Raw genomic sequence first — 121485 nt, forward strand, 5'->3', positions numbered from 1 at the left:
ATATGCTGTACAGGGGAGAGCCTCAGGGAAATTGTAAAAGCAGTGAATACAGAATTAGGAAACCTGAAACAATGGTTTGACAAAAATAAACTGTCACTCAGGGTTAACAAAACTAAATTCATAATTTTTGGAAATCGCCACATTCCTGCAGATTTGGAAATAAAAGCTGCTATTGATAATCATGTTCTGGAAAGAGTGAGTGAAACGAATTCCTCTGAGTAATTCTGGACGACAAAATAAGCTGGAAACCACCAATAAAGCAGGTCAGAGCTAAACATGATAAAAGCAGAGCAGTGTTGGGAAAAACGCGCCATACTCTCACTCACAAAGCACGTTTACTAATATAGTCATCCATAATACTAGCATATTTACAGTACAGTGCAGAAGTTTGGGGCAATACTTATAAAACAAACCTACAGTGTTTAAATATTGTCATGGCCTGTCAGCTACTCCCTCCTCCCCCCTCCTTCCTGTTTTGGACGCGACCAGCTGGATCCACTTACCTCATCTTCTCCTGCCTTCATAAGCTCCTCCTGGATCATCAGCCGGTGCCAGTTCGTTGTTCCTCCTATGGTGCATAGTCTGGTCAGCTCATGTTTTTGACTCCTGGCTTGTTACTCTTTGCTCATTGTACCTCTCGCTCTGCTTCAGGAAAGAAACCTGTTGGATACTCACCTGGTCGCAGTCCTCAGACGTCGCAGTCCTCCCTCTGGAAAATCCGCCTCAAGATCCCTCCAGCCAGCCGCCGCTCCTCGCCTAGGAAGAAACCTGTCAACCTCTGTTCCTCGATTAAACCTCTTAAACTTATCGTTGAGTCCAAGCCTCTTTCAGGGTTCCAGCGTTTGGGTCACTCTGAACTCTCGCCCCGATCATGACAAATCTTACAAAAAAGCTGTTTGAATTGTTCATGGAGTGGTCTATGGGTCACATACAAATGCTTTATTTTTAAAGTCGGGTTTATTGAAACTATGGGATCTAGTGAAACTGAAGATGTCACTCATGTATGAAGCCAGAAATAACTTACTGTACTTCCAATAAATATTACAGCAAATGCTAAGAGACAGGGATTGGAGTTATGATCTAAGAAAACTGAATTTCAAAAAGCAGAGCATTCAAACGACAAAAAAGAAAATGTGTTTATCAAATTGTGGTGTGGATTTCTGGAATGGAAGGTTTAAAAAAAAAAAAAAGCAAAAGTTTACAAATATGGAAAATGACCTTCAAGAAGTAACAGATCTTTATAAGGGCAGAAACGATAAAGTCACTTTACACTGTTGCCATGCAAAAATTGTACTGTGTTTTGTACATATCTGTAAATTGAATTATGCGCATCGTTAAGTGTTGTAAAAAGGGATGGTGTGGTGGTTGAACCTCCAACCACCACATAGGTGTTGGTATTTCTTTATTTTCTTCAAATTAAAACATTAATTTTTACTTTTTTTACTCACAGCAAATTAACAATGTGTGCACACATTGTTAATTTGTTTTAAGTGAGAAAATGTTAATTCAGTTTTCTGAGTTTCCATCCCAGGTGAGAGCCTCCATAGTGATCAGCAGAGGAGATTAGGAAAATCCACTGCGGAACTGCAGGGATGACCAACTCTCCTCATGGACTTTATTTTTGTTTATATAAAGGAAATTCTTTAGTCCACTTTTTGTCGAGACTATTTTTGTATTATATGTATTTTTGTTTCTGTTCCCTCTTACTTCGTCTACAGCTCTTTAGTTTGTCTTTGTTGCTTCTGAGTCTTCCAACGTTTTGCTTGTGTTACATGTTGTTCTACTGTTTGGTTGGACACAGCAGATATGGGCTGTATGCCTGGTTCTGGTTCTGGTTCTGCTCTCCTCACCCAGACAGCTGACAGAGGATGTCTTTCTTTGCACAGCTCTTCCCTGTCAGGGCTTCTCTGCTGCTACACAGTTGCTGATCTCTGAAGAGGGGCTGCCTGCTGTAGTAATTTACTCAAGCAGCAGTGATCTTACAGTCAACACTTCTTCTTCTGTACCTGCTGCCACTAACTGACGGGAATCCAGGTGTGTGAGGGATCCGTAAATGATTAAAAGACAGCTCCACACACTTTCACACCTGTTGCTCAAGGGCTGATTTGTCCTGCTTCATTTGCCTCCGTGAGGCGGATCTCCTTCACCGTCTCCCCTCAGCCCCTCCATCTGCTCCTCTCTGAGAGGAGGCCCTGCTTCCAGCCGTCCATCCTCTTTCATCAAAGTCTTAGTGGCCTCAGAGAGCTAAACGTCTCTCATGTTTTAGTCTTCAGTTAACGGATTCCAGATTGAAATCAAGAACATCTGACCTCTGGCTCAGTCCTAAGCTCATTTGTGGAGATCCTCTTGCATGTTCTGGGATTGATCCATTCACTCTGTCCCTCATCCAGATCTCTGGGAACCATTAGTAAGAAAGCTTAAGTCTGCAGCCCCCAAACACACATGGGACAGCTGGCTTAGGAAACCCAAAAGCTCTGTATTCAAGCTGACGTAGAGACATCCATGCATGTTAAACTAGCAGACGCTGTGCAGCCAGGAGCCCTTCCTAGTTTGTGGCAGCACAAGCCTGTAGATGCAGACTGAGTACTGTACATCATTGACCTGCAATGCATTATGGGATAAGTGGACATACAGTTCAGAATGCAACTACTGTTCACCTCCCAGTGAATACTTGCTGCACGCTACACATATGTGGTAAAAGCATTGTCAGTATTTGGTGCAGCAGCGCCGCTGCTTCCTGAAAGTCACGTAAATCAACGGGAGCGACTTTCTATTGATGTTTTTGCGGTTCAGTCACGGAAAGCTGTACAATGGCTAGCGTAGCAGCTGCCATTTAGCCAACTGTTGGTGGCTACAGTTTAGGATTGCAGTGCAGATCTTCAAAGTTCCAGGATGTACACGTGTCCCACGGGACACGCTCATTTGGGAATAATGCAAAGGCTGAAACTAAAACCTCCAACCCCCCAACACCCGCATGGCAGCAGATGGAGACAGTTTTTCATCTAATGCATGGACGGGTGATTAAGGTAATTTTAATAAAAAATGTCAAAGAGGTTTTATTTTAATCATCCAGAAGCAGAATGAGACGACAATAGTTTAAAAACGCTAGTGAGAGCATAAATTTAAACATGATACTTTTGTCATCATGTGTTTGCTTTTGTGTAAATGAATCACTTAGTCTGATTGTACATCAATGTTTTTATAAAATGATGAGAGAAAATACTAAACCATGGATTTCTAACAAGAATCTGAGATCCAACATTTCATCAGACGAGGTTAAGGTGGTTTTCCCAAAGTCAGTTTGTATTCTGCATCACTAAATTCTTGATCTATTTGTTTTTTTGAATCCTTTCTTCTCTCAGTGTCTTCATTTGGAATCAGCTGGACTTTTTTGAAAGTACTTACTGACAGATTCAGGCATGAAAGCTACAAATGCTTCCATAATTGTCCATCATACCATCATTAAACTCATGTATTATTATTAAAGTATTTCTACTAAAACACTCAAGATTCCTCTAAAGCTAGCAGGCAGAACCGTCCCGGACCGCTGCTCCAACAATCCTTCCTGCTTGTGTCTTTCATTAGTTTCAGTTCTTCTGATGGTGGTCATCTTGGCACAAACACCTCTGGAAATGCATAAAAATGTTGATTCTAGAGCAGATTTAGTGAAAACAACGTTAATGATCATCTATTGCTTCCATGTAAGCACAGACGCAGAGCTTTATCTTATCCATTGTCTGACGGATCTTTTTTATGTAAATCAGATCAACTTCCTTAAGTGTCCATTAGCTTCTGTGGATCTGCTTCATGACACCGCTGAGCATCAGGAAGTGCTGAATGGGGCGGAGTCTGGGGAGTTGAGTGGTGTCTGAAGCCCCGCCCCTTTGCTGACCACATTTTCAGCTGGAGCTCTGTCTGTTCAGAAACATCTTTGAGCTGGATTAGATTTCTGTTGTCATGCACATAAATCTCCTGGGCCCCCAGCGCTCACATCAGCACCAGGCTGGACCCCCCCTTGTTATTGCTGAGCAGCATGAGCTGCTTCCAAGGAAAGGGTCACATGTACGTCTGTGAGCGGCTCTCAGAACTCAGCATGGACCGGCGTGAACAAGCTCACTGTGTTCCTGTTTTCTAGCTGCAAACACAGAGAAGGAACCTCGTTTCAGAGCCAGTTCATTGATTTTTACACGGAAACATCATCTTTTCATTTTTGCCCCTTTGTGAGATAAAAATACAAATACAAAGCTGTCATTTGTACCTTTTGCCTCGACTTGCTGCCACAAACATATTTGACTTTTCTGTGAAATTTCTTACTTGCTTTTACAAATTCTACTTACTAGTTGTTGGTTTGTGAACCAAGAAACCCAGTCATCAGTCTGCCTGGTTGCATACTGCACTATAACGGATTTCTGTCAACTGGGCAGTGTTTTACTGCAATGTCAGCAGAGCTGGACAAAGGCTGTATGGTATTTTACTCTGAACACCGATGGATTTTGGGAACCCGTCCAGCGTCAGGCGCAGTGGAGGTCGGCCGATTTCCTTTATGCTCGGTAAAGTTTCCAAAATGACGAGGTGACAAAAACTGCAGTGTTTTCACGGGTTGTTACATCAGACATTCAGCAAAATTGGACGGGAAGATTTTCTATTTAAAATGTCGTAAATTGTAACAAATCTTTAGTTCCGACATGAATGGATTTGTTTATTGTGCACATGTGTTTCTTTGAAAAGAACTAAACTTTCTCTGGAGAAGTTTCTGTTAAAAACAGAGTTACCATGGTAACAAACAAAATCTAGGTTACCTGCTTTGGGGTCAAAGTTGATATTATCCACTAGTACTAACGCAAACCAAGCATGACTAATGCTGACTAGTCACGAATGTGAAAAAAGAAACGGCTGGTTCAATGTATCAATACTTTTGTTAGAGTGTATTAGTTATAAAATTCAATAGCTGATGGCTAAACTAAACAGACTAAACTAAACTGGGCATTCCTGGCCTTAGACCCTCCTTCGCGGTACAGACCGTTAAGGGGGTCCAGAAAAAAAAAAGCAGAAACCTCAGGGGTGTCCACATGAAGGAGGGATCCAGAGGCATGGAGAGCTAAATGATAGATAAATAGAGGAGAGAATGAGAGAAGTAGATGAGAATAGAGGACAAAACCCCAGTGCTCCATACTTTACCCAGCTTCTAACTTCAAGAAGCCGACTACAGTCAGGACCATAAATATTTGGACAGAGACACATTCTTTCTTATTTAGTTTATAGACATTACCACAATGAATTTTAAATAAAACAACTCAGATGCCACTGTACGACGGAGTATTAGGGCCACCAAAAAAAAAAAGTAAAAAAAGTAAAATTACGAGATTTTGTCTCGTAAATTTAGGAGATGAAAATTTGTGAATTTACGAGAAAAAAACTCATAAATTTAAGAGATTAAAGTGGAAGTGAGCATAGAGAGCAGCAGGTGAACGCCACGCAGCAGCAGAGCAGACCGACTAAACTCAGTTGAACAGGTGAGCTGAATGTTTATTGATAACGTTCCAAATGTTTGGAAGCTCATTAGTTTGATTTACAATTTGTTAAAGTTTTATTTATTGATGGTTGGTTTGCAGGATCTCTGCAGCCTGAAGCCAAAGCCATCGGTATCCCTGCAGCTTTCCACTTGAATCCTTTCTTCCTCCACCAAAGACAAGATCTCTACGTTTGTGTGATGCTTCCGTCTGAGGAGGAGGAACACTTTCTGGCATTTTCAACGTTCTAATGCTAATATAACAGACTATTTTAATTCATCTTTGTTGTTTAATGATGAAACGGGACGTTTCATCCTTAATATATGACCTTTTTCTCTCAAATTTACGAGATTTTAAGTCGTTGATTTATGAGATAAAAACTCTCAAATTTACGAGTTTTTATCTCCTAAATTTACAAGATAAAATCTCGTAATTTTACTTTTTTTTTTTTTGGTGGCCCTAAAACTCCGTCGTACCACTGAAGTGCAGACTTTCAGCTTTTATTCCATGGGTTGAACAAAAAGATTGCATAAAAATGTGAAAAACTAAAGCATTTTTTAAACACAATCCCTTCATTTCATTGGCTCGGAAGTAATTGGACAAATGAAATAACTGAAAACAAAATGGTCATTACTAATATCTGGTTGAAAAGCCTTTGTTGGCAATGACAGCCTGAAGTCTTGAACTCATGGACATCAGCAGATGCTGGGTTTTCTCCTTCTGAATGCTCTGGAGACTGTTGTTCACTTGGTTGGCTGTTGTGAACGGGTTCCTCTTCACCATGGAAATGATTCTGCCATCATCCACCACTGTTGTCTTCCGTGGACGTCCAGGTCTTTTTGCGTTGCTGAGTTCACCAGAGCTTTCTTTCTTTCTCAGGATGGACCACACTGTTGATTTAGCCACTCCTACTACCGTAGCAGTTTCTGGTTTTTTTCTGTTTTCTCAGCTTAATGATGGCTCCTTTCACCTGCATGGAGAGCTCCTTTGACCGCATGTTGTCTGTTCACAGCAAAATCTTCAAAATGCAAGCACGAGTCCTATAATCAACGCCAGGCCTTTTATTTGCTTCACTCATAATGACATAACAAGGGAATTGCCCAACCTGCCCATGCAAAAGCACAGAAGTCAATTGTCCAATTAATTAAGAGCCCATGAAATGAAGGGATTGTGTTTAAAAAATGCTTTAGTTTTCCACATTTTTATGCAATCTTTTTGTTCAACCCATGGAATAAAAGCTGAAAGTCTGCACTTCAATGGCATCTGAGTTGTTTTATTTAAAATTCACTGTGGTAATGTACAGAAACTAAATGACAAAGAATGTGTCTCTGTCCAAATATTTATGGTCCTGACTGTAACTACTAATTGTTATTCAATTTAATTCAAACATGTTAATAGGAAGTTGCATGTACTATGGTACAGAAAGCAGATGGTAATAAAAATAACAATAGTAGAAAATCTACATTTTTAGCATATTAAAATTAATACAACCTAGTATTTATCTATGCAGGGGGGTGGGTCGCCCTGACCCGGTATATGAAACCTTTTTCTCTCTGCTTTGATAAATGAAATCACAGTTTTTCCTTGAAGTATCAAGACATTTTGATATAGCCTCAAACAGAGGCGTTTCTGGCATTCTGGGGGTGGGTCAGACCGTAAAAACTACAACAATACGAAAGAAACAGAACCTTTGGGATTGTATTTTAGAAGCAACAAAGTAAACTGTCTAAAGCCAAACTTTAGGTAAAAATAGTTTCCTGAAAGTCAAACTTGAACATTAACTTTGATTTGTTTGACTCTTTATTATTTTTAAACTAAGAAAAAGGAAAAGGGTTACACAGCTGGCATCTAAAACGGTAACGACTCATGTTTCAGCCTGAAGGTTTTAGTAGTTCCTGCAGGGTTGAAGCTGTTCAAACGGACTCCATCCTCATGCAGGTGCAGCAGGCGGCTTTTCATCAGGCATCAGTGATTTCTCACTGAGCTGAGATGGAAATGTACCGGCGCAGCGCTCAGTGCATGCACATGCACATGCTCATGCATGCATGACGCCGTGCGCATGTTGCACTGGTTGTTTGTGTAGATCACTGTTGGAAGGGCTGTTTTTGGCCGGCTTTGCCCTTAAATCCGTCTCCCTCTCAGCGTCAGACAAACATGCGTTTGCTGTGGCGGCTGCGGGTTTTGGCGCTGAGACTGACGATTTAGATAAGACTCTCCTCAGGCAGGGAGGTGGGACGCGTTTTGGTCCATTTAACTAACCAGTTAGTTAAAGCCTTTTCACTCATATCAACTCTAACCCAACAAAAGCACATTAAGGCAGAGGCAGACGATAGCCTCACAGAAACATCAGAGAGGAATTTTCACCATCCAACAGAAGCTAAACAGATTTTGACCTTCACTCCCAAACAACATAAGAAAACCACAGTATTGGCATGTATAAAGAAGGGAAATGCCTTCCTTTATTTGATCTAATTCTTTTTAGAGAAAAATAAATATGTGCTGTGATTTACATGGACCAAAAACCCCAAACAGGCCGGAGTCCTCAGCTCCAGGGCTTACTGGCTTCTGTCCACGGTCACGGCTGGAACGCAGAGAGCGTCCCTGGGGTTCCAAGTGCACCGGGACCGTGGGACGACGGGTGTTTTTGATTAGAGGGGAGGGGCGGGGGGTCACGACGGCTTTCTTGCCCTGTGAGGTGATAAGGGGGTGGAGTCTCTCTGTGAGCGCTTGTTGTTCCCACTGTAAAGGGAGGATATAGAGTTGTTGTTGGGGCTCTGGTGTTGGCGAGGGCCAGAGTACAGCGACCACCTCCGGAGGAGCACCACATCCCGCACCACGTTACGGAAGGGTTTGCTGACGAAACAATAGAGGAAGAAGTTGACGGCGGTGTTGAGCATGGCCAGCATGTTGGACAGGTCGTAGGCCAGATGGACACGCCAGTCGCTGTGAACTGAGGACACATACAGGTGGTAGATGACCACGGCCGTTCTGGGCGCCCAGAGAACGGAGAACACAGAGGTGATAGCCAGCAGCATGGCCGTGGTTTTCCCGAGGCGCTGCGCGGGCCTGTGGCCCTTCTGACAGGGCTGCCGCCTCTTCCTCACCCTCAGCGTGTGAATGATCAAGGAGTTCAGCACGAAGAAAATGCTGCAGGGCAGGAAGTAGATGATGGTGACGTGAGTCCATATGAGAACAGAGTCCAGCGCCGTGGGCGGATGGCTGTTCCTCCACATGTCTGACCACCAGAAGAAAGGCACGCCGGACGCCAGCGCCAGCGCCAGCACCGACGCGATGATCCTCCGGGCCCGTGCCGGGTAGCTGATCTGTCGATGCAGGAGAGGGTGGCACAGCGCCACATAGCGGTCCACGGTGAGCGGTACGGTGGACCAGATGGAGGCGTGGTTGGCGGCAAACTCTGCCGCACTGACTGATTGGAGCAGCGCTGCTGGAACGTCGCGGTGGAAAACGGCCGTCTCCAGCAGGAATCCCACAAAGATGATGAAAAGCTGTGACAGGATGTCTGAGCCGGTCACCGCCAAGAGGTAGTAGTAGAGAGCTTTCTTGGTGCGGGAGGCGAGTCTGCACAAGGCCACCGCGGTGAGGATGTTGACTAAAACAAGACACACACGGATAGCTTTGTTGGTGTTCATAATACTAAAACCATACAGGCACATTTCGAAGAAATATTTCAAACATTTATTAGTTGGCCTGTTTTTCTTTTCTTGATATTTTCCATTAATTTCAATGTTGTTCTCTGTTTGGCACGTCCCTTCAGGGCTCGCCACAGCCAAGCAGCTTTCAGTGAGTCACTCAGGCAGTTTGGCAGAGATTTTAATGCCGGATATTCTTCCTGACACAACCCTGTGTTTGTTCCGGGCTGGGGACCGGCACAGGGACACCCAGACCCATGCCCCTATTAAATACATGAAAACTGATGTAAAGGTGGAGGAGGATTTTAATTTTTCTACATCTTTCAGGCTTTATAGACTTTATACATATATGTTGAGGATAAGTCCGCTTTTCCTTTCTGGGTTAGCTTTATAAGATGATCATAATTAAATTCATGGTTTTTGTCCTTTACCTCAATTCCACTTCCTTACCAACCTTTAAACCTTTGTGTGGAAGTGATTATTCCTCTTAGCCGTCTTACCTGGCAGTCCCACACAGAGCAAAACACTGTAGTAGATCACAGGAATGAATCCCAGGACACACTTGGACTTTTGCAGCTCCGCAGGTTGCAGGCCAGGTCCCTGGCGGCTGCTCGCCGTTGCATTTGTCCAGTCGATCATGTCCTCAGCTCCTCCTTCTACAGATGATAAGGATACAGGAAAAGAACAGAATTGTAGAAGGGCAGAGTTTTTAGTAAAATACATTTACAAACAGTAACAGGCTGTTTTTTTGGTTTGATTTTGGCCGTTTTTTCATGAAATAATTGAATCAGACTCTTCCATTCAGAGTTTGCCTCCTGCAGCTGCAGACACATACATCTAGATCAGAATGTCTTCCATAGAAAGAGATTTTACTTTATTTCTTTGTGTTCTGTTAACGATTATAAATCTAAAGTTGATTTGTTAACACATTTACATGAATTGAAAAGTGGTTTAAGATAAAGACGAAGTTCAATAGCATTTTGTTAATAGTAAAACTGTAAGACACACTGAGACCAAAACCTCAGTGTCCGTTTTTTCTCCAAACCTTCTTTCTAGTTTACACTGAGCCCTTCTCATGCTTTTATTGCGGCTGATGGTAAAGTCTAAAACAAGCATCATTTTCTTAATGTGTAAACAGAGAGTTAAACTATTCAACAAAGCATTTGGACGACAAAACTCAGAACCTTAAGTAGTTTTACTTTAAGTAAAACAGAAGCTCCGTCTGTCCAGAAAGATTACAAATAATGGACGAATTCAGAAACCTCACAATGTCTCAGTCGTTTTCCCTTATTCTATTTTGAGTTTGTGTTTGATACAAAAGAATAGATGAAAACAAGAAATAAAATTATCTTTTCCAGGTTAATTTAACATACAAAATCGGACTTTTCCTAAAAGTCTGCAGAAACTATTTTTGAATTAGGATCTGAATCTTTCTGCACCAAGCTGAGCGAAGATTTGATCAGAAGGTATTTTTTCATGAGCATGGCACCAAACAGCCATGGCACCAGGGGTAAACAAACAGTCAAGTGCCACCACAGCATGTGCTGCTGCACAGCCCTGAAGACGATGTTTGCTCAGCCAGACAGTCTCATAGATAAACAAAGGAAACCATAAATCAGTTAATGCGTTTTGGGCTCAGTCAATACACTGCAGGTTGACAACAACAGATGGGCTGGTGACCCCGTCACCCTTCCATTTCCCTCCCATCTTCCCAGTTTCACCTTTGGTCATGTGTGCCGTGTTTCTGTTTTCCTCCCTCTGTTACCTGCTTGCCTTACTAACATCACTCATCAATGAGGCTATATTTGAACAGGGTATCGCCTCAGCTTACAACCACCAACCATTTGTGGAAGTGCACCAGCATGAACATCATCACAGGCCAACAATAACCACATTCACAAAAAAACATCCTGATCTGAGCCGGGCAATCACCACGAGCAGTGAGTCATGTCTAATTACAGCTATTGTAAAGGACCAAAACACAGTTTCTGCTCAATCTACCTGGAATATTTTACAGCCCATAGCTGGAATGTGATCGTAAAGGTGAGGAGCGTCACGAAAGACGCTGCTTGGCTGCTCTAATTTCCCTTAAAGCCATAAACCTGTAGAAAGAACTGGATTGAAAAGGCTTTTCAAAGGTTAATGACCAAATGGTGCATCAGGTCCACTGTGTAAATCTAGACTACAGCAAGCGCCCCCTGCCTCAACCAGCAGAGATGTTTCCTATTTTAGATACATAACAGTTTTCATCGGAGATAAGTACATTTTTTAGGCAAAAAAACAACGCTTTTCCATTTTTCCTTGTAAGATCTTCTTTCCTGAAGACTTAAATGCTCTGTCACGTTGCTGCTGAGTCCATTTCAATCACTGAAGCCTACGGACACCAGACTAGGCTGTCCATCAGCTGGTTTTTGTTCATTTTCTTAACATAGGAGTCCATGGTAATGGCTTCCTACTAAAACATGCCTTCAAATTCCGGCATTTGGTGCTTCCTGGCTTTCTTTAAATGTCACTAAAGAAAGGAGGCAGCATGTATCAGAATACTTAGAACAGTGTTATTTGTGGTTTAGTCCTGCATTCACTGTTTGTGTTCCTCTTTAGATGTCACTGTAATGTTGTCTGGTGTATCCTCATGTCCTACTTTTATCCTTGTTCTTTATTTTAATACTTTGTACATTTTGATATTGAAATACTACTATACTAACTGGTAAGGGACCTGGTTTAACCCTTCTTGGGGTCGCAGTTGCCAGAGTCTGTCCCAGCTACTGTTGTGTGGAGGTATGATACACCCTGCACCGGTTGCCAGTCACTCCCTCCCTCGCTCCCTCACTCACTCACTCACTCACTCAGTCACTCACTCAGTCACTCACTCACTCACTCACTCACTCACTCACTCACTCACTCACTCACTCACTCACTCACTCACTCACTCACTCACTCACTCACTCACTCACTCACTCACTCACTCACTCACTCACTCACTCACTCACTCACTCACTCACTCCACTGTAACTCCCAGTAAAAGTGCAGAAGTTTTCTCTCCAAGAGCACATTCATTAAAACACATAGATAGATAGATAGATAGATAGATAGATAGATAGATAGATAGATAGATAGATAGATAGATAGATAGATAGATAGATAGATAGATAGATAGATAGATAGATAGATAGATAGATAGATAGATAGATAGACGGATTGACTGATCGAAAGATAGAGTTGTATTGTCCAATAGCTTGAGGACAAAAGACTGTAGTAGTATCCAGCTTCTGAACCAGTGACTGTATAAAAGAACTGGACTAAGTGACTCCTCCCTCTAGCGTTTCAAACAGGAAGTGGCTCTAAGAAGCCAAAATCCCCTAGACTTCTCTGGATAAACAGACAGATGTTACTCAGTCATTCTATTGGTCAGAAGAACCAGTCTGAATCAGATTTTTTTTAACATCTCCTTGATAATCCTCTTTTTTTAATGATAATTTTTCTCTAGTTCAAGTTATTCGGGTTCTAAACTGACCAATCAGATGCCTCAATTAAATCATGTGTTGCCCGCTGACCCCCCTGTCATACGTTCAAAACATTTACTTGATGGATATCCTCTTACTGGACCAGCAGGCGCTCGCCACCACAGCCGGATAGAACACGTGCAACAGTTTGAAGCAGATGCTACTGAAAAAGTTCTGATGTTGGCCGCTATGAGAATCTCACTGAGCAAGAACAATTTGTCACAATAATAGACACTAAAACTGCAGGGCAACATGTGAATTTACAGGAATCTACATAACTCCCTCATTATATCAATGAATTGATGCCCACAACTGATAAAATTTGAGCCTTAAGAAACGTGGAGTTTACATAGATGCTGGGGTACAGTGTTGTTTGATTCAATGCGTTTGGAAAAATGAGCGTCCATTCAGGTCTTTCACTCCATTTTACAATAGAGTGAAAGAAATGCCGATTTGGTTGAAAAGTAAAAGAGCGACTTCTCAAGTCAGATTTTCTCCCAACCGTTTGATCCATCCGAGAGTAAAATACCTTTACTCAAGATGATTGTCAACTATGTTTGAAAAGGATTTCGAGGACTAAAAACTTTGATTTATCTGAGTGTTTGGAAGAAAAGCTTAACACTGAGCCTGCAGGGAAGCTTAAATCCAGGCTTTAAATGTTAGAATTGTGGCTTGAAGTCATCCCGCCGTGTGTTTTAGGAGCTGTGTTGATCAATGAAAGCTTTCTCGGCTTTCACTCTTTGTTATGTAAGGACGTGGCTTGTGTGATATAAGATGCCCTATCCAGTATTAATAGGTTTGCTGCTCCCATAGGAGGTGTAGGACACTGGGATGCGTTCATGCCTGCAGTCTTTGACCTTGGACAGAGTCCATCAGTGTGTAGCTGCTGAGGCACAAATGAAATCCAATATCCACATTTTCCTCATTCTTTTGTTCCCGTTTACCTGTGTGATCTGAAAACCTTTTTGATAAAAGTCAAACAAACAGCTGCACGTGGAGTAACATGTATCCCAGAGCAACTTGAATGTTTTGACATGCATGCTGACCACAGTACAGTAAAGCTCCTAATCTGTTTCCCCAATGAGGAGAAACCAAGAGGAACTATGGGGATTATTGGGTTTTCCCTATTTTCCGAAGCTCACATGTCGGGATATCACTCTGGTAAAATGCGCATGAAGACTCTTCAGGATAAAGCTTGAGAACCCCCAGTGTCTTCTTTAGGAAGGATCGCGCTCTCAGGACGAACAGGGACAGATAATCATCACGAATAAGAGCTGTGAGGCTTTTAGCTGAAGGTGACAGAAGGGACCGGCACTCCAGCGAGTTCCAGCACGCGTTTCACTCTGACCTTTGTGGTTCTGCAGCGCCGACCTGCAGCCTCAGCACACTTCCAGTCCTGTGAAAGCTGCTCTTTGGATCTGAAAATGTTCCCACTCAGGAAATGTCACAGTGTCACACAGCCACTACGCACAACCTGTGCATTTTCCACGTATGACATGTCGGTCTTTGGTCATCCATGCGTGATCTTCGTCATTCATTCGTGTTTCTTGCGTTCGGTGATGTGCACTGATGTCCGGCGAGGGTTTCAGCCGACGGGTCTTTACGTGAATTCAGTTTTGAGCTGCTCCAAGTTTTTAGTCGGTTGAGAATTACGCAGTTTACATGTATTTTACATAGTTTATGCATAATTATTACTTAAATCTTGTGCAATTGTGTGTGATTTTTCTGTGAGATACATACACAAATTTGTGTCTTTCCACAACCGTTCCACACATGTCTAACCGACTTTTCACGCATGAACCACCGATGTATAACTTTTATAACACGTAAAAACCACAGGTTTTCTCACTTTTTCCTCATGTATGACCAGTTTTCATCTGAGCAAAGTGTCCGTAGCAGCTTTGGGACACGGCCTAAAGGCGTCTGAGGGAATCACAAAAAGAAACACAAACTGCCTCCTCCATTCAAAATAGAAGACATTCTGTCGTGCTTTGTGTTGTTTTTCTCCTGCCTCTCGGTGAGAAGAAGGAAGTTGAGTTTGTGCTCCTCTCAATTATTTACAAAGAGACGCAGCGCCCGAGACAACGGCGCCGGGACTCAACCGCACAGCTGACATGTCAACGTTTCAGCCGACGGCATGAAAGATGTTTTCAGCCTTTTTGAGATAAGTTTGAGTTTTCCCGAGGAAAACAGGATTCTGGTTTGAATTGTTGGTGCCGCTCAGAGTCTGCCAGAGGCCGAAGCTCTAATCTCTGATCAGGACTGTTGGAAGGACTGAATCCAACAAATCCACGAGGGTGTGGGGACGTTTGTCTACTTTCAGAAGAATCACGATGCAAGTAAATCAAACTAATTTAGAGCATCCCAAAGTAGAAATGGTGGGTGAAACAATCCAGACCTGCTTCTCCAAACGCCTGCAGCTTCACGTGTAGCAGCATGTGGAGCCAGTGAGGCTCGACTGCAGGAACAGCACCAACAAACTTCTCCTCTTTTGTCTTGTTTCTCCTGAATTCGGATGCCTTACCTTCACCTCCAGTTTCACAGGATCACAGTCCGGCCTTTCGAAGGTGGTTCCCCCAGAGACTCCTGCAGAGTCCCTGCCGGATGCCCGCTGAGGAGACGAGGAGCACAGAGAGGAGGAGCAGAGGAGTCCAGGCAGCCAGCACATCCCTGCAACGACTGAGCCGGGGAGAGGAGAGAGGGGAGGCAGAGGAGAGCAAAAAGAAGGGAGGGAAAAGGAGGAGACTGTTGTGAAGGAGGGAAGAAACAAAATGAAACGGAGAGAGTGAAAGGAAAAATGATTAACAAAAACATTTCAGCTGACAGGAGGATCAAAAGCTGTCCAGTCTCCTTAAGAAAGAGCTAATCCAGGTTTCGGTTTCACTGGAAAAGTGACAAAAATACAGTCAAAGCTGCCCATGGAAGCCTTTCTTTACCCATAATTCAAAGTAACATGCAGTTCTTAAGAGACAACACTACAAAATGTTATTTCATCAGAATCATGGCACCCAAAACCTGTGACAGTTGACTTTGCTTTTATTTAAAACAGTATTTTTACATTTTTATAATTGAAATGTAATTTTTCATATTGAATTCTAAATTGCAAAATGCATTTTCAAATTGAAAATGTAATTGTCAATTGAGAATTACATATTACATAATTATGGATAATAAAAAAACAGAAAATGTCCATAGCTATTGATGACGAGAAATGCTTTTAATAACCAAACTACACTCAAAACAAAAAGAGAATCTTTTTAAATGTTTTCTGTCTTTTTGAACTGAGAGAGGGGTTTTATGATTGACAGGTGAGTGGACCCTTTGGTGGACTGTCCCTCCCCATGGTGTCAGGTTGAGCTTGGTCCAGTTTCTTCCTGTGCATATTTGTTTATGTAAATATGGTGAAGCTGGGGCTGCAGGTATCAAGGAGGTTAGCACTCTTTTGTTCCATAGCGAGAAGACAGCTGGGATGTGTGCAACACACCAGCGACTTGTCCAGGGTGCACCTCCCCACCAGTAGCTGGATAGGCTCCAGCAGCCCGTGACCCAGAAAAGGATTCAGCTGGTTCTGAAATGGACGGATGTTCAAGCTGCTCGGTTTGCAGTTATAGTTTGCTTCAACCAGTTAATAATCAGAAACCAGATATCTTTTTATTGTCTTTGTCACTCAACAAAACCTATTTTCAAATGGAAAAACAAAGTTGTTTCAGGAATTCACGTCTGACCTCTTTGCTTCTGCTGAGACTTAAAATGTTATTCTTATGCTGTGTGTCTTTAAACTTTAATTTGATTAATTGATTGATTTTTTCCAAAGTATTAATTGAAGTCAAAACAATTAAAAAATCACACAAATTTATTAAACTCATTACAGAAACGATGAAATACATAAAGATGAAAAAAACAAAACAGAAAACAAAACAAAAAAACACTTAATCACATTTTCTTAATTAAATATAGTGATCATTAACTTAAGTCAAGATTTATTGCTTAAAAAAGAGCGGGAAGAAGTGAGTTTATATAATCCCACCAATACTGAGGTAGATTCCTTTGATAGTAATCGGTTCTGATCCGATAGATTCTTCTCAAGTTACCAAACCCAGTCCTTATTAATGATTGATTATCTTCAGAATACATTCATTCTTGATTTCAGCAAACAGTGACGGTAACCGTTGTGTAATAATCATTGATAATTAAACACATGATCACATTCAACCCGTAATGACAATCTTTAGATTATTGATTGTAATTTAAACATTTCAGTAATCATTATTGTACATTGCAATGTAAAACTCATTGATTGTAATTGAAAGAGCTTTGATTATTTCACCACAATCAAATTCACACACATTTTCGGAATTATTGAAACACCTGTTGATCTTTAACTCCTTTTATCTTAATATGAATTCAGGGTTTCTTTCTACATTTTCTGGAATATTTGGATATTTGAACATTGTTTGAGCTCATTACTGAACCCGTTCCAAAGTTTAGTGCCACACACCGACACACAGAAACTTTTCTTTGTGGTTCATATCAGTTTGATCTTGAAGTTCCTACATCCCCTCAGTTTGTTCCTCCTTCATTTGAGCTGAAATGCTTAAAAAATTTAGACAGTCTGACTGAATAATTTCCATGTGAAGAGAGACAAAAGCACGTTTGTGAATAAAACATCACACACAGTTAAAAACACATTATCTGGACAGCTTAGTGGTATATTTGCACAAAATCCCTATTTCATCACACAACTTAAAAACTGAGGGGGATAAGAAAAAAACATTTCAAATATTCAAGATTCTACATCTTGTTCCCTTTCTTCTCAGAATCAAAGCCTTCACCTTCTAATGTCATGTATGTATTCTTAACAGCATTTGAAACTAACACAATTACATACAAGGAAATGCCCTCTGTCCTCTATCAATGTCTCCTTAATTGAACTAACCCCTCTGAGAAAGCACGTCTCACCCGTTCAAACTGTTGACGGTAGCAGAGCTCCAAAGCAAACAGAGCACTAAGCGAGCAGATCCAACCACCTAATTTGTCTGCAGTGTGTGGACAGACCCTCCGAAAACCTGATCCCTACGTGAGTTCGCTTTGACCCAACATGGCTGCCCCATCCTGCAGATGCATATCATGCTGTGTTTATCTCACATACTCAGAAAATGCCCTGCAGTGGGGTCAGTGCAGACCATAATGAACACAGCAGCTGATGATGGAGAGGCGACCCTATCATTCTGAAGCAAAGCAATGGTTTAAGATTTGTCATGCTGATTTGGTGAAATTGACCATTTATGGACAAAAAACACCCACAAAGATCCACCAACTCTGTCTTCAAGGCAGTTACAGATGTTGATCCAGCATTTAACTTTCAAATTCAGAACTAATGACAGCTGTGGGCCTTTCTTCTACTTTTAAAACACCAAAAATTCCACATTATTTTGCTCTGTTAGCAATGTGTGTCTTTTAAAATGTCATTTCAGACCAAACCAAAGAACGTAAACCATAAAAATCCTGCAAAAAGAAATCAGACCTGAGTAACAACCAGTTTGTTGATCATTATTACATCTGTACAGCTCAGGAGTCATGAATGCATGCACCCAAAAATCCCAGCCATGGCACAGGAAGCACCAACATGAACACCAACTGGACACTGCAGATACACTAGAAACAGTGGTCAAGAAAGATTGCATGTTGGATGTCATGTGTTTGATAAGCACCACTGCTGTCAGCTAAGAACAGGAAACCGAGGCTACAATTGACACAGACTCACTAAACTTGGACCGTAGAAGATAGAAAAATGTTGTCTCCATTTCTGAGTCTCCATTTCTGCTGCCACATTCAGATGGAGGGGTCAGAATTTGACCTCAACAACATGAAAGCAGCATCCTGTCTTGTATCAACGGTTCAGGCTGGTGGTAGTGGTGTCATGGTGTGGGGCATGGTTCCAACTCCACAGCCTACCAGAGTATTGTTGCTGACCATGTCCATCCCTTTCTGACCACAGTGTACCATCTCCGTGTGGAGGCCGTTTGAGTCCAGAGAACTCATTGTCATGTTCTATAAACCAGTCTGAGATGATTCCCGCTTTAGGACATGGCGCCTTATCATGCTGGAAGTAGCATCAAGTTGCTGCTAATTGATTGGCTGATTAGAAATTTGCATTAAAAGGGACCAATATATTGCAAAATTGCCTTTTTGGAGCTTTTAAGTGTATTAAAATGGTAAATCATTAGAAATGAAAAACCTAGAGTGGTATTTTTATCTGTTCATGCATTTCTGAGTATTCCTATCAAAACCTGCTCTCTTAGCAACAGCCCCTTCCAATAAACAAAACCGAGTGTGTTCTCATATTGTGAGATCACAAAGTGAAGAACAGCCCCTTCCGGAGAGAGTCTGCAATACCAGCCCCGCCCAAGGCTAACAGAAACACCCACTTTCTCTGTGGAGCTAGCGGTGATCGGCTAAACAAAGAGTCGGCAACCTGCAGCTCTTTTCTCCCTGTACTAAGGCTCTCTGTGGTTTGATAGAATAACTACGAAGTTCTAAGATTGTCGTGGCGCCTTTAACAACATCGAGATGGGCGAGCGGGCAGATGGAAGAGAGTGAGCGCGGGGAGGTGGCGTGTCTGCAGCGGTGAACACGCGGAGGGGGCGTGTCTGCGGCTGTGAACATTATGGCCACGACTGCCACCAGCGTATAATCCCAACAATGTTCCGACTAGAGCCCTGCGCGGGACTATTTTCTTCATCCCGCTCCCGCCTTCGCCCGCTGAATTTCTGACCAATCCCGCCCGCTCCCGCATGGTATGCGTTACACTCCCGCCCGCTCCCGCAATATGTATGTCCACTCCCGCCCACACCCGCAAAACTCATAGAATTTAGTCCTGCACAGTAATAGAGATGCATTGATTTTGTATTGTCTCCCGTCCCGCAGGAAAAAAACACGTATTTGTATTGATATTATTAAAGAGATTCGTGTCCCTCCTCCAGTCTCATCTTTTCATGCATTCCTCTTTTGTGTAATTTGCAACTTATTTATTAAATATATTTTCACAAATCCTGTTCGGTTAAAAGTGCTGGTGTGTGCGCGCGCACACAGACGGCCTGAAGCGCGTCTGTCTGCGCGGGGCGGGGCGTTGCACACCCCCAACAACAGGTTAGATGACAGTGGCCATTGGGCGTCTCTACCTGGTGCCTTCATGGAGCTTCAGTACATAAGAATCCAACAGCTGCACAGCCTAACGTAGTCCACTAATATATATTCATGAGATATTCATGGCAGCACTGGTCCCGCAGGTTTTTTTTTAGCCGCCCGCTCCCGCCCGCAGCACAATTCAAACCGCCCAATCCCGCGAGATTTGGGTTGGGTCCCGCGGGACCCGGCGGGACCCAATCCCAATGCAGCCCTCTAGTTCCGTCCCCAGCAGGACAACAATGGAGAATTTGGCGAAAATTGAAGTTCCTGAAGAAATCAGTACATTTTATGGCACCTGGGCAAATTTGTTTGCTTTCAACAACTTTACCAGTATGAATAAAATGCAATGAGGAATTAGCAAACAACAAGGTCTCAAATGTGACGAGACATCCCAGAATAAACACGCAGCTTTAGCACCAAAACATCCTGATCCAGATGAGAAAAACAGGTGTTTGTTGACAAAGTAAAAGTTGCTGACTGCTAAACACTTTCATTTTATATCCACAATCTTTGCAAAAGTTCAGATGTTTGTTTTTCAGGGAGAAATGCTGAAACGCTGCTAAGGCCAACTCTTGGATGATGTCATGAAATGGGCGGAGAGAAAGGTGGAGAGAAAGGCGGAGCCTCAGAGTTTGAGTTGTCTAACTTCCGGGTCGGAAAATGATCTGAAAAATAAGTTATATTTTAGCGCTATGGCCTCACAGCAAGAAGGCCCCCGGTTCAAGTCCTGGCTGGGGGACCAGAACCAGAACACAAATGGGGGACCTGAACCAGAACACAGATGGGGGACCAGAACCAGAACACCGATGGGGGACCTGAACCATAAGAATAATCGGTGACCAGAACCAGAACACCAATAGGGGACCTTTCTGTGTGGAGTTTGCATGTTCTCCCTGTGCACGCGTGGGTTTTTCCTCCCACCGTCCAAAAGATGCTTCATTGGTTCATTGGTGACTCTAAATTTCCCCAGGTGTAAGTGTGCATGGGTGTGTGATTGTGGCTCTAGCTGCCCTGTGGCCCCGGATGAATGAATGAATTTATGGATATAACATATCATGCTTAAGAAAAGCGTGATATAGGCTTTTTAATGAGCAGTTGGACAGGTGTATGAAGCAGCAATTGCTTCTACAAAACAATGCTAGAGATATTTTTCATGCTCTGTTAACTCCTTTAAGATTTTCATATTAACATCAGTATCTTAATTAACTGTCATGGTACCTCTGTCAGCCCCGCCCCCTCTCCTCTGCTCTGCTCCTGACTCCACCAGCTGTGAGCAATTCAAACCCTCATCAACCCTGCTGCTCTTAAGGAGACCCAGCTCCACCATTCAACGCCAGTTCGTTACCCCTTATGGTGACTACGCCTGGTTGAGTCTGTTCATGTCTCGTTTGCTCTTGCCTTGCCTTGCCTTGCCTTGCCTTGCCTTGCCTTGCCTTGCCTTGCCTTGCCTTGCCTTGCCTTGCCTTGCCTTGCCTTGCCTTGCCTTGCCTTGCCTTGCCTCAAACCAACCTTGTACCTCCTTGCCTCAGGATTCACCAAAACGAAGGTCACCCGTGTGGAAGTCATCTGCTACTCACCTGCTGCTTCAGCGAACCTTGGAACCGGTCCGCCGCGGTATTACCTCCAGCCACGTCGCGAGCCTTGCTCCTGTCCGGATCGCCAGCCTGCCAAAAACAATCTTGTTATCTCGATTGAGATTAAATATTACTTACCAAGCCACTCACCTGTGTGATCATTCTGGGTTTCAGCGTCTGGGTCTGTCTCGCCTGAAAACTATGACATTAACGTGATTTTTTTGTTTGGTTTCTAACAACAAACATTTTGTCTTTGTCCATCCAGAGTTAATGTATTTTGTTAATCAGCTGTGTTGACTTTCGGAGTAAACTGTGAAAATTGGATTTTATTTTTGGCTTACTCCTCCAGACTTGCTCCGTCTTCGCCTTCGTTGCCATGGTTCGCTCAGATGCAGACAGGATAGTGTCTTTGTTAATCTTGTCAGCATAATCTAGATTTCAATCAGGTAAATGCAGGTGGCAGGTGCAGCAGCTCCAAACGTTTTTCTGTCTCATAAAGTTTTCTATCATTGGGCTGTAGCCTACTGTAAGACATTGATGGGATTTACTCTTATGTAGTACATTTAATGTATAGAAACTACTTTAAATGGATGCAATGTCTCCACTACACCGTATTAGAATATATTGTATATAGAAGCTATTTTGTGGTCTTGGGTAGAAAAAGAGTCTGTTGTTTGAGAAAGAACTGTTTGCGTTAAGTTTTTAACACTACTTTTAAAATGCACAACAGTGTATATATAGAAACAAATACTTTATTGAAAAAGTCAGTATTATAAAAAACACATTACTTAAGTCCAATGAACTCATGTTCTATTTAATCAACTCCTCTTAAAATTAATAAAAATTAACTGGGAAAGCATTTTTTTGTCATATGGACAAAAGAAAAAGGTTTTAATGTGTTGGATTACAATTTCTGGAGATTTCAGACTGGGCTGTCTGCCTCTGTGTCCGGCTTTCCTGCGAGTTTCTTTTCAGGCCATTTAGTTGGAAACATTTTTACATATCACTCATCCTGAGCTTTAGCCTCTCTGCAGACGAGGCGGCTCAGCCTGCAGCTTCAGACTTCGGCAGCACAGTGTGTGTGGAAACTGATCCTCCTCTTCCAGCTCAAACTCATCAGGGTTGGTGCCTCAATTACTTATTGCAGAAATTCCATTTGGCAATAAATCCCCTTTTCCATTCAAACACGTCATCCTTTTTCACATGTTAAGAGTTTGAATACGTAAAAGCAAAACGAGTGTCTTCTTTTTCAACTATTCTGGCCATAAAAACAAACTTGTAGGTAGGTAGGTAGATGGGTAGGTTGGTAGGTTCGTCGTCATGGGAGGACAAACCCCTGCATGGGATGTACCAACGGACCATAACTGAAGTGGCTGATATCAAGAAGTCCTACCAATGGCTAGAAAGGGCTGGCCCACAGGACAGCACGGAAGCGCTCATCCTGGCAGCTCAGGACCAAGCCCTGAGCCCCAGAGAAATAGAGGATCAGATCCACCACACCAGACAAGACCCTAGGTGTAGATCTACCACACCAGACAAGACCCAAGGTGTAGGCTGTGCAAAGAGGCGGCTGAAACAATCCAGCACATCACTGCAGGTTGTAAGATGCTGGCAGGGAAAGCATACATGGATCGCCACAATCAAGTGGCTGGAATAATATACAGGAACATGTGTGCAGAATATGAACTGGAAACCCCAGGGTCAAAATGGGAAACACCTCCGAAGGTGGTAGAGAATGAGAGGGCAAAGATCCTGTGGGACTTCCAGATCCAGACTGGTAGGATGGTAATGGCGAACCAACCAGACATTGTAGTGGTGGATAAAGAACAGAGGAAAGCCGTTGTGGTGGATGTGGAGGTGCCAAGGGATGGGAACATCAGGAAGAAGGAACATGAGAAACTGGAGAAATACCAGGGACTCAGAGAAGAACTGGAGAAAGCCTGGAAAGTGAAGGTGACAGTGGTGCCTGTGGTAATTGGAGCACTTGGGGCAGTAACCCCCAAGGGAGAGGAATTACCCACAAAGGGTGTTTCTGATAATGCACACTCATCTTGCTGGTATCGGGTTGGACTCCCTTTTGTCTTCAGAGCTCCCTTCATCCTTGGTGGCATAGATTCATCAAAGTTCTGGAAAGATTCCTCAGAGAGTTTGGTCCATGTTGACATGACAGCATCACACAGTTGCTGCAGATTTGTCGGCTGTACATCCATGATGTCCATCTCCCGTTCCAACACATCCCAAAGGTTCTCTGTTGGGTTGAAATCCAGGTGAGTCTGTGTGAATTGTAGACTCAGTTTCCTGTTCCTAGCTGACAGCAGTGGTACCCGGTGTGGTCTTCTGCTGCTGTCTTCCATCTGCCTCCAGGTTGGACGTGTTGTTCTTCTGCAGACCTCGGTTGGAACCAGTGGTTCTTTGAGTTCCTGTTGTCTTTCTATCAGCTGGAACCAGTCTGACCTCTGACCTCTGGCATCAACAAGACATTTCTGCCCACAGAACTGCTGCTCTCTGGATATTTTCTCTTTTTAGGACCATTCTCTGTAAACCCTAGACATGATTGTGGGTAAACAATCCCAGTAGATCAGCAGTTTCTGAAATCCTCAGATCAGCCCGTGTGGCACCAACAACCATGGTTCAAAGTCCCTTCAATCCTCTTTCTTCTCTGTTCTGATGCTGGTTTGAACTGCTGTTTCTATGAAAGAATGCAGAGAGAAGTTCATGCCTGCAAAGGTTCTGCAGTGAGATAGACTGAATCTGAGGCCGAGGTGAGGATCAGGTCTCCCTGGACTCCTGCCATGACCGCAGCTTTCCAAACTGTCACTTTTCTGCAGCCATTAGGCAACACGACCCTGAAAGTGTCTGAAAGCCGATCTGATCTGCAGACAAACTCAAGCGCACTACATGTGACTAAATCGCAAAAGATTTTGAGTCTCTTATTTTAGTAGTTCCCCCTCGTCTTAGGCTTTAGTATTGCTGTGATTCAAGACTGCGTTGTAAGAACATGTTTAATAGTGATAAATTTGACATTTTTACGCTATTTGTTCAAGTCATACCAGAGCAGTGACTTGGTCTGCCCCAGACTCTCAATTATTTATCTAATTAAGACAGACATTTGACTCTTGCCATTAAGAAAACACAAACTCAGAGAAAATGTCATTATTTAGGTTTATGTGCTTACACAGTTAGATTTAAACACTGTTGAGGACAACACAATTAGGCACAAGAAAGTCATTAATAATGTCAGAGGCCGTGATAGTGAAAGCCAAAACTGGATCCATGAGCCAAGTCCATCTCACGTTTCATTCAATTGTACATATTTTCCACTTTTTCATGTCAATGTAATCATGGTGTAAATAAACTGACCAAACAAAACATTTCAATAGCTAACACTACTTCTTCTCATGTCAGACTAAAACGAGAAGGACACTTTCATGTTGGGAAACACTTACAACCATGTTCATAATGGAATGAGTGAAAAAGAAAAAGGCAAATGATGTCATTCATGAGTTTGGACAAAGATGAATACTCCTTTTTTCATTTTAAACACACAGAAAGGTTCATGAAAAGTTGTAAAAAATTGGACAAAGTTTGTGGTGTGAAGACGTCTGGCCTCTCATCCGAGCGACTTCTTCTGTTCTGTCCGACTGGTGTTGAGCTGGAGAATCTTTACTGATCTGTTGCCACCCGCTATGGGAATCAAACCCTTGGATTGGTAAGCCAGTTTGAGAAAACGGTCAGGAAACTGGTTACAGACCGCCAGTCCAGTTAATGTTTTTTAGAACTTTTCAGTATATCATGACCTGGATGACTGAGAATCTACATCAACAGAAAGGTTCATATGTTAAACTCCCTTATATTAATAATACAGCTCTCACCCTGTTGGATTGCTCGGTTCGTTGGGTGAAGGACTGAAAGGACTAAAAGGGCAGTAAAAATACTGATGTTGTTTCAGTGTTGTTCTAGGTTGAGTGGTACAAGTTTAGGCCAAATATCTTAATTCCAAATGTTCTTTGTATCCTCTAACTTAAGGACACTTTTTGGTGGCTTGTACTACCATAAAACAATCTATTTCTTTCTGAGAATATTAGGCTTAATCGCTTTAGAACCTGCCTCACAACTTTATCCAGAAGGATTTACTGCAGTTCGCAGCTTTTCAAGGACATGGCTGAACTCAATTCAACATCGGGCCATTGACCCTGAATGTTTGGGGAGACGGCCAGCTTTTCTGATTATTATTGATTAGATTCACCCAGTTTCTGCCTACTCTCCTTTGTTTCCATCTTTTTGCTCTGTTCAGTCAAAATGATGACTCTGAGTTCTGGTCCCAACTGCTCTTAGGGGTGGATACACACTGTCTGCAGGTTAGGCCTGCACACCAAATCCTAAATTTGTTGTTATCGCGATATCAATCTGTGCAACATGCATATCACAAGAGTCCGCGAAAATTGCAATAAATGGTTACTTTAAATTTGCAAAAAAATCTTAGGGCACTTTAAAGTATTTAACAAATTAAATAAATCCATTTATTCATGTGTTAGCTGCTCGCCTCCCATGCAGACGAGGGTCATTTGAAGAATAATTGATGTTTTGTTGACTAGTGAAATGGAAACTAGGTTTTTGGTTGTGTTGCTGTTTGTTCATGTATCGCAAGATATATTGTCTTTGCAATATTGATCTCTAATATTGCTAACAGCATGTCTTCCTCCTATGGTACTGCAGGTGAACATTGGGTAAATCTGCACGCCACATGCAGATCGCCCGCAGCAACCTTAAGGTCGTAGGTAACCCGGTGAACCCGTGAGGCATAAATGCTCGTGCCACAGTCTTCCTACGGCATGCTGCAGGTGTCAGGCTGTGGTGACACGTAAGGGAAAGTTAGGGTGAAGTAGGTGAGACGCAGGGGTGTCCCACAGATTTTTCCTTTCTTTTAACGACCTCTTGAACCCGGAGCACTGCACCGTCAGGGCGGTTGAGGTGAAATGCATGCGCTCCTCGCATGTCCTTAGTGGGCGGCCTGACTGTGAGAAATGAGGAAATTAGACAATCAGAGTGTAGTTTATGTGGCGTCCTACGGGGACACACCCTGCGGCCAGTAAGGAGCCATTGGGATACCTCTCCAATGACTGAAGTGCTCTGTTAAGGGTGCCGTTCGACAGCATCACCCGCCTGTCGTAAATGTGATTAACTTGCATTATCCGTACAAATTCTATACAGTACACCTACCGCACACACGACAATGGTACGTTCCACTTTGATGAGGTGGTTGCAGGAGCCTCAAGGGAACTGCAGGTTACACCTGTGCTCCTCTAAAGACAAACCTCTACAACCCTCTACAGGCCAGGACAACCCAAAAACCTGCAGCCCCTGCTTGGGGGTCGACTCGTACGTGTGCTGTGGGTCTCATGTTGGTGTACTTTCATGTTTAACTAATTTGAAGACTTTTAAGCATCAAACCAACAGATGAGCCATGACAAACGAACAAAGATGAAATTACAATAATTTAAAAGTAAACTCAGAGATTATCTTAGAGCAGGGGTGTCAAACTCATTTTGCCTCGGGGGCCACATTCAACCCGTTTGATCTCAAGTGGGCCGGACCAGTAACATTATAGCAAAATAAAGCAGCTTTGTTTTTGTTAATTTACTCAATTGGTAAAAATGCCTCAACCAACGTGGTAGCCTAATCATTTATTATTACACATTCATTCATGGGGAGCCAATATATCTTAAAAAAAATTTCATTTCACTTAAAAAAAGGTCTACTGAATATTTCACAGACTGAATATTTTACATCGGACTCTGAAGAAATCGCAATAATAAACTCAAGAGGGGCTGCGGAAAAAAATGAAACACCCTACCTAGAATGTAAATGTGCAAATCAATGAAAAATTGAAGTAAGTTAAACTCGCAAACATTGAACATAAGAATTTGGAGCTAACGTTCTTTCTCCCCTGAAACTTCACCCTGCCATCAAAATCAGGATTCAGAACCTGTGAGAAAACATATTTACTGTCATTCAAGTGAGTCAAACACAATGAAATGTCCAAGAGTCTTTTCCTGGTTTGCTGCCTGAATTTTGTTATAACACCTGCCTTCTTCCTGACCGGTCTGTTCAACACCTCTAATAAATATGTACAACTGTAAATTTTCTGTGATGTTGGTGCTTTCATCAGTAGTGACTAAAACACAATAAATGACTGGATTCCTTCATTTGGCACCCAAGTCTCCTCAGAGATGTTGGATCTGTAATTGTAAGCCTTGATAGACTCATATTGGCAAAGGTCGACTGCTTTTTGGGAACAAGACTTCTGCAGCCTTCAGCCTTTTTTCATAAGTTCACCATCAGAAAATGGTTTAGATGTTTGCTCCAACTTGTCTGCAATCAGGCATCTGTCACTGCTCCATCACTGACGTCACGGCTGCAGTAAATGCAGACGGTTATTTTGTCAGTCCAGCTAATAGTTGATAAATCTTCTCTTTTCTAAACTGCAAACAGTGAAACTTTTCTTTATGGTGAGTCTCAGTGGTGCTGAATTTTATATTCTTTGAGCACTGCGACCTGTTGATGACATACCAATCACAAAGGTTTTGCATTCATCTCCATGAACAAATAAAACTCTTTCCATTTTTTCCTGGAAAGCTCAGCCCTCCACTTCAACCTTATTTTATCATTCTGACAACATTTTGTTCATTATTGTATCACTACTGATCATTCTTATAGCAATGTAACAGTGCTGAGGCTCACGAGGAACCAAACTACATCTTACCCAGAGACAGAGCTGTTAGGTTTCCCTTTTGGCACATGCAGATATTTGCTGTTTCATTTGTTTTGCTTTTCCTTTGCTCCCCCTAGTGGCGGAATTGCGCATTTTGGTTATTTCTTTAAAAAAATCATAACTCGCCACAGGAATGGACTAGAAACGTGCTTTTTTTTTCAAACATCCTTTTGATTTTTACTCTTCGTGTGTGGGCCACACTAAACCACCTGGCGGGCCTGATACGACCCGCGGGCCGTATGTTTGACAGCCCTGTCTTAGAGGAAGCATTTTCTACACAGAAACTAAAACACACTTCTGTTTATAATTGAGGTGGACTTGAGGTACAGAAAAATTTAAAAAACTGTAGAAATCACCTATTTAAATGCAATTGGAGCTTCTTTTTTTTAAATTACACATTAAGAAAAGTCTTCTATGTTTTCTACTTTTATTTTTACAGACATTATGTCTCCCAATCACAAAAACTGACAAAGTTGTTCATGATGATGAAGGGATTCTGTGACTGTCATGGTCTCAGTCTGATTATTTCTCAAACTTTAAAATTTGAGATTGCACTAAAGAGTTTATAATTTCCTTTACGTGTTCTTGGAGTTTCTACACTCCTGCCTCAAATCCCACTGGAATCTGGAATCTGTGAATGCAACCAGTCCGCCCTCTAGTGGAGAGAAACACTATTACAGTTTTTGGGAAGCTTCTGTTACAGTAAAACTATACTTTTGCTGAGGGTGTAAAGATTCATTTGAACAACAATTCCATTCATATCATAACTTGTGGTTGATGATCTGATTCAAATTTGACACCGGTTCATGTTGAACGATCAGAACCACCGACCTAAAGTGGATCCAGACCATCTTTCTCCAAACTTCCAGCAGTGAGACTCAGACAGCAATTCCTACTACTGAACAGGGAAGTTTTCCAGATTTTTGAATTTCTTCCAGATCATCAAGTGTAAATGAAATATGTGTCCAAATAAACCAGAAGTGGGGGAGGCGGGTGGGTGGGTCGGCCCCGTCCTGGGGGTGGCTGCTTGGGGGAGCGAGTTGGTCCTCTATCCATATGGCGCCCTGGAGGTTTGACGGGTGGGGGTCTCCACTGAGGCAATCAGTGGCTGCCCCGGCTGGTCGGCTTCCTCATTCCCATCGAGGCCTGAGCAGAGTTCTCCCTGGGGCGGTGCTTGGGGGCGGGGACCTGGGCTTGCTGAACTCGGGGGCGGGGATCTGGGCTTGCTCCTGGAGGGATTCCCTTTGTTGCCGTATGGAACATGCCCCCCCCCCCTCGGTTTTAATTGCAATTTGGACATCTAGGACCCTTGGTAGGGGGTGTTTGGACATCACTGCCAGCAACCAGTGGATGTCCTCTCAGTGCGCCCGCCATTTTTAACTGCACCCCTTTAGTACACACACCCCCTTTACATCACAAAATACTCACTCCAACACACACACCCATACACACACACACCCACGCTCACTAACACACATACATCACACAAGGAAGAGGGACTTCTGATCTTCTGTCCCCCGCCCCATCCCTGGCAGAGGGAACCTAGGCCCTCTGCTGCGGCGGCCCTGTTCCTGGGGCGCTGGCTTCCTGGGCCCGGCGGCCCTCTCTCCACGCAGGGAGAGGGATCCCTGAGCTCTCTGGCAAGACCGGGAGCCAGGGATCATATCACATCTGAGCCTGGGGGTGGTGTGGAGGCTGCTCTACGGGTCAGGCTGGGGGATTCCACTCTCTGCCCCTGCACCCCCCTACTCTCTGGCGTTGGGGGCCGCTGTGGCGGTTCTGCCGGCCCTGCCAGGGGTGGCGGATGTGTTTGCCCGGCAGGCGGTCTTTCTCTATCTACTGTACTGTGGGAGTTTTGGGGGGTCCCGGCTGCCGCTGCTGCAGTGGTGGGGGCCTAGGTGGGGGGGCGGCTGGGTTCCCTCCCTCTTTTTAAATTCCATCATCCACCCCTGAAGAACATTCATGTCCAACATTCACGTCCAATACTTGTTTTGCTCTACTTTTAATTTTGATAGGGAATTTTGGACTGTTCTCAGCTGGAGGAAGGCCCCTCTAGCAAGGCCAAGTGGGCCCCAAAAGTGTCAAAAAGTGGCAGACAATGTGGGCCCCAGATAGGTTTGTGTGAAGTTTCCATGGTGGCCCCTCCTGTGTTTCCCCACGTCGGCTTAAGTAGACACTCAGTGGGCTGGCTCACTACGCCTGGCTGTGTTGTGACCCTGTGGGCGTGCTCTCCACTGATGTGTCCATGGGTTCTTATGGGTTGAGCAAAAGTCCAGCTTGGTAAAGAACTAAGGCGGGGGACCATGAGTCGGAGGGAGGATAGGTTGTGTACAGTCTGACATGTAATAAGAAGAAGGATTGTAACGAAGATCGACCGGTAAATTGAGAGCTTTGCTTTCTGGCTCAGCTCTCTTCACCACAATGGAACCGGTACAGCGACGCATAACTACGGACGCTGCTCCGATCTGAGTAGGAAACACATTTTCCAGTTTCAGTGGAAAGTCACAGACAGTTGTTGTATTTGTAGAAAAAGACCAGAGCATCAGTGATTGGGCAGAGATCTGCATGCTGAAGACTGCTGTGTGAACGACCAGGACACGGGACAGACTCAAACACAAAGGATGGAGCTCTGTTTCATGGTTGAGGATTTAAAATGAGGTGTTAAATCAATGTTAATGAGGAGACTGACTCTCTGACCTAATAAAGCGTTTTTCTGCCTGCAGCGGTGAATAAACTCTAGATGACAATGTGTCACGCAAATGAGCTGAACTGGGTGAACACGCTGACATACATGTCTGCATGTTCAGACTCTGACCATGGGTTGTATTGATCAGGAGGGCTAATAACATGGTCTCTCAAATGAGCTGTTTATGACAAAGAGCAGAGAATAACTGACCTGTCTGAACAATCCTGATGAATGAACAGGGTTCTCAGTCAGAGCTGCCGTTTGTCTGTCAAGATCCTTTTGAAAGACACAAAGGTGTTTGAATTTTTGGTTAATAAAAGAAAATCCTACAATTGTTGCTGACAAGAACAATAAAAAAGACAAAGCCGAATGAGCAGACGAATTAAAAAAGAACCTCATGAAACAGACAGACAACAATCTGACCTCAAGAGCTCATCAAATCTCAGGTGTGTTCACATTATCAGCATGACAGGTGTCTTTAAACAGGTAACCAGTCTGTCTGCCTGTTGAAAGGCTGAAAACACTGTTGGTCTGTTTGGTGAAAAGGTGAGCGACACAAAGATCAGACCACAGAAAGAGAAAGAGAGGTATGGAAAAACAAGGTAAGGACAATAATCCAGATGGTTCTGAAGTGGGAGGTTAAAGTAGAAAACTGAAGAGAATGAATGACCTCTAAAAACATTCAACATAAAGGTCAAGACTGCCCTGTTTCAGGAGACGATCTAAAAGAAAAGAGCAACCAAATCATCCAGACGCCACGCGCACAATCTGAAATCTCTGGACTTTGAAAGCCTTCTGAAGCCAAACGTGCCCAAGTTTGATCACAGTTTCCGGTTCCAACAGGATGATGAGCAAAAACATTAGCATCAGTCACCATTGTCAGCAGAAGAAACCCTTTAAAGCTCAGACAGATGGAGCAGCTCGCTCTGTAGTGCAACCAAACTGCCCGCCGAGCGCTGCAGAAGGCTCACTCACAGCCTGCCACTGGCGTGAATGCAGAAAAGCTTGAACAGCCTTATCCTTAGTGCTTTAAAAGATTCTGTACCACAACAAATCAAAGAGGTGTCTGTTTTTATTGTTGTCAACTGTTTATTTTCTCCTAGTCTTCTTAGTTGCACATTTTCTGTGATCATTTTAAGGTTTTTCTTTGTTTAAGGAGCCATACCAACAGGTTTAAATCATTTATGGAGTAGAAATTCCACATGTTGACTCCAGTCACACGTCTGTTTGCTGTAAAAGCATAATGTCACTGTTTTACTGCTGAAGAGGGTCACAGACAGACGGAACATGGAAAAGAGCTGAAATATACACAGCAAAACGTCCAATAAAGTTTAGAAAATTGTGTCAAAGACTTAATCGCTTAATACTTTGGGTTTCTACTTTTTTGTATTTTAGTTTGTAGAGAGAACAAAGAGCCAATTGAAATGTTTCCGCCCCCTAATCAATAACAGCGGTAAGGATGTACTGGATGTGGCCGGATCATCAGATCCTCCTCCTCCTCCACGGCGGGGCAGCAGGAAGCTCAGGCTCCGAGAACAGCCACGACAGAAGATGGAGAAGCGGGACGCTCGCCTGCTGGCTGGGCTGCTGTTTCTGGCTGCATGGTTTCACCTGGAGGCTGCAGCAGGTAAGATGCTGGAGAATGACAGGTACTGCGCTTGATCCTCCACAACAGACCTTACTGGGAAGATTTGTTAACTGTGGGTTTCTAGTAAAGACTGATGGAATGATTATCTCCATAAGGATGGACAGAAAAGAGGATGAGGGTCATTAGTTTATAACTAAAGAAAAAAGGTTGAATTAGACTTTTTCATGGAAGCAATATATACAACGTATTGCAGCTTATGTTTAATAGTTTTTGCCCCAAAATGCTGCTTTCATCAGACGTGTAATCTAACTTCTTACTAGCAGAGTCCCTGATTCGACGGCGCTGTGGGCGGGGCTGACCCGAGCTCCTGTCACTCTGCAGCGTGTGTCTGTCAGCTGTGACGGTTTTCCTTCGATGCGGTGCTGTGTCTGCATCAGGCATCAGGAAGGAAGTGTCACACATTCGAGAGTCAGAAAGAGGAACTGGACCCAGAGACCATGAAGCAGCGCTCACATCCCTGCAGTTCCTTCACAGAGGCAGGGGGTGGGGTGGGGGGGGGTCAATGTGTATCAAGCTTTAATTAAGCATGACCCACAATGCATCATCAGGCAGACGGGCAGCAGCTCAGCTGATCGATGGCATGGATTTTGATGACACTGACCCACTGTTTGCCCTAATTAATGACCATGTCCAGCTGCATGAGCATCACATGACCAACTTCTCTCACCAGACGTGCTGAAGGTCGATGTCGCCCAGGATGGAGGAAGCAGTGGCGACACCATCAGCCACTCCCTGACTGTGGTGCAGCGTCTGGAAGCTCTGCTGGTTCAGGGCAATGGAAGCGACGTGTCTCTGCGGGTGGAGACCCCCAAAGCAGACGAGGTGAAGGTGTTCCAGGCTCACTCCCTGGTGCTCTCCCTGCAGAGCGCCGTGTTCGAGGAGATGCTGCTGGGCCGCAACAGCAGCACGCTGGTGCTGAGAGAGGGCTCTGACTGTGCTGCTGTGTTTGACAAGTTCATCAGGTGAGTCTGGAGTGCTCAACATCCACCCCACCCCGAACCTGTCCGAGTCCGGACGGATCATCCCACAAGCCCAAACGAGACGCTCCATCAAGAGGTGGACATAAAACCAAATGATTAATGAGGAAACTGCTGTGTAGCTCAATTTGAGCTCCTGTGGTGCAGTGGTAAGACACTGACGGGCCAGCGCTGCAGCAACAATCAATGCAAAAATCTATTTCTATCACAAACCCCTAATGAGTTTCTTTAAAAACGGATTCATCGAATCTGTGACCCAAAAAGATGTCTTCCAGCTGTACATAAAAGCACAAATTGAAAATTCCTGAATATTTTTTAAACCTTTAGGCACCGAATGTGGGTATATTTCAAAAGATGCCATAATAATAAAGGGCAGTAGGTTATGAAGGTTGTGATTTAATAAATGTCAACAAACACAGCCTGAGCTAGGTGTCAAAATGCACACTAATGCTGAAAAAAGGGACAATTACTGTAGAAACTGTAGAAAATGTACCTGAGCTATTTTGCATGAACAGTTATGCAACAAATCTGTGTGTGTTCTGGCAGATAAGCGCTGCACCGCTCTGGTGTGATACAAGGATTATTATCAGATTTCTTACACATCCAAGTCTGATATGTGGTCTAAAACTTCTAGTTAAATGAACATTTGCAGTTATAAACTGTCATCTAGCTACTTTTAAACCACTAATGGGAACACAATAACAGACAGTTGTCGTTTCTGCCTTCCCAACGCAAAAACTTGTAAAGTAAGCTTTATATAGAAAAAAGAATAAATAAAGATTGTTGTACAAGTCCCAAACCTGAAATTCAAGTGGGACTCAGGTCCTCATGTCTCATCTCTGGCTGATAGAAACACGACCAGTCTCACAGTTCACCATGAATCCATAGTTTACCCTCAGGAATGTAATGAAAACAAACACTCTTGTAGAAACCAGAGCGATAACACACCAAGGGTTTCTGTGTTAGTTATAACTTCAGGGAGGGATGGGCTTGTGTCAGGGTACCACACTGTTGCACAGTGTTTTTTTTTTTATTGAAACAAAGAATGTGGAAGTCCTCTGAGGAAACTGCTGTGAAACCAGAACTACAGAGGAGGGAGGGGAGCCGTCTGATCACCATGAAGCTAAAACCAGCATTGTTCCCTTCTCTGTGCAGATATCTGTACTGTGGAGAGATCTCCTTGCATCCAGACCAGGCCACCGCTCTGCACAAACTGGCCACTAAATACCAGGTGTTGAGTCTCCAACAGGGAGTGACCCACTACATGACCCAGAATCTGGCCAGAGAGTCCCGGTCGGGTCACGTGGCGAGCTGGTACGAGTATGCCTTGAAAGCAGAAGACGTGACGCTGAGGGACAGCTGCCTGCAGTACTTGGCCTGGAACCTGTCGTCGGTGCTGCAGAGCGGTGAGTGGCTGACCATCAGCAGCCAGCTGCTCATGACCCTCCTGCAGCGCTCCGACCTCATCCTGCAGAGCGAGATGGAGCTTTTCGCCGGGCTGGAAGCCTGGATTCTTCAGAACGAGCCGGATGGGCTGATGGCAGAAAACGCTTTGAGGGCTGTGCGTTACGCCATGATGCCACCAAGAGAGCTCTTCCGCCTGCAGACCCAATCCACAGTTCTGGCTCGCTATCAGGAGTCGGTGCGAGACCTTCTCTACATGTCCTACCAGTTTCATTCAGCTTCACCACTGCAAATGGCCAAATACTTCGATGTGAACTGCAGCCTCTTCGTGCCCAGGAACTACCTCTCTCCTGTGTGGGGGGCGCCCTGGGCCATCAACAACCCGACACGGGATGACCGCAGCACCAGCTTCCAGACCCAGCTGGGACCCAGCAGCCACGATGCCAACAAGCGGGTGACGTGGAACGCCTTGTTCTCGCCCCGCTGGTTACCCCTCAGCATGAGGTCCATGTACTCGGAAACGGGGGCCATGCAGCCAGCGCGGGTGGAAGGTGGTCGTCCTCGCATCATCATCACTCCAGCCACGTCCAGTGCCGACTTTGCTGGCGTGAACTTCCAAAAGACGGTGCTGGTGATGGCCCAGCAGCAGGGAAGGCTGGTGGTGAAGCACGTGTACAATTTCCACCAGAGCACAGAAGAAAACGGAGATTTCCTGGCTGAAGCCGACCTGTACCGCCGGACATCCGAATATCTCGTTGACAGCTCTCTCCTACTCCACATTGTGGTGAAACCTCTGTACCAAACCCTCATAACCACAAAGAACTAGACTCCCCACTCAGAGGCAGACCGCTCAGGTCCCGTTCTGGGATCTGAACGCGATTGGTTGCATAAAGCGCTTGTTTATCATGTCCTTGAGGGACACTGTGATGACATTTGTCTCAAAAATACTTTCTTGATTTTCTCACTGACACAAAACCAAACAACTACTTCCCAATGCATGACACTGAGATTTCAAACGTGGAACAGAAAGGAACTCTCCTCCAGTCCCTGTTTTCCTCTCAAGGATTTACCACTTATTTACATGTCTTTAATCCCGATGTTTAATTAACAATCCTGATGTTTTAATTCAATCAAAATTAACAATGTAAGACTTTTAAATTCATGCCAGGAAATTTTTGTCAGTGAGAAAAGCCAAGAATATTTTCAGAGGAAGGCTTGTTGCTGAAGGCCGAGTCACAGAGCTGCTTCGAACATTTAGCACATATGTCACGGATGGAAATGGGTCGAACATACGTGGAGAAAAGTTGTGGTCTTTGCATGAAATTTTCACAGATGTATCAGGAATGAACCACATTAAAACCACAGAAGTATGAATAAAACATGCAAAGAACACGTAAACCAATGTAGAACATGAACCGTGTGATTATTGTGATGTTTATATACAATAAATTAGTGATTCCTGCGTCAATTACGTAATCTGAACGTGATTTGTGCGCCGTATACGTGATCTAAAAGTTATACATCGATGGTTCATGCAGGAAAAGTCTGTTAAACGTCAAACGTAGAACTGTCGTGGAAAGACACACATTTGTGTTTGTATCTCACAAAAAAATCACACACAATTACATGAGATTTACGTAAAAATTGCGTCTAAACGATGTAAAATACGGCATCATTCTCAACTGACCAAAATCTTTTAAAAGCTTGAAACTGAATTCACGTAAAGACCAAAACCCTCAACAGACATCTGCGCACATCAACGAATGAGGAACACAGGAAACACGTATGACTGATGTAGATCACATGGATCACGAAAGACTGAAATTTAATATGTGGAAAATGTGCAAAATGTTCAAAGTAGCTGCGTGACACGGCCTTAACGTGTCGTCTGTCTTTTCTAGAATATGGTGCTACTGAAAAACCTTTTTAACATGAAGGTTCACATCTGTTGGTCCAGTGTTGGATGGTTGTCGTTCAAACAAGCCAACAGAATCTTTTAGATTTCAATCTAAAAGGAAAAACCCATTTTGATCAGGAAGGGATTTCATCATTAAATTCTCATCACCAGCAGTACTTTTATTACCTTCTTCACATAAATCTCAATGTCATAAAACATAATCTCACACATGTTTGTAGTTTGTGAAACACACTGGTTCATTTTTTCATTTGTGGTTTTCTTCGGTAGATGTTTTTAGATTTTGCCTGAAAATAAATGTTTTGGCTGTTTTGTGTGGTTTGATGTAATTAGTTTTCTTTCCTTTCATTGTGATTAATTGTTAAAACTTACACAATAACAAAATGAATAAATAAAATTGAATTTTTTAAAGCAGAAAGTGTTCATCAATTTCTGATCAAACTTGTAGTTAGAAAGGCAACAAATCCTGATGATAAAATGGTTTTCTTTGCCTCTTGGCCTGATAGATGATTTTCTCTGCAAAGAAATAGAGTCATAAGTAATCCAGCACAAATAGTCAAATATAATCATTTGAATTTCATTTCAAAGCTTAAGAAAATAAAAGCAAAAGTGTGCTAGTTTGCATTTGCAGAAGAAGCCAAAGATTGTCTTTTCTAATGTTGCATTAATGCGTCTTTGCAACCACTTTCATGCCTGATGCTGCTCATTCAAAGTCAACATTTAAAGAAAGTCATTTAAAAGGGTTAAAACGGGATTTCTGAAGTAACTGTAATCTCTTTCCACATCAGCCCTGAACCTGCTCTGCAGGAATGCATGAGAGTTTAAGCTTCTACCTGCTGCGTTTCAAGCAGGTTTTGCATTATTGTTATACTCTTGATGTTGTAGCTAATGCAAACATAGAGATAAAAACCAAAAGTAGTGTCATCACTATTATTGTCATCTTAAGTTTGCATCATATTCATCATGTTTGAAACCGATAATGAAACAACAGTTTGTCTTTAGAGTCACGAATGTGTTGTTTGTCAGCTTTATCTTTTACACAGATAAGGGCAAAGAAAAGAAATGAAACTGGAAAAAAAAACATGCAACGAAAGCTTGGGTTATTTTTCTACAGTCTTTCTGACGAATGGAACTCCATTTCCCACAATCCTCTGCACCACAAGCAGGAAGAACGTTCTCTCGCAGGGGTTCACTCTGATCCAAGTTAGGAGCTTTCAGCTGCCAGCCTTGGCCCATCATGTAAGTGCTGCTGCGGATTCTCTGCAGAGCAGTTGCAGAATTACCTCTTTTTGCGACGCCGGAGGGGGCCGTGCATTCAAGCCAAGCGGCCCGTGCACGGACACGCACGCTTCGGACGCCAAAAGGCTCAAAGTGCATGAAGATCGAGGCTCGTATTTTTGCATCTTTGTTTGCAAAGCGAGCCGCCAGAAGCTCCAGCGCGAGGAGGGACGATGGAGGGAGGGAGCGAGAGAGAAGGCAAAGTCTTTTGTGCCTCCCCTCCCCCTCTTCAAAGCAGAGGGGAAATGTCTCAGCCAAGGGGAGGTAAGACGCCCGATCCGTGCACGACCAGCGACATGCAATCACGGCTGCACGCTCCGCCACATGCACCGCTGCAGGGCGAGCGCGGCCGGTGCATTTTAAAGTTCGAAGGCGTCGGAGGGTCAGTTGCATTTCCTGTTTGAGATCTTCCCCTTTGCACAGTTCCTGGTAACACGATGCTGGTGCGCGTGCTCGCTCGCACTGAATGACGCTGTCGGTTAGCGCACGGGCAGGGATGTTTTAGCACAGGGCGCACAGTCACGAGATACGCGCAAGGACGGCGGCAACTCTTTTACAATAACGTCTGCACGAGTTGCCTGCACGCTGCCCCGTGCCAGGGCCACACGAGCACACGCATGCATGCAACAAAGCATGCATGCGTGTGCCCCCAGGGCCACGAGCACACACATGCATGCTTTGTTGCACGCTGGGGTCAAGACAGGAGAAGCTGCAGCTGTCAGTGTGTTCAAGTCGGTTAGGAAGGAGACAAAACGAAAATCTAAGAATAGACGGAGCTGGGCATTAGAGGAGGTGGTGTGTTTAGAACAGGACACCCTTCTGCAGAAAGTGGCCTCCTTTTGGGAGAATGTTTGCGTCCAGCACACAGTTTGCAGGAGCACCGACCGGATCTGTTCAGCCTGGGGGGGCTATTTAAGATCAGAAGTGAATCCAACTTCCAGGACAGCTGCAGTGGCGGCTTTCCTCCATGTTTTCCCAGAAGTCAAAAGGGAGGCTGGTTCATTGCATAACATTTACAGGGCCTGCATAACACACAGGTAGGAGAGAGAGATCCCCGGGTAGTCAAAGCCTGTTTATCTGGTACAGTCAAGTGTCCACCCGCCCACCTACGGAGAGGAACTGTCTTTTTGCAGCCAGCTCATCCTGTGATGAATAATGCACACATTTTATTTATGTTTGCTGCATGAATGAGTCCGTCCGGGGCTTTCCTGAGAACAGAGGTGGGTTTCTGTTGTCGCTGGGTGACGTTGGCGTGATGCACAAAGCTGCTGCTGCTGCTGCTGCTGCTGCTGCTGCTGAGCAGTCCGTTAATCACACAGAAGATTGTCCTCACAGCTCCGATTTTTGCAGTGACTTTTCTCAGGGGACAAAATGGTGCTTGCAGCGAAATCCCTTCCACTGGTCACCGTCGGGGCCAAACTGTCAGCTGCTGCTGCTGCGAGGAAGCAGGAGTCCTCAGTGTTGTTGATCTCAAACTTTATTTTAGGAAAAGGACACCAACATATTTCTCAGTTGGAGCTTTTTGCATTAAATGTTTTTGTTTTTGAGCATTTGTTTAACATGTTATGCTAAGTCATGCAGATGGGAAAGCATCACTGCAATGTGATTGCTGATGTGATTGGCAGTTGTACCTGGAATGGGAACACTAATTAGTGCATGATATCATCATAGTAGTAGTTTTAAAGGTTGTCATCTGGACTTGGTTTTTTTTAAAAGTTGGAGACGTTTCACCTCCTATCAAAAAGGCTTTGACAATTCTGAAATAGCTGGTAAAAGAGCTGGTTTACATATGTAACTAGTGCATGCATAGTTTCTGACTTTGGGATTTGGTTTCTGTTCACACAAAAACAAAAGGTAAATTTCACATTAGCAGTTGGTCCAGTGCCTCAGGTTAGAGGTTTCTGCAGAAAGTCTGGCTTCTCCTGTTCTGCTTTGACCACACAGTGACATTGACTGATATACATCGCCTGCTAGAGGCTTCACTGGATTGGGTCATTTTGGTTGTAACAACCTGTCAGTTTCTCTGCCTGTTTGGATCATAAAGACACACTCGCCTGCTAAATCAATACTTTTTTACTCCACTGGAAGCTTAGCGGTGCTTACATGTGCAGAAGACCTTCAGCGGGAGCGTACACAGCTCGAGCAACATCACAGAAAGTCAGAGGGGCCGGCTGCGGCGCAGAGGCGCTGCAGGTTCTATCCCGTCTATAGGAAGAAAACCACAGACTAAGAAACGAGGAGATGGATATTCAAGCCACTGAGCTACAGTGAGCCCATGATTGACAATGAGCCCATTTACAAACCTGCTATTCAACAGACCTACTATTCATACCTTTTCTCTTTACTTGAGCTAAAAAGTGACATGCAGGAAAATCTTATGCTCTACGACTGAAAGCCGCTGTTTCCTGAAAACAACATAAATGGACGTGTTTTTCTCCCAGAAATGTCGACACTTCTGGAACATGCACGCAGCCTTTCTCCTATGTTTTTGTAGGTTTCCATCTGTGCATGTATGTAAAAGAAATGCAAGTGATGGAAGGTATAATAATAATAAATTTTATTTGTTAGGCCCCTTTCTAGGAACCCAAAGTCGCCGTACATAAAAGTGAAAATAAAAATAAAAGCAAATTAATATACAATAAAATATACATTTAAAATAGGCCAGGAATAACAAGATATGGGGGGAATAGGCAGCAGAACAGGTGTGATGTGTTGGATGGAAGGTGTCATTCTGGCAGCTGGGTTTGGAACATATTGTAGTTTTCGTAGAGTCTTTTTGTAATAAACCAAAAAGAAGGGAGTTGCAGAAATCCAGGCGGGAAGTGATAAGACTGTGCACCAGGATGGCTGTGGAATGAGGACTGAGGGAAGGGCGAAGACGACGGATGCTGCGAAGGTGGAAATAGGCAGACCGGGTGATGCTATTGATGTGTGAAGTGAAGGAGAGGGTGCTGTCAAAGATGACACCCAGACTCTTAACCTGAGGGGAGGGGGAAATGGAGGACTTTTCAAAGGGAATGGAGAAGTTCTGGTTCTGTTTGAAACAGATTTAGTGCCGATCTGGAGGAGTTCGGTTTTATCATTGTTTAGTTTTAGGAAATTAGCAGTAAACCAGGATTTTATTGCAAGAAGGCAGCTGGTGAGGGAAGAGGGAGGAAGAGAGGAATTTGGCTTGGTGGAGATGTAGAGCTGAGTGTCGTCTGTAGAGCAAGGGAAGTGAATCTTATATTTACAGAGTACTTGACCAAGAGGGAGAAGGTAAATGATGAATAGCTGGGGTCCCAGGACGGAGCCCTGGGGCACACCTGTATTGACAGGAACCGTGTGGGAAGTGAATGTTTTTAATTGAATGAATTGGGTGCGACCAGAGAGGTGAAGTCAGTTGAGAGGTATGTTTGTGACACCTATGGCGGACAGTCTGTCTAGGTGGATGGTGTGAGAGATGGTATCGAAGGCAGAGCTTAAATCAAGTAGGAGGATGGAAAGTAGGGCGGAGTCAGCAGCAAGGAGGAGGTCATTGGAGATTTTGAGGAGAGCCGTATCTGTGCTGTGAAGGGGACGGAAGGCAGACTGGAACTGTTCATAAAGGTTATTCTGAGAGAGATGTATTCAAAGTTGTTCTGCAACAGTTTTTTTTAAGAATTTTGGAGATGAACAGAGGATTAGAAATGGGGCTGAAATTGTTGAGGTTGGAGGGGTCTAATCCTGGTTAGTATCCAGGTATGAGACCCAGAGTAGCGCTGTGTATTCAAGGCAACCCCAGATATCCCTTTGTGGAATTCAAACTGACAACAGGGACATGGTGTTGTTTATTTATTTATTTATTTATTTATTTATTTATTTATTTATTTATTTATTTATTTATTTATTTCTCCTTGCACCAATGTGGGACAGTTTGCAATTTCGTTGTACTGTTGTACCAATTGTGACTGTACAATAAAGCAACAATAAAGCTTTATCTTATCTTATCTTATTTTTGCAGATGTGTTAGCTCCTCCCAGCACGTTAGCAAAGCTAATGCTACAACATTACTTATTCTTGTAGATCTGGTTTAGTAAATTATAGCCTGAACATTAGTCAGGTTTAGGATCTTTGTAAGTGAAAATTTGTATAGTTTAGTTGCTGAAAAGGTCGATACCATCAGAGGACACAGGTGGTGAATAGATCTGAGCAGAATGATGGCAAAATCTGGTTAAAGGCTAAAAAAACCTTTAAATATTTAGACCGTGTTTTTATATTGTCCTGTGTTATCACTAGCTTCATGGTTTCACAAAATTGGTCTGTAGTCATGGTATTTATTTCTTCATGAGAATCTTAAAATCTGCCTTTTTCATTTGCTTTTCAGCATTTAAAGTTTGGCACAAGTAAACAATTAGCACGAAAATGTGGCTTTTAGTTTGTGCTGGGTTCTATTTCTGAGGCAGCTGGATGGATGATGAAGTTGGTCTTGAACCTGTGACCTGCTGGGTATGAGTCCCACTGTACCATTTCTCTGTGAAATCTTACATTTGCTGATACAAAGGTGGAAAAAATAGGGTTTATGCAGCTTTTCGGGTATTTTTTTTACTGGTTTCTGGAGAGTGGGCGAAGATTTTAGTGAACCATCCTGCTAATGTTGGGGCTGGGTCAACAAGGTTGTAGGTATAACATCCCAGTCAGCTTCATGGTGGTCTATTTTTGACTTGTGTTGTTGGGGGTGCGATTCCTGGCCTTGAAAGTCTATATGGAAAGTGACTTAACCCGTAATTGCTCCCCAAACCTCTATCATATGGTTAATAAGTGAAAACTAAGCACTTTGTAGACTAATAAAACAGTGCTGCATAGACCAAGCGCAGGTTGAGATAGTGGGTGATTAATGTAAGTTGTAATGTCAGAGCCTGTGTCAGCTGGACTAGAAATGACTGTAAGTCAGCTGTTGATGCTGCAGAGCATCCTCCTTGAGGGGGAAAAGCTAAACGTTTTGGTTTGTAAAATCCCACAGAAAATTACATCTGAAAACTGATGGAAATAGAAGTCGTTCAAAAATGTACATTTTGTCATGTGACCACTGGTTCAACACAATCCTGACATTTAAGGGTTCCAGGTGGGCTTTGTGTTTTCTGTATATAAGTTTGGGACGATGTGGATGACAATGTTTTGTGTTCAGTTATTCTTGAGATGAGACCAAGTTTCCACCTTCTGTTCTCAAGTTGGATGCAAACACATGCCGCAGTTCCTTAAATGACCACTGGGGCCAGGTTTCAAGAGCAATTTCTGACTGACTTCCAAGTTAAAAATGTGAATCTCCCCCTGCCTAATGGGAAACACGTATTTTAATCTAATGGGTTTGTGCTGTTTGTCCCACTATGGAGATGTTTTAGAGCTTGTTGGAATACATTACAGTCCAAACTCTTTGACCATCAATCTACCACCTCCATGTTGGTCTGTTGCTGTTTTTTAATATGCAGCAGGACACACATCTACATTACACTTGAAAACAATCTTCTACTAAAGCTGGATTTTATTTCATTTTGCACATAAAAAAAGAAACATTCTTGTACAACGATGTTAATCAAAACATAGAAAATGAAATGATGTGATGTGTTTACACAAGTTATTTCCATTTAAATGGATTTGAATTGAAGAGGCCAACAGATTCTCATAGTAAAACCAATGCTGATGTCAGCTTGTGACCAACAGAACATAACTTCCTTTATAGTGTAAACAGCAACAAAAAAAAAAACAACTTTTACTGCAGTAAAATCCAGAAGATTTAGTTTAAATTATGAGATGTGAGTAGAAGACAAATGTCAAGATTCTAGAATTTGTTTTCTTTAAAAACATCTTTTATAACATTTTGCCTAAATATGGTACCAAACCATCTGTGTTCATCAGCTCCTAGTGGGTTTTAGAGGAATGAGCAGTAATTTCTACAGATCCGTGTCCAGCTGAACTGGAAAATAGGCAATGTTGCATATGTACTAGATTTGACCATTTTTGTCTATTCTGCTTTGATCGTACAGATTCTTTTTTAATTGTTTTCCAAATATTACTACATTGAACCATAAGTCTTTAGTAAGGTAATTTGTTTTGTCCTGAGCCATTCTTTAGTTTTTCTTAGAGCTGATTTGATTTTTTTTTACTTGATAGTCTGTCTTTAATGAAGTTAAAAAAGTTTTAAAAGTCTAATGTCTGTTTTTCCTAATATATGACTGTAAATATCACCATATCTAAAGTCTTGTCTGTAGACTTTACTCTAAATTATTTCCATGACTTTATGACTTTGCAAAAACAAATGAAAATCCAGAAAAACATCAAAGATCCAGAAGCTAAAGTGGATCCAGACTGGACAGAAATGTAGTTTCTCTTTATTGTTTGTGATGCTAGTTATTTCCTCCTTGTGTTTGAAGTTGTCGTGTTTTTGCATGTTTTTGTGTATTTACCTGCAGCGTGGGCCCTGAACAGGAACACATTCTCAGAATTTTTAGTCTTAAAAACATTTGACAGCAGCACCACTTCTCATTTTGCAGTAAAAGCTTGAGCGATGGAGGACCCTGGTGCTTTTAGCAGCTTGAAGTCTTCTTTATTCCATGATTGGGTTATTAGCACCTACAATTCATATATAATGTTCATTTTCATCGTTAGCACAAAGCCTTGCACATCTGAAAAAAATGGACTTCTTTTAAAATGAGTTTTGCTTTAATAGCAGAAGTGTTGACTGTCCAGGAGAGACGTACCTCTAGTTTAGATTTAAGTCCTGAAAAGAGAAGAAAATTAGAGACAAATAAACTTTTAGAGTCATTATTGGGGTGAAAAATGACCATAAAATCACCCACCTTTCCACAGGAAAATAACGATGATCTGAGCTGGCTTAGATTTGCATCCATGATGGACAAAATACTCTGTAACACGGAAGTTTGTGTCCCATCATGATGGCCCGCCCCTGCACAGCATCTGGGAGATGGTAAAAGAGACGTGGATTTAGGGGCGGGGCATCACAGTTAGTGGTTGAAGGAGAATGAGGGGGAGAATGAGTGGAGGCAGGAGGCGTTGCACTTCAGTGCCTAAATGCATACAAACCTCCAGACTACTTTTGCCTGCAGACCACACAGTTCTACAGGTAAATTGCTGTGCTGTCATCAGATTTACTTGAAACTTGCTGCTGATTTCGGAGCATTTGAAGAAGGGGCTAAGATAATCACCCCTCAGCGGGATCAAAAGGCGCAGTACTCAACCACTCAATTTGTTAGTAAGACGGTAAAAGGCCATCTAGAAGCTTAGATGACTGTTTTTGCAAAGTGCATCTAGTTTTTAAGAAATTCAGCTCCTGAAATCAGTAAGGTTGTTCTTATTTTTGCATTGCCCTCTTCATGCATACATCGGGAAAACCAAGTACAAGTTGTAACTGCAGGTTTTCAAGATGATATGAATTAACTAAGAACATGGAATGTTTTTATTAAAATGTACTCAGAACACTGGGAAAAACCATCAACCCTAAATGATATTTATCTATTGCAAAGTAGCAGTAGCATTTACTGAATAAAGGAAATAAGTGGCACCATGGAGCAGATGCAATGGAAAGCTGGTCAGAAGTTAGAATTTTTCTCATTGTATAATGATGTTCTACATGCACTGACTCATCCGCTCTTGTTTTCCTCAGTCCTGAAGAGTAATTTCAGCTGCATCAATGACTCAGTTTTTAAGACGATTTGTAAGGAAAGTCTGTGAAGTGCTGGGAGAGTAAAGACGCATACGACTCTGTTAGTGGTGTAATAGATGTGCATAAAGAAACGATAGCTCACCAGAACCAGAGCAGTGGGGAAAGATGCTATTGCTTAGAGGCTTTGCTAAAGCCTGAACACTTAAACCGTTGTTAAAGGGAAACAAGCAAAGATCTGACAGAGATTTAGTAAAAAAAAACACCCAAAAACTCAGTGTATAAAAAAGTAAAACACCATTGATTTCTTTGGGTCCGATTGCACCCATTTAAAACCAGCTTGTTCTGATTCTGATGGAGATCAGGAGAAAAACTGTCTTGCCATCCAAATGTGCTGCTATGTTGTTTAGCTGGGGATTAACAGAATAAAATGCAAACTCATGCAAGGTTTGCTCCACTTCTATTGAGCAGTTTTTAGACTTTGATGGATTGAGTTGTGAGTTGTGAAAGAGCTGCACTAAAGAGAAACGTTCTTGCTAATGAAGCCATGTCCTTCCTGTGACCCTAAGTGTGAAGCTAGAGACTGATGCTACACAACATTGTTGTCTTGGGGAACATTTGTCTTCTTTTCTGACCATCTATTTGGTTCCCCTCATGATTTTCAGTTATTGATTGCAAGTAAACATGATCTAGACCAGGGGTGGGCAATTCCAGGCCTCGAGGGCCGGTGTGTCTGCATGATTTCAAGATAGCCTTTCCCTACTCATGGCTGATTACCTGGTTCAGGTGTGTCCAGCCAATAATCTTGCCCTACTCATGACTGATTACCTTGTTCAGGTGTGTCCAGCCAATTAGAACATGCCAGAGCAGGGTATGCTGGAAAACATGCAGGAATGCGGCCCTCAGTGCCCACCTCTGATCTAGACGGTGGATCCATACGGGTGCTGCTTGCTTTTAGTTGTCCTGTGGAGAGTTGGAGATCCACTCCAATGAAAATTGTGTTGTTGGTGTTTTTAACACGTTCTCGTGGCTTTTTTTCTAATGGAGCACATTTATAAAGAAAATTGAGATTTAAATCATTGTCAATCAGGAACAGAAGAAAAAGTATTGTTTGAAAAAGCTTGTTGTCTTTAAGTACAAACTACAGTGGGCGGTCCAAAGTCTCTCGGCTCCGCCCCATTCTGATCCTCCACTGGCAGGTAAACAGATCCATGAACGTCTTTGTTTTCCTGGTCTGAATCAGAACTGGATAGATCTGATGTTAGTCACTATTTATTAGGGTTGTGCCGATGGACGATATCATCGTCCATCGTGATGGGTGACTGACATCCCGATGGAGAGACCACCATCGTGATGCCACGCCCCCGCCACGTTGCGCGTCGACACCAGAAGCCGCGGTTACATGTACAAAATATCTTGATGGGATCAATGGTCGGATTAGAATCCAACCGTGTAGATGGGCCCAGAAAAATGTTTTCAGAATATAAAAACGTTCACTAAGGTCACAATTTCGGTCGGAATAAATCATTTGCACATGCGCAGTATTCGCACATGCGCAGTTTGAAAACCGGAAGGGGATACAACTTCCGCCGAGCGGCTTTTTTTCCAAACTTTATTGAATGTTACAATTCAATACAAAACGATAACAGCACCGAGCGGCTATATACATTGACATGTCAGCTCGGTAAAATACGAGATGATCTAAACGTGCTTTTAATAATGTTACGGTTATTATGAAACATCTGTTCGCTCATCATTTGAATTTTAATCCGTGTGGTCAGTGCTTTTTCTGAACGGAGCCAGGATTAGCAGTATGCTAACACGGGCTAACAACATTAGCTTTGGGTGGCGCTGCACGTAAACGTGTAAGAATAACATCAGCCTTTATTTAGTCGGGACACGACTGGAAACACAAATCCGCGTGATTGTTTGAATGTTTTCTAAGGACTGAGCGACATTTCTACTTTGATGCTCAAACCGCTGTGTGTGTGCTGACGATCCGAGCTGTGCTCACACACACGTTTAGACCCGGTTCTGAGTTCGGTAGGTAGTACCCCTAGAGCTGCGGGACGGATCGCAGTCTTAAATCTCCCACACATACCGCTCATGTACCCCCCCCCCCCCCCCTTCCCATCAAACACAAAGCTGTAAATCCGCACTCCGCCGGTCCACTTCGCTAAGTGCGGGAGCGGACTACTTCTTTTCTATCTTGCTTGTTACTTTTTCTGTTAAAGTCACTTCCCTCAGTTTATACTGGATCATCGCGGATTAACCATTAGTTGGGAAATAAAATGAAAAAAGCAAAATAACGAATAGCAGTTATATAAGAACGAAAAATGTAAAAATACCCCCCCCCCCCCCCCCCCCCGACGATATCATCGTCCATCCCGATGGTTGACAGCAAACATCGTCAACGGCCAAATTAGGGGACATCGCCCAACCCTACTATTTATGTTGCACCACTAATGTCAGGTTGAGGGTCTGAGGGGCTGTAAGCTAGCAGGAGAGAGTGTAAACAAAGGGCTGACCAACAGTCCCACCCACAACTCAGGGGTGAAGTGTTCATTAACTCTTGCTGCTCAGCAGAAACTAGGGCTGCACGATATGAAGAAAACTCGCGATATGTGATATTAGTAATTAATATTGCGGTAACGATATAATTTGCGGGATATAAACAATTAGCAAAACAACCAAAAATATTATTCCCATTCCATTACAACAGCTTAAAGATTATACTACAAATGACCCTTGTTGACATAGGAGGTGAACATACAACATAATAGGGCGCCATCCGATTAGCTGACAACGTGAAGGGGTCCATCTGATTGGTCAAATGCAGAAAGGGATTCTTTCAATCCATTAAACACTTCAAGCTGCCATAAAATTGTTTGGCCACATCTAAGGTAACCATTTATTGCAAATTTGCTGTCTTTTGCGATACGCATATTGCACAGCTTGATATTGCGATAACGATAAATTTGCGGTATATTGTGCAGGCCTGGCAGAAACTATGTCCTAGAAAACAGACTTTTAGATTTTGGCTAATATTTAAAAATATTTGTTATCCTTGAAAGAGCACTGGGAAGGCTTGGAAAACAGATCAGTAGATGATTGGAGTGAGACGTGACAAAAGGTATCAGATACAGAGCGTTTTTTCTGACCAATAGAACGGCTCACAGTCGTTTGTTTCTCTCTAGACGTCTATGGGGTTTTTGGCTTCTTGGAGCCAGCAGGTATTTCCTGTTTGGAACGCCATGTTCAAGTCTAACGTTTTTTTTACCTTGACCTCTATATGACTGTAGCCTAAACATCAAAGCTGTACTGTGGGCCATGATGTCAACCTCCATGAACCAGAGAAGATGCAGTTGGGGGGTTCGGGGTGGGGGTAAACTTTGGGCCCCCATCCCAGTCAAAAGGAGGTTTTTGTAGCTTATAGAATCAGATCACATTGAGACATAAGTTGATTTCCGAGTAGAAGTTCCTTCTACAGTCCAATTATTTGGACCTTGATGTAAAAAAAACTACTAGCCTCGATTATTAGACTGTCAGAGGTGTTGGGAGCAGCCATGATCACGTCCTGTCAGCATCATTTAATAAGCCCATGACCTCATGCTTCCCAGTGAAGCCTCAAACAGCTGTAACTTTGAAGTCGCTGCCATGTTTAGAGGCTCAGCCTGTGCTACGGCCACGTTGGTTTGGTGATTGGATGCTGGTTTCATTCCTCCTATGCCAGCCCCCCCCCCCCCCCATTTCTTTTTCTTCCTTGGTGCTGGTGTCTAGTCCTGTGCTAGCTTGTGCTGCAGTTTGTGGTTAGCTTCCTCCCTCACTCTGTGATTGATCTGTCTTTCTCTAGCTCCGAGGAATTCCATTGAAGAACTCTTGGGATTGTTTGAATTCCAGCCTGATTGCATGTGTGGGTTTGCAGTTGGCACCGTGTCCCCCCCCATCATCTGCGCTCCATAACCGGCCGGCCAGTAAAACACGCTGCAATGCTTCCTGCACATTTCACCAAAGGCTGCTCTGCAAAATCTTCCTCTGCATTTTCTCCAAACTGGACCAACAAAAAGACATGCATGTAAGCATGACACGGAGGGTTGCGTGCTCATGGGAGGTGCAGCACAAACTAAGCAGCATTTCCTTCAGCTGTTCCCTCGCTCTGTTACTTCCTTGGAAAAGGACAGTTGCACCCATTACATAAAAGCTGGTCACTCATGTACCAGTTCTCGCTGGTTTCACAGGAAATAAGGAGTGTTTCAGGGCAAACCTCCCCTGTGGCCTCCCCCCCTAGCATTTCACAATATACTTGAGCATGTGTGCTGGAAATTGCACTGAATAATATTACTGCTAATTTTAATTAAAGCAAGTTGGCTTCCGCAGTGTGCACCTTTGCTTACAAATAATATCAAACACACAAATATGATGCATTTATCATTTTTAGAATGTTCTTATGTAAAATAAACATTTCTGTAAAGTGGGGTTTTGGAATGGTGTAAAGAAAAAACAATACAAATCTCTCCCTCTAACGGCTATAAAGGTTTTGCTGGTACCAGATATCAACGTTTTCACCAATAAAATTTGACACTTTCAACACTTTCTAGCCCTTTTTGGTCAACTGGGCAGTGTTTTACTGCAATGCCAGCAGTGCTGGAAATAGGCTGTAAGGTATTTTACTGTTAACACCAATGGATTATGGGAATTTACTGTAAAAAGCAATGGATCGTGGGAATTATCCTTGTCACTACTGTAATTTCCCAGTAACTGTGAATCAGAAAGCAGTAAGAAAGTATGGCCAATCCCAAACAAACAGATCATTATTTTAGGCTTAACCTGCTATTCCTAAATACAAAGATTGTTTCTTGAGTTCCAAACATTGTTTACATGAGGCGTCACACAGTAAAAACCAAGCTGACAGCATAAAATGTACCCCTGATACCGCATACTTTAGTAGTTTTTTTATATGATTGTACTCTAGATATTATAGGATTCCTCCTTTTTTTTTCTTTTTTTATAAACCTTCCATTGGAGATCTGTATTCAAATTCCATCTCTTTGTGAACATACAGCAGCCAACTGGATATGAGGCTGACCTGCTGTCTATTAGCTAAATGTGACCTTGAATCCACGTAGTGCCTCATTTATAGGATATGTAGGTGATTATGAGGAGCAGCATAATTGAAACCTTTTGTTTTTGTAATTTGCTTTGAGTAAATCTACCATGCTTTTAGTTTTTAGATATTAATTTGTGAATGCTAGAATTTTATTCATATTTTGTTTTCTCTAATTTTTTATTTAAAGTCAGACGAGTTTGGTTTGTACAACAGAATTTGTTTTCTGAATAAGGTTTGGCTTGTTTTGAAGACAGCAACCATTAAGGCCCGTACACACCGGGACGAATTTCGCGCGCGATATTCGCTGACGTTTAACGCCTCGTGACTAAACAAAGGGCACCAATGTGAGTGTGCACACCGACGCGAAAAACGGCACGAGTAAAAGCGTCATTTTTTAAAAAACGCCTCGGGTTCGTATTTTTTGGTTTGACGCGCCGCGTCAAAAACTATACGACCAATGAGAATGGCGCTTTTGTACACGTGTCTGGAGCTTCTGAAGTTACAGTAAAACACAACTTGGGGGCGCTCAAACACAAAACTGTCTTGCTGAGCACACATACGTCACGGCGAAGAAAATATACACCAAGTAGCGTCTACACTGCCGCGAAGAAATAAGACGAAGAAGATGCACTCAAATCCCCGAAAACGCTCATGATACATTTTCAGCTCTTGTACCAGTCGATAAAACTCCCCATGTTCTTCTCTTCTCGTAAGTATGGGATGTACCCAAAATCGATGTCTTTTCCGGCGTCTTTCATCATTCAACAGAACAATAATTTCTTCATCGCTACAACTGGAGCTGGAGCTACTGGTGCTGGAAATATTCATGTTTTCTTTGTTTGATTCTGACAAGCGCGTAAATACTTGCTCTCTTCTTCTGAGTGAAAAGCGACTTTAAGAAGCGTAAAGTTGCGCAGCGCCACCTTGTGTATAGGGGTTATTTCTGTTTTACATTAAGCGCCATCTAATGTCAGGGAATGAATTTGCATGTTCACTCGGCTCATCGTCAGCCAAAATCGCCTGGGTGTGAACACAAAAAACGTGTTGAAAAACGCTGGCGAATAACGGGTGTACGGGCCTTTAGACTGAGAATCCACCACTTGCGTCAGAGTAACCAGATCCATTTCTTTGTAAAGTGTGTTCATTTTGTTAGCAACTTAGCTTGCCCCCCCCCCCCCTTTTTCTTCGTTGTGTTTGTTTTGTGCGACTGCGATTGTCATAGAGGCAACGCAGCGACTGAAGGAGGCGTTGCCTTAGGCGCTTGTTGATGATGCAGGCTCAGGAGAGGGAATGCGCGGGAGATGAAAAGAGGGGCTGTTCTGCTGTATGTGCTCTCCCTGAGATTTGAATAAGGAAGTGGTTGCAGACGTTGTGCTGTATTAACAGTTTGACCCGAGTGAAGAAATAAAGGGCTGCTAGCCTGTTCCAGAGCAATTACCGTTTGTTACCGTTTGCGTCCCGACCGGGACCGGACCGGAAATAACAGCGGTTTCCGACTACGGTCTGAAGCCTGAGGCTGAAAGGTAACACTGGGGGCTCGTCTGGGATACACCATTGTCGACCAGGGCTAACCCAAAGAAGGATTAAATGACGGAACGTGCAAGGCGCCTTAGAGCTTAAAATGGCAGCGCGCTGAGAAAATGCTAGGCCACACAGAGCTAGGCCACGCACAACAAGGAATGCAGCCGCAAACAGAAGCACGAACCCTTTTTCTATTGGAGGTAGCGGAAGCTTACTATCCTCAGAAGAATGTAAATGCTTTAAAAGATCTGAACGAGGGAGAGACTAATCGTTGTGTCACGTGTATGGAGCTAACGTTAGCCGAGGGTGAGCGGGCCTGCCCAGCCCCGATTAAACAAAACGTGGCAGCGGAGGACCTCTACCTGACGCCCCCCATTTCCACCAACCCCTTTATAACGCCCACCAATGAACAACATCACATGGCTGGTGAGTGCATGGCTGGTTTTCATCCACAAAAGTGCAACTATAAGCCCAGGATGTCCACCCCTGTAAAGTCACCATTTGCTAATCCATCCACCCCAACTGCCGCTTGTTGGCTTGCAAATCTCCACATCTGTTCAACTAATGACTAGCATGTTAGAAACAATCCTCCCCTTTCCATCAGACCCCCATCACCTGGCTACGTGCTGCCACAAATGTTGCCATCTTTCACTACCCTGGAAAATAAACTGGCCCCATACAGGATTCACTGGTCACCCAAAAAACTGGGCCATCAGATGATGGGGCAGAACTGCATCAGGACGCCCAGGTGAAATTCCAGTCACCCCCCCAAAGCTTCCACTCACCTGCTGTACGACATGATGCCACTCTGAAGCGTGACGGGGTGGGGCAGTTCCTGCAGAACGAGAGAATTTCAATACTGCAGCCAGATCCCTTTGATGGATCACGATCATGGAGAGATTTTCTGTATCATTTTGAGAGTTGTGCAGAAGCGATTGGACTGAGAAAACCAAAGTTGTTCAGCTTAGATTCTGCCTGGTTGGTGCTGCTGGAGCTATTATTCACAAGAACCCAAGGTCAGCTTTGTGGAGCTTCCAACGAATTTTGGAGGAAATTGAGGCCGCGTACAGGCCAAGTTCTGAACATGCTGTGGCCATCGGCATTGAGCTACGACAGCGAGTCAGAAGACCAGGTGAAGCTTTGCACACTCTCAGGGATGACATTTATGAAAGGGTGGGAATAGTCTATGGTGACTGCAACGAGAGTGAACAGGAGCGGATAAGCGTAGAGATTTTACACTTTAACAGATAGAGACATCATTCAAAATTTGCTAGAAGATCAACCCAAAACGCTGGCTGAATCAAATCAGAAGGCTCACCGTTTTGAAACCACGGGAAACGTGGCTCGAGCTGTCACCCAGCTGATGAGATCGGGCGCAAGAGTGCAACCATTCATGGAGCCAGAGCAGCCCCACTGTGTGAATATATACCAGCAACCATGAAAACGGACAGGCACAAAAGGTTGTTCCCGCTCCCTCGGGGCAAGCAGGTTGTCCTGCGAGTAGGCAGCAAACCGAAAGCAGACGCAAGATTTCCAGAAAGGATTAACTGATCTGCCACAACTGCTCGGGGTTGGGCATTTCCCGAAGACTGCCCCTCCTCTCGCTGTCCCATGCCGGGCCCCCGCAAAGCTAATCTGCTCCCCCCTGTAAACAGCAACAACACTGTGGTCATCTGCGCCAAAAGCCTAGAGGAGGAAATGTGTGTTCAGATAATGATACATGGCGTACAGATGTGTGCTCTGCTGGACTCTGGTGCCAGAAGAAATTTGTTACCCCTTCATCTTTTTCACTCAATTCCTAATGGCCTCCGGCCCCCAACCTCACCATCTGCTGTGCACAATCTCCAAGGCATCGGACTAGAAGGCCTAGCTGTTCTGGGTTAGGTTGATCTTCCTGTCAATGTTGGCTACAGAGTCATTTCTGTAAACTTCATCATGGCTGACACAACTGAGAGTACTGAAGTTATTCTGGGGCACCCTTTTTTACTGCAGACACAAGCATGCTTAGACAATGGCCGTAAAGAGGTAACTCTGTTTGGTGAAAAGGTGTCCTCGTTTAAGCCAGACCCACAACCTGTGACTCATCTAGTGAGAGTGGCATGCACCACTGTATTGGAGGCCGGGCGTGAATACATAGTGCCCCGTACTTCCCAGGTTGGCTTTACTACTTCTGGAGACTTGATGCTGAGTCTTGCAAAACGTTTGCCTCAAAACATCATGTGATGGTGGCACCCTCAGTTGTTCAGCCCTCGCAGTCTTTGTGCATCCCCATTAGAGTCTTCAACCCGAGCACATTCCCCGTCACCTGAAAAGAGGAGTCGTGGCCAGTGTTCTTCAGCCAGCCCAAGTGATGGGGAAGTTGGAGCTCTCACGACCCAAAGTCCAACCTTCCCATGACTCTGGTAACTTGTTCTCTTTCTCCGTGCCTCAACATCTCACAGACCTGTATGAAGAAAGTTGTGATGATCTGCCAGAGGAAAGTAGCAGGGCTGTTACACTCTTACAGTGACGTCTTCTCTGCAGGCCCCACTGACCTCGGCCGAAATAATGTTGTAGAGCATGACTTGACAAGAACATGACATGTTTTTACAATACCTGGGCCGGCAATAAAACAACAAACTCGCCGCACGAGCAGGGAGAAGCAGGAGGCTGCCGACCAGCAGGTGTAACAGCAGCTGGGCCGCACATATTGTCATGGTGAAAAAAAAGGATCAGAGCCCACAACTTTGTGTGGATTACAGGCCATTAAATGACAGAACCATCAAGGATGCCCATCCCTTGCCACGCATACAAGATACTCTTGCCCATAAGGCTGCAGAATTTTTCACCAGGAAGGGACTGTTCGAATGGAACGTGATGCCGTTTGGACAATGCAATGCCCCGGCCACCTTCCAACGGCTCATGGACCGTGTACTAGCTGGGCTGCAGTGGGAGGCTTGTCTGGTGTATCTTGACGACATCATTGTCCTTGAATGCGACAGCAATCAGATGATGGAGCGTTTGGAGCAGGTTTTTACTAGACAGGCCAATCCTAAACTGAAGCCGTCTCTTTCGGGAGCAAGTGGCCTTCCTGGGGCACATCGTGTCAGCTCAAGGGATCTCCACCGATCCACAGAAGGTGCAAAAGGTTAAAGACTGGCCCATCCCTAAAAATATTTCTGAAGTGCGACAGTTCGTGGGGTTGGCGTCCTATTATAGGCGTTTTGTTGCCGACTTCGCCACCATTGCAAGGCCACTTCACGAGCTGACTAAAAAGTATGCTCGCTTCGAGTGGACGATTGAGTCCCTAGAGGCTTTTGAAGAACTGAAGCAGCGACTAACTTCTGCATCTGTCTTGGGCTACCCTCTTGATAGGGGGGAACTGTTTCCAGACACTGATGCCAGCGACTGGGGAGTTGGTGCAGTGTTGTCCCAAGTGCAGGGAGGAGAAGAGAGGGTGCTGGCTAATGGAAGCCGGCGGTTAACAACAACAGAGCAAAATTACTGCACCACTAGAAGAGAACTTCTGCCGGTGGTCGAGTTTCCCTCCCATTTCAGACAGTACCTTCTTGGCCAGTCGTTTTTTCTGCAAACAGACCACAGCAGCCTATGGTGGCTGACCCGCTTAAATGAACTGGAGGGACAGCTTTCCACGTGGTTGGAGAAGCTGGCAGAGTATGATTTTCAAGTACTTCACAGGCCAAGGAAGGCTCATCAGAATGCAGATGCACTCTCCAGAAGGCAATGTTGTGAGTTGTGTGCTTGCAGACTCCCTGACCCAAGCACCAACAGCAACACATCCCAAAATAAGCAGGTACAGTTTGAATTTGATGATATTGTTGCTGAAACCACAATTAGTATCGTTCGTCCAGTGGGGGTGGTGATGATTGATCAGAATGACGAGAGTGATTTCTCAAAATAAAAATTGTATTTGATTATATATTATTTATGTGCAGCTGGTGTTGTAATCATTCAATGTTTGCAGCTCTTATGTGTGTATGCAGACAAATTGTTGTCATCAAACCATCAGTTGGATGCAAGGCTGTGTGCAGCCTTTTTTTGTAAAATGTTTGCAGCTCAGTTTTATGTTATTTTTCTTTATTCACTTAGACGGTTTGATCCTTCATTTATGGAGTTATGTGGGTTTTGATAAGCGGACAAGATTTAAAAAGGATTTATGGTAGAGTAACAAGCAAACATGGTTTCTATGCAACTGTAATTGTCACTTTAAAAAGTTATACTAAATTAATACATGAGTTATTTAACATTAAGGAGTAGTTACATTTATTTTTCATTACATTTAGTTACATGTATAAGTTATATGTGGCCCTTTGAGGACAGACACTATGCTGATGGTGAAAATGAGTTTGACACCCCTGTGGTACTCAGTTCATATAAAATGTAATTTGTAAATCACTCCAAGTTACAACAGATTGAATAAGAAAATGACGAGCCAGCCTCGTTTTACGGCTGCGTTTTGCATTGTTGCTGCATTGGAGCTGTGCAGGAAGTGTAGAGACAAAGTTACAGTTGAAAACCAACGTTACCTTACTTAAACATCCAAATGTGTCTTTTTATAAAATCATCAGTACATCAAATTATTCCCTATTGTAATGGTGTTGAGCAACTTCTGCATAATCCTCCCCCAAAACACAGTGATTGTGTTTGATCCTTCGACCATATTACGGTCCTTACGTACAACATTCGTCAGAGATCTGACGCACAGCATAGATATGATTTTTTATTTTATTAAAAAACAAAACATTTACTCTAACATTATGTCCAATGCTGTGTTGTGTGTCCTCCAGGATGTAATGCATTAGTAATGTTGTATATGACCACAATATAACATCAGTGGTCCTTCTATAAATAATGAGAAAATCCTCAGATTTAATCGATGATTTTGGCACAGTCATGTTTTTGTGACATCCTGTCTATAAGCCTTCATCACTGCCATACAAAGTAGAGCTTTTGCTTCTCCTCTTCCTCTCAGACACATGGATTACATAATCCTCTAACCCTGTCTTTCTTACACCTCTGGTCCCTTGTCACTTAAGCAGCGGAGTCCTGCAAAAGCTGAGGGATTTCCTGAGCTGTGCCACACACACTGCAGCCATTTATCTGCATGTAGAAGCTGTCATGTTTACCAATGCTTTGTTAGGAGCAAAGGTTTGAAGAAGGAAACTGTCCTTCTGTGTTGATTCATGTTGCCTCTCGTCACCTGATCCTCTCGCAGCTGTAAGGTAGAGGCCTTTCTCCGTCAGTCATGGGGAAGAAGAAAGGATGCCGTCACTTAACTGTGAAATCCCAATCGGCCTTTTGATCAGGCATTGTCTAAAATCATCTGACAAATGTCCAGTTTGACTGAAGCCTCTGTCAGAGTGGATCCTTCTTTACTTTCGATGTGGAAAGTGTCAGTGCTTCAGCTTTTTGTTGCTTTACACTTTCTTGAATCTGATTACATTTTAGTTGGGAAGTAAATGAGCTGATGAGCTGCTGCTCAAACCAATAATGTTGTTGAATTGAACTACCGTGTTTTCCGGACTATAAGTCGCTCCGTAGTATAAGTCGCACCAGCCCAAAAATGCATTATAAAGTAGAAAAAAAACACAGATAAGTCGCACTGGACTATAAGTCGCATTATGACGGGAAATTTATTTGACAAAATCTGAGACCAAGAACTAATAACTTGCACAACCTTATATGACACAATCATAGCAGACTGTTTATCTCATAATTTCACAGTAATTCTTTCTCATACTTATTTATTTATTCCTTTCATGAAGCATCATTGGCCAACTAATACTCTGTTTTCATCCTGTATTTGTAGAAACAGTTGTCATTTTTATTGCATTTCTGAATCTATAAAATCATTGGAAAATAGAATATTATGTTGTAAGCCTTCAAGATCTTACTGTAAAAAAAGGTTTGCTGATTCTCTGAGTCACTTAACATACTCTTAACACTTAACATACCGCATACATCAAATTGACCCAGGAACATCATCTCTGTTCCTCACAAATGAACATAACAGGAGGGTTGACAATGTATTTATTTCAATTTAGTTCTAATATAAGTCGCTGCGGAGTATAAGTCGCACCCCTTGCCAAACTGACTTGCGACTTACAGTCCGGAAAATACGGTAGTTTCCTGCTGCAGCTCCCTGTCCAACTATAGTTTAGTTTTGTTGTTATTCTATTATCTCCACCACATTCATTTGTTTAGGCACAAAATTCATATCCAAATTTGAAATGTACATGTTTAACAGTGTTGGGGTAAGGGATTACAAAGTAACAGATTTCTGTAATTCAATTACTTTTGTCAGTAACAGAGGACTGTAACGGATTACAGTTCAAATTTCGGTAATCAGTTACAATTACTGGACTATAGAAAACCTCTTTACTTAGGTTTTCTCTCTGTGAAAAGGAACAAAACGGAGGTTAATAAAAACAAAAAACCAGAGTCACTAGCGCAGACGCGCACGCGTTTATGTGCAGAGTTGGGGATTGACCAAAGCACAGACACGCCCTTATTACTGCAATCACATTACTTTACAAACTACCTCAAAGGTGAGACGAAAAGAGATGCTGCGAGGAGTCCTCTCATGCCCGAGGAGCAGCAGGTGAGCTGCAGGTGAGCTGCAGGTGAGCAGCAGAGCAGAGAGATCCCAACTCTAAAGCCACTCTTTGGTGTGAAAGACAAGAGCCGGCTACTTCCCGGAAGCCTTTTTTCTATGTTAATTTACCGCAATTTCCGGACTATAGAGCGTGCCTGATTATAAGCCGCACCAATTACGTTTTTAAAGGATAAACTGTTTTGTACACGCATAAGCCGCATCTGCCCACATTGAAATGTTATGTGGAATGAGGATGTGTATGTGCTGAAACCGGGCGCGTGTTGAAGAAGGAGGAGGGAGCGCGTGCAGTGCAAGATGGAGCGAGAACGCGCAGCGGAAGTGTGTTGGGGGTGCGCGTTCATGTTTGAGATACAGAGTGAAAGGAAACTGTAATGAAAGAAGGTTTTCCCACAGAAGAACGGTGAATGATTCTTTTTTAACCCACTCTGGAGGCTCTGAGGGTCCGACCGGGGAAGTGAACCCCGAAGGAAGATCCGCCTTCAGCGGAGAAGATCTCCCCTGCATCTGACCACGGTCAGAAAAAAGAAAAGTCATCGCAGGAAAGGTTCAACACATTGTATATTTACAAAGAAAGACGGTAAACAGAAAGAGTTTTCCAAGTTTTAATAATATACCGTAAATTCCGGACTACAAAGCGCACCCGATTACAAGCCGCACCCACCCATTTTCACGTGTAAAATTAGTTTTATACATACACAAGCCGCGGCAGAGTACAAGCCGCGCATGTGTTAAGCCATATTGTCGTCCTGACATATCACGGCCAGAATCCCAGAGTGAGTGCATTTCATTAGCACATTATGGGCGGTTCCAGCTTTGCCTCTGGCTCATGTATTTGAGTGTATCGACATCTGTCAAATAGCATGGACCTCTATTCTGTTCACAAGTTCCTCAGTTATGGTGTTTTTATTTCATTTTTTTTTTACTTATTGACAATCTAGGTATAATACATAAAATTACAAACAGTAACCATATAATCAATATTACATCCCTCAGTTATGATGAGGAAATTTACATCTGCGATTCCACATTTCCCATGAGTCTTAGGGGCTAAAGGCGGGGCCAATGCCCGGCTCGCCATACTGTTGTACGTGTTTAAGAATGAGTATCAGCAGTGCATGGAGGGGTGAACGGGTAAAGCTCTCCTTCCGCTTGTGTCGCGGCAGCGTTATGGGAGTAACAGGGCTGGTTAAAAAACACACCGGTAAAATACAGCAGCGGCGACTGAAAAGCGCGCGCCTCAGCGCGATACGCGCGCCTCAGTGCGGCGCGTGTGTCAGAATTCAGAAGCCTCTGCGCTCCGCTCCCGCCCCGCGCGCTCCTTGTCTCCCCTTCCTATCTACTCCGACAGCTCTGGCCAGGGCTGCTTCAAGGAGGAGCACTTCGTCCCCATTGCGCTGGTGAACGGAGCAAATCGTTTCTGTGCAAAGCAATCGGACTTAATACTGTACGTTTTGTGTATGAGGGGCGGATGCGTTGTTACGTGTGGGAGCCATCAGACTGCCATCGGCCCCGCAGCTCAATCAGCAGGAGAAGATGTCTCCAGCTCACACGGAGGCTGTGAGTTTTTCAAAGCAAAATTCCGCTTTTACGGTTTCCTTAGAAACCGTAAATGGAGTGTAAATTCACTCCATGCGCTGTTCTCTCCGTCAAGCAGCAAACCGGCTTTTCCAAACCCGTTGGTGACGGTGGACTTTTTTACGCTGCTTTTAACGATTGCTTTTAACTTGAAAGCTTCATCATATTGTAGTGGCGATCTGGTGCACGTTGGGTCTAATGGCACCAAAGGATTCTGGGATGCGGCCGGGCATGCGTGTTTCATTTTGTTGAACCACGACTGAAGTGTCTAAGACCTGAAGTCAAGTCCATGCTGTTTGGCTGCTAAGAGGTGTGTTGAATATAAATGCCTTGTGCTTGGTGTTAGATAAAGAATTCAAACTATTCACTGAGTCCGAAAGTACGTACATGGCGGCCGCTAATTAAATCCATAAATTAGCCGCGTCACTGAATAAGCCGCAGGGCTGTAAGCGCAGGAAAAAAGTAGCGGCTTGTAGTCCGGAAATTACGGTACCTTATATAGCTCAATAAGCTTCAGACTCGCAGCAGCGCAGACCTTTGTAAAAACGACAGAGAGAAACAGAGAGAGAGAAAGGTGCACTTATCGGGCCACTTGTGGGCGGGATAAGTCCAACTCATTGTAATGGAAAACTGAAAGTCAGAGAAAAGGAACATGGAGGCATTTAATATTTAGAGTAGCTTAATTTCAGATTTGATAGATATGAATAAAGGTATATCAGGTTTTTTCATATCTAACTTTGAGCAGTGGCATATCCACATGTGTTCCCATTGTTGTCTGAATTCACTGTTGTCTGAATTCGAATGAAGCCAGCTTTATGTCTTGGACCAGAGTCACATTTTGTGCTGTTTTTGCCTGCGGAATTTGTATATGAGAGAAAAAATGTAAAGTAACGAGTAGTGAATTACTCCATACTCATTATGTAATGAATAAAGTGATTAAATTACAATTTTGCTCCAGTAACTACGTAAAGTAATCAATACGTTTTAGAAGTAATTTACCCAACACTGATGTTCAAGCCTTAGTTCTGTTTTAGGATTAGCTATTTGCACAATGCAAATACCATCTCATCTCTTTTGTCTTTTTTTCTTTTTTTGTTGAGTTCATCCATCATCTAAACACGCGTGACTTCCAAATCCACTGTCAGGTGAAGGCAGAGTGCACCCGGACGGCACGCCACTCCACTGCAGGGCCGTTAAATTGTCTTATGCGGGATCGTTTTATCAACTTTAATAAAGAATAATTTCGTTTGGAGACAGCATGAAACCAAAACTGCTTGAAAGTCAATGGTCTGTGACAGGACAGGACCGGCTTTGTTTGTTTTGCAGTCTGTGTGCAGATTAGAAGATGAAGACAGACAGAGAGTATGTGTGCTACCACTCTGCATCTCTACAGTAAATATTTCAATCTATTTATATCCATTATGTAAGCCTTATTGTTTCATTTGACAAACAGAACCAGAAATGGAAAAGAAATGGGTAATTCATTTGCAAAAGTCTTAGATTTTGAACAGGTGAACATTTTCAGGTCTTGTGTTTTGTTGAGGCAGTCAATAAAAATTTGGATTGTGGATGGAATCAAGTTGTGAAGGTAAATCATGGGTGAGTCCTGAATACAACTGCAGTTAGACAGATTCATTTCCTGCTGTTAGCACAGCACTGGTTTCCAGTTACTATTGTTAGCTGTGATAATGCATGTAGGAGGGGCTCACACTAACATTTGAGTGCAACAAAGCTGCTGTGGAAAGCAGAGACCAGGAAGCTGGGAGCTGGGGGGCCACCAGTGGAAGGCTGCATAGCACAGCAGTGTCACACCCTGCACTGTTGGAGCCCACCAGGACAAACTGCTGCGTCCATGTGCCGCTTCAGGAGGGCTTTTTGAATGACAGCTCTGTCCTCTCCTGAAGACAGTAATGCCACAAACTCCAGTCATTACTCTGGTGCGGCGCCAGATCTTCAGTTTTACTTTTCTTAGCATAGCGGCGTGGAGCATTGCACACATTCCTGGAAGAACAGGGCAGAACTGGCTTAACAGCCTTCCCTCAACTTTGCTGTAAGCCTGTGGGCTTCACTGCAAAAGCCCAACTAGACGGTTGAGTTGGCCCAGAGATCCAAATACAAGTGAATTATGACTAGTGTCAGTTATGATCTTCATACAACTGAAAACACCCTTCACTGACAGTGACACATGGATGGCGTCAAAACACTCATGCACTGTTTTCGTATGAAATGCCACAGAATGCTGGGAAATGGAGACAGGAAACACCAACACCCTCAGGACTCGCCTTCATCGTAACTCTTCTACCAGTTAGATTGCTGCTAACTTTTCAGCTTACGTTTTTTGACACTTTTTGCAAAAATATTTCAAAACAATAAAGATAATTGGTAAGCAGTAATGTTAAGCAACTTTTCGGGGGACCCTTTGGGGACTCTGATTTAAAAAGAGCTTCAGTTTGAGTTTTTCTGTTGCAGGGACCTCTGTGTCAATGCCATTTTTCAATACCTAAGCTATCTGTCCCCAGCCTTACTTTGCTCTTCTTTAATGTCTGGCTATTCCTGACAGAGAAATACAATTTAATAAAAAGTATAAGTCTGTCATAAAAACTGGTGTGTCCTGAATATAAGAATACCTCTTGAATGCAACTTTATTAGTTGTGTCCTTGAATCATTAGATGTTCGGTTGCAGAAAGTAATGCGGAGTGGCATTGACGACCTGTAGGAACACTTGCACAGTGAATCCATCTTTCCATAGGACTCCTGTTGTAGTCTGGGAAACACAGCTTTGAAGGTTCTTCTTCTGTTCTTCACTGGCCTTTTTCTATTTAGGGGTTAGGGGGAAAAGGCGTCACGCTTGATTCAGGGGACGTTTGGCTGCAGAGAGCCTCACAAATACCAGGTCAGTTCATCCTGGTTGAACTTGATTCAAACTGTTTGCACTGAAATGTTCTGTTGATAACATTTCAGTCAGACAACTCGTGCAGTAGAGAATGATTTATTTCCATATTTTTTTTTTAGTTTGGCATAGGGCTCCATTCAGATACATAAAACAAAGATCTCAGTAGAAAACTTGGGGTATTAAACCAACCCTAACGGAGCCCACAGGTGGAAGCCGGGGAGGAAGGTGGGGCGACAAACGCAGCGATCGTGGAAATGGATGAAGAGGGCGTAGAGCGCACCCCTGGTTCTTAAGTAGGACGCGGAACAGGTGAGTTAATTGGGCTGAACTGCCCGCAGGGAGGAGTAACCAGGAAAACGCACTGCTGAGCTGCCTGCCTGAAATTCTCCCAAGGTCGTTCACTTTGAAAACTAGGACCACATTTTCTGAAATAATATGTTATGTCACCTTGTTCAAAATATTTAACAAAATCTGTACTGAAAAATAAATCCTTCCGGGACTGATATGGAATTCAGAGTAGCGGCGGTGTGGAAACATTTGGAATGATCCCCAGCCTTATTACAACCAAAGTCCTCATTTATGTCTTTAGGTTTGTTGGAAGTCATGTGATGTGCATCATGTGACATGCTGGAGACACACACTCAAATGTCTCCAGTGTGTTGTAACTTTAGACAACATTTGTCACCAGAGTGCTTGTGTTTGTTTGAATATTTCATCCATCCTCTACTCCTGTTTAATGCCGTGCAGGGTCACATGGCTGCTGGAGCCAATCCCATAACTTCAGGTCCAGGGCGGGTACAGACACCAGGCCACTGCACAACAACACACTCACATCTAAAGTGTCACACAGCCACTACGTACATTTAGCACATATTACAGGGATGAAACTTGGTCACATGTGAACATACATGGAAGTGAGAAAAATTGTGGTTTTTTATGTGAAATTTTCACAGATGTATCAGGAATGAACCAAGTTAAAACCACATAAGAAGTATTAATAAACCACGCTAAGAACACGTAAACCAACGTAGAACATGAACCGTGTGATTATTGTGCTGTTTATATGTAATTCATTAGAGATTAATGCATTAATTACGTCATTTCAACGTGATATGTGCGCCGTATACGTGATCTAAAAGTTATGCATCTGCTGTTAATGCGTGAAAAATGTGTTAGACAAACATGGAACGGTCGTGGAAAGACACACATTTGTGTGTGTATCTCACGAAAAAACACACAATTAAGATTTATGTAATATGTAATTTATGTAATAATTGTGGATAAATTATGTAAAATACTGCATCATTCTCAGCTGACCAAAAATTCTGAACTGCTCGAAACCTATGGAGTGATATTTCTGCCACCATGTTGCACACAAAACTTTCTAAGTTTTTTGCTCAAGATTTTTTTTTTTGCTCAATTTTTTTTTTTTTTTGCTTTGAAAATCGTTTTTTGCAAATTTTTTACGTGCGTTGTGTCAAATCTCGCTTTTGTCTTATCTTTGATTTTGCTGACTACTTTGGCCGCGACTTAGCGTGATATGACTGCCAATGGCATCGCCAAAAAGAAATTTGCATGCGTTGTCTGTCATCTCACTTTTTTCCTATCTTTGCTAAGTTAAGTTTCGGTTTGACGTGACCAAGCTGCCATCAAACAGCTGCTGATTGGTCCAGATTCTAACCAATCAAGTGTCTCTGTCTCATATTGACGGTGCTCCGAGGCAGTGTTGCCAGATTGGGCGGTTTTTGTTCTATATTTGCGGGTAAAAATGGCTTTGGGCGGGTATTCATAATTTGGGCGGTTTTAGGGTCTGTTCGGCGGGTTTTTCCCCCTCATGAATATATAATAGCGGACTACGTTAGGCTGGGTGGCTGTTAAAGTCTTATGTTCTGAAGCTCCGTGAACGCACCAGGTAGAGACGCTTAATGGGTTCTGTTATCTAACCTGTTGTTGGGGGTTTGCCGCCCGCCCCTCCTCTTAGAAGTTGCGTTGTTTAAAGGTGACACCGCGGTCGCGTGTGGGCGGAGCTACGAGCTAACGTTATGGTCTCATCGCTGCATGTCTGTGTTTATCAGTGCATGGTAGACACGGTGAATGAGGAGAGATCAGGTTTATTATTTTGAAGAGTTCTACTTGGTAATCATGTTTCCATGTTTGAGTTCATGAGATCGTCCCAGAAAGTCTCTGCTTCAACTCCCGCAGGGAAAGCTGCGTGTGAATCTGACGCCCCTGTTTCCATCTCTCTGACAGTTTGAAAAAATCTACAAAAGCTGTACATTGTTGTTTCTCCCAATCATAGATAGATAGATAGATAGATAGATAGATAGATAGATAGATAGATAGATAGATAGATATGATTGTGCTTTTAGACTGGACAGGTAGCTGTGGAAAAGCCAGTCGAGTAATATCCCCTTTCTACATCTGTGATTTGTGAATGTGTAACCATCATTCTTTTTCTTATTACTGTTGTTCATCTGATCCCAAACACGTGTGCAGCATAAAATCATATGTGCTTTAAATCTTTTATTGTTTTGTTTTAACAAACAGACCTTAAAGAAAATCACACTTTTCACTAATATTTTGCTCTGCAGGATTCACAGATTACACAGTTTATCTGCTGATGTAATGTCAGCAGATAAACTTTACAGTTTCAGGAGATCCTCAGCCATAAATTCACAAATCTGACTTCATAAAAATGAATGAATGCTAAAAAAAAAGAAAGTATGAATTTTTATGAATTATTTAAAAAATAAAAACGTCTTCATCCAAAAATGAGCGTTAAAAAGAGCTGGTTCAGCCTCTGAGCCTCGTTAGCAGACACCATGTTAGATTCACATGGCGATTTGATTGGTTAAAATCTGGACCAATCAGCAGCTGTTTGATGGCAGCTTGGTCACGTCAAACCGAAACTTAAATTAGCAAAGATAAGAAAAAAGTGAGATGACACACAACGCATGCGAATTTCTTTTTGGCGATGTCAGTGGCAGTCATATCACGCCAAATCGCGTTTAAAGTAGTCAGCAAAATCAAAGATAAGACAAAAGCGAGATTTGACACAACGCACGTGAAAAAATGTGTTTTGCAAACGCAAAAAACATTCTTGAAAGCAAAAAAAACATTTTTGGAGCAAAAAAAAAAAAATTTTGAGCAAAAAACTTAGGAAGTTTTGTGTTCAACTTAGAAAGTTTTGTGTGCAACATGGTGGCAGAAATATCACTCCATAGAAACCGAATTCACGTAAAGACCCGTTAACTGAAACCCTCGACGGACGTCTGAGCACATCGAGGAATGACGAACCCAAGAAGCACCTATGGATGACGTATATCACACATGAATCACCAAAGACTGACATATCATCATATGTGGAAAAGGCCCAAAATATATGTAGTGGCTGTGTGACACAGCCTTAAGAGACCATTGAGATAATTTAGAGTCAAGTTCAAGCTCCACACCGGAAACTCCCAGCAGGAATATTACTGTGGTAGATTGTCTTTTTGCGTTTTTTTATGTTCTTCCAGAGCAAACAAAAAACAGTAAACCCATGAATACCCAAAAACGCTCCTCTCATTTTGTTTGAGGAGCAGAGTTAGTACTTGAGTTTAGCCTTTTGGTAGCAGGATCGTATTGATTCCTATGGACCCTTCAGGACCTCATTTGAACCCAGTCTTCATAGGCGGGGTGGGGTAAGAAGGCTTAAGCCAGGTTCTGCCCGTAGACAGAGGAACCACCCTCACAGGGCGCCCATGGTCAACAAAGTGTCCAGCCGGTACAAAGCCAGTTCCTCACCTTCACCTGGAGGGAGCATATTTGGGTCATTGTCTCCTCTCCCCTTAGCTTCATTGCTCTTTACACTCACATACATTCTGGAGGCCTACACCCTCAGGATCAATGAAAGGATCTCCAAAAACGTCTTATTTACAAAATAATCCAGATGATTTAAACTTTGATGAAGAAGATTTTTAAATACCAGCTTTTTCAAAGCTAATTTTGCCCATGTGGGCTTTAGAGTTTAACAGAATTTGTACATTTCTTAATCAAATAGAACACAAACGACAGGGAAAAGGGAAATGGAGTGGGATGATGATGGACTGATGTCTTTTGCCTGTTGAGCTATGCTTCCTGTCCATGCTGCAGCCGTACTCGTGTCACGCCCAGTTGGTTTTAGAGCGCGGGCAGCAGAACGTCTGCGCTCACCAGTTTGTCTGACGGTGGGATGATGCTTTCTTGTGGAGGAGCAAAAGTCTGCAGGATCCTCTTTGCACAACGTTTTCCATGCAGCTGTGCAGCCAAACAAACGGTCACACACGGGAGTTGGATAGTCTAGAGCTGTGTTATCACATTCACTGGTGTCCACGCAGCGCTAACAATGATGAGACATGACTTTCTATATGACGGAAAACCTGTTGACCCGAAAACAAGCCATGTTCACTCTGCTTCAACCACCTTTGTTTGCTTCCAGGAAAGAAGAAACCAGTGCTCAAGCTCTCCAAGGAAGTGTTTGAGCAACCTGCACCTGCCGCAGTGTAAGAGCTTCATTCATCTCTACATCCCTCTTTACACAATCTGAGCTTTTAAAGCCCACATTCAATGATGGAAAATGTTCATATTGTGTTACTAGGAAGCTCCGTTTTTCCTGAACTCATTTGTTTCTAAACTATTAAACTTCCATCAGCTTTTTTTTAAAAATTAAAATCAGATAAAGAGATAATTGTCGATTAAAGATGATTTTAATGGTTCTGGTTAATCCGGGATCAAAGCTCCTTCACAGGATAAGATGGCAGGTCCAGGATATGAGGCTGAACACCGAAACTGTTCTAGTTCTAGAAAACCCAGATCTGTCTTTGTTTTGCTCGACCACTTTTCTGAATGAGAAAAGAAGGATGTGAAGTGGATTATGCTCACATCAGTGATCTTTCTGCACAATCTATGTGGGCTGTTGTTTCTTTGCTGATTGTAACCAAACTTGTTTTAAGTGCCTTTTTCTTCTCTTTTTTTGTCTTTCTATATGTTTTAGGCCGCCCAGAGATCTGGACTCAAAGGCTTGCGTAACAATTGGAGAAAAGGTCATTTGATTTCTTTTTCTTGGTTGTGCTTCTTTTCTTATCCTGCTCACAAATAGCCCAGTGTTTCCTGAGCCACACTGGCGCTTTGGTAAAGGGACAGTCCGCCTTAAGGAGCGCCCTTGTGGAGAGAGTGGAATGCCTTTTATTGCCCCACGGGCAATAAAACTATTGATGATTTTAAACTCATCAAATAAAAGGAAATTTCCATTGGCAGACCTGTCTGATATTTCTCCACCTGGCCTTCAGTCCGACGTCTTTCCTTCCCTTTCTTCTTGTAAAACACGCTTGTGGGGCAGCTGTGGATGTTTAGATAGTGATAAGAGCTCGGCCTCTGAGCTGTTTGTCTTGTTGCTGTGTGCGGAGCAGAAATGTGAGGTGAAGGCAGACGACCTGGAGCAGATCTGCGAGCTCGGCAGGGGCGCCTACGGCGTGGTGGACAAGATGAGGCATGTGCCCAGCGGTCTGATCATGGCTGTTAAGGTGAGCCAGCTGTTAAAGCTCATTACTCAAGAAAGTTTGTCCAGAATGTAGAGCGCTCATTTTGTTTTTGAATCTGCCAGTTTATTTGAAATACTCAAAATCCCTCATGCCTGCTTTTCTCACCCTGTCTGGGAGAATAAAACAGGAAATGTTGAAGTTGTTTGCTCTCAGAATTGTGGACTGAAGCGATGGAACAGAGAACAGAAATACTTTGGAGGCCATTGTTTCCCCCGTTGTTGTTTATTTTGTAGTTTCCCTGTAGAGCAGTAGGTGGCGGTCTTATTCTGTTGTTGTAACTGAAGCTGCAGCAGCTAAACACAGAGATCTGTGTCTGTTTTGTTATCATGAATTTATTGGATCGGACTAAGTAGGTAGTCCAACAACTGCTCAAACACAGAAGAGTGCGAGCAAAAATTGCAGCCCTGTGCAGTCACAGCTCTGAGAAGGTGCAGATCATTGCTACGCCACGTAAAGTTCCTCTCCAATCATCTTTAGGTCTGTTTTTGTCGATGACGTTTTTAGCCAAAATAAAAAATCCGAGTTGTTTTCTAAGACATAGTTTCTGCAGAGCGGCAGGAGTTCATTCAAGATTCACCTCTGAATTTTGGGTGGGACTGTTTGTGCCGAAGTAAGCCTCAGCTGATATCCCATCATCCCTCTGTTTACACTCTCTTCCGCTAGCTTACAGACCCTCACACCCCCATTCTGACATGATCAGATCTATCCATCCGTAGGGTTCTGATCCTGATTCCAGCTCAGAATAGAGCAGAGTAGGAGACTTAGGCCCCGCCCATTTCAGTTGCGTCACAAAAATGAGCTTTTTCAAACGGCCTGTTTGTATCTGCTTCTGATTCATCCTGTTTATCTAAAAATACACAGTTTTTTTTCTTCTTAATGTCCTTTATCATCAGAAAAATGCCACAAAAACGCGTTCAAAACACCAAAAAACACCATTTGCATGGGAGTGGGTCTCTAGGAGGGAAGCTAAAGAGTCAGAGAGCAAACAGGCAGCAGAAGGTTTCCAGAAGCAGACAACAGTTTTACTGACTGTGGTTTTCTGTCTGCTGTCAGAGGATCCGGGCGACAGTGAACACTCAGGAGCAAAAGAGGCTGCTGATGGACCTGGACATCTCCATGAGGACTGTGGACTGCTTCTACACCGTCACCTTCTACGGGGCGCTCTTCAGAGAGGTAGCGCTTCCTGACGCAACACCCGGAGCATTTAGAACATGCCAGCTGGAGCAAAAGGATCACTGAATAAAAACATTTGAGAAATACTTAAATACTCGAAAGAAGGACACAGTTTCTGCATGTTTCATTGTATTTATCAACAGAAGTTGGATCATATTTAGGGTTTCTATGGTTCTCTCATTGATATAAACACATGTTCATGGTTTGTTTGGATGTCAGTCTGTGTCCAGAGTTTCCCATTGGCAGCTTGTTGTAACACCAAAGTCATGGCAAACCTTCCACTAAACACAACTTTAGAGTTCATTAAACGTGTTGAAAATGAAACAGAACCAATAGCACACAACGTCCGATCAGAAGTGTTTGACGTTCTGTCAGCAAATGTTTTTTTAAAATAAGAAATTTAGTGTCAGAGAGTTATTGAGTCACGCCTGATGGTTGTTCGCTCCGGTTCATCTTCTTCCACTTTAACAGAGTTTGCACAATTTTAAAGCTTTTAAAACATTGTTGTTAGAACAAACTTATAGATATATAATAACATTTAAAAATTTCTCCAAGTTTTTGAGAAAGTTTTGTGTTCATTTTGTGTTATTTTAGACCTAAACAACAATGAGAGGATCTCAGAGTCTGCATGAATGGCAGAAGTTGCAGACACCAGAGCCAAGAACTTTACCTTTCCTTTTTAGGAACTTTCTTTCTTCCTGTTCCGGTAAACCCAGAGACACAGACATGAAGGACATTTTCTGCATCATTATGCTTAAGCATGTCTCACATCGGATGTAAAGTATATTTCTATAAAAGCTTTAGGGATGCCCATAGGGTGGATAATCATCGTAATGCAGCTGAGGGGATTCAAACTCTTCACCTGAGGAAAGTGACATGAGTAAAAAAAGATGAGAAGAAATTCTGCTTCTTTAAAATCAAAACGGTGTTTAGACCGTTAAAAAAAGGGAGACCCAAGAAGCTCTGTAATCAGATTACTTTTGTGATGCAGGTCACCACAATCCACTGCTGCTTCTTCCATCCTGCGGATACAAAATAGCTCCAATGTTTCCTGCAGCTGTGAGGAAATGTTCAGGATTTCCCTGTGCCACTCTCACACTTGGAGAGTCCGGCCTTCCTCGTTCAAACTCTTTTCCGATTCGGGGTCCTGATCTCATTCGTCTCGTGTGTGTTGCCAGGGCGATGTGTGGATCTGCATGGAGCTGATGGACACCTCTCTGGACAAGTTCTACAAGCAGGTGATCGAGAAGGGCCTGACCATCCCCGAGGACATTCTGGGGAAGATCGCCGTCTCGGTGCGTTGGCTCGCTGAGAGACATCAGCGATTGCAGCTTTAGCTTGTCCCTTCAAAGGCTCCATGCGTCTGGACACCGTTGTCTTCTCATTAAGGAGCTCTGTCGTTACAGATAGTAAAGGCTCTGGAGCATCTGCACAGCAATCTGCAAGTCATACACCGAGGTAAGAGCGGAAAGACTCTCCGATGGGGTCTCACTTCTTCCTTTAATGACTCTTCTGATGTTAAAGCAAGATTCTGTCTGAGATGCAAACGCATTTAAGGAGAAACACTGCAGGCTTTTTGCAGATGTTTTTGGGATGTTTGTTTTTGGGATGCCAAGCCTCGGATGCAGCAAAGATCCTTTAGATATGAGGTGTTCCACATTGCATCCTTATGTGTTAAAGAGTCCATTATCTGCATCTATAGGCAGACACTAATACAACAACTAAGCTATTAGTTAGTTAACACAAAAGCATTCTATATTTACCTAACCCTCTACCCAGGGTGCTTTGCAACAAAAGAATCCCTTCCAGAGGTTATGGTAAATGGTGTATACTTATAAAGCGCTTTTCCACGCTCTTTCAAAGACCCAAAGCGCTTTACAGTCACAGTCCCATTCACCCAGTCACACACACATTCACACACACATTCACACACTGGCGCCAACCTTCCGTGTTCAATGTCTTGCCCAAGGACACTTCGACACATGGGCGTGCAAGGCGGGAATCGAACCTGCAATATTACGATCAGGGGTCGACCGCCCTACCGCTGCACCACGGCCGCCCCATTACCATTGGTTATGTTGTAAGTTGTGTGTTTAAAAAGGCACTTTGTGTGTCTTCTCTTCAGACGTGAAGCCCTCCAACGTGCTGATCAACACTCAGGGTCAAGTGAAGATGTGTGACTTTGGCATCAGCGGCTACCTGGTCGACTCGGTGGCTAAAACCATGGATGCGGGCTGCAAACCGTACATGGCGGTAAGCAGGAGGAAACCGCCACGATGGTGGGAGTCACAATCAACCCCCAGCAGGAGAAAGATGAGCATGAATGACACGTGCTCGTTGTGTGAGAGCTGTGCACGTGACAAAACTAGACCCCGGTCCAGTGCACCAAAAGCTGCTCACGGCACAGGCAGCATCAGCGTGGTGGGCATGTGGGAGAAACGACGGAATAAGTCAACTGATTTTGAAAATATTCATAAAGAAAAAATGTTTTTTAACTAGTTCAAGAGATGGTTTTATGAAACAATTGAGCTGTGTGAGTTTTTGGGTCCAGATTAGCAGTTTGGGGAAAAAAAAACCCCGTCTCTGAGTGATGTCATGTCCTGCAGCCGGAGAGGATCAACCCGGAGACCAACCAGAAAGGCTACAACGTCAAATCTGACATCTGGAGTTTAGGAATCACAATGGTAAGTCATCACAGAGGAACAGAACACGCTAAAGAGCAGCAAACACGTTCAGCTGTTTTACAGGAGATATTTGGCTAAAAAGAGATTTTCCTTTTTTTTTAAGGCATTTGATGTTGGAACGTTCATTTCTAAACCATATTTGGGATTGTTGGGATATTTAAGCAGGAATTTCCACTTATTATGAAGAGGAATAAACCACGTTTACACCCCGGTCTGGGTGAATACTCCATTCTGATTGGCTGCTGGGTGTGGATTAAAAAGAGATAACGCACAGTGATAACCGCACCCCTAAAAAAGTAGTTCTGGTCACGTAGCTTAAATGTTCTGTGTTACTGCGCTGGCTTCTTTAAAACAAACTTTTTCTTCATCATCTGGACAACAACAAGCGTTAAGAAAAAACTTTCTCTCTGAACTGATGCTTTATTAAACACATGGGGATCATCAGATGTTACTTCCTTTGCCGCTGCAGTCGAGGTTGGTGCCGGCTGAGCCGGCAAAGGGGCGCACCACGCAACAAAAGTCCACTTTTTGTGTAAAAAGCGATCCAAACCAAACAAATAACAAGAATAAAGGACTAAAACTGGTTGAATATTTATTTGTTTTGTAAATGACTGTGGCATAAGTGGGTTAATGGCTTTTTAAAGTATGCATTATCAGAAAGGAACGCATGACGTGGAAGCCTGAACCATCCGACGCGTCGGATGGTTCAGGCTTCCACGTCATGCGTTCCTTTCTGATAATGCACATTTCGTTGCCCATTCTGTTGTAATTTGCTGTCTGCAAATGAAAGAGTCACATTTCATGTCTAGAAACTCTGATTCCAGATAAATAAAACACAAACAGGTGAATAATTCTGGTATTTTCTGAAACTTTTTTAAAGTTGGGAATTTAAAAAAAAGATAAAAGTTTTCTCTGATGTGAAAAACAGAACAGGGGCGCACCGTTTCCAGTATTTAGAAAGACATGTCACTCGCAAATCTTTCTGTTTTCTTTCATCAAATAGCAGTTGTCATTGACCGTTTTTGTCAACGAAAACGTGGTGAATTCTTGCTGAGCAGATCTGCGTTCCGCTGTCCTGCGAGTGACTTTTCTTCCCCCCCGGCCTTCCCAGATCGAGTTGGCCATCCTGCGCTTCCCGTACGAGTCGTGGGGAACGCCGTTCCAGCAGCTGAAGCAGGTGGTGGAGGAGCCGTCGCCTCAGCTTCCTGCCGGCCAGTTCTCCCCAGAGTTTGTGGACTTCACCTCGCAGTGGTGCGTCTTTGTCTGCTGGCCTCAAGTTTCCCATGATGCTCTGCTTCTGGAATGAGATTCCGGACGGGTCCTCATTTTTGCTTCTTCATCAGAACTTATTCCTAATGTATAATTAGCAGGAGTATTTTTTAGTTTGATCTTACTAATATAGAAGGAATTCAAATCCAACTCTAGACCTTTGCTGCGTTTCCTCTGAAGCGCCATCAGATGTTATCTTGGATGACGCTGGTTCTTGCACGCTGAGACTGGACTGCGTCTGCCTGGTTGCAGACTTTTGCAAAGGCATATTTACTGGCAGGCAGAGCTGGAGTTTCTGTTTCATCTGTCTTCAGATGAAAATTATCCATAAACTTTATTTGTATTGCACCTTTCAAGATAAAAATCACAAAGTGCTTCACAGTAAAACACAGGAAAAAAAAAGAATTAAGAAAAAAGCAGTTTTAAAAAAATGTTTTTAGCTGCTGTGTTAAAGAAAACACTGAGTCTGCAGATCTGAGGCTGAGAGGAAGGCAGTTCCAGAGGGATGGAGCCACTGCTGCAAAGTCTACAACAACCAGCAGACCCTGGTCACATGACCTCAGGGACCTGCTGGGAGTGGACGGCTGCACACGGTCTTTTATGTAGACCGGTGCTTGGCTGTTAAGTGCTCTGTATACTATGTTTTTTTGCTTAAACGTGAAGATGGAGTTGCAGTAATCAAGACGAGAAGTTCTAAAAATGTGGATGAGCATCTCTATCTCAGAACGCGACGCGGACTCAGTTTGGCAATGATTTTAAGATGATAAAAACAAGAGTGAACAAGTGACCCAACATCAAGGGATAAAACCGGGTCTGGGGTCACCCCGAGGTTCCTGACAGACGGCTTGATAGAGGAAGCAAGGGGACCGAACCACTGCAAGGGGGGGAGGCAACTGTCAGGAGCACAGACTAAAACCTCAGTTTTGGCTTCATTTAGTTGGAGAAAGTTCTTATTCATCCAACTCTTGACTGAATCCAGACACCTCCGTAAAATCCTCAGTATTTTAGAAACATCCTGGGCTTTAAAAGACACATAAAGCTGATGAACTCTTTATGAACGCCTCTGGAGGCTCCACGCCGGCTCGGCTGTTTACTGACGGTTATGAAACAGTGACTGAATTCAGGGAAATGTCTTTTTTCCCCCTTGCAGCTTGAGGAAGGTCTCCAAAGAGCGGCCGACGTACACAGAACTGATGGTGAGTCTTTCTTTGTGTTCTTCTCTTGTAATTTGGTTAAGCTGACACTAGGGGGCGCACCAATGCCTCTACTTTTTAGGACTTCTACTTCACGTCACAGAACCCTGGCACTCCGATTCTCAATAATGTGTGGTACAAAAATAAAAAAGCATGCACCTGCAGAATAACACAATGACTAAATACACAGCGAGAGTAAATGTGGAGGTGATGTTTCAGCTGTGAAGGTCCTTTTCTGTCCTCAGAGTGAGCCAGGTCCAAAGACAAACTGTGATCTCCGTCAGAGGCATTGAAATGCACAGGAAGACACAAACATTACCGAGTCTGAGGTCGGACCAGAAACAGAGAATAAACGAACTTGAAAACATGAATCCACATAAAAACAGAACCTGTCAACGCGCCGGTCCCGTCTTTGCAACTTTTCTCAGACGACCAGGAGAATCACGGCCACCATCGCCTCTGCTAGGACGACAGTCAGTTCTCCATGACGTCCCTCTCATAGCCCAGTGACCCATGAATGGGGCTGATAAGGTTCTGGGTCAGTCAGTGTCACGACTGGACTTTATTTGTTTTAATAATGCATGTTAAACCCATAGGCTAAATCACTAAAATCGCAGAAAAAGATAAAAAATAGACCAAATAAATATCATAAAACAACCAGAGACATCAATTATTAAAAGTTTTCCCAAACCTTTGATACACGTTAGAAGACGAGCTGTTAAAGTGCAGCAGGCAGCAGTGAAGAAGTCCAGGTGAGGACAGGAAGACAGAAAATAGTAAGGCAGCTGCTGGTGTTGTTGGCTCATGGAGGCCAAAGCAGCAGCAGGAGTCAGGAGTCAGTCTTCATGTTCCTCAGAAAGTTGAGATCTGACTGCACACGGCGGGATTTTCAGAGATGTGAACCAGACGGGATCTGCGCCTCAGGTTGGACCACATCAGGAACTGGTTCCTCTCTGAGCGTTTGAGGCGGTTCCCCAGGCCCGACGATGCCAGAATGGGCCGAATGTCGGCGTAAAATGCAGTTCTGAGAGCTTTTGTTTGTCTTCAGACCCGTCCGGAACCACCAGAACCTTGTTGTTCTGTCAGATTGCATCCCCTCCCGTTTGTGACGCTTTCATTTTGACCTTCTCCCCACAGCAACACCCCTTCTTCACTTCGCACGACGCCAAAGAAACCGACGTGGCGAGCTTCGTGAAAGTCATCTTGGGGGACTGAGCTGTGCGCTTGGACCCGATGAAAAGAGAAATAATTGACCCACACCCCCCCAACCCAACCCCCCAACCCCCCACCCCCCAGAGGCAAATCTCACCAGAAGCCCGTCCCACCAGAGCTCCTTCCCCTCTGCGGCGAGGGGGGAGAGTGGCGGGGGAGACGGCTGCCTCAACAACTGAAGGTGTCCGTATGCCAAACTTCCCCCCGTGACCACTTTCCGTTTCTGCACCCACCCCTCAAGCGTCAACAGTGGGGGCTGACCACCCGGCCCCCCCTTAGAGTTCTGTTCATCCTGCTGAAGCGTGAGCTTGCAGAGGTTAGGGGTGTGTAGAGATTCATATGATAGTGCTATGTGTGTGTTATCTGCATTTTGCCTCCTGCGCCAACATACGGACCGACTGCATGAACAGAACAGAACCGGCAGGTTCTGGCGGCCAGAGAGGATCGGTTTACGGAACGGATCACGGACTCCAGGTCGCCTGCTGGTCACCAATGGGTACTGCACAACCGCTTTTCCTTGATTGCATTGGAGAGCTTTCAACACGGCATAGGCTCTTGTCTGCCTGTGTGTGTGTGCACGTGTGTGCACGTGTGTGCTCGTGGGGCGCCATACAGGCTGTTTTACGGATCTATCTTAATTACTGTTATTGGGTTGTTTCCGGTTTTTAGGACGTCTTTTGTGCTGGTGGTTAAAATGAAGCAGTGTTCATATTCAGTAATACTGCAGTGAAAAATCATCAAATCCTGTTTTCTTTGTCTATTACATTTGGTACTACCTTAAAAAAAACATCAGTTGGAACAAATGGAAAATCAGAAGGACTTTCATAATAATGAAATCTCTCATTAAATCGCGATGGAAAAACGGCATGATGGGTAAACAAAACCATCACATTACATGCCATAAACCTTAATATATAGATGTCAGAGCACATGGACAGGCTGAAGAACTGAAATGTCCTTTTTTGTTTAAAATTGTTGGGATCAGACTCCTGAACAGATCTGACAGATCTAAAAGGATCTGTTCCTCCCTGATGTTTGTAAAACTCGTTTTCTGGAGTATTTCTGGGACGGTTCGATCCCGCCGGTGGCGTGGAACTCCAGTGAAACTACAAAAGTGCCCCGCCGCCCCGCGTAGCCTCACCTAAGCGGTCTGTGTGCCTCTGTCTGTCTGGGGGGACAAGAGGGTCCATGTCCTCCCCATCATCTGTTCTGAGCCAATCAGAAGCCTCTCCACTTCATGAAAGGAACTGGATGTTGTTACTTTTAATGTTATTACTTTGTTAATTATTCTTATTGCTTCGCTCCAGATTTCTCCTCCCAGACTAATTAACTGCAGTTCCTCTTATTTATTATGACTGTGGTCTCCCTCTGGAAACCATCAGAGACCTTATTGTGCGTTTGTGTGGGTTTTCTTGTTTTGTTTGTCCTCTGGCTCAAAAATGCTTTTCACCTGGACTTTGCAGCCTTCAATGTGCCTGGACGTGTGAATCATGTGGCGTGGAGGAGGAGGAGGAGGCCGGGTCAGCCGCCTCCCCCTCCCCGTGTGCCGCACGGTGTCATAAACGCTGCTGCTTTGTGTCGCTCTGCTGCTTCGGCTGCAGAGCGCTCCTCTTCGTCGTTGTTGTGTTGCTGCTCTGCGTCTGGTTGGTTTCTGCTGGCGGTTCCTGAGGAAGGTGTGCGGGTAACCCCGGTTTGGGTTTAAAGGGGGACCTGGAGGTCTTTTAAACTAACATGAAAGGACTCGTGTCACTAGTGAGCATCTCTTTAAAGATGCTCCTTACCTGCAAAAACACCCATTTCGATTTTTTTGGGTGAGAAATTTTTAAATAAAAAATATGCAAGCTACACAACCAAATTGTAGTGAGATTGCGGGCAGTTCTTTAGTTTTTTTTTTCTTTTTTTACCTCTAAAAAGATAAAAAATGTGAACGCTCAGAGGAGTTAATGATGTTTTTGCCACTTCCTCTGCACTTATAGTTTCCATTGCATTTGAATTTGTTTCATTTAGAATTTTACTTTCTATATTTCATGTTTTATCTTTATTGAGATTTTTTTCTGCCCTGTGTTGGACTGGCGAGCTGTCCAGGGTTAGTTCCGCCTTCTCGCCCCTCATTTCGACCCCGTGACCCCGACTGGGAATGAAGCGGGTTTAGGAAATGAATGGAGGGATTCTACTTCCCTTATTTTTGTGCAGTTATTTAATGTTTTGATTTCAATTGCTCAAAAAGCTTGCAGGGAAATGTGAGAAAAGGTGAAGCTGTGAGACACTAGGGCATAAGTGAGCTTTAAAAATGTTCAGGCCTTAAGGTGGACTCCCTGGCCTTAAGGTGGACTCCCCGGTCTGTTACCACGGAAACCCCCATTGTGACATGGACAGGTGTGGTTTCTGACTCTTGTGCGTTTGGGAAAAAGTCGAGATTCCTTCAGATCTGGTAGAAGACGGTGAGGATCTTAGAAAACGGGAAGCAAATCCTCAAACCGATTGGATGTCATAGACTTTAGGAGCATATCCAGGATTGGCCCTTCAGCAAACTGCACGCCTCTGCTGAGAAACGCCGTGGGGCGCGGGTTGCCGACCTGCTCGTCGATTGGCTGGACTCCCACGGCCTTGACCCCGCGCCGCTCATGTAGGTGTTGCCGTCGGGCTCCGCCTCTCGTCCCGACATCATCGTGATGTTCAGAAAAAGGGCTCCTTCATTTCCGTCTCTGCAGCAGGAACTTTGCTAAACAATCCTGCCACTATCCGGCGTCTTTTTCCTAGTTGACCAGAGAGGAGACCAGATTCCTTTATTTTAAACCGACCCTTAAACTGATCCAGTGACCAGAACCAGACCAGAACCCTTTAATGGGCAGCAGTAGCCCCTGTGTGTTGGTTCAAGTGCCTGGATGTGGGTTTGTGGGCTCGTACTTGGAAACACTTCTGATTGTGATGCCTAAACACCGTTTTAGTCCTTGGGTTCCTTTCCTGGAAACACGGCGTGTTGCTCTGACGGTTTTGCACGACACCTGGGAGCCGTGTCACAGACGCACAACGGGATTGTGTTTCTGTGCTTCAGTCGAGGAAAGCAGTAAAAGCCGTAAAGCTGCGGTGTGAGTCTGAAAGGCCGTTAACGGAACCTCCTGGTCTTTGGAAAACAGCGAGAAGGCTGCTCAGCAGTGCCCCTGGTGGTCAGAAGCGGTACGGTTGCCTGAACATGAAGCAGCACCAAAAGTAAATGAAGGTAACCGTCGTCGTATCAGCAGTTCATTTCTCAACTCATGAAGCCAAATTTAAGGAAAAAAAATCTGTTTTCTTCATTTAAACGCAAAAAAATAACTTGTTTTGTTAATAAACTTTATGTTTTTCCCATTTGGTGCCCCAAATAGTGACATCTAGAGGCTGAAATTGTAAAATACAACCTAGATTCTACAAAAATTAAATAATATTAAATCCTTCTAATGGAAAAAATAAACCTTTACCTCTTTTGGACAGTTTTGTGCAGATTAAAGTAATGTAATGGTTTCAATTCATCATAGACTGTTTCTGAGAAAACAGTCAGGGTTTTACATAACACACTGGAGCAGGAAAACTGTCTCTCAAACTCTGCATTTTACTTTTCCTTTTGCTGGCAGCAGAACTGTCTAGATGTTTCGTCATGGTGCCTCAATCCAAAAAAACATGCAGAGACTTGCATCTTTACTGAAGCCATTCATTCTTGCCAAATATGCAATGAAGACAAGATGGCGACTTCCACTCAGGCTCTGCAGCGCGCTGACATATTAATGTGCAGAAAAACTGTGCAGACTTTGCTCGCCCCAAACGCAAACGCACAGGTTTATGCGGGAATACGGCCTCGACACCCGACAGGGTTCACTCCAAAGCGGAGACCGGCCTCTGCTTCCTAAGTTCTTGTCGAATGGTATCATCAGGATTGGATGTCTTGATTGAGATTTGAACAGAAGCCTTTGGTTCTCACCCTGCATCTCCTGCAGAAAAACTTAAGATTGTTTGGAACAGCAGCAGCTTTCCACAAACGTGCTTTAGAACCGTGCTCCATCTTTGACTCAGATCCCCTTCATAGGACTGTCAGAACACCGAGACATGCAGAATCAGACGTGTTTGGCGTCGCCAGCCCTGGTAGAGATGCAGCCTTCTTTGCAATGCTTTGTAAAATAGTCAAAGGCAGGAGTGCAGATCTGCGCTTCCTCTGCGCGGCTGAAGGAAAAGTCCTGATTTAGTCGCTCCTCAAGGTCAAAGCAGACTGCAGGACGCCTCATCATCAGACCAACCAGCAGATTATCCATATAAGTTGATAAGTATTTCAAATCGAACTCGTTTTTTTTCTTTCTTTTCTATTGTTTGCCGCTCTCCTCGTGGCCGTCACAGTCGGCGAACTTTAAGTCCTTTCCCTAAATTGGAAATGGAAAGGTTTGGTTCAGGAAACCCGGATGATTGGACTCCTGTGTGTCTGCGTGTGGCTCAGCACATGCGTGTCGTCTTCGTGGTTTCTTGTCAGCTTGCACGTGCGTCTGGTTGCATCCTGCCCCCCCCGCCCCACTATCAGCTGGTCACAGGAAGTGGAAACCTGCCGTTTGAACCGGTGAGCGGCTAACGACAGACCGGCACGTCTTCTGGAGGATTCTTTATCACTGGCAGCGTGACACGAGTCTGGGAGAGAAACTCCGCTCAAAGATTTCCAGTAGCCTCCATGTTGGGAGGGGGGCGCCTCTGGCCCCCTCCGGACAGACAGCAGAGTTTTTCCACCTCTGTCCTTTGTGAACGTCCCCCATGCTGCGACCTGTGACCTGTGGAGCTTGTCTGACGGTGAACTGCTGGTAAACGCAGCTCTTTGTGACTTCTGGTGTTGCGGTGTTGTGCTCCCTCAGCCCGCCTGGGGGTGGGGGGGGGGGTGGTGTCCAGATGTGTTACTTTACATGGAAGTGGCTCTTTTTCTGTTGCTGTCTGGAGAACGTTACCATGGCTACGACTCCATGGGAAGTGAAGTTCTCGGTATATTTCCGCGTCCTCCTCTGCTAAAGACTGAAGACTGTTCACTTAGAGCTCATCTGAATTTCTAGAATATTTTAGCTCAACCAGATTGTGTGCAATTGTAACGATGGAAATGAAATAAAAAAAGAGGTATTTTTACACAAACCGCTTCGTGTGTGCTTTGTTCCATCCAGCAGAGCTTTTTGCCTCCCCAGGACAGAGGACTGCTCCCCCTGCAGCTCTTCCCCAGACTCTGAATGAATCCCAGTCATGGCTCCAAACAGAACCGGTTTGTCGTGTGCTGGATGTGAGGAACTTCTGCTGCCGCTGCAGACCAAGTCTGTTTCTACTGAACCATGTTTGTGAGCAGGACGGGTTCTTCTTCTCGGGGAAAGTTTGTCTTTAATGTGTGACCTGTGAGAAGTTTTTCACTTGTGAGCGATCATTACCACTGAACAACTGAGAACCTATTGTTCCATTTCAAAGCTCTGTATTTAGACCGTCTTTCTTTTCTTTTCATCTTGTTTTTTTGTACTTTTTCCTTCATGTTTCTTTGTTTTCTTTAAATCTTTTACTTGTTTGAGTCTTTTGTCTTAGCGTCTCATTCTTCTTCCTGTTTTACCTTCAAACATCCTGCGTGCTGTTCTTTTTTTTCTCATTTTTCTCCGTCGTTTCTGTTTTTTCTAGGGATATTTTGGGTGTTTGTCCTACATTTTCAATCTTATCTCTGCACTAAAGTGTCAAAAGAGTTTTTGGACCAGATTTGTCTCTGTTCCCTTGTTTTCCCAATTCTTTCTCCTCTCCGAGCCCCCCCAACACGACGTCTCTACTGCCAGCGTTGGAGCTCAGACTGTGTTAGGACCCTACAGTCTGAGGATTTCTCCAGTAAAACTTAGTGAAACTGAGTGAACCCGGCTGACAAACAGGCTGGAGATGCAGGGCGAGCGAGCGAGTCGGAGGTTCAGAGGCAGAACCTCCGTGTTTCTGGCACGCCACCTGCCCCCTGTTGATGGCGTGTTTTGACGCACATCCCTGCTGCTGGACTTTGAAGGAATGAAGTGGCGTATTCTTGCTACCAAACAAAACTTCCTCTGTGGGGCATCTGTCAGGCGTGAGTGAGCAAAGTTCCGCCTGTAGTTTAGAAAAGTCCATCCTGCAGTCGTGGGGAGTGAAACACGCAGCTCTCCTGTTTACGCGGCTCAGCTGGAGGTCATCAAGGCCGCCGTGGTTTGGATCCTCATGTTTGAAGCCATCTTCAAGCCGTTTGACGGCTTGAAAATAAAGTTTCTGAGCACATCAACAGGATGTTGATTTTATTGAGTTTCCCTCAAGAATGGATAACCCAGAAGTGTTATTTTATGCTATGCATAAAGTTTCTATATTTGATAAGTACAAGTATAAATTCCATCTGTTCCTTAGGATTGTTTCTTTCTCTTAAAGTTCATAAGTGCTCTACATATTTGCAAGAACTTTAAGCCCCATGGATTGACATCAAACATTTACAGGCTTTTTAGGTAATTATGAACGACTTTTCATCTATTTATTTCTCATGTTCTATTAACCAAAATAAAACCTTTGGAACACTTGTGCAGCAAAACATTTTTGTATTATTTAACAGAAAAGAGAACTTGGATTCTGAACAATGCTGCTTCCATGTAGAGTCTGAAAAAGAATCCAAACTTAAAAAATGTTTAGAACAATTGAAGCAATAGTCCCACAGAATTGCTTTGTTGTCTTTCACCAAATAAAAAAATGTCATCTTGACTCTTTGCGTTTGCTGCGACTCGTGAAACGGTGAGAGGTCACAGTGCAAAGAACAGAGAAATGACAAAGATGTCTGCAGAGTTTGTTTTAGGCAGGAAATCCTTTGCTTGACACGTTCTGGAGAACAAATACCTCAAAGCGCCAAAGTCCCACAGGTTCTGATGTCAAATCCATTGAAAGCATTTTCCTAAACACGGAAAGACTTTTCCCTGATGCTCTGAGCGTCCCGTCAGTCCGTCTAAAGTCATTGGAGAGTTCAGGATTCAGCAGCAGGGGGCGCTGACACTGACCCGGGGGGCTCATGTTGGCTTTAACGGGACCGCCATGGCTCTGCACGACTCACGTCCAGGTCTTCATGTTGCCATTTTAGATTTTTACCTAACGTTTTACGACAGATTTGCTACCGTTGCTCTCTTCCTACTCTGACGTTTCTCTGAGCTCAACTCCAAGAGACTTTAGAGACAAATGTGGCACATGAAGACCCGAGTCCCCCAAACGTGGATGGGATGACGCCTGGTGTCCCAGCGGCCTCATGCCGGATCCCCAGACTGAAGTGGAGTCATGTGGAGAGTTCAGGAGCTTCATTCTATGACAGAAAGTGGAAAAGGATGTGGAGTTCATTGAAGGGGTCTGTGTTCTTAATTTGTAAGCTATTAATGTAGATGTTTTTAAATCTTTTGTCTTTGATGAACAGTATTAATAAAAAATTCACTTCAAAGTTTATAGTTGCATCAATAACAAAATGTTACATTTGAAATGATCTAATGTGGCATTATATACCATATTATTTAGGTTATGAGTCATATATCACTAATGTCACCTTCATCCTAAAACAACTCGTATCACATTTTCTGTTTGTGGACCTAATGTCACAAATAGATGATCAGAAATAAATGGTACAACGATGACTGCTAGCCTTCGTAAATAGTCTTAAATCCTGGAAAAAGTAACTGAACTTTCCAGAATTCAGCTGCATTTAGTGGCTCCACTCATGCTCTATTTAGGGAGGAACTAGAATATCAGAGCTGGAAACGGTGAGGATGGTTTCGTTTGTTCGATAACCTTAAAATTGGCGTCCTTCCGTTAGATCCGGGCGGGTTCAGTGGCAGGACCACAGAACCAGCCTGGCTCTCCTTTAAAGTCCGCCACATGTGCGACTGGCGTCCTATACTGACAGCTCATGACGTCATGGAAAGTCTTCTCACTTAAAAACTGGAGAAGGATTTATAACGAAGAGCAGCTCCCCCCCTCCATCCCCTTTCCCCAGTCAGAGGATGTGAGGCTCAGGTTCGATTCTGGACTCAAAGAAAGTGTTTAAGGCTCTGTTACCAAAAGCAGCCGTTCCATCCTGTCACGTCCAGCCGCCACACTTCAGTGGCCTTGGACTGCAGTTTGCCTAGAGCTTGAAAAAGTAGAGAAATCACAAAAAACGGACTTTGAAGTGCTCGTTCTCTTCATAGCTGACAGATGAATGTTCTGACTGGTAATAAGCGGAATAAAAACTCTTACATAAGACATAAAGAGTTCATCTGAAAGCCTCTGAGTCCTGTCTAAATCTCTTCAGGCTGCTACGGCATGAGACTCGCCAAAATGTCTACAACGATGAGAGGATTTGTCGGGGGAGGGGGGGGGGTTGCAGCAGGAGGAGGAAACAATAGACCTATTAGGAAGCAGGGTGGGGGTGAGAAGACGGGCTGGAAGGTGGCGATGGAGAAGCTTCTGCACCTGCGTTAACACAGCTCCTTGGGAAAGGAGACGCAAACAGGATCTGCAGCTCAAACAACATCCTGCGGCGCCACCGCCTCTTCCTACTCTGGTTGTCCCTGAAGTGCTTCTCCTGGTCCTCTCTGCAGAAACGGGACGCAGATGAGTCAAGCAAAGGCCAGCTAGGGCCACTTCCTTCTCAGCTGGATTGAGCATCCCATTCATTAAGATTGCTGGAAGAGGAGCTGATCAGATCCTGTTGTTGTGAATGAAAGGATGAAAACTCGTCATCAGCTTCCTTTGCATCTAAAAATACGTCTGTGCTCTGTGATGTTTCTTCTCGTATTCGCTCGGCTTCCTTCTGGAAGTTTGGACATTGAGGGAATTCCCTGAAAAAATCCAAATATTGTTGAGAAAGACAAAAACTCAAGCAAGCGGTCGTCCTCCTACTTCCTGTAGCGTCCAAAAATAGAAGAGCTGATGTCATCCAGGAGCAAGACAGTGACACGGTCACGTTTAGAAAGAAATACATCAAAGTTATTTTAAAAAGAACGTTTCCTCTTTGATTAATTTGATCCAGGTTTTGCTTTTACTGTGCAGAAACCATGTAGAGTTAAATCAATCAAGTAAAAGAGTCATCTGATTATTGTCGAAAACAGATTTTAGTCATGGTATTTGGTTGTTTTGTATGTTCTGTAATTCAGTCATGTTTGTCTTCATACATGAGTAACCCTTGTGCTATCCTAGGCACTTTAACATTTGGAGTGGGGTCATCTAGACCAACTAGACCAGGGGTCAGCAACCTGCGGCTCCGGAGCCGGATGCGGCTCTTTCACCCTTGTGCTGCGGCTCTACGTGATTTTGTAAAATAACTGTCATGTTCTAAGATTTTTGTGGGAGCGGGCAGGAGGAAGGGGGCAGAGAGCAGCGTGAGCGCGCGTGTCTCCGCTGTGAAGACGACCAGGGTCTGTTGTGGGATGGAAAGCTCTTCTAAAAAGACAGCCAGTGGCGATCTCGTAGGGGGCACATGAGCGCCCCAAAAAAAAGTAAAATTAAGTAAATTTGCGTTAGGGCGCCCCTACTATCCTGTCAACTGTCTGCTATGATGACCGTATGTTGCGCTTTCTGCGTAGAACCCGTTGTGGGGGGGTTGCACGATGGGGAAACAACTTGGAACTGCAAAGGATGTGAACAGGAAGCGAGGCGGGGGCGGGGGCGGGGCTTAGACTCACTGCTTGTGTTTCCAGACCCGCAACAAACTAATAGCTGCTTCTTAATAAAAAATAGGTGTCATCCATAAAATTAATTTACTTTATTGGGTTACTGGATTTGAAGAAAAAAAAAGAAAGGAGATTAAAGCAAATTAAAGATTAAAACAAAATTGTTTTCATCATCTTACTCATGAACTATGGCGATATATAGCCAAAACCAGTGTTGCGGCTCCCTGTGGTTTCATTTCTTTCGGAAACGGATCCAAATGGCTCTTTGAGTGGTAAACGTTGCTGACCCCTGCACTAGTCAGTGCTCTGAACCTTTTTTCTTCAATGATTTGTGATCTTCACTGGTGTCCATGGATTCCATGAAATCTTTCCACCTTTATCCACCTTTGTCATGGTAGGGAGAACACGTTAATGTAAGGGTGGGGTCATTGAATAGCACAAGGGTAAAATTAGATTCTTAAGAACTTTTTCAGGTTTCTTCTCAGTTGGCTTTGAGTGCTGCAAACAAATCAGGGGGAAAATGTCTCCGATCTCCAAGCCTTTCCATTGTAGAGACGTACCTGAGCCTCCCTCCTGTTTAACATGACTTTTTGACTCAACTACATTACATATTCTATATTGTTCCCTCATGATGCCATATTTGACTTATTGTTTAGAAATCTGGGGGCACAGTTACAGGTCGGATACAAAACTTATTATTCTCTTCATACAATCAATCCACAAAAATATTTCCATAGGAGCCACCGACCCCACAGGAGGTTCAAAGACATCAATCAGGATGTTGAAGTCTGAAAGCAGCATAAAGTTTAAGTACAGAAACCCTGACGGCTCAACACGCAGAAATGAGACGTTCCCGTGTCCCTGAGAGGATTGACCTTTGGTCCAAAATGTGCAAAAGAGCAAGCATGTAACAAAAATCGAAAGTGCTACAGCATCACAGTAAAATGATTGATGCTGCAAAACCTACAAAATAAACACCCCAGATGACAGGTTTTACCGGATTTTCTCTAGACATCCTGTAATATGAAACCAAATCTGAATCGTCTCAATGATTGACAGAAAGAGAATGCAGAACATCCTCTCAGCTGCAAAGCACGGAGGTGTCAGCATCATGGGATAGGAGACACTTCTACAAAAGACACCACCTCAAGAAGAACGTGCTGACGTTAAAATGAAGAAGCAAATGTAGAAAAATAGATACGAATGACATTATTCATTTGGACAACCATAAATAAATGTAAAAATATATAGAAAAATGTGACGGACTGTCCAGGATGAACCCTGTTTTTGCTTGACAGTATAGGCTCCAGCAACACTGTGACCATAAAAGGGTTAAGCAGGTTTGAATGAAGGATGGATGGAATTATAGAAGAACAGACTAAAACATGTTTCTATGTCTGCATGTCTTAAGCAAAATTATGGGAAATTGTCTTTGGTTCATTTATGTTTCTCAAGATCATTTCATTTCTCTCAACCGTTAAGTTATCTTGATAAAACCACACAGTTCTGCAAGCAGTGATGGTAGATCTCTGTCTTCTAGGAAAGCAAATGTCTGAACACTTATTTATTATTAACAATTAAGTTTAAAAACTTTTAACGGAACTAAAACAGGAAAGAGTCCCTCAGCTTTATGGAATAAAGGGTTAATCTGACAAATAATACACTTTTTTTCTAAATATCCAAAGTACTCTTTGTACATTTTTAGTTTCCAACAAATGTATTGTTAAGTTAAAGCGAGATATTTTTCCTTATGTCGACGTTTTGCTGGTTTTCGCGAACATCTTAGGAAATTTTAAGGCATTGGAAGGCTGCTTGAAGCCTCCTCGCCGCAGAGGAAGTGACTGCGATGCAGGAAGCAACCATGTCCCGTTTGTGAGGAAGGACAAGTGTTAACGTTACGAGTCGCGTGGGGACGTTCGTTCTGGGAGGGCATCCTGCAGGCAGCGAGTGCTTCCTGCTGCTGCTTCCAGAGCCACACAGCAAGGAGTGGGGACGGACTGACAGCTGAAGCTGCCCGACATGTGAAACTGCCATCAATTGGCCACAGGTGGAAACAGTATGGCGCCCACAGGAGAATTTGGCATCTGCCGGCGCAGCAAGCTTCTGAATGGAAAAGAAAGGTTCTCGTTTCTCGTGCACGCTCGCAGAAAGAAAAACCCCATACATGCTCACTTTTTGGTCTTTCCATTTTAGTGAAGAGAAATCCTTAAACTACAACTTAGACGGGGTTTCAGTAAATGATTATAGGTCTTGCCCTAAGAAGCTGTTTTAGGGGATGTCACCTGTCAATCAAAGCATCCTGCCACTATTTGTGCATAACACAATTGTCATCATCAACATCTTGTGGAGCCATAGACGCAAATTAGAACTTTGAAAAGGGCTGAAAATCTTTATGTCGTGTATATAATTTGACATTGCAGTGATTGGGGGAGGTATCCCCTAGCAGCAGTTTCCTGAAGAACTTTGGTTCTGGTTTCTTTCTTGGTTTTTTTCTTTACACTGTCTCGTATCTACAGACAAACACCAGTGGTGGAGCAGTTATTCTCGACTTCACCAAAAGAAAAAGCCACCGCAGATTCAATTTGTTTTCCAAAGACACTGCAAAAAGTCACCGTCAGCGGGCCTTCAGAACCACCACGTCTGTGGCCAGAAGACGACTACTCTGAGGAGTGGACGGACCGAAAGGGGCTCACCTTCAAGTCTGTCAGGTAGAGAGTTAGCTGGACCCAAAAGCAGACAGGGATTGGGTTTGAAGTAGTGCAGTTTATTGAACGGAGAGATGAAAGGCTGGGTGGCAATGTTCATGGGTGGTTGAACACACACACTTTTGGGAGGAGGCTGGAGTGCCTGGAAAAACCCTCACATGCGTGAGAAGAGCTCCACACAGGAATGGTCCCGGCTGGGATTTGAACCACGAACTCCTCACTGCAAGGCAAGACGGTAAACCAGTACGCCACCATGCTGCCCCAGTATAATCCTTGTGCTATCCTAGGCACTTGGGTCATCTAGACCCACTAGACAGTGCTCTGAACCTTTTGTCTTCAATGATTTGTGATCTTCATTGGTGTCCATGGATTACATGAAATCTTTCCACCTTTATCCACCTTTGTCATGGTAGGGAGAACACGTCATTGTAAGGATTGGGTCATAGGATAGCACAAGGGTTAAGTACAAGACTATTAAAAATGGATTTTGATAGCACTCAGAATCATGCCTAAAGAGCTTTTTCTTTAACAAGAAAGAGACGTTTCTATTGTTTTCTAGTTAAGAGAGTCCTCTGGGGGACCGGGATTCTAAAATACATGAAACGGTAACATTTGTACCAGAGTCCTGTCAGATTTAGCAGCAGAACTAAAGCCCTTTTGTGCCATAACTGGACAACTGAAGAGGCTTATCCCCATCAGGATAATGAGAGGGAGTGAGATTCACTGAAGGTGGTTTTATGATCAGCAAGATGAAGCTCAAACCTGCCGATTGAGATGAAAGAAACTTTGAGCTGCCGTTACGCACACGATCTGAAGAAAAGAGTCCTTAAGACAAAAGCTCTCATCAGAGGAAAAATCCTCTTAGGGTGATTTTGAAAAAAACTCAAATCCTGCATCTACAGCAGAGTAGCGGGTAAACAGCCTCTGTCCGTGTCGACCTTCACACAGAGCATTTCCAAACACATGATCCACCAGATCCCAGCGCTGACGCCGCTTACAGCTGCTGCTGAAAGGTTCAGAAGGTTTAAGGTCGCCACTGTAGGAATGAAGGACTAACTCCAGCATCCAACGACGGGGGCCGGTGCAGCCGCGCCACATTTCAAAGCCGAAACTTTACCCGGCAACCACAAGGCCCGGCCACGCCTGGAATGACATTGCAGAGGATGCCCCGAATAACCGTGCAGAGAGTGACTGCAGGTCAACAGCAACAGAAACATAAACAACGTATGGCTTCATGCTGACACAGGGGTTTCCTATAGGAGGCATCCAGTGCAGAAACATTACATCATGTGACGGCTGCCACTCATGCAGTCATAGCAGTAACTAATTCTATAAAGTTCATTGTGTCTCCAAAGTTAAATGAGTTCTTAAATTATTTTTTATCAGACATGGTTTGTTTTTGTCAACATACATGTTTCGGCGGAAACCCTTCCGCCTTCGTCAGAGTCGTCATCAGGTGGTAGCGTGTGACGAGCGTGTAAGAAACAGGACACCGGGATGAGGGGGCCTTCCTGCTCTCTCATACACGGAGCAACATCCTCCAGCAGGAAACGGACATCAAGGGGCGGAGTCACGAGTCTGACAGGTGACTCCGCCTCCATCACAACCATCTGTCTTTAAAGACGTCACACGCTACAACCTGATGACGACTCTGACGAGGGCAGAAGTGTTTCCGCCGAAACATGTACACTGTAAACCCGAACGTTCAGAGTAATTAAATATAATGAGTAGCTATTACTCAAAATTAAAAAAAAACTCCTCTAACTCAATCATATGAAGTTTGTTCAACATATCCCCTGTTTTGAGTATATGTAACTACTAATTTTTAATTTAAAATAAAATATGTTTAAATTAAGTAAATTAAACTTAAAAACATAATTCAAGTGTAATATATAGATTTAAGTATTGCAAACTGTAAACCCGAACATTCAAAGTAATTAAATATAATGAGTAGCTAATACTCAAAGTTTTCAAAAAAGCTATTCTAACTCAATCATATAAAGTTTGTTTAACACATCCCCTGTTTTGAGTATATGTAACTAATAATTTTTAATTTAAAATAAAATATGTTTAAGTAAAGTAAATTAAACTTAAAACATAATTAAAGTGTAATATGTAGATTTAAGTATTGCATCCTGGATTTCTTATCTCTCTTGTTTCAGGTGGATTAAACAATTCCTTGCCCCGCATGCTCTCAAATTTTTATTTTTATTTTTCTAACTATTGTAGCAACCTCCAGCCCCACCTTCAGCCCCTTAAGACTCATGGAAAGTGGGAAATCTTGGTGTGAAAACCATGAGTGAGAGGGCTGGAAGCAGAAGTGAGATCCATCCTGTTTGGCTGTTTGTGTGTGTTCAAATAAATGGAGGAAGTAGGCAGACGCGAAGGCTCCTTTGTACAACAAAAGATAGTTTAATAATATAATTCTTGTAATAGTAAAATTTACATATGAATTTAAAAGTTTATTCCTTTTTTAAATTCATAAATATAGAGAAAAGTACTTTCATTAGTTTTATTTAGGTATTGCACAGAAAGGAGTGAGTCATTAATATTGATAGGCAGGTGTTTACAACATTTTGCTGTACAATCTAAAAAGAGGTTTTGGGCTGTAGTTGGAAAGATTAACTTTTTTCCATTGTTCTATCTTAATTATTTGGTTTGGTGAAAATAAATCATTTTTTTGAGTTCATTCAACTTAAAAATGACACGTAGTTGTCTGATGTAGTTATTTCACTTTCAATCGACTTAATTGAATTAAGTTGGTGTAACTTTTGTGTAAATGCACCATGATGTCATAACGTAAGGCAGCGCAAGGAATTATGGGATACCATTTTCTTTGCCAAACTGGGCAGATTGGGGTTTAAGTGTGCGTTTCTGTCCATGGTTTTTGGTGTGTAGCTGTTTTATTCTGTTTGAACTAGTAAATTAAACTGTTATTTTTATTTCTTTCTGCACCATAAGTTAGAGTTTGGTAGACGACGATGACCAACCCCGTAGAGCAGTAAACATGGTATGTCCCATTATTAAAGGCAGAGTTCGCAACACCTGAGCTCCTGTCTTGAACTATGAGATGTTGCTGGGTCATTCATGTCTTTGATGTGAATAGTTCAAGGTCCAGTAGTTGAAACTTTAGAAAAAAGTGCCAATGTAAATTGTTGAAGCAAAATTTATAACATGTTTTTTCAGTTAGACCAACTTATCAATTTGAGATAAATTGCCATGAAAAACTGAGTTGCATAAACTCAATTCAATTAGGTGTTACCAACTGAAGTAATTCAATTAAGTTGGATCAACTTTTTTTCTTTTTAGAGTGTTTTAAGTTACCATTACTCTATTTTTTTAGGCAATCATTTGCCTAAAGAAAATAAGTTTTGAAAAGCATGGTTTTGAGTTTACTGACTCAAACAAATTGATTATCCCTGTTCAAGAAGGTAACTAATATATATCGAGTTCTGTCAAGATAAAATTGTTGTTTTTCCCTATTTTTTTAAGTTATGCAAACTTATTCCTGTGGCTTTAAAACTCAAAACTGCGAGTCATTGTAACTGATGACAATTAAGTTGTCTTAATGTGTAAATGTAAGTTATATTTAATGCCAATATTTGACTTGCACAAATTGACACTTTTAATTTAACTGTTATGAAGAAATACAAGTAGCACACAATTAAATCTTTTATGTTATGGAAAACTCAGACTTTTTAGTTAATCAACTCAAAAAAATTGTGGCAAATGATTGCCTTAATTTTTTTAAGTTCTGGTAACTTGTTCGGGTTAACAGTGTAAGGTATGTTGACAACACAAACCGTGTCTGATAAAAAATAATTTAAGAACTCGTAGCTGTTTTTGTTCACCTTGAGGTTTTTTATTTGCATTGCTACATGAAAAACAATTCCATTTATTACCAATGGATATTTTGAAGAATATATTTGATTTAAATATATGATTTAAATACGAATGCTCATTCTGTAGTCAGTGCTGTTGCTCTGCTTCACACAATCAACACAAGAGCACAGAAGGAGGTGGAATCGCCTGCAATGAAGGCGGAAAAAAACTAAATATTACTGTATTGTTATAATCATAACATTACAGGACAGTACAGCTTTCAAATGCCACAAAGGGACGGACCATGACGGACCAGTGTGAAGTGTCACTAGGTGTGTTTGTGGGAGTGGTTGTGTGGCGGACTGGCGACCTGTCCAGGGTGTTCCCCGCCAGGACAGGCTCCAGCAACCCTGAAAGGGATACAGGTGGTTAGGGAAATGGATGGCTGGAAAAACAACCTTCTTTCACTGGTCCTTGTCGTTGTCACATGTCAATCTAAAGTGTCATTTCCAAGCAAACAGATTTGGTTGAATTGAAGTGACTTTAATTAAAACGTCATGTACTCTGAAAACTCATTTAAGTCACGGTGTATTTAGTTGCCATCTCTTTATTTACCACGACTCCAAACTGCCATAAAAGCTGAGGATCTGTCGATTTTTCTCTTTAGCTTCTTTTTGCATCTTAAAACAGGTCAGGATGGATGTTCATGAGCAGCTTTAGATAGAGTTCCAGTCTTGTTGTAAATCATCTCCTCATTCACAAACAGAAAGTCTAACATGCGTTTTACTGAGGATTTCTCCATCTGGACAAGTGCTGCCAAACAAAGTCAGGGGTAAGTAGACGGGAACTTCCTCAAAATGACGACAAGTCCTACTGAAACTGTTTTATTTGGACCAACTGTCAACTTGACAGACCCATTGCTCCACCCCACCCTTCATATCTTACTGTTTAACTTTTCTGCAGCCTCCACATTGCAGGGAATCACCGATCCCTGCCTTTACCATGCAGGTCCAGGTTAGTCACTGAAGGTGAGACGGTCAAATAATCCTTCCAATTCAGGATCATCTTTATTTTCTTCATATTTTCTCCACCTTACAGAGATTTCCATTAGATCTTTAGTATTTTGTGTCATTTTTTTGTCCTAGCACTTAATTAATGATAAAATAATGACTTCAAACAACAATTTAAAAGACGTGTGCAGCACTTTTAACAGCTTTATTGGCAGCAGTTTCACTTGAACATGCAAATACAAAACAGTACTTTTTTTTAGAGTTTGATCACAAACCTTCCTGTACGGGACAGGACGGCATTTTTGGAAAGACCTATGCGTACATAACGTGAGTAAAGCCAGCAGATCGAGGTTGGTGACTCAGTGAAAAGATGCAACTTACTTTTAAAGCATTAAACTTTGGGTTTGAAAAAGTAATTAAAATAGCCAAAGGTCCCTTAAACTATGAGGAAATACATTGAGAAGGGTTTAACATCCACATTTCAGCCCCTTTCTGTGACTGAGCACTAAATGTAGCGTGTCGGTCTCTTATATGCTGCAAACATGACCTGCCTCTAATATTCCTCCATGATGGCGGCAGAAGTGGAAACTGTTTTCCTCGTCTGCTGTTATAATCACGGGCAGGTGCACGCCCACCTGAGATTTGTAAAGCGAACCTTTCTTTAAAGGTTAGAATGGAACGGTACGGAAAGGAGCTATTTTTGAGCAGGCTCTCCAGGAGGAAAGTGACAAATATAACAAAGCTGGCAGGAAAGGGGACAGCTGCCCGTCCACAAGCAGCAAACGGGCCAAGAGGTCCGGACGAAAGCAAAGGACTGGAGGAAAGGACGCATGTGTCTCTCAGTCAGGGTTGACCAAGATTAAGTAAGAGGAGCATTTCAACAACGGTTACCGTAAGTTTTGGTTAGAAAATGACACCACAGGAAGAGTGCTCATACTGTAGAAGACTCGTACTTCCTACCGTCTGCTTGCAACAGGTTTTAACTGTCCCGCTACATGCAAAGACTAGTAAGTAACCTGTTTGTTTAGTCCAGAAAATCTTTACAACATTGGATTACATGATCCAAATTTCAGACGGGAAGGGGTTCCTAATTCATGATCACTGCGCTTGACAGTGGATTGGAAATGTTAATCGTACTGTCTTCCTCCAGGTCAGAGGTCCTTACTTTCCTGTTTCATCATGCATACACACACATAGCATACTTCTGCATGCATGAAATAGTTGTTGTGGTACTTATTTGTTTCAAGCTTTAGGTCATCATTGTGTTTTATTTTCTTTTATTTATATTCCAGTAATATGAACATGACTAGGACCAGCCTGTTCTAAAGCTGTTCAAACTCTTTACACGATTTAAAAACTTAATCAAACTAAGAAAAAAACCTTTAAGCCATACATTTTTTAATAATTTAATAATATTTAATAATAATAAAGAGGATAGAAAAAGGCAAAATTTAGATGTGCTAAATTTTAGTGAATTCAAATACGAGTCTCTTAAAAGTCCAAAAAATTACCTTATATAGTCAGGTCTGTGAATTTCATGACTGCTGGTGATGAACTGTTCAAAGTTCCGTCATGAATCTTAAAACACAGATTTGTAGAGAAGGAATAGTGCTTGGCTCTTGCAGATGTGTGGGCGGGGCCACAGATTTGAGCGTTTTCCTGCAAACATGCTTCTTTGCTAAAATCCCAGTTGGTGCCGTGAGCTCTGAAGCTGTTCGTCATGTTGAAGGAAGGGCTTTTCTACCTTCCTTTACAGTCACAGTCCCATTCACTGCAGAAGAAGGAGAGGCAAAGTGGGGCTTAGTGTCTTGCCCAAGGACTTTGACGGTTGAGGCGGGAATTGAACCTGTGATCAGAGGTTGACCGCCCTACCTATGCACCACAGCGAGTTGAGAGATGCACAGGATGCCAGTGCTGACATTTTTTCAAGGAGCTAAAGCCTGAAGCTTTGGCTTTTTAGAGGGATAGATTTGTACCATCAACATCTGCGACACAAAAACGATTCTACGTTCCAAATGAGACCAAATTCCTTGTAGTCACTCGATTACAATCAAAGACGAAAACCTCTCTAGTTTTATGTCCTAAAGTTTGTTTATGAGGAGTTTTAACAGGTCCAACAATCACTGCTTAGCAGACTTTGTAAAAGAGTTGTGGTCCTGGAGTTGATTTTGACAAAAACGGTTCTGCTGGACTGCAGGACCGTGTTCTGCTGTGTGCAGCTCCATAAAGCCACACAAGCTGGTTCCGGTTATTGTTCCCAGACTCAGGAGAAAGCGTCACAAGTTGCACAGCGGCACCTTTCAAGGGTTTCCCCACAGTGACCTAGTTACGAAGTCTGAGACCCCCCCCATTGCAGCGAAAAACCAAAAAAAAAACTGCAAATAAAAAACATCATTGCTGCTGCAGCAAAAAAAAAGCCTCAACAGAAGAATAAAAAAAACAGGAGTATGAATTGGAAAACGACGGAGAAGTGGGTGAAGATGTTAGTGTTCACTGTCACTGTGTGCACTTTGAATGATAGTTAGGCTGTGTAGCCCCAGGTTTAAAGGGGAACTGGAGGTTGTCGGTTTATTAATAGCTATTACACACAAAGTCAGAGTGCAGAAAAGACCATTAGTGACCATTAATGGAGTTCTGCAGCTTTACTCCAACATGCAGCAAAACCCAGTTCCATGCACCACTAAACGGTCCGACTCCAGAGCAGAGTTTACCCCAGACTTCACTCAACCAACAACAGCTACTGAGATTCTGGAACCAAAGCACATCAAAGTGAAACAACGCCGGCCAAATACCCCTGGCAGCTCATTACAGTGCTTGTTGTTGTTTTGATCTTTAATAATCATGCTAATAACAATTTAAGTAGCAATAATTATATGGATGAATAGGAAGTTTGATTTTTTGAGCTGTGATGGTGGGTCTCGGCCAATGTGGCCCTCTCTGACACAATTCATCTCAGTCTGTCAGGAAAATCCATGGAGATGATCAGATGTGTTCCTGGCTGAATTTTATATCTGTTCACATGAAACCCTGCAGACCCCATTAGTACGGTGGCCCAGCACTTTTAACCATGTCAGGAAAAATGTGGAAAAACCTTTTTTAATTACCACCTAAACTAAAACAAGACAAGAAAATGCTAAATTAAAAAAAAATTGTCACCAATGCCATTAGTAACTTTACCCTTGGCTAAAAACCCATACATCTGATTTACTTGGCAATTTTTAGGTGTAATAAACAATTTAGGAGTTTAACTCTCAGTGTACGTTTTTAAGAAAAAAAAAGTATACAAATGAAAATATAAAAATACACTATATTACCTAAAGCATTGGCTCCCCTGTCCAAATGATCAGAATCAGGTGTCCTAAACCCTCGGTCCAACCACAGGAGAATCAAATCAGCCCTCAGACATGCAGACTGTTTTTCCAAACATCTGTGAAAGAATGGACTGAATTCAAGCCTGGAACTGTCATAGGACGCCACCTGTGCAACAAATCCAGAGGTGAAATGTCCTAAATCTTCCACAGTCAGCTCTTTCAGAACAACATGGAAGAGTTTGGGAACAACAGCAGCTCAGACACCAAGTGGTCGACCACGTGACCTGATGGAGAGGGGTCAGAGGACGCTGAAGCACAAAGAGGTCACCGACTTTCTGCAGTCAGTTGCTACAGAGCTCCAAACGTCATGTGACCTTCAGATTAGTCCAAGTCCAGCACCCAGAGAGCTTCATGGAATGGTTTCCATGGCCGAGCAGCTGCATCCATCCACCCATCACCAAGTGAATGCAAAGCCTCGATGCGGCTGTGGAAAGCACGCCGCCACTGGACTCTAGAGCAGTGGAGACGTCTTCTCTGGAGGGATGAATCACACTTTTCCATCCGGAAACCTGATGGACCAGAGTCTGGGTTTGGAGGTTACCAGGACAACGGTACATTTTGGACTGCATTGTGCCGAGTGTTAGATTTGGTGGAGGGGGAATAATGATGTGGGCTTGTTTGTAAAGGACTTGGCCGCTTAGTTCCAGTGAAATGAACTCTGGATGCCTCAGGATACCAAAACATTTTGGACAATTCCATGCTCCCAACCTTGTGGGAACAGTTTGGAGTGGCCCCTTCCTCTTCCACCATGACTGTGTACCAGTGACCAAAGCAAGGTCCATGAAGACATGGAGGACAGAGTCTGGTGGGATGAACTGGACTGGCCTGCACAGAGTCCTGACCTGAACCCCATAGAACACCTTTGGGATGGATTAGAGCAGAGAGCCAGGCCTTCTCCACCAACATCAGTGTGTGACCTCACCAATGCGTATATGTACATTGCAGTACAATAAATCAACTGTAAATCATTCTTATGCTGGATTACATGAAATAATTATATTTACAGTATTAAAATAATTGTAACTTTTTTCAGTTTTATTAAAATTCATTGGTGGAGTTCATTTTTGACACTTGAGTTGTAAAAATCCAACACTTATTCTGTTAATAGTGTAACTACAGAGTGTTGTTCCAACCCTATCCTGGTGTAAAATATGTACCTCTTTAAAATGAGTTACATTTCATCTTGTAATTTTGCCGTGCACTTGAGCAATATGGCAGACAGCAGGTTTTGAAGAATCCCCTTCTTAATTTTTGGAACACATGATGAGAAGTTTCCCCTTTTTCTCTGAGGTTTCTTTTAGCTGCTGAAAAAGCTCACGTGTTCCTCGCAGCACTTACCGGTAAAATGAAAACAAACGTCTTACTGGAAGAAAAGGGGGCGTGCACCGACCCACAGGATGACACTGACATGTTCACAGGCTTGCTGTTGAAAAGTCACATAGCAACAGCGGGTAACTCCTCATGCTCCAGCAGTCACAACATCAGCTGAGCTTTAAAAAAAAGAAAACCAGGTCAGGGGGGTTTAGGAGTGGCCCCCAGCAGTTATTGTCTCCTCTCTATCACACCCTGTTGAATGCATCCCTAACAGCTGCCAGAGGAGCAGCTGATTAAAAGCAGGGGTGTGGAATCACAATGAACTGTGGGAAATCCCAAACGGGAACAGAGGAGGAGGAGCTGACGGACAGCAGTCAGCGACAGTTTCACTTTAAGTATAACTGCTCGACCCTGTGACCCCGAAAGGGATGAAGAGGAAGATGGATGGCTGGATGTTTATCCCCAAACTATTTAAACGGGACACTATAACGTAAATGAAGGGTTTTTTCAAACAAATAATTTTTCAGTTGTTTACCTTTTGTGTAAACTAGATCATTTTTTTTATGTTACTCTTAACTGTTGAATTTACTGTAATCGTTCCTTAGTGTTTCTGTCTGATCCCTCTTCTTCTCTGCCAGCTGCTTGGAGGCCTTGGATAATTCCACAGTCAGCAGCTGTGATCTAAAAATACAGCATAGACTTCCTACCTTCAGGAAAAAGTTGGAAGCAGATTCAGATCCTCCAGTGAATTTCCTGTAATCCTGTCCCTCAGGCATTACGGGAAACGGCAGAGGCAACATCGAGATGTCAAGGGCAGAAGTCAATGGGTTGGTTTTATTTTGGACCATTAAGTCGCTCTCAGCCTTCGCTGGAGTTTCTTTGCTCCAGCGGTCAGTAGGAATGTGTGACACGCACTGCTATGGACACACCTGTCAAACAAACATCCACTCACAAGGGTCAACCGGGGTGAGCCCTACACAGAGGAACACATGCGACACGTGCACTGTGGCTTAGTGTCAGTGTGGCAGCTCCTGTTGAGGCACAGCAGTGTGGATGCACATGTGCACACATGACTTAAAGGAAGCTGTATGGGCGATACGTAAACTGTAAGCCTGAAATGTAGGTCATTGGGTTCAGAAACGTCAGTACAAACAAAGTCAAACAAAATGTATAATTACACTATATTAACCAGTATTGGCTCACCTGCCTTGACTCTTTGTTAGAGATCCCATTCCTAACCCATAGAGTTCAACATGATGCTGGTCCACCTTTTGCAGCTGTTCCAGCTTCAACTCTTCTAGAAAGGCTGTCCACGAGGTTGAAGAGTGTTTCTAGGAGTTTTGGACCATTCTTCCAGAAGGTCATTGGTGAGGTCACACACTGATGTTGGTGGAGAAGGCCTGGCTCTCTGCTCTAATCCATCCCAAAGGTGTTCTATGGGGTTCAGGTCAGGACTTTGTGCAGGCCAGTCCAGTTCATCCCACCAGACTCTGTCCTCCATGTCTTCATGGACCTTGCTTTGGTCACTGGTGCACAGTCATGGTGGAAGAGGAAGGGGCCGCTCCAAACTGTTCCCACAAGGTTGGGAGCATGGAATTGTCCAAAATGTTTTGGTATCCTGAAGCATCCAGACTTCCTTTCACTGGAACTAAGGGGCCAAGTCCTGACAAACAAGCCCACATCATGAATCCTCCTCCACCAGATTTCACACTCGGCACAATGCAGTCCAAAATGTACCGTTGTCCTGGCAACCTCCAAACCCAGACTCTGGTCCATCAGGTTTCCAGATGGAAAAGTGTCATTCATCCCTCCAGAGAAGACGTCTCCACTGCTCTAGCGTCCAGTGGCGGCGTGCTTTCCACAGCCGCATCGAGGCTTTGCATTCACTTGGTGATGGGTGGATGGATGCAGCTGCTCGGCCATGGAAACCATTCCATGAAGCTCTCTGGGTGCTGGACTTGGACTAATCTGAAGGTCACATGACGTTTGGAGCTCTGTAGCAACTGACTGCAGAAAGTCGGTGACCTCTGTGCTTCAGCGTCCTCTGACCCCTCTCCATCAGGTCACGTGGTCTACCACTTGGTGTCTGAGCTGCTGTTGTTCCCAAACTCTTCCATGTTGTTCTGAAAGAGCTGACTGTGGAAGATTTAGGACATTTCACCTCTGGATTTGTTGCACAGGTGGCGTCCTATGACAGTTCCAGGCTTGAATTCAGTCCATTCTTTCACTAATGTTTGGAAAAACAGTCTGCATGTCTGAGGGCTGATTTGATTCTCCTGTGGTCAGACCGAGGCTTTAGGACACCTGATTCTGATCATTTGGATGGGGGGCCAATACTTTAGGTAACTTAGTGTGCACAGCATTGATCAATAATAATAAATAAAAAAATCTGATCACTAATCGGGAGCCAACATCCAATTCTGGTCGAGTCAGCAATCACGTGATCGGGTCTGATTGTGATTTGATTGGGACATCCCCAGTTATTATGCTTTCTGTACCAACTAGTTTGATGCATTGACCTCATAGAATAACCCCGTTGAAAACAATTTTTATTTTGGTGTAGTAGTATTTTAAAGCTTTAATTTTTGTTCTTTTCTCTTCCACGTTATGAAACCGTGTTCAGCAGCATGTTGAGTCTTTTCTGGGATTCAGACTAGTGTATGATAAAAGCATGTGGTTATACATAGCACAGTGTTCTTGTCAGCTACAGAATAAAAGGATGAAGCAGCAGTTTGGTTTGAAGACAGTGTTCTGGCCTTACGCAGTCAGCTTTCATGGGAGTCATGATTTACAGTAGACAGTCAACACTGAGCTGGAGGACAGGCACTAAAGCCATAAAATCCCATCATCCATGAAGACAAGGAATATATTTTGACCTGATGAGCCTCCATGTGTTATCAGGTCTCCTGTGTGTGTTCTGTTCATGATAAATGGACCTGGAAGAACCTCACATACAGCTGCTGGTGACACAGGACTCTCTGGTTTCATTTGTTTTTATGATGGAAACACATCCAGCATGGAATCAGTCCATCAAAAAAAAAAAAAAAAGCAAAGCAGAGATAATGTGCTAAAAGATGTGTTTACCTGCTCCCCACGCCCACCGTTTCCATGGAGAGGCAAGAGCTGCAAGACGACGGGTCGATGGCCAGGACTTGGGCTGCGGCGAGAGCGGGAGCTTCACCAAGCTGATGGAGGCAAACACACACAAGCACACCAACACACACATGTGGAGCACCATTAGCCTCCATAAAACGCCATCGCTTGCCAGCATTAATCATCCCGCGCTCGTTGTTTTGAGCTCTTTAGCCGAGGTGTACCTAGATGTCTAACAGCAGCTTTTTCCTCATTAAGAGCGCACAGCACATGTGATCTCTAGAGAACAGCCAGGTCCCTAAAATTTGTTGTTACTTAACGTCACTTTCCCCAGAACAGAAAACCTAACTGTGTTATGCAACATTAGGAATCGTCACCCAACTGTTCCTCAGTTCCATTTCATCTGTGTCTTCTTTTTACTTTGATTGTCATCAAAACGTCATCTAAATGATAATGTGGGACGGCCACAATGAGTGGAGTTTGTTCCACCCCCAGTAACAAACAGTGGTACGTTTTAGTAAGTAAGATTTTGGGTGCATCCATCTGACAGAAAAACATAAAACTACCACCAAAGAAAGTGTTTAAAAGCTGCATACCTCTATTTAAATATGTTTTTCAGGAAACAAAGAACTAGAGGTCCAAAAAAAAGAAAAAGAAAACAAAAAATAATAAAATATTGTTTTTTATTTGTCAACTAAAATTCAGTATATTTCTTCCAGATATTTAAATGAGTTGGAACCCAGTGATGCTGAAGTTAAAGAACAATTCCAATGAAAATGGTATTTGTTATGTTCTTAACATGTTGCATTTTTCTGATGATGGAGGACATATTTAACAAATATAAAGTTCCATTTCTGAGTAATGTCTTTATTCAAATTATGATGGATCAGGAGCAGACGAAGAAAAAGCTTTTGCTGCTAGAAAAAAAGTGTGACGTAGGACTTACAATGGCGGGCCACAAGCTTCCTGCCCCGCCTCTTTCTGATCATCCACCTGTAGACCAACAGATCCATGAACGTCTTTGTTCTCCTCGTCTGAGCTGGAATCTGGATCAGAACTGGACGGATGGACAGCTCCACTAATACCCACCATTTCTGTTGCGCCCGTAATGTTAGATTAGGGGAGTGAGGGGCTGTAAGCAGGAAAGCATGTACAAAAAAAGGAATGATGGGAAAAGGGGTGCAGGACTTAATACAGTCCCGCCCACAAGTCAGAGTGGAATTTGAAAACAGATCAAAAGATGATTTCATTTTCCTTTCCAAGTCCCTTTCATGGGGGAAAGGAATTGAACTTGAATGGAGTAGATTTAGTGATTTACAGGCAGGTTAACTCGGATTTAAAGTTTCTCACAGCATTTCTGCCATTCATGTTGGAAAAAATACCACAAATGAATTAACAAACCCTGTGGGCCCACTACATACACACCCAGAAAATGTCAAATCAACTATGATGGATTAACTAAAGCCAGTGTGGGCCGGCTTTGATGCTGAAGAGGGGTCTGTTCTGCCACTAACCACGTTGCTACCTGCTTGGAGATTTTTAGGACTAAACGTGTTCTTTATTGGTCGGTCCTGTAAAGCTTCAGATGACGCTAATTCAAAAAGCTTTATGATCAACTGGAGTCTAAACACTATAAAAACATTGTAAAGCTGTTTTTAACAGAAAATAAAATGTAACATAATGAGAAAGAAAGGAGAAGCAGAGGTCTGGGGTATGTCATCAGGTGCAGTATGTCGTTGCTGTATTACAGTGAAGCCATGTTCCACCCAACACACTTTGACTACAGATGCACAGGGTCAAAGCAGAAGGTTTCACTATTGTTTTTTTAGAGGTGGCTGGCAGCACCACAGCATATTTCCTTTTGGATCTATTTTTCTGGCTGCATCCCAAATGTGTCAATATCCTTTTAGGTTGTCCCAGATGACATAAAAAAAAACACGTTCCATGTTCTTTTTATTCAGCCACAATGTTTCCGCTCTCTTTTCACACCGTAGGCTCCCTTTCTTTTCTTTTTGAATCAGTCCAGACAGACAAGGTGACCAGTATTGCTGTTAAATTCATGTCCAGATTCCTAATATGGTGATAAGATCAACTTCCTTTCTTGATATTTGTGCTTTAAAAAGTTTATTGACTAATTCTAACAGCTATCATGACTTTTGATTAGATTTTCCTCTGACAGGGGCTCAAGCAGTAACACCTCTATTCATGTCTTTAGTGCCGCCTGGACAGAAAGGGTGCAGTCTGGCTCTTCTTCATACACACTTTGGCTGAAAAACTGTCCAAGTCTCTAAAGATTTTCCAGTTTTAGTTTTACTTTCATCGGAGCGGTGCCGGCCCATTGTGCCACAGAACCTTCATGAGCTTCAGTTAAACATTGTTCTGCCGCTGAAAGTATTTTGTTGATACAACAAAACAACCAACGAACAACAGGCAGCTAACAAAAAAAAAAGCAAACGGCCGTTAGAAGACTGAAAAATTAAGGTATTTTGCCAAAGTGTCAGTGAGTCCAGTCCAAAAGGCGCTCAGAAACTGTGGCAGGCGGAAAGTCAAAGCTGAAACAGAACATGTTTCTGAGGACCTCCTGCATGATGGACGGTTTACTGTACAACGGCTTCAAGAACAGCTGAAGCCTTATGCTGCATTCACACGTGTTCAAGAACACGCGGTTTCATGAACGCGCATGCAGCTGGTGGTGTTCACATGCAGGGCGGAGGATTCTTCTTCTTTTGTATTTTTACTGTTTACTAGCGATTGTTTGCCACCTGCAGTGGGATGAGGATTGGTTTGAAATGCCAAAGTGGTGCAAATCCAGCAAATCTTTCTCCAGGCTTTCTGTTTTCACAGCTCTGTTCCTAAAAAAGGTCGCTGTGATGTCATAAGTCCAGCATGCTAAATCATCTTTTAGAGCTTTTAGGTGTTTTATAATGTTCATTCCTCACTATAAACAAAACCAAAGTGGTATTTTGATCCATTCATGCATTTCTGAATATTCCTCTAAAATCCTGCTCATTGAACACCAGCCCCTCCCAACCCACGAAAACGAGTGGGTCCTCACACTGTGACATTACAGAGTGAAGAACCTCCCCTTCCTGGAAGAGTCCATGCTGCCAGCTCCGCCCCCAGGATAACAGACACGCCCACGTTCTCAGTGGAGCTTGCGGTGATCGGCTAAACGCTTTTATTTTATATGAACATCCATGTTTGGAAAAGTTCTCAGATTTTTCTTTTCGTGGAAGAATCACAGGAACGCTGCTGAGGCCGACTATAGGATGATGTCATGGAATGGGCGGCACCCACAAGGAGAGAAAGGCGGAGCCTCAGAGATCAAGTTGTCTTACTTCTGTGTATGGAAAATGAGCTCGTATTTCATTAAAAAAAATCCTTCTTTGGTGTTCCAAAGGTCATCTATGATCATATGTATGGATATGGGGCGACAGTGGCTCAGGTGGTTGAGCGGGTCGTCCAATGACCGAAGGGTTGGCGGTTCAATCCCCGCTCCCACCAGCCAAAATGTCACTGTGTCCTTGGGCAAGACACTTCACCCTCCTTGCCTCCAGTGTGGCTCCACTGGTGTGTGAATGTGCATGAATGCTCCCGGTGATGGTCAGAGGGGCCGTAGGCGTGAACTGGCAGCCACGCCTCTGTCAGTCTGCCCCAGGGAAGCTGTGGCTACAACCATAGCTTACCATCACCAAGTATGAATGAGGAGTGAATGAATAATGGACACAATGTAAGCGCTTTGGGTGTCTTGAAAAGCGCAGATAAATCCAATCTATTATTATTATATGGTCTACTGTGAAAGGCTTAAGAAAAGCAGGATATAGGCCCTTTACATTTTTTTTATAAAATAGAAAATGACTGTTTTCAGCTGTTACACCAATATAAATTATGTTCAAATAAATTCAAGTTTGATCTAGAGTATTCCATTATTTTTTTTGGGGAATCTGGAAAAGTCCATCAGTTTTTTTTTCTGATTGCCATATACGTTTTTGATAAACAAGACTTGTAGGAAGAAAGCAGCAGTTTTTTAGGCATACATCAATGACATCATCTGGATTGGCACAAAGCCAGTGCTGCAGAAATGCAAAGGCAGCTCCATAAAGCGAGAGATCGAATCTTCAGCTCCCAAGTGCTTCCATTCACCAAGAGCCAAATGACTTTCCACTCAGTTTGATACACTCAGACTAACTGTCTTGAAAGTGAAAGCCTCTGTCTCTGCGTTAAACAGTGACATCTTCCTCAGAGTTACTTTTAGACGATTCACTTTGAGAAACAACATCATGTTACATCATTCCACACCAGATTTAGTATGTTCCTGTTCTTCTGTGGCCCTCCCAGGAGAACAACCAGCTGCAGCTGGTTTCTAGTATCCTCTTGCTCCAAGCTATGCGTCCCTTGGCAACAGCTGGCCCGAACAGGGGGGTGCCACATCTCCAGTGTATGCTGGTACAGGAAAAACACGGTGTACCTGTGCCGGCTGATCACAAGCTCCTTATTGGGGGAAAATAAAGTGACAAGTTTGGATTTTTCCACTTCACTTTTCAGGTTCTCGGCTTGATGTTGAAACATATATCTAGAAGTATTAGAAAGTCTATTTAAAAATATGAATTGGATTTGATTTTGGGTATCACTGCAAGTCAGCGAATTGTGCCAGTTTTCCAACACATTCAGTGATCTGATAACGACATTAAGCTTTAGCTGTGAAGGCTTCATCCCTGTCCAGCATTTGCTGAAGTTTCACAACAAACAAGCTAGTAAAATTGTTTTATTGCAACCTTTCTTTAATAAAGGAACAAAAACAGAGCAGAGTGCAAAGCAAAGACCAACCTAAAACAACTCATTTGTAAATTTTTTACAATCATAGAATTTATTTGGACAACCGTTGTGGTGTCACATGCACGAAGCATGAAACTTTGTAATAAGACAAGTAGAATTCAGTATTCAGTATTCAGTAAAATGCCTTCTTAGCCTGCTTCCTCTTGTGGGGACTATGGGGATTTTGCCTCAGTCTCACACACCCGTGTGGCATTACCCGCAGGTTCTCAAGAGGTGCCATTCATTCATTCATTCATTCATTCATTCATTCATTCATTCATTCATTCATTCATTCATTCATTCATTCATTCATTCAATCATTCATTCATTCATTATTTATTCATTCATTCATTCATTCATTTATTCATTCATTCATTCATTCATTCATTCATTCATTCATTCATTCATTCATTCATTCATTCATTCATTCAATCATTCATTCATTCATTATTTATTCATTCATTCATTCATTCATTTATTCATTCATTCATTCATTCATTCATTCATTTATTCATGCATTCATTCATTCATTCATTTATTCATTCATTCATTCATTCATTCATTCATTCAATCATTCATTCATTCATTATTTATTCATTCATTCATTCATTTATTCATTCATTCATTCATTCATTCATTCATTCATTCATTTATTCATGCATTCATGCATTCATTCATTCATTCATTCATTCATTCATTCATTCATTCATTCATTCATTCATTTATTCATGCATTCCTGCATTTATTCATTCATTCATTCATTCATTTATTCATTCATTCATTCATTCATTCATTCATTCATTCATTCATTCATTTATTCATGCATTCATGCATTCATTCATTCATTCATTCATTCATTCATTCATTCATTCATTCATTCATTCATTCATTCATTCATTCATTTATTCATGCATTCATGCATTCATTCATTCATTCATTCATTCATTCATTCATTCATTCATTCATTCATTCATTCATTCATTCATTCATTTATTCATGCATTCCTGCATTTATTCATTCATTTATTCATTCATTCATTATTCATTCATTCATTCATTCATTCATTCAATCATTCATTCATTCATTATTTATTCATTCATTCATTCATTTATTCATTCATTCATTCATTCATTCATTCATTCATTCATTCATTCAATGAATGAATGAATGAACTCCTCTCATTCAGTGAAAGGAGTGGCTGAGATGAGGTTCTGATGCTGGTGGAAAAGGAAGGATGGGGCATTTTTTCAGTCCAAGTTGGTGGCCACGGGGGTGAGGGCAGAGGGAGTTGACTTTTCTTTTCACCTGGAGCAGGAAAATGACTAGTGGGACTCAGAGAGAAACACCTGGTACTGAACAGTGCGGATTCCTTGGATTTCTTCAAGACAATCAAGTGTACATGTGTGTTTTTTGGTCCTGTGTGTTACTAGTTGTCGTGTCAGCGGCGCTACAGCGGCCCAACACCAGAAATGATCCGTGTTTTTTCTGTTTAACGATCTTTTTCAGTGACGGACCTCGGACCAGCTAGCAGGGACATCCGTTAGGAGGCTGACGCTGGACGCTCTCACCTTTCCATTGCACCTTTCTGAAGTTTAGGATGAAGGAAAAATCCATATCTGCAGGAGATTCAGAAAAAGCCATGAGCCTTTGAAGGACTCCACAGGTTGGCCGTCAGTGACTCTGACACAGACTTTGATAACAAATATGACCGACTGCTGCATTCCTGTAGTGGCCACAAACATCACAGTAATGTCAAACAGCATCTGGGATGAGCAGTGGCTGTTCCACTGAACCCCCCAACCCCAACCCCATTAGAGTCACCACTGAATTTTGTTTGTCCGTGTAAACTTGACACAAAAGCTGTCTAACACTGTAAAATATATAATATATCGTTCTTTACTTCAGAAAGGAAAACCAGCTCATAGCTGCTGTTTTCCATCCTATGATTGGCACATTTCTAGTTCTGACTGGTTAGGTTTATGTCACCATTGAGTTGCAGTAAATGGTAAATATTCACCTTTAAAATTGCAGACTTATGAAAATTCCATTGACTATATAGAACCCAACATGATGGAAAGAAATAAAAAATAAACTTCACACATGCAGGCTCAAAATGAACCCACTCTAACTTCAAAACCCCAGTTAACTGCTTAAAGAACGTTTTGAAAACGTTAATTATTGATTATTGAAGTAATCATCAAAGCGGTATGTGCAGCTGGGGTCACAGAGACGTGGAAATGCAGCAGAAAGCAGCCGCCATTCATCCCGTGACGGCGGTGGCGCTCTCTGAATGTGGGGTTGAGGGTTTTTCCTAAGGGACACTTCCACACATGGAGCAAGGCGGGAGCCAAACCTGCTTCCAATACGAGGTCAACCGCTCTACCTCTGCACCACTGGGTAGTAGTCATTTTCACTGTGTCAAACAAAAATAAACATGAGACTACAATGTCACCTATGCAGAAATTCAGAATTTTGATCTTTAAAATGTTTTCATTTTTGTTCTTTTTTTGATTCTAAAGAGCTTCTTTCTTTTTAAAACTCCTGTTCGTCATCATTACTGTGCTTCATGCTAGAGCGTTCGACCACTGATCACAGGTTTGGATCCCGGCTTACCCACTCATGTGTTGAAGTGTTCTTTGGAGAGACGCTGAACCTCTCATTGCTCCTGATGGTTACAGGTTGGCGCCAGTGTTGGCGGTGGGGTCGGCATCAGTGTGTGAGGGTGAATGGGACAGTAAAGCGCTATATAAGTATTCGCCGTTTAGCATTTCCACAGAAAGGCTGAGCTGTATAAAAGTCATAAATGGGTCATTGCACAAACAAACTTGTGCTGTCATGTTTACTCTGGCTGCATGCATTAGAAGCTGCACGTGCCTGTTGTGTGTTGTACTCTGCCGTTCAGCTGTGGAGCTGATGGTAAGCTCCTGATTGGATTTGTTTTGATGCTGTTTGCAGTCTAATGTTTGTGCTGTCAGCGTCACGCTCTATAAAAAGAACGAGTCAAACCAGATGGAATCAACGATTCGTTCTCATAACGTGAATGGCGGTAGTGAAGACGGGAACACGTCTCTAATTGGCTGCTTCTGTGTTTATAGGTGTGGTGATGCACAAATCTGCTGCATACCACTGTGCTAACTTAAGCTTTCCATTGTCCCTCTGTGATGATAAGTCACAAAAATTCCAAATGAAAGTGGTGTTCTGAAGCCACATCCCACTGCCTCTCACATCGCTCACATTCTTCAGCTTTTTTTTCTGCTTGGACACTCTGGTGGATGCTTTAGACCTATAATAGGAGGATCAGAGCTGGATTTGTTGAACAAACTACTGAGCTTCGGCTCTGAAACTTTTGTGAGTCTGCAGAGCCGCATTTTGACCGCAGGTGCAACAACAGAAACTGTAAGGTTGATATCAGTTCTAATCATTCCCAAATGAAATGAAGGGGCAAGAGCGATCAGTATGTTTCTTTGACCTGATCTCCTTATTTTGAAAGCCAAAGCACTGTTTATAAGCAGCATTTTAAGGCTTTCTTGTGACAGGAAGCCCAACCAAGCATTGAGTGCATAACATTTTTTAGAAGGTAACCACACAAATGCCCCTGACAGGGCAAAAAAGATCCTCAGGGGTTCATCCTTTTAAGTTTAAATCAATGTGGGAAGAATGCCAGCAGTCAAACTATATTCCGTTCAAGTCCAGACACGTCTTCAGTTTCGAAGAACTGCATATCTTCAACAATGAGAATCAGCAAAAAAACATTTACGGGAAATCGGACGAACTGACTGGCAGGCTGTTTCCTGATGCAGACGTTGCTTCACAGGTTTCCCACCTTTGCCTCAGATGGAAAGATTTTCTCTTTTTCATTTTGTTCTTCACCTCAATTCTGTTGCCAGAGCTGATAGTGGAATCATCAGCCTGTGTTCAACCCTTGTGCTGTCTTGTGGGGTTCAGATGACCCGATCCTTACATTGACGTGTTCTCCCTACCATGACAAAGGTGGATAAAGGTGGAAAGATTTCATGTAATCCATGGACACCAGTGAAGATCACAAATCATTGAAGATAAAAGGTTCAGAGCACTGTCTAGTGGGTCTAGATGACCCAACTCTTTAGTCTAACTCTAAAAACTCTTTAGTTGGTGGACTGGTTGGTGTTTAGCCCTTGTGCTATCCTAGGCACTTTAACATTGGGAGTTGGGTCATCTAGACCCACTAGACAGTGCTCTGAACCTTTTTTCTTCAATGATTTGTGATCTTCACTGGTGTCCATGGATTACATGAAATCTTTCCACCTTTATCCACCTTTGTCATGGTAGGGAGAACACGTCAATGGAAGGGGGGGGGGGTCATCTGAGATAGCACAAGGGTTAAAGAAACTTCGCCCCTGTCAGGATGGCAACAACCAAGAGACCTTTAATATTCTGATTCAAGAATAACACAGCCTTCCATAGCTGAAAGGTTCTATGTGTACCAGTCTAATTCTGTTACTCGGCCCACTGGCTAAGACATGCAACAGCAAAACCATCAATTTGATTCATGTATGGAAACACACAGCCACAGTGTGTTGCCAACATTACCAATAAGGCTGCTTGTTTGAGTAAATGTCTTTGGTTTTGGTTTTAATATTTGGTCTCTTCCTGTTTTTCTGCAAAGAACCCAGACAAAATCCAGAGCTGTGTGCCAGCTTTGGATTCTGAAATGTTCTCCTCTAAGCTAAATATGACAACATTGCCATCTGTCAGACCATAAAGCTCCCCCTGCCAGGCTCGGGTTGCTGAGCTGTACGTGACCTGTCTGGCCACTTCATGTAAACCCCAAAGTCTAAAGAAGACCCCAAAGAAACCCTTGCTGGGAGAAGGGGTAATGATAAAAGCTCAAAAGTATGTTTAACGTAGACGCACCTATTTAGAGGGAACACAACCAGACTACATTTGCTACCTGAAGAATGTTAGTTTTTCTCTCCACCGCTGTAATGAAAATGGGTAAATGTAGTGATGTGATATTCTGTATCCAGGCTTCAAACAGAGTGCCGAGTCATGGAAGGGACGTTTCTGCAATATATAGGCGTGCTTCATTCAGGGCAGGAGCAGAAAAGGATGGCATCCGCAGCTTTGCTGCCCAGCCGTGTCACATGACTGGCTCTGAAAGTGGCTCGGAGTTTTGAATCCCTCAGACTCATTCGAAATGTGGACGTCTGATGGAGAGTTGCAGAGGATGTTAGGATGGAAATGGAAACAGTTTGGAGACAAATTCTTGATTGATGAGAAACGGTTGTTTTTAATCAAATCCAATGGGTTCCCTGAGCCAGAAGGACTGGCTGTGTCAGTGTTTCAAAAGGTCATTCACTGTCTGTGCCCTGATCACCCCCATCTCGGGTTGGGTACCGAAATTGGGTCACTACCGGTACCGACGTTTTGTTTTTGGATGTAGATTTCTGTGTTTTGTATCAAATATGCCAATGACTTGAATTGTTCAGTACTTATTTTACATTTGGTATGATTCAATTCAACTCAATGTTATTTCTATAGCCCAATATTACAACAACAGTCGTCTCAATGGGCTTCATACCGGTAATTGTATAATAAACATTAAAGATCTTGAAGTCATAGAACTCGATCGGTAATGGTTAAACTAAACTAAACTGGGCATCTCTGCCCTTAGACCCTCCTTCTCGGTAAGGAAAAACTCCTGAAAAAAACCAACCAGATTCCTAAAAAAAAAGAAGAAACCTGCTGCGACAAGAATAACATGGGAACTTTAGAAGGAAACATGTTGTGTACCACGGTAAAAAGAAGGAAAAAATCTATGTATATAATTTTTTTTATCATGCTCCGGAGGTCATGAAGGTATCAGCATCATGAGTCACATATCATACTGGATCTTAGAATTTATGACTGGAGATCCATCCAAGATACATGGTCCACGATTCCATAGTGACCACAGATGTTGGCGTTGCAAAGCTGCTGCTGCTGCTGCCCACCAACCATGGGAGGAACAAAAATTCAAATTATTTTGGCAACATTTTTGCAAAGTTTTGTATTTTCAAAGAATAAAACACAAACCAGATTTTTTTAGGAAATAAAACATTTTCCGCATATTTTTTTTCAATAAATTTAGCTCGACACACATTTGTAATGTATTGTAATTATTTATTAAAGGGACACTGCATACAAAAACAGCGTGGAGTGCTCTAAAATAGAGAAACAGGATTAGCGTATTTTCATTCTCTGTCCCGTGCTGACCATGGCCAGCCACCAAGAGACTGTAGATACAATAACATGAATAAGATAAAATAAAAAAGTACATTGATAACATGAAATTGCATGAAATAAAATGATATAAATTTAACATAACATAGATTAAGTTCAAAAAGGTTTAAGATACTTAGTTCCCCACGGTATACATCAATAAAATCACCAAAATCAGAACAATACTATAAAAAACTATGACCACTCCCCCATGTTTTAGTTTGATTTCTATCAAACAGTTTTATAGCATTTTCTCTAGTTTTAGTTGTGAGTGCAAGTTTGGTTTTCCAGCCGCCGTGATCTAAATTGTTTTGAGAACGATGGAAGTGTCCAAGGCTTTCTGGGATTGTGTTCCAGGTTTGAGAGGCTGGAAAGGAGAAAACCGTCTGTCCAAAGCTGCTTTTTCGAGAAGGAATAACGCAGTCTCCTCTTGAACGCTGTGGTGCATCTATTTTGTCTTTTTTTTTTTTTTGGACAAAGTCTTGAAGTGGGGGAGGAGCCAAGCCGTGAAGGATTTTATAGACAAGAATGCAATCTGCATGTTGAATCATTTTGTCGCAGCTCAGTAGATTGTTTCTCTATATTTCACAATGCTGATTGGCTTTTAGGCTTTTCCTTCAAAGTTTTCAGAGCTTGTTTGTGAACAGTTTGTTTCAGAGGTTCTACATGCTAATGCCCAGCTGGTCATACAGTAGGTCATTTGTGAGATATCATTCCGTCATAGTACATCTTAGCAGCTTCCAGAGTTAAGCGCATAAACACATCTGAATTCCTGCTTGTCTGCATGATCAAAGGTAGAAAAGAGAAGCGTAATGGATCACGCAGTGGCACGTTTGTTGGGCCTTCTTCTAACGTTACACGGATGTTTCCCATTGAATGTCAGCAGTTTTAGTCAAAAACAGGTTCTGTGGGACTGGAGCTTCAAGTCCATGACTCTGTCATTTCTGCTGTGAGAATAAAAAGGTTCATTCTGCACGTTTAAAACTCACATTTTGATCCCCAGGCTACCCACAGATGACCTTCTTATCAGTGGCAAAATACTCAAATGAGCTATAAATGTGCACATAAGGACAGGAACGTACAGCCTGTAGGACGCTGGAGCTTTTATTGCACAACAACCATGTGGAATCAAGTTTTTTTACAGACAAAAACCTTGGAGAGCTTCCCGCGACTGTTTTACTTTGGTGTTACCTCTGAGATTTCAGAAGTGTGAACGTGTGCCGCTCTTTTGGTTTGTGGTGAAGCAGTCAGCAGGGGGATGCAGAAAACGGAAACCCCTCTTTGGGGACTCGAATCATCTGCTCGATGTTTATTTTTGTCTTCAAATGCAGCAAATGAGGCTGAGAATTTTCAGGTAAAATAAGGAATTATTCAGGATCCGGCATCACTTCAAAATATTGTTTACAGGCCTGCTGTTGAACCCAATTAAAGCCCAGTTTTTCACCAAACTGTTGTTTTGTAGCGTTTTGGGAAGAGTCAGGAGAACCAAAAGTCCAGCCTCAACCAGACTGGCAAAAAGGGGACAACAGATGGCAAAGTACAACTGAAAACCAGACTGAGAAGAATCCTTTAGGAACAGAGAAACACCAGAACACGACTGAAACCAACACAAGCAACAAAAATGTAACCATAAACGCAGCGCTCCTCCGGAAGACATAAGTGCTCTCGCATTTTTTACTGTTTTTAACCTCATTACTTGGTTTTGACAAACTTCATTAACCTCTGCAGTATTTGGGAAATCTAGAAACCAAAATCGGAATTGGTGTATTTTTTTTTCCAAAGATGTTCACATGTTCACACATTTCACTGTAGGAAACATTTGCCATTCTGCAGAAAATTCAACTTGTAAATCTACTTTTAAATAATGAAGATAGGGCTTTTTTTGTTCATACATTTTTGTCTCAGCAGAAAAAAGGGCACAACCTTTAAAGTAGACCTGTTATATGAGCAGCCTTCAGGGCACAGCATGCAGACTTAATCTCAGTGCAGCTTCAGCTTTTGGCCGGGTTAACAGATTTTTTTATCGTGTGTATGGGACCAGGCTTGTTCCGAAGGTTGCAATAAGGAATTTTCCCCTTGTGACAATAGCAGTTTTTGCTCTTTTAAAACAGATTTATAGACGTGTTGTTGAAAACACTTTACAAATGTACAGTCTATGAGTGTCTCCTCTGAAAGTTGCATGACAAAAATCTGACCCAGCTCCTTCATTGGTGTGGTGCTCCAGCTGCCAGCCCAAACTCAGCTCCCTTATTGTTTATGATGCAATTTTTTAAACTGTCAAAAAATGCTTTTTAACTATCGTCATTAACGGATTACAGAAGTCAGAAGGGCTTGATTTGCATGTAAGCTGCTTCCAGGACAACATAAAGAGCTTCCTAGTTCAAAGAATAGAAACTAGACGTGTTCTGATGTGTATTTTTGCTCTAAGCAAAAGTTTTTTTTCTTACAAGCTGGATTCTGTTCATTTCTTAAATATTATGTCAAACTTCATCATCTTAGGGACGCTCATCCATTTCATGAGTCAAAATGTTCACTGTCACGGAGGTAGTTGAAAATATCCTCGCACCGTTTTCATGGTTTCTCCCTGAAATTGTGTAGCAGCGTGTGGATGAAGGTTTTCGTCAGGCGGATGAAGCCGCCTGGATGAGAGGTGAAGCGTTCACAGAAAAAAAGACTTAAAGTCCAGATCACACGACTCAACTTCACCTGGATGAATGAGAACCTTCATTAAAACTCACATAAAGAGGACCACAGGTAGTTTGGGATTTCTTTGTAAATACAGGCCTTGAGGGTTCCCAAACATTTCATCGTGATATTTCCCCTCCCTTTGGGCCTTTGCCTTCTAAATAGTCTGTGCAGTTGAAGTCATGGAACTTTGACAGGCTTCATCTTAAGCCTTAGTCACAATGACCCTTAGGGGTGGAAAAGTGTTGCATGAAAAATGGACAAATCTGTTCACCGCACGCAGGTGACCAGCACAAAGCTTTGAGATTGTTGACCTCCCAGTGAGCCCATAGGGCATAAATGACAACAGACATGCTGTGGGCCAAAGGTCGTGAGGCACCATTGAGAAACAAGTAAGGGGAAGTAAAGGGAAGTGAGATGCAAATGTGTTCTGCAGAATTTTTCCCTGAAAAGCCCGTTAGTGCTGTTCACGTGAAAGGTGCATGTTCCCCGCACCTCCTTTGCACGCAGACTCACTGTTAGAAGTAAAGAAATTGGGCAATCAGCGTGTCCTACGGGCACTCACATACCACGTGCACACCGCGTGCATGCTGCATTCGTGTTATGTCAGGAAGGAGCCAGCTTACTAATTCCTAGAGTGTGGCACAGCATCACCTGTACATCATCAGTGCGTGCAACTGACATGATCCTTACAAAGAGTTCACCTTACTGCATGCAGGACGATGGTACGTCCCGTTTTCATGAGGTGGCCCCACGAGCATCAAGGGAACTGCAAGACACACCTGCGCTCCTCTTAAGGTCGTGTCACACAGACACTTTGTACATTTTCCACATATGAAATGTTGTTCTTTTGTAAACCATACGTGATCTATGTCATTCTTACGTGTTTCTTGCGTCCGTCGATGTGCGCAGATGTCCGTCGAGGGTTTCAGCCGACGGATCTTTTCATGAATTCGGTTTTGAGCTGTTCCAAATGTTTGGTCGGTTCAGAATGACACATTCCTGATACATCAGTGAAAACTTCATGAAAAGACCGGCAGAACCTGTAGGGGATCGACCCACATGCGACTAAGGCTGTACACCTGTTGTTTTGTGTTTCTTTGACACAAAAGGAGAAGGCACAATTTGGTCATTTTTAATCTATTAAGTGTCCAGATCTCTTCAGTAAATTGCTGCATTTTCATTAGATGCCCTTCAGATTAATTTAATAATTTTTGACTCTTTATTTTTTTTTACCTCTTAAAATGAATCACCTCCATCCTCCACTGCTAAACCAGTTCAAAGTTATTCATTGTCATAAATGTATGTACTTGATTGAATTGCTGTGCTCACTGATAATCTCTACACATGGAACACATTAGGCAATATATACAATATTTAGAGATAACAGCATTGTTCTATTCCAACACACGAGGATCTAGAAGCTTTAAATTGTCTCATACTGAGTTTCTGAACTGTGCCTAACAATTGTGACATCTCAGTCTCTGTAACTTTACAGTCGTGTGGCGTTCAAGAACACAAGCAGGCCTGTCGTTGCGTTCCTGTGGGCTTTAACTGCGTTTTAATGGCTGCTTTTTGTGATTGTAAAGGTTTTGTTTTTTTTAAAGTGGAAGTTCAAATTGTTATAACAAATATCACTTCATTTGTAATATGTTGCTTCATTAGTAGATGTATATTCAGATTTTATCATATTCATTCATGTAAGAGAGTTTCATAGCAGAACACCTTTTTAGAAATGCTCATTGGGTCGTAGCTTTTTAAGACATTTTTTAAAACACTTTCTGTTTCGTGTTTTGGTAGTTACTGCAAGTTCAAGATAAATGTCATAAATGTCTTCAAAATAGCTTAGCAAATTGACTGGTTTTGTTTTTACCACTTTGGAAAAGCTGAAAAAACAAAACAAAAGGTAAAAACTTCTCTGTGGGCAAAAGTCCCAAACAAGCCGCCTCACCTTTTCCCTAAATCCGAGGCGTTTACAAAAAGCCACTCTCTCCTGGAAACCCGTTCTGTATTATGAGCGATCCGTTATTACAGGTTGGAGTAGAGGAATGTCGTTAACAGTGAAAAATACCTAAGCTGCCGACAAACAAAATCTACTTTCTGTTTGAAATATTTGCATTTTGTGACAGTTGGCCATATATGTCAAGGAATGTATTTGATTTGACAGTTTTGGCACCCAAATAAAAATAAAATTGTTCCAGCAGACAGAGTTCTTATTGATAGGAATGAAGGAAGTACTGTTTAGTGTCATTTTGTGTTTTCCAACCCTGGAAACCCGGGGAAGACGGGTGTGACCGTGACAGACCCACTCTCCTTCTGCAGAAGTCTAACAAAAATGTTTGTTTCCTGTGGGGTTCTTCTCTTTGTTATCAAATAGTCAAACCCCGACAATCTTTTCTGAGCAACCTCCCCTTGCTGATGGTGGTTTTTCTGGCCAAACAGGCATCCGTTTGAAGCAGGAAGTGTTAACTTCAGCCAGACAAAAAACACCGAGGATCACAGGTCTGCTGGAGCGCCAGGTCTGTTTGAAGGCTTGCTTCCCAGAAGCACCCATAAAAGCCAGGCGTTCCGGTTATAGTTCAGGAGAGCAAATTGGGTTTGAGTTGCAGCTCTGAGCTAGTCTGCTCCTTCATTGTTGGTGTTGATTCCGGATGCTGCTATTAAAGCCCAAGCAGCCTCAATCAGCTGAGCTGCATGATGTGGAAAACACAAAGAAATTGGGATAAAAAGTCTACAGTTTGGACACTTGATATCTCAGATGTTTGGAGGGAAATAATGAAAGCTGGCTGCTGTGTTTTTTTTACTCACACACAGTTTTTGTTTTCATGAAGGAGGAGTAAACAGAGCTGCACAATAGACTCCCAGACGTTCACCTCCAGCTGTAAAATCTGCCACGCTGCTGCTCAACAATACGCCACTACTCTTCCTTCTGGACAGGAAGTGCCTTTCCTGCCCACAACTTTATCCTGATAATTCAATAAATAAAAGTTCAAATAAATGATTATGTGACCGGAAAGCACTTCCACACTTTCCCACCCTCAAAGCCCCCGGGGGGGGGGGGGGGGGGGGGGGGGGGGGTTCAAGTAAAAGCTGCTTTGCTTTGAATTACATTTACACCAGTAGAATCACTTATGCCAAAATGACTCCAGTGAAAGTAGGAAAGCAAATCTTTAAAAAAATTCAAGCACTGAATAAGTTTGTGATGATTATTGATATTTTATGTGAGGGTTCATGGCCGACAAAGCCTGGAAGCCTGAACCGGTTGCTTCCGTGAAGTGCGTTAAAAAGGGATAATGCACACTTCGTAGGCCATTAACCCGCTTAAACTATGGTCACTTCCAAAAGAAACAATTATTAACCAATTCTTAGTCCCTAATTCTTGTTTTTTTCTGATTTGGATCGCTTTTGACACAAAAAGCGGACTATTTGTTACGTGGTGCGGCGTGTTGTCGTTGTAACGTGACAAGGTGCCGCACCACCACTGCAGTCAAGATTCGGCCATATAAAGCGATGCATGTATGCTGATTGTCCCAATGGGTTAAATAAAGCATCAGTTCAGAGATAAAGTTCACCTCTTGCCGCTTGTTTTTGTCCAGATGATGAAGCTAAAGGTTGTTGTAAAGAAGCCGGCGCAATGATACAGAAGATTTAAGATAAGTGACTGGAAGTTCTTTTTGAGGCGTGCGGTTATCACTTTTTAATGCACACCCAGCCGCCAATCAGAATCGAGTATTCCCTCTGACCACCTTAACCCTTGTGCTCTCTTAGATGACCCCACCCTTCCATTGACGTGTTCTCCCTACCATGACAAAGGTGGATAAAGGTGGAAAGATTTCATGTAATCCATGGACACCAGTGAAGATCACAAATCATTGAAGAAAAAAGGTTCAGGGGTCACCAACCTATTTCATGGGCACTAAGTGGTATGAAGGGCGCCACAGGACCTGTTTACTAAAAACCTCCTCCATGTAAAAGACTTTTGGTCTTCTTTTAATAATTGGCTCAAATCCAAAAATATCATCATTAACCCTTTAAATTGGAATACAATTAAAATTCGATTACAATTAATTGACAAAAATCTGGACTTTCTGATTAATGCACTGATTATAATTTCAAAGCGTTTTATTCATACTTGTAAATTCTTAAAGGTGAAGCCTCACATTAATGGATTACTCAACCGTCTCAACCTATTCTCTAAATCTTTACATTACTTGAATCATAAGAATGCCCAGACATTGTGTAATTTATTTGATCTATTTAAACTTTTGTAATAGACCCTAATTTTTATTGATTTATCTTTTCAAGTTATATTTGTTTTTTTGTCTACCTTTATCTCAGAATTGATATTGTTGTCGTTGACAGACATGCCCTGATTGTTTGTTGAATATTTGCTTTAATTAAAAAGAAAAATTAAAAAAAATGTGTTGGGTGCATTCCCTGCGGACGCCACAAGGGGTGCTCGCGGGCGCAGGGTTGGTGACCCTGGTCTAGTGGGTCTAGATGACCCAACTCCCAATGTAATCGTGCCTTGGATAGCACAGGAGTTGATTGATGTGTACATTTTACTGTAATTAGATATCGAAATAAAAAAATAAAAACGTTGCCCACCTGGTTTACACCGTTAAGGCTTTGGATGTCTGGAATGAATTTTTTTTACCAACATTTTTTAGACGTGCTGTGCAAAGAACAATAATTGAAAATTTAACACTGGAGAACCCACTGGTTGTTGTTTTGTTTTAATTATTGAAATTGTATTATTTTAATGTTTGTTTTATTTTTAAGTTTCTTCTACATGAAATCAACAAACAACAAAAAAACAGTCAAACTTCTCCTAAACGGTTGTTCTTGGGTTCTCCAGGGTTACATTATTACTGTGGTTCACTTCAGGAACTTTAGCCTGAGTTAAAAACCCCTTCGCCAGCAGTCCTGCACCGTTCACCTGCCCATCTGTACCTCTGCTCTTTTATTTCTATAGCAGAAAGTTTTCTCTCCTCTTCTTCAGTCTGATTACTCAGATCCTGATCTACTTGCCTGTTTTGACCCCAATCCCCTCCGTCTGTACTCCTGCCTGTGTGGTGAAGAAACTCTGGATCTAACGCGTGAACTGAATCCAAGCCTGCAGGTCTGGAGTGTGAGAACTGTCTCAGGAGAAGGTCAGAGGAGCTCAGAATGGAACCAACCACCCCTGAAAGGCTTGGCTGCCTTGGCCTGGTGTCCTGTCGGCCAGAGCTGCTGGTCTGCTCGCTGGTGCCCCGCCCCCTCTTTGGTGTGCGGGATCTGGTCAGCCTCGTCTCTCTGTGTAGCAATCTGAGAGATAAACCCCAATACTTCTCTGCCATCTGGGTGTTTGCCGTTTTGGGGATTCGGTTTTTCCTAATCTGCTGACTGAACCTTGTTCATGAGCTTCAAACTGTTTGTCCCAAGTCCCCCAAGTCAGGTCTTGGTTTCCATCTCTGCCCCAGTGTCAGTTGAATAGTCTAAACCTGTTTCTACCAGTGATCATTGAAGACTTATCAGTTTACATTCTATGCAAATAGAACAACTGAACGCGCTGACATCAGCAGGTTTACTTGAAGCCGCTGTACACTCAGGAGAGGAGCGAGAGCCATCGTCAAGTTACTTTTCCAGAGTGAAAAGCACAGAAGCCGTTCTTCCTTAGATGAATTAGTAGCTTAGCTGTTTCTACACTCCTCCCCTTACTCTGAAAGACCTTCTTAAACCAGCCAAGCAATAAAGTTTCATCAGAATTTACCAAAAGACTTTAACAGCAACAGAGAAATACACAACTCACATCGGTTTTGTTTTTAGAAACTGACATTTGGTGTTTGAAGGATAGAAACAACTCTGGCTTATCTTGACCGTCTTCATGTTGTTTATATTTGAAAACAGGAATTTTCTATACTGTCCATAGAAAAAAGATAATCCGTTGTCCTTTTCCCTCTCTGCCTTTCACCTCTGCCCCCCCCCCCCTCAAACCACAGAAAGCAGATTTTAGGAAAAAAGAAAATCCTGTCTTCTTTATTGGCTTGAATTAACACCATTTTATTAGGGGTGAAGTTGAAAAAGTCTCGGAGTGATGCAGCAACTGAGAATCTCAGAAGAATGGAACCAGTCAGTACTGTGGCGCTAATGTTTTGAGCTGTGCGCGCCTTATTATGGCGATCTTTGGGTTATGGCAGCAGCCATTTCCTGTTCTGACAGTGAGGACCTTCATGCAGGACAAAGGACT

The 121485-nt window shown here is 43.0% G+C and overlaps 3 protein-coding genes across 3 annotated transcripts; 2 read left to right on the forward strand and 1 right to left on the reverse strand.

Moving 5' to 3' along the window:
- Positions 1–7453: 7453 nt before the first annotated feature.
- LOC101163443 (probable G-protein coupled receptor 142) lies at positions 7454–15381 on the reverse strand. The gene is made up of 3 exons (XM_011488519.3): positions 15188–15381; positions 9661–9816; positions 7454–9120 (listed from the first exon to the last, which is right to left on the reverse strand). Exons 2-3 carry the CDS (start codon positions 9797–9799, stop codon positions 8180–8182), a joined length of 1080 nt encoding a protein of 359 aa, XP_011486821.1. The 5' UTR covers positions 9800–9816; positions 15188–15381; the 3' UTR covers positions 7454–8179.
- Positions 15382–32312: 16931 nt separating this feature from the next.
- btbd17 (BTB domain containing 17) lies at positions 32313–37240 on the forward strand. The gene is made up of 3 exons (XM_004080759.4): positions 32313–32510; positions 33202–33493; positions 34664–37240. Exons 1-3 carry the CDS (start codon positions 32435–32437, stop codon positions 35736–35738), a joined length of 1443 nt encoding a protein of 480 aa, XP_004080807.1. The 5' UTR covers positions 32313–32434; the 3' UTR covers positions 35739–37240.
- A 98-nt stretch (positions 37241–37338) lies between these two features.
- Positions 37339–81678, forward strand: LOC101163933 (dual specificity mitogen-activated protein kinase kinase 6). The gene is made up of 12 exons (XM_023949369.1): positions 37339–38369; positions 67913–67976; positions 68468–68516; positions 68883–68996; positions 70068–70187; positions 71366–71482; positions 71594–71645; positions 72313–72440; positions 72794–72871; positions 73983–74122; positions 75291–75336; positions 76471–81678. The coding sequence occupies exons 1-12, from the start codon at positions 38279–38281 to the stop codon at positions 76546–76548; spliced, it is 1077 nt and encodes a 358-aa protein (XP_023805137.1). The 5' UTR covers positions 37339–38278; the 3' UTR covers positions 76549–81678.
- Positions 81679–121485: the final 39807 nt, after the last annotated feature.

This window comes from Oryzias latipes, chromosome 19 (genome assembly GCF_002234675.1).
Source record: "Oryzias latipes chromosome 19, ASM223467v1".
Lineage (NCBI taxonomy): Eukaryota > Metazoa > Chordata > Actinopteri > Beloniformes > Adrianichthyidae > Oryzias > Oryzias latipes.

Coding starts and splice junctions, on each gene's coding strand:
- LOC101163443 (XM_011488519.3), bottom strand. CDS start 9,799: ATGATCGACTGGACAAATGCAACGGCGAGCAGCCGCCAGGGACCTGGC. Junction 9,121..9,660: donor GCTCTGTGTGGGACTGCCAG/GTAAGACGGCTA, acceptor GTCTTGTTTTAG/TCAACATCCTCACCGCGGTG.
- btbd17 (XM_004080759.4), top strand. CDS start 32,435: ATGGAGAAGCGGGACGCTCGCCTGCTGGCTGGGCTGCTGTTTCTGGCT. Junction 32,511..33,201: donor TCACCTGGAGGCTGCAGCAG/GTAAGATGCTGG, acceptor TTCTCTCACCAG/ACGTGCTGAAGGTCGATGTC. Junction 33,494..34,663: donor GTGTTTGACAAGTTCATCAG/GTGAGTCTGGAG, acceptor TTCTCTGTGCAG/ATATCTGTACTGTGGAGAGA.
- LOC101163933 (XM_023949369.1), top strand. CDS start 38,279: ATGGAGGGAGGGAGCGAGAGAGAAGGCAAAGTCTTTTGTGCCTCCCCT. Junction 68,517..68,882: donor GCGTAACAATTGGAGAAAAG/GTCATTTGATTT, acceptor TGTGCGGAGCAG/AAATGTGAGGTGAAGGCAGA. Junction 71,646..72,312: donor TCTGCAAGTCATACACCGAG/GTAAGAGCGGAA, acceptor TCTTCTCTTCAG/ACGTGAAGCCCTCCAACGTG.